General features: G+C 45.9%; 1 protein-coding gene across 5 annotated transcripts; it reads right to left on the minus strand.

Annotated features, from left to right (window-relative positions):
- Positions 1-22,488: 22,488 nt before the first annotated feature.
- On the minus strand, positions 22,489-121,270 carry LOC130277056 (uncharacterized). Of its 5 annotated transcripts, XM_056527300.1 has the most exons (13): positions 99,130-99,182; positions 98,816-98,895; positions 87,458-87,632; positions 80,890-81,045; positions 79,388-79,524; positions 71,002-71,141; positions 68,207-68,395; positions 45,357-45,446; positions 44,519-44,608; positions 42,642-42,764; positions 41,282-41,413; positions 23,662-23,778; positions 22,489-23,567 (listed from the first exon to the last, which is right to left on the minus strand). In XM_056527300.1, exons 2-13 carry the CDS (start codon positions 98,823-98,825, stop codon positions 23,442-23,444), a joined length of 1,485 nt encoding a protein of 494 aa, XP_056383275.1. In that variant the 5' UTR covers positions 98,826-98,895; positions 99,130-99,182; the 3' UTR covers positions 22,489-23,441. The 5 variants fall into 5 exon arrangements, with proteins under 5 accessions (XP_056383275.1, XP_056383277.1, XP_056383278.1 ...); XM_056527302.1 differs by lacking the exons at positions 98,816-98,895; positions 99,130-99,182 and adding an exon at positions 121,151-121,270; XM_056527303.1 differs by lacking the exons at positions 98,816-98,895; positions 99,130-99,182 and adding an exon at positions 116,141-116,148.
- Between the last annotated feature and the right edge of the window lie 626 nt (positions 121,271-121,896).

The following is a 121,896-nucleotide window of genomic DNA, read 5'->3' on the forward strand; positions in this document are numbered from 1 at the left end:
AGATCCGGCAAGGAAGTGCAGGGGAAGTGAGGTGATATAGGGAAGTGCACAGGTGATAACACTAATTGGAACCACTGCGCCAATCAGCGGCGCAGTGGCCCTTTAAATCGCAAAGACCCGGCGCGCGCGCGCCCTAGGGAGCGGGGCCGCGCGCGCCGGGACAGGACTGACGGAGAGCGAGTCAGGTACGGGAGCCGGGGTGCGCATCGCGAGCGGGCGCTACCCGCATCGCGAATCGCATCCCGGCTGGAGGCGGTATCGCAGCGCCCCGGGTCAGTGGATCTGACCGGAGCGCTGCAGTGAGGAGAGTGTAGCGAGCGCTCCGGGGAGGAGCGGGGACCCGGAGCGCTCGGCGTAACAGTACCCCCCCCCTTGGGTCTCCCCCTCTTCTTAGAGCCTGAGAACCTGAGGAGCAGACTTTTGTCTAGGATGTTGTCCTCAGGTTCCCAGGATCTCTCTTCTGGACCACAACCCTCCCAATCCACTAAAAAAAAGGTTTTCCCTCTGACCTTTTTAGATGCCAGAATCTCTTTGACGGAGAAGATGTCCGAGGAGCCGGAAACAGGAGTGGGAGGAACAGATTTGGGAGAGAAACGGTTAATGATAAGTGGTTTAAGAAGAGAAACGTGAAAGGCATTAGGAATACGAAGAGAAGGAGGAAGAAGAAGTTTGTAAGAGACAGGATTAATCTGGCACAAAATTTTGAAAGGACCAAGATAGCGTGGTCCCAACTTATAGCTAGGGACACGGAAGCGGACATATTTAGCGGAGAGCCATACCTTGTCTCCAGGGGAAAAAATGGGAGGAGCTCTTCTTTTCTTATCCGCGAACTTCTTCATGCGTGATGAAGCCTGTAAGAGAGAATTTTGGGTCTCTCTCCATATGATGGAAAGATCACGAGAAATTTCATCCACAGCGGGCAGACCAGAGGGCAAGGGGGTAGGGAGGGGGGGAAGAGGGTGACGGCCGTACACCACGAAAAATGGGGATTTGGAGGAAGATTCAGAGATTCTGAAGTTATACGAGAATTCGGCCCATGGTAGAAGATCTGCCCAGTCATCCTGGCGGGAGGAAACAAAATGTCGTAAATAATCACCCAAGACCTGGTTAATTCTTTCTACTTGTCCATTAGATTGAGGATGATATGCAGAAGAAAAATTTAATTTAATCTTGAGTTGTTTACAGAGAGCCCTCCAGAATTTAGACACGAATTGGACGCCTCTATCCGAGACGATCTGCGTGGGCAACCCGTGAAGACGAAAAATGTGTACAAAAAATTGTTTAGCCAACTGAGGCGCTGAAGGAAGACCAGGAAGAGGGATGAAATGTGCCATTTTGGAGAATCGATCAACGACCACCCAAATAACAGTGTTGCCATGGGATGGGGGTAAGTCAGTAATAAAATCCATACCAATCAGAGACCAAGGCTGTTCGGGGACAGGCAGAGGATGAAGAAAACCAGCGGGCTTCTGGCGAGGAGTCTTATCCCGGGCACAGATAGTGCAGGCTCGCACAAAGTCCACAACATCCGTCTCCAGAGTCGGCCACCAATAGTAGCGAGAGATGAGTTGCACAGATTTCTTGATGCCCGCATGACCTGCGAGATGGGAAGAGTGGCCCCATTTGAGGATTCCGAGGCGTTGGCGTGGAGAAACAAAGGTCTTTCCTGGAGGAGTTTGCCTGATGGAGGCTGGAGAAGTGGAAATCAGGCAGTCAGGAGGAATGATGTGTTGCGGAGAGAGTTCAACTTCAGAAGCATCCGAGGAACGAGAGAGAGCATCGGCCCTAATGTTCTTATCGGCAGGCCGAAAGTGAATTTCAAAATTAAATCGGGCAAAGAACAGAGACCACCTGGCCTGGCGAGGATTCAGCCGTTGGGCAGACTGGTGGTAGGAGAGGTTCTTGTGATCGGTGTAAATAATAACTGGAAATCTTGATCCCTCCAGCAGATGCCTCCATTCCTCAAGTGCTAATTTAATGGCTAGAAGCTCTCGATCCCCGATGGAGTAGTTCCTCTCCGCCGGAGAGAAGGTCCTAGAAAAAAAACCACAAGTAACAGCATGCCCGGAAGAATTTTTTTGTAGAAGGACAGCTCCAGCTCCCACAGAGGAGGCATCAACCTCCAATAGGAAGGGTTTAGATGGGTCAGGTCTGGAGAGCACGGGAGCCGAAGAAAAGGCAGACTTGAGCCGTTTAAAGGCGTCTTCCGCTTGAGGAGGCCAAGACTTGGGATCGGCATTTTTTTTGGTTAAAGCCACGATAGGAGCCACAACGGTAGAAAAATGTGGAATAAATTGTCTGTAATAATTGGCGAACCCCAAAAAACGTTGGATAGCACGGAGTCCGGAGGGGCGTGGCCAATCTAAGACGGCAGAGAGTTTGTCTGGATCCATTTGTAGTCCCTGGCCAGAGACCAAGTATCCTAGGAAAGGAAGAGATTGGCATTCAAACAGACATTTCTCTATTTTGGCATAGAGTTGATTGTCACGAAGTCTCTGAAGAACCATACGGACATGCTGGCGGTGTTCTTCTAGATTGGCAGAAAAAATCAGGATATCGTCCAGATATACAACAACACAGGAGTATAAAAGATCACGAAAAATTTCATTAACAAAGTCTTGGAAGACGGCAGGGGCGTTGCACAGGCCAAAGGGCATGACCAGATACTCAAAGTGTCCATCTCTGGTGTTAAATGCCGTTTTCCATTCATCCCCCTCTCTGATGCGGATGAGATTATAAGCACCTCTTAAGTCCAGTTTGGTAAAGATGTGGGCACCTTGGAGGCGATCAAAGAGTTCAGAGATGAGAGGTAGAGGGTAGCGGTTCTTAACCGTGATTTTATTAAGACCGCGGTAGTCAATGCAAGGGCGTAGAGAGCCATCTTTTTTGGACACAAAGAAAAATCCGGCTCCGGCAGGAGAGGAGGATTTACGGATAAAGCCCTTTTTTAAATTTTCCTGGACGTATTCAGACATGGCAAGAGTCTCTGGGGCGGACAGAGGATAAATTCTGCCCCGGGGTGGAGTAGTGCCCGGGAGGAGGTCGATAGGACAATCATAAGGCCTGTGAGGAGGTAGAGTCTCAGCTTGTTTTTTGCAAAAAACATCCGCAAAGTCCATATAGGCCTTAGGGAGACCGGTTACGGGAGGAACCACAGAGTCACGGCAAGGGTTACTGGGAACCGGTTTTAGGCAGTCCTTGGAACAAGAGGGCCCCCAACTCTTGATCTCCCCAGTGGACCAATCCAGGGTTGGGGAGTGAAGTTGAAGCCAGGGAAGTCCAAGGAGAATTTCAGAAGTGCAATTGGGAAGGACCAAAAGTTCAATCCTCTCGTGATGAGGTCCGATGTGCATTAGAAGGGGCTCCGTGCGGAAACGTATGGTACAGTCCAATCTTTCATTGTTTACACAATTGATGTAAAGGGGTCTGGCGAGACTGGTCACCGGGATGTTGAACCTGTTGACGAGAGAGGCCAAAATAAAATTTCCTGCAGATCCGGAGTCCAAGAAGGCCACAGCAGAGAAGGAGAAGGCAGAGGCAGACATCCGCACAGGCACAGTAAGACGTGGAGAAGCAGAGTAGACATCAAGGACTGTCTCACCTTTGTGCGGAGTCAGCGTACGTCTTTCCAGGCGGGGAGGACGGATAGGACAATCCTTCAGGAAGTGTTCGGTACTAGCACAGTACAGGCAGAGATTCTCCATGCGGCGTCGTGTCCTCTCTTGAGGTGTCAGGCGAGACCGGTCGACCTGCATAGCCTCCACGGCGGGAGGCACAGGAACAGATTGCAGGGGACCAGAGGAGAGAGGAGCCGGGGAGAAGAAACGCCTCGTGCGAACAGAGTCCATATCCTGGCGGAGCTCCTGACGCCTTTCGGAAAAACGCATGTCAATGCGAGTGGCAAGATGGATGAGTTCATGTAGGTTAGCAGGGATTTCTCGTGCGGCCAGAACATCTTTAATGTTGCTGGATAGGCCTTTTTTAAAGGTCGCGCAGAGGGCCTCATTATTCCAGGATAATTCTGAAGCAAGAGTACGGAATTGTACGGCATACTCGCCAACGGAAGAATTACCCTGGACCAGGTTCAACAGGGCAGTCTCAGCAGAAGAGGCTCGGGCAGGTTCCTCAAAGACACTTCGAATTTCCGAGAAGAAGGAGTGTACAGAGGCAGTGACGGGGTCATTGCGGTCCCAGAGCGGTGTGGCCCAAGACAGGGCTTTTCCAGACAGAAGGCTGACTACGAAAGCCACCTTAGACCTTTCAGTGGGAAACTGGTCCGACATCATCTCCAGGTGCAGGGAACATTGGGAAAGAAAGCCACGGCAAAACTTAGAGTCCCCATCAAATTTATCCGGCAAGGATAGTCGTAGACCAGAAGCGGCCACTCGCTGCGGAGGAGATGCAGGAGCTGGCGGAGGAGATGATTGCTGAAGCTGTGGTAGTAACTGCTGAAGCATAACGGTCAGTTGAGACAGCTGTTGGCCTTGTTGCGCTATCTGTTGCGACTGCTGGGCGACCACCGTGGTGAGGTCAGCGACAACTGGCAGAGGAACTTCAGCGGGATCCATGGCCGGATCTACTGTCACGATGCCGGCTGGCAGGTAGTGGATCCTCTGTGCCAGAGAGGGATTGGCGTGGACCGTGCTAGTGGATCGGTTCTAAGTCACTACTGGTTTTCACCAGAGCCCGCCGCAAAGCGGGATGGTCTTGCTGCGGCGGTAGTGACCAGGTCGTATCCACTAGCAACGGCTCAACCTCTCTGGCTGCTGAAGATAGGCGCGGTACAAGGGAGTAGACAGAAGCAAGGTCGGACGTAGCAGAAGGTCGGGGCAGGCAGCAAGGATCGTAGTCAGGGGCAACGGCAGGAGGTCTGGAACACAGGCTAGGAACATACAAGGAAACGCTTTCACTGGCACGATGGCAACAAGATCCGGCAAGGAAGTGCAGGGGAAGTGAGGTGATATAGGGAAGTGCACAGGTGATAACACTAATTGGAACCACTGCGCCAATCAGCGGCGCAGTGGCCCTTTAAATCGCAAAGACCCGGCGCGCGCGCGCCCTAGGGAGCGGGGCCGCGCGCGCCGGGACAGGACTGACGGAGAGCGAGTCAGGTACGGGAGCCGGGGTGCGCATCGCGAGCGGGCGCTACCCGCATCGCGAATCGCATCCCGGCTGGAGGCGGTATCGCAGCGCCCCGGGTCAGTGGATCTGACCGGAGCGCTGCAGTGAGGAGAGTGTAGCGAGCGCTCCGGGGAGGAGCGGGGACCCGGAGCGCTCGGCGTAACAATGGGTTTCCTTGATTAGCAGCAATCCAAATACTCAGTAGTCAATGATGCCTCAAATATTACAAATGAGGTAGCTATAATCGAGAATAAAAGGGTATAAGAATATTGATAGGAATTTACAAGAAAAAAATTTATATGTTTAACCTCTTAAGGACGCAGGGCGTACCTGTACGCCCTGCGCCCGGTCCCCGTGTTTAAAACGGGGTCACACCATGACCCCGCATCACACCGGGTCGGTCCTGGCTGCTATTGATAGCCGGTACTCTGGGCTAATAGTGCGCGGCACAGATCGTTGTGCCGCGCGCTATTAACCCTTCAGACCGACTTTGATCGCCGCATCGAAAACTAAAGTAAAAGCTTCCCGGCAGCTCAGTCGGGCTGATCGGGACTATCGTGATAAAATCGCAATCAGCTAGGACCCGAGCAGAGGCCCCCTTACCTTGCTCCATCGCGTCCTATCGGCGTTTGATTGCTCCAAGCCTGAGCTACAGGCTTGAGCAATCAACCTCCTATTACGCTGATCCATGCAAAGCTATGGCTTTGCAGGGATTAGGCTAAAAGATCAGTGTGTGCAGTGTTATAGCCTCCTATGGGAGTAATAGCACTGCAAAAAAAAAAGGGGGGGGGGAGTTAATGAAGGTCATTTAACCCCTTCCCTAATAAAAGTTTGAATAACCCCCCTTTTCCCATAAAAAAAACTGTGTAAATATAAATAAACATGTGATATCGCCGCATGCTTAAAAGGGGTACTCCACTGGAAAACTTTTTTTTTTTTTTTAAATCAACTGGTGCCAGAAAGTTAAACAGATTTGTAAATTACTTCTATTAAAATCCACAGCAAGTGGTCCACAGCAAGTTGAACCACAGTGCTCCCTGCTGACACCTCTGTCCATTTTAGGAACTGTCCAGAGCAGAGAGAGGATTTCTATGGTGATTTTCTCCTACGCTGGACAGTTCCTAAAATTGACAGAGGTGTCAGCAGAGAGCACCGTGATCAGGCAGAAAGGAAATTCAAAAAGAAAACAACTTCCCGTGGATCATACGGCAGCTCATAACTACTGAAAGGATTAAGATTTTTTAATAGAAGTAATTTACAAATCTGTTTAAATTTCTGGCACCAGTTGGTTTACGAAAAAATGTTTTCCAGTGGAGTACCCCTTTAAATGTCCGAACTATAAAAATATATAGTTAATTAAACTGCACGGTCAATGGTGTACGCGTGAAAAAATCCAAAGTCCAAAATAGCGTATTTTTGGTCACTTGTTTATATGATTAAAAAAAATTAAGTACGACAAAAATCAAACCTATATAAGTAGGGTATCATTTTAACCGTATGGACCTACAGAATAAAGATAAGGTATCATTTTTACCAAAAAAATGCACTGCGTAGAAACGGAAGCCCCCAAAATTTACAAAGTGAAATTTTTTCTTCAATTTTGTCGCACAATTACTTTTTTTTCCGATTCGCCATGGACCATTTGGTAAAATGACTAATGTCACTGCAAAGTAGAATTGGTGCCGCAAAAAATAAGCCATCATATGGAATTTTAGGTGCAAAATTGAAAGCATTATGATTTTTAGAAGAACGCCGAGTCCTTAAGGGGTTAAAAGTGAGGGTAAGTGTTACATACCTATGTGGTGATGAACCTGAAAATCTGCAACTGTCCCTAGTCAGGTGACTGCGTGCAGAAAGAAAGTGCAAAAATTCAAACCTGAGTGAGAATAAGTGAGAGATCCGGTTATGCAGAATTCATGATATATATGCTCCACTCGTTACATGCACGTATCCTATAAAACTACATAGTGAATAATGATGTTTGTGTGTAGAAGGTGTAAAAAATTACAGTAACCCCCCGACCTACGATGGCCCCGACATATGATAAAATCGACATACGATGGCCTCTCAGAGGCCATCGCATGTCGATGTCAGCATCGACATACGATGCTTTTATATGTCGGGGCCATCGCATTAACTGCTATCCGACAGCGCAAAATGCTTAAGCTGCTGTCGGATAGCAGTGTAATGTGCCCCAGCAGGTTCACTTACCTATTCCCGATGCTCCGTTGTCTTCTTCGCGATCCTCCGGTGTCTTGCGCATCTTCTCCAGGGTCCGGGCCTTGCTTTTCGGCGTCGTTATTACGTCACTACGCACGCCGCGCCGGCGCAGCAGCGTAATAACGTCACCAGAAAGCGAGGCCCGGACCCTGCAGAAGATGCGCAAGACACCGGAGGATCGCGAAGAAGACAACGGAGCAGCGGGACAGCATCGGGAGCCCCTGGGACAGCATCGGGAGCGGTGAGGACCTGGTCCGGAGCGACGGGGACAGGTGAGTACAGCTTCCTATACTTTACATTGCACGGATCCCTCAACATACGATGGATTCGACAAACGATGGGTCGTTTGGAACGAATTACCATCGTATGTTGAGGGACCACTGTAATTAGTTACCATCAGTTACCAAAAATTTGTTACCATCAGCACTATATGAACTGAAAAAAATAAAAAAATAAAATAAAATAAAAAAACACGTACTGCAAGTATCTTAGTTATCCATTGTATCCAGTGTTGGTAAGTAAGGTATATTGGGGGAGATTTATCAAACGATTTAGACTGGTTTTTCATGTCTAAATTTGTCGCACAGAAAGTCGCAGTCTAAATATGTGCGACTTTTGCTGTGGAGGATTTTTAGAACATGATGCATGCAAGTCTATTTTAGACGGAAATGCATTGGAAAATGCATTGGTGCTGAATTTATCAAGTGCGACTTTTGTGCGACAAGTCGCATCTGCCCAAAATACGCTGAAATGTCAGACCATGTTGGAGCAGCTCTAAATGCAGTTTAAGCTGTAGACCCTGAAGTCTGAGCACAGAATTTATCAAGGGCTGTGAGACCTTTGACAAATTAGGAGCACAATAGACAGGAGACGACCACATACGCTGGTCTATAAGCATACCCAGAATAGACTAGATTAGGAAATGTCCCCCATTGTTCCTGTTCGTAGAATAGGGGTCAGTGCTGCCACATGAGATAATTTATCAGTCAGTTTTTTCCCTGTCTCTTTTTGCAGAGAACTCCACTAGTTGCTAGGGGTGCCTGCAGGTCTCTGCAATAGGCTCACTGTTATCCTGAGAAATTTAAACAGATGCAAAGCTAGTAGCGAATATATGTTTCTTGAGGACGGAGTTTCCAGTGCAGATGCAATCGTCTGCATCTGCACTGATACTCCCGTAGTGTAGTAGTTACTCTGTTTACTAATGCCTGTATTTTCAGTTAGTTACAGTTGTTTGTATTAGGTTACTTTTACCTTTATATCCTCGTCCTTGTATGTCTTATCCGGGGCTCTGGTTCCTCAATCTCTGTTTAGTGAATGGTCTGGGAGGCAGCCCGAGCTGGTGGTGTCTCTACCAGAACTCATTCCCGCCATCCAGTGTGGGGAGGGTAATCAGTTCTTCACGCAACTAGTGACGTCCCTATGGGTGCAGGTAGGGACCAAAAGGCACCGACGCGTTTCGGAAATCCACTATTTCCACTACTATGGCTCCTGTTCCTTCCTAGTCCTTGTCCCGCTGACCTGTATTTTATGCACCCAAAATAAAGAGAAATCCTTCACCGTTTGAAACCATGAGTGATTCCATTCTCTAGTTCTATTTCTGTAAATAAAGTCATGGGATGCATGAAAAAAATATATATATCATACAGGCGTGTGACAAGAACAGTTTTGTCTCTGTACAAACTACTAGTCAGACCACAGTGGAAAATGATGTACAATTTTGGGCACCTGTATTTAAGGTGTATGTAAGCAGGACATGGCTGAACCTGAACAGATGCAGAGAAGGACGACCAAGATAAAGAGAGGAAAAGGTGATCTGCAAAAGTTTTCACCATCATTGCAGACAGATTATTTTAAGAGCAGTAAGACTATGGAACTCACTACCACACAATATCGTGTTCAAGAGGGGTCTAAAAATTCTGTATACAGTAGTCAGACGATCACTTACCACCCTGGATACGGCTCCAGTAAGGTCCGGTGTAGCTCCGACTCTAGTGATGATGTCATTAGAGGGCAAGCTACAGCCGGGAGCCAGGGTGGTAAGTATGTTCTCAGGCATTTAATAATGATAATGTGAACAGACCCTTTCTCGCAGTGTCTTCCCAAACATGGAGCCTCCAGGTGTTGCTAAACTACAATACCCATTAAGCCAAAGGCTGTCGGGAATGATGAAGGTTGTAGTTTAGCAACACCTGGAGGCTTGGGAACACACTATTTTATGAACGCTCTCCCCATGGAGAGTGCCCTACATGTACCATCCCATTTTTCATGTTTTTTTTTTCTTTAGTTTCAGATACGTGAATGCGGTGGACTACTTCGATGGAGGAGTGTTTTTACAATAAAATAAATGTTTTCAATATGTTGTGTTTTTTTTTTTTTTTCAACTAAATTTTCAGGCTTAGTAATGGACTCTATGAGATGACTTCCACTACTAAGCCCAGACTTAGCATTAGCCCCAAAAACAGCTAGCGCTAACCTCCAATTACTACCTCGCTACCCACCACCACAGGAGTACCAGGATGAGCCGGTGCCAACAGGCTCAGAGCCTAAAAATTGTCACTTCTGGGCCTAGGCGGTAATAAGCTGACGTTATTTAGGCTGGGGAGGGCCAATAACAATGTTTCTCAGCAATGTCAGGTTGTTGCTGCTTGGTTGATATCTGGCTGAGAATGAAAAAACGGGAATCTCCACACATTTTTTTAGTTATTTATTTATGGGGGGAAAAAAGAAAAGAAAAAAAAAACACCACCACGTGTGTGGTTCCCAGTCTTTTCATTCCAGATACCAACCAAGCAATAATAGCCTGACATTATCAGGGTGGGTAAGGACCACTGTTATTGGCCCTCCCCTGCCTAAATAATAAGGACAGTTACTGCCTGGACCCAAGAGTGGCAATTTTGACACTCCAGGCCTGTCGACACCAGCTCTTCCTGGTACCCCTGTCACGCCCCCTCCCATAGACTTGCATTGAGGGGGCGAGGCGTGACTCCATGAGGGGGCGTGACTATGAAGTCACAAGCTCCCGGCCCCGGCTCCAGCGTTTGGAACAGTTTGTCCCAAACGCTGAGCAGCGGAGTACCCCTACCACACAATATCGTGTTCAGTGCTTGGAGTTTATCACAATTTCTGGGTTTTTGTTTGTCCATCCACTTTTTTTAAGATTGACCAAAAGTTCTCAATGGCATTGAGATCTGAGGAGTTTTCTGACCATGGACCCAAATTTTAAATGTGTTGTTCTCTGAGCCACATAGTTAACACTTTTGCCTTGTGATGTTGTGCTCCATAATGCTGGAAAAAGCAGAGTTCATGACCAAATTGCTTCTGGATCATTAGTAGAAGTTGCTCTAAGGCCGTCTAGACCCGTCCCATTCTTCTCCCATCAAAATTAAAAACGGACTTAAAAAAACCGACAATAACGGATGCAAACGGATGTTATCCATTTTGATCCGTTTTTGTTCAGTTAATAAACCAAGAAAAAAAATTTTTTTTTTGTTCTGAGCATGCTCAAAAGTAAAAACGGATCAAAGAACGGATTGAAAAAATGGATGCAAATGGATGACATTAAAGGCTCATCCATTTTCCATAGACTTCAATGTTAAATTTACTGTATCCGTTTTTTCTTCCATTTTTTGGATGGAAGAAAAAATACTGCATGTGCCGTTTTTTCTGCCATAAAAAAAATGGAAATGAGTGGAGACGGGTGCGAACGGATTGTAAAAAAATCCCATTGACATGAATGGGATTTTTTTTTTACCGTTTTGAATCAGTTTACAGCCTGCAAAAAAGGAAACAAAATGGGGATATAAAAAAAAACGAGGGCAGACGTCATTATGAACGCACCCTTAGAGGAAGTCTTGAAAAAGAAGGATCAAATATTGAGTTTATATACAGTATATATATATATATATATATATATATTTAATTTTTATTTTATTTTATTTTTTTATAAATCTGAGGTATTTGTTAATAAACGTTTAAAACCTTAGTATACCATAGAAACATCTGACTAAAAGATCTAACTCCACTGTAGCAACAAACTATGTGAAAATCTGTGTCAGTCTCAAAACTTTTGGCAATGGCTGTATATTTCTCTGTTCACACAGTACATTAATCCCTGCAAAAATGGTGATGATTTAGAGCAATTGCACCCTTATTAGCTAAATATAATACAGTGATCCCTCAACTTACAATGGCCTCAACATACAATAGTTTCAACATACAATGGTCTTTTCTGGGCCATTGTAACTTGAAACCAGACTCAAAATACAATGCTACAGACAGTCCAGATCTGTGAAACGTGTCAATGGCCGGAAGAACCGACCAATCAGAATGGGCAATTTATTGATAAAACACCTGTATTACTGAAGCGTATGCACTGACTGGTGTCTGGTAGCGCCCCCTACAGTACAGGGAGGTATTACATGTTCTGTACTCTTTACCTGTAGCAGGGTTAGCTGCTCCTTTGGACACCAGGTGAGGGCGACTCCATGTTACTTTTTTAGGACATTGCGTGTACTGTACAGGACCCTGAAGAAGCTTCTGTCCTCTACAAAGACCAGTGTTTCCCAAGCAGGGTGCCCCCAGCTGTTGCAAAACTACAAATCCCAGCATGCCCGGACAGCCTTTGGCTGTCCGGACATGCTGGGAGTTGTAGTTTTGCAACAGCTGGAGGCTCCCTGCTTGGAAAACACTGAAATAGACAGTGATTTACAGCTCCCAGCAGCTCTTTCTTACTTTTATATGTAAGGATTTGCTTTATTTATATTAATTATCTACTTATTTTTCTTTAATTCTCACTTTTTCCTATTTTTGGATGACATTTTGGGGCTTTAGAACCAATTACCAAGTTTCCATAGAGTTCTGGTCTCAACATACAATGGTTTCAACATACAATGGTCGTCCCGGAAGCAATTAATATTGTAACTGTACTCACGTGGGAGACAAAAGAATGAAATGCAATCATTTTTTTGTTTTCAATTATGAATTATCGGAGTCTCCACAAATGATCTGGGACTCCTCAAAAGTACTTTGTTTAAAGAGATTGTGAAGTGCAGGCGATTGTTTAACTCTTAAGGTAAGAAAGTGATTTAAAGTTGGATTTGTCTGAACATGAATATGTAAACAACTCTTCAGCCACAAGACCGGGATAACAAAAAACAAAGTTTATAACAAACTTTTTTCTCTGGACAAGGGAGGCTTGCTGAAGAAAAAGGGGGGACAGCACACTAGGTTTATTTATTTAAAAAAGAAGAAAAAAAATTCCCAAGCTGCCAACACCCCCCCCCCAAAAAAAAAAAAAACTATACTTACCTCTTACTCTGTCCCCCTAGCCTCTAGTATTGCCGCTCCCGATCTCCGATGAACTTCACTTGCTGGGGCCCAATATGTCAGAGAGCTGCTCAGCCAATCAATGACTGAGGCGGGTCACTCCTGTGACCAGTGATTGGCTAAGTGTCAATCTGACATATTGAGTTTATAATGTTGTGAAAGGACAAAAAGCAGGAGCCTGATTATTTAGGCCAGAACTAGAGATGAGCGAATTTACAGTAAATTCGATTCGTCACGAACTTCTCGGCTCGGCAGTTGATGACTTTTCCTGCATAAATGAGTTCAGCTTTCAGGTGCTCCGGTGGGCTGGAAAAAGTGGATACAGTCCTAGGAGACTCTTTCCTAGGACTGTATCCACCTTTTCCAGCCCACCGGAGCACCTGAAAGCTGAACTAATTTATGCAGGATAAGTATCAACTGCCGAGCCGAGAAGTTCGTGACGAATCGAATTTACTGTAAATTCACTCATCTCTAGCCAGAACCCTGCTTCCTGGTCTGAAGCAAATTAGAGTTCGTGTCACAAGTGACTTCAGGTATAATCTTATCGCAAATAGATGGAAACCCATTAAAAGTAGAATTATGAAAAGTCAATCTATGGATGGCTGAGACATTAGAAGGGCCCTGCCTGGTAAGGGAGGCCTGACCAAAAAAGGCAGCTTAGGAGGCCTGTCATGGAGTAACAGGTTCCCCAACTACTGCAAAATTGGAAGAAACCCATTCAGGTTTAGTATTATCTTTATGAGGAGTGGCTAGCGGGGTACTCCGCCCCTAGACATCTTATCCCCTATCCAAAGGATAGGGGATAAGCTGTCTGATTGCAGGGGTCCCTCCGCTGGGAACCCCCACAATCTCCCTGCTGCTCCCGGCATGATGTGACATCACACCCCATCCCATAGACTTGCATTGAGGGGGAGTGGCTGTGAAGTCACGAGTGGGGCGTGTCTTTGACGTCACAAGCCTCCCCCCACCAACGACAGTCATCCGGCACGGAGCGAAGTCTGCTCCGTGCACCAGATGTCTGGGGTGCAGCAGAAGAGATTGCTGGGGTCCCCAGCAGAGATACCCCCATGATCAGACATCTTATCCCCTATCCTTTGGAAAGGGGATAAGATGTCTAGGGGCGGAGTACCCCTTTAAAGGGAACCAATCATCAGATTTTACCCTATATAACGCTTGGCAAAGCGTTATATAGGGTAAAATCTTTATTTTCACCATTCCCGGGGGACGCTCCTGCCCCCAGGGATGGTGAAGATATGAAGTTATAAACTAGTCACCGCCGCCGCCGTAAGTAGTCCCCTGGGCGGGGAGCTCTTCTCACCTACTCCCATTCTTCGTCCGGGAGCGACGCCCCCTCCGCTTGATTGATGGGCAGCGTCATCGCTCTGCTCCGTCTGTTCAGTGAGCGGAACAATGACGCGGCCCATCAATCAAGCGGAGGGGGCGTCGCTGCCGGCCGAAGAACGGGAGTAGGGGAGAAGAGCTCCCCGCCCAGGTGACTACTTATGGCCATGGCGGTGACTAGTTTATAACTTCATATCTTCACCATCCCTGGGGTAGGAGCGTCCAACAATTTTACCCTATATAACGCTTTACCAAGCATTATATAGGGTAAAATCTGATGATTGGTTCCCTTTAAGGGCAGAGAAAGTCCCAGGCTGAGCAAAATATGTTGCAGCAAAAAACCACAAGCACAAGCTGAAGTCATAAGTTCACATACTTCTATATTGAAGTAATTAAAGAGTTATCCCCAGGATTATCCCCAGAATATTTTATGCTACAGTTAAAAGGGGGATTCCAGGATTTTTTTTTTTATTTGACTATACTACAGGTGCTGTAAGGTTAGTGTCGTTCATAATACAGTGTCTGTACCTGTGTTTCATGGTGGTTTTGAAATTCTGTGATTTTTGCCCCAATGTTTATTTTTAAAAGCATGCAAAATTACTGTTTTCCCAGGTTGCAGTGTGGCCCGAGACATTATATCACTAGTCAAGTGATGAAAGGAGCCAGTTTTTGCTTCAATGGGTGGAGAGACCGCTGGGTGGGAGATCATTCAGCAAGAAATTGTAGTTTGGCAACAGCTGGAGGCACCCTGGAAGGCTGCACAAGTGTGTATTAATGGGTGGGGTGGCTGTTGTGTGGGAGGGAGAAAAGTGACCTCACTCAAAAAAAAAGGAATCATGGGACTTGTAGTTGGAGGGAGTGAACGAGGCCATTTAACAAAAAGATAGCCACAGTGTTATGGTAATCTCACAAAATAGTCATTTAGTTCCCAGACAAGCACAGATTCTTCCCAAGCATGTCCATTACTGTCTGGCAGGTAAGTACTAAAATCACCTTATGGCGGATAAGCCCTTTAAAGGACATCTGCTGCAAAAAAACAACTTATCCCCTTTCCACAAGATAGGGGATATGTTTTTGATCGCTGGGGGGTCCTACTGCTGAGACCCCCCAGAATCTCCCAAATGGCACCCCGCATTGCCGCTCTATGTGAGCAGCTAATGCGCATAGCTTCGACTTCTCTGTGGTCGACGGTACGCCTCCACCCCATACAGTTCTATGGGTTGAGGCGGGGAGGCACGAACGCTGCCTCCCCCCCCCCCCGCCTCTCCCATAGAACTACATGGAGGAGGCATGTCGGCCGCGATGTCACGCTGCGGCCAGCATGCTTCATGCACGGGAGAGCCTCGGCCCTGTGCAGGAGATCGCTGGGGGTCCCAGCGTTCGGACCCCCTGCGCTCAAACACTTATCCCCTATCCTGTATATAGGGGGTAAATTGTTTTTTGCTGCAGATGTCCTTTAAGTTGGTGTATGTAAATTTCTGACCCACTGGAATTTTGGTGTAATGAATTATAAATGAAATAATCTATAAGCAGTTGTTGCAGAAATTACTAGTTTAATTAACCGTACAAAGTTGACATAACATCCTAAAATAACTTGCTAAAACTAGAGTTTAATGAAACGGAATATGTGTAGAGGATACATTTGAGTTTTAACCCTTTTTTGTACTTTCTTTTTTCCTCCTCACCATCACAGCTTTCAGTTTTCCACCGACAGACCTATATGAGGGCTCGTTTTATGCGCAACCAATTTTACTTTGTTATGACATCAGTCATTTCACCACAATGAGAGAGAGATGTTATATGACAGGTGGTGGACAGCGGGCCCTTTTCCCGGCCGGGCCTTCGGACCACGGCTGAATGGACCGGCCGGTCAGTCCGCCCCTGACTGCGAGTTGTGTCAGCCGCCCGGCGCCCCTGTTGCTATGGCGCCCTGTGCGACTGCACAGCTTGCACACCCCAAAGGCTGGCCCTGCATACAGGGATGTATGTGGTCTCATTTTTTGCGCTGTGATTTGATGGGACTTTTTGATCGCTTTTTATAAAAAAAATTTTTTTTTAGGGTATACAATTTCATAAAACGGTGTGTTCCCAGCAGTGTGTCTGGTGTGAGATTTAGCTCAGAGCTCTTACTTTGCCACAGCCAGAAGGACACGTTTTTACCAACTCCTTTATGCAATCTGACCCTAAATCAGGTTTATTGGGAAAGGTTGCAGGACAAAATAAAACACAATTCACACCGGAAAAAAACTAATATCTAGGCCGTCTAGCCACTACCTAATCCCTGCCAGTTAAAAACACATGTTCCTGCAACCTTACTCTCTCTTCACACACAGCATTTGCGGTCTCTTGCTGCGTGTTCTTGCCCATGTCTGACTTATATAGGAGAACAAACACTTCACCTGTGTTGTCACAGTTCACTTCACCGGTGTGGGTCACTCACAGCTAGAGATGAGCGAACTTACAGTAAATTCGATTGGTCACGAACTTCTCGGCTCGGCGGTTGATGACTTTTCCTGCATAAATTAGTTCAGCTTTCCGGTGCTCCGGTGGGCTGAAAAAGGTAGATACAGTCCTAGGAAAGCGTCTCCTAGGACTGTATCCACCTTTTCCAGCCCACGGGAGCACCTGAAAGCTGAACTAATTTATGCAGGAAAAGACCAACTGCCGAGCCGAGAAGTTCGTGACGAATCGAATTTACTGTAAGTTCGCTCATCTCTACTCACAGTGCCTGGCTGTGTACTTCTTGTAAAGGGTCAGCTCCCCCCTATTAATCAGGCTACAGGTGGTAGAGTCTGCTATATGCTAGACAGATGCACCCTTTCACTGCCTCAGTGTCCCACAAGGAATACACTGCTTTATGAGTCTTTATGGGAAACGCTGCCATAAAGGTTTTTTTTTTTTTTTTTTATAAAATCACTGTCATGCATGCTTATTCATGGCTGCACAAATGTCCTTTAGATCCTGATGGTAAAAGGTTTCCAGGAAAACTGCCATTGATTTTCCCTGCATTTTTGGGTTTTTTCTGGCGCGTGGAAACTGCATTTTTGGCCCCTTTGGCAGTTTCCCTGCAGGCGTTCTATTTTAGAATTTTGTTGGGTACCAAAATAAATGTATAAATTAAGCAGTAGAGATGGATGGAAGAAATTGTAGGGAAAAATGTTTTAATTTTTTAGAAACAAAATTTTTATTATTCAATTTATGTGAGTGGGCAGGGACATAAAAATGGAGCCAGCAATATTAAAAATGTATAAAGGGGCCATGTAATTGTAAAAATAATATATATTTTTCAATTAATTTTGTGAAACTTTTTATTAATAATGTATTTTAATAATGTGTTTTATAAAATGTGCGATTTTTACTACTTTTCAACTTTATTCTCTTTATTTTCGACATTATTTAGGTACTACTACACATCTCAGCTATGAACTCTGGCCGGCCAGTCATGTGAATAGAAGTTCACATCACTGATTCATATTTCCCGCTGAGAGCGGTGATTGGCTGGCACCATCCTGCGGCAAATATGAATCAGTCATGTGAATTTCTATTCTCATCACTGGGCGGAGTACAGAGCAGAGATGCGGAGCACTGCAGAATGGCGCTTACTTCTCAGGAATATAAAGGACAATCGCAACGGGTGTCAAGAGTGACACTAGCTATGATCTGTCCCTTACTGCAGCTACCACTGCTCCCAACAGGGAGCACACTCTGTTCCATGTTGGGAGCTGTAGTACCTTCACTAATTGACAGATAACAGCAGGTGTCACTCCTGAGAACCGTTGTGATAGTCTTTTATAATCTGGAGAAGCGGGTGGCAAGTTGCACTTCTCCGGTCCCCTGCCCTGCACTGTACTCTGCTGTGTTATGAAGTTCTCTTCACAGATTCGTATATGCCGCTGAGAGTTGTGATTGGCCGGCATCATCTGGCCAATCACAAGTCTCAGCGCCAAATGTCAATCTGTGATGTGAAGAGAACTTCACATCACAGCGGAATACAAATCAGAGCAGGGATTGCGGAGAGGTGCGGTGTGCCGTCCACTTTTACAGATTATAAAGGATGATCGCAACGGGGGTCAAGAGTGTCCCTGCCCACTCCTATAAATCAGTCCCTGATTGAGAATTAATAAAAAAAATGTTGCTCTTAAAAATAAAAATTTTGTTCCCTACAATTTTTTCCATTTTTGTAACCTACAAAATTTAATTAAAAAAAAGCTAACGCTATCCCTTTTTTGCATCATTAAAGTAAAAAAAAAGGTAAAAAAAACACCCTCCAATGTTAAAACCCACATTACTTTTTTTTTGCGTCTTTTTCACTTCCATAGACTTCTATGGGAGAAAAAACGCAGAGATTTTACTGAAAAACTTCATTTTTCAAAAACTGCCAAGGAGCCCAAAATTGCAAAAAAAAAAAAGTGCCAAACTAAAAAACGTGGAAATGGCATTTTCCAGTTCCCTATTGACTTGCAGCTAACATCTGGCTGCGTTTATTCGTAGAAAAAACTTGGTGTGGCAGAATGGGTTTTTTTATTGGCGTTTTTTGCAAAAATAAAAATGTAGAAAGAGCCTAAGGGTGTCATGTATGTCTGACAAGGAATTCTAATACAGTCTTCCCTCATGTTACAATATTAATTGGTTCCAGGACGACCATTGTATGTTGAAACCATTGTATGTTGAAATCAATGTATGTTGAGACCATAACTCTATGGAAATCTGGCAACTGGTTCTGAAGCCCCAAAATGTCATCCAAAAATAGGTAAAAGTGAGAATTAAAGATAAATAAGTAGATAACTAATATAGATAAAGCAAATCCTTACATATAAAAGTAAGAAGGATCTGCTGGGAGCTGTAAATCACTGTCTACATTGAGGACAGGAGCTTCTTCAGGGTCCTGTACGCAATGTCCTAAAAATTTTAAAATGGAGCCGCCCTCACCTGGAGCAGCTATCCCTGGCACAGGTAAAGAGTAGTACAGAACATGTAGTACCTCCCTGTACTGTAGGGGACACTACCAGTCAGTGCATACGCTTCAGTAATACAGGGGTTTTACCAGTGAAATGCCCGTTCTTCCAGCCATTGACATTTTTCACAGATCTGGACTGTCTGTACATTGTGGGCCTCATTTACTAAGATTGTCAGGTTTTTACTAGTGGGAAATGTTTCAGACTTGCAGGATTCCTCTGTATTTACTATTGGGAGAAGTCGGGAACATTTTCTGACCAGCTTTTTCTAGGTGGAAATTTCCAGCCATTTATCCACAGGATTTTCTGTGGATTCAATAGTAAATCTGGACAGCTGATGGCTGTCTGGGCATGCTGGGAGTTGTAGTTTTGCAACATCTGGAGGTCCGCAGGTTGAAGACCACTGAGAATGGATTGACAGGCAGAGAATTCACTCGAGTATAAGCCGAGGGGGGCGTTTTCAGCACGAAAAATCGTGCTGAAAAACTCGGCTTATACTCGAGTATATACGGTACATAACAGGTCACCTCTACAGTGATTCACAGATCATAGATCTAAGAAATTCACACGCAATACAAGTTGCAACCACTATGTGTCACTGTTGCATTACTGACAAAGCATACAATCTACAGGAACATATATTCTTGTCAATGCCGATGACTATGTTTTAGCATATTGTTACAGCACCTTTACAAAGCTGTCTTCATTTTCATACAGAGCATAAAAAGATCTGGAGTTTAAAGCTCAGAACATTAGCTTCTGTTCTCAGTAGTTCAAGGAATGTTCTAGTCACAATTATTGCATCTTTACCTCTGTGGCAGATTCTCATTGTCAAACGTTTATTTTTGCGCAAATTGGTTCTTTTTTTTTTTAAAGACACCTATAATTTATTGTGGTTTTCACATAAATTACTTCTATCTAAAGGATAGGGGATAAGATGTCAGATCGCGGGGGTCCACCGTTGGGGTGCCCCCCCCCCTTGCAGCACCCGCCTAGGCTGCTGCTCCAGTCTCGGAAACCTCTGTGTTTCACGCCACACCCCCTCCATTTATGTCTATTGGAGGGGGCTTGATGAAATTCTGCTGTGTGAATGGGACAACAGGATCCCTTTGAAGTGTATTGGCTATAAATTCATGCAGAAATTCTGGCGTGTGAACATAGCCCAAAACTATTTCTGCCCAACTCTTTCAGCCCTATAACATGATATACAAACTTAAGACTTCATTTACTATTTGACAGGTTTTTCTAAAGCATACCTGTCAGATCCCACAAAAAAACAAACAAAACGGTTATAGATTACTCAGTACCTAATCCTGATCATGTAATTTTTATGTATCTATCACCCATATTTCACAATAAAATTGCATATTACAGCTACTCAATGTCTTTTCCATCTTCTCAAAGGGAGGGGGCGTGTCCCTCTCTTGCCTGCAATGTGATGACTCCTCCCCTCCCTCACTCTGCTAACTCACTGTTCTGGGAGCCTGGCAGCCCTGCTTTGTAACCCTTTCCTCTCTCGTTTTATGCTGTATGCACACACACACACGATTATTGGAGATTGCCTGTACTCTACCACCAAAGACAATATAGTGAGTGTATAACTTACATCTTCCTAAATTAGTGCAAAGGTTTAGTGCTAAAAGTACATGTGTATCATCCTTTGCCAGTCCTGTATTGCTGTGACTTAAAGTTTTGGAATAGTAGGAGGTACAGTGTTTGCAGCTGTGTGCCTACAGCTTTTGCAAAACTACAACTCCCAGCAACCCAGACATCCTTTGACTGTCCATGCATGCTTGGAGTTGTAGTTTTGCAACAGCTGGAGGCACATGTTTGGTAATACTCTGTGTTACAGCAGTGTTGTTACAGGCCGTGTTCCTCCTGCAGCCTTGTCAATCAGCCTTCTTGTGTCCATGACCCTTGGACACCCTCATGCTGCTGTGGGACCCATCAGTGTCCCAGGAGGTATGGGGACCCCAAGAGGTGGGATTTTCAAGGAAAGCTTTTTAACCCCTTAAGGACCAAGGACGTAACGGTACGTCCTTGGTCCTGCTCTCCTGATATAACGCGGGGTTACACAGTAACCCCGCGTCATATCACGGCGGGCCCGGCGTCATAGTGAAGCCGGGACCCGCCTCTAATAGCGCGCAGCGCCGATCGCGGCGCCGCGCGCTATTAACCCTTTAGCCGCGCGCTCAGAGCTGAGCCGCGCGGCTAAAAGTGAAAGTTGCCGGCTAGCTCAGTCGGGCTGTTCGGGATAGCCGCGGCTAATCGCGGCATCCCGAACAGCTGACAGGACAGCGGGAGGGCCCCTACCTGCCTCCTCGCTGTCCGATCGCCGAATGACTGCTCAGTGCCTGAGATCCAGGCATGAGCAGTCATGCGGCAGAATCGTTGATCACTGGTTTCCTATGAGAAACCAGTGATCAGCATAGGAGATCAGAGTGTGCAGTGTTATAGGTCCCTATGGGACCTATAACACTGCAAAAAAAAAGTGGAAAAAAAAAGTGAAAAAAAAAAGTGAATAAAGTTCATTTAACTCCTCCCCTATTAAAAGTCTGAATCACCCCCCTAAAAAAAAACAGTGTAAATAAAAATAAACATATATGGTATCACCGCGTGCGGAAATGTCCGAATTATAAAAATATATCCTTAATTTAACTGCTCGGTCAATGGCGTGCACGCAAAAAAATTCCAAAGTCCAAAATAGTGCATTTTTGGTAACTTTTTATATCATTTAAAAATGAATAAAAAGATCAATAAGTCCTATCAATGCAAAAATGGTACCGTTAAAAACTTCAGATCACAGCGCAAAAAATGAGCCCTCATACCGCCCCATACACAGAAAAATAAAAAAGTTATAGGGGTCAGAAGATGACAATTTTAAACGTATTAATTTTCCTGCATGTAGTTATGATTTTTTCCAGAAGTCCGACAAAATCAAACCTATATAAGTAGGGTATCATTTTAATCGTATGGACCTACAGAATAAAGATAAGGTGTCATTTTTACCGAAAAATGTACTACGTAGAAACGGAAGCCCCCAAAAGTTACAAAACAGGGTTTTTTTTTCAATTTTGTCGCACAATGATTTTTTTTTCCGTTTCACCGTAGATTTTTGGGCAAAATGACTGACGTCATTACAAAGTAGAATTGGTGGCGCAAAAAATAAGCCATCATATGGATTTTTAGGTGCAAAATTGAAAGAGTTATGATTTTTTAAAGGCAAGGAGCATAAAACGAAAATGCAAAAACGGAAAAAACCCCGGTCCTTAAGGGGTTAAAGAAGTACATTTTTTTTAAAGAAGTATATTAGAAAAACTATTGTTTTGCCACGATGTACAACATATAAAAAGTTTTTATATTTGACAGCGCCCATTTAAAGCTCCTAATTTTATGACTAATATTTTACACTTTTTCTCTAGTTAATTATGGTCAGACATGTAGAATATACATGTACTAAAGCAGTAAAACCTGAGTTAATATGGTGTAGTATTTGTAATGCTGTAATTACAGTCAGAACTTGTAACAAAGTAATTTTTATTTATTACAACATGTTAAGGTACATTTCCATTACTGGTTCTTAATGCCCTTAGATTGCAATACTGTAACGTATAATAAAATATACAACATTCTTTAGAATTATATATATCTGAAATCTATTTATAACAATAAAAACTTTTCCAAAGGGAAACTTCTGAAACAAGACAGGTCTCTGCTTTTATTTTCAACAGGGTCTCTGAGAAAAAGGAGCTGGACTCTTGTTGCCTCTGGCTACGGCTCTACTTCTTCCCTTGCCCTAATTTCTATAAATTCCCCCTAATACACCTAAACAATTTTTTTTAGGCCTGGTTCAGACATGGCACTTATTATACAATATCGTAAAATGTTAGTGGATGGGAATTTAAAACTCCCTTTATTAAGCTGCTGCCATATGGGATTTTGTAGCCCAAAAATATAATGTAATTTGCATGTCGGTGGTATTCCGGTGGCATAATGTGTTTGGTGTTGGATGTGGAGCGGCTGGAGGTATTTACTCCTATAAGAAAGTAAATAAAGACTTTGTTTTAATATGATGTGGTAAGAGGTTAAAAAAAAGGGTATTAGTGCCCCCTTGGGCATAGTTGTTGTAAATATAGTAAAGCACCCTTCTCTTACTTTTAGGCAATTTAGTGTTGTTCATTGGATATAGCAGTACTGTAATATCAGTAATAGCCACCAGATACTGTAATAGCCACCAGATACTGTAATAGCCACCAGATATACAGATATTGTGTACTGCTTGTGTAATTCTCATGCTGTCTAATTATTTCACAGCTGCCTCCGACTAACAAAAAAAAAAAAAAAAAAAATGGGAAAAGACATCGAGCTACAACACAAGAGATAACAGACATTATTATTTAAAGAAATACAAAACGAACAAAGAAACCTTTTTTATAAAAACTGTCAAGAATCATCATTGTGACTGAGCTGAAAGAGCTGTTACGATATGATGTCCAGTGGTTTCGCTGCCAGGAATAGGCCCCAGCGCTGATCCCCAAGGCTACAGCGGTGAAGCTTCTCCTTCCAACCTTCAATTATGTAGTTGTAGTCCTCTTCAGAAAAGCTCTACATGGAAGAGACAGTGAGAGTATAAGTGAGTCTACATTCCTAGAGGTTGTGTCAGACACAGATCTAGGAGCCCCAGGCTTTAGGTGATTACCTCGAGGAATTCCTGCTTTATTTCTTGAGTGCGTACAAGCTCCTTGTTCAGAACTTGTACAAACTGTTCTGTCCGATCCAGAGCCTGAACGCTGACAAAACCAGCTTTCTTCAAGAGCTATCAAGAAAAGTAAAAGTTTAATAAAGACACAGTCTACTAAAACATCACTGCATTATTCTAACATATTACAGTAAACTTTGCTTATGTAAAGCTTCATTAAACAGGATAAGATATTTCTGTCCTATACCATCATTACCCAAAAGCTGGACACTATTACACCCCTGGGAAACATTGTTTGAAAGTTATATGCAAAAAAATTTTTTTGCAGTAGCCTATAGCAGCCTATTGTCTGACAAAAATGTTGGCCTAAAAAGGCAATTGTATGACATTACTGCCTGAATTCAATTGATCCTCCCCCACTTTTTCCTATGGTGGTCCAGTATTAGGCCTAACATGTTGATGGTGGTATTGTTCGTGTGAATGATCCCACGGACGTCTCATGGGCTACAATGTGACTGATGTACGTTTTACGTGTATGGCTAGCTTAAAACGTACCTGTAATGTGCAAAAACTTTTTATATAATGAACATAATAAAATTATAGGTATATTTGTAAAATACATTGGCTAAAATGTGTATATTTTTGGGTGAAAAAATGCTGTCTGTCCCTGCAGCTATTAAGAGATAATAATATATAGGAAGAATGGGAGGGACAGGCAGGGCTCTGTGCACTTAAGATGGGGTGACAGGCCCCAGCCTCACAGAGCAGGATGATTACCAAACCGGGAGCTGCTTGTTTCACCCACACTTCCTAACTTATTTGTAAATCACTTAATTTAACAAAAATTACTCTTTACCACCGCTCCATAGTCTTAGCCACAAGATGCCTTCCTTCTCTGCAATCTGCTGTCCACTGTCTATTGTCATGGAAAATCTGTCTTTGGTGACAGTTAGATCAGGACAAAAGGCAGAAAGAAAAAGAGCCAGATGTGTGCCTGCATGACAAGCCAGTCTGCCTGCTAAAGATGATCCACACTGCGCATGAAAGTTTAATAAATGGTTCCCTCTAACCTCTTACTAGCAATAAAAACTAAGGGCAGTTGTCCCTAGTATTTATAGCAGTGGAAAAGGGGAGTAAGAGACTCCCCCACCTTTGGCTTCTCAGCAAAAGCAGTTTAGTCCTTAATGTAATCCTTTCTGTGCTGTTGCTTTTTCTTTCATTTCTGCTCACATGGCACTTTGCAAAGCCAGTGCTGTGCTAACTGTGGCTTCTAAGGGCTCATTTCTTACATCGTGATCTTTACTTTTTATTGATACCACATTCGCATACATAAAACTTTTAATAATATTTTGATCAATTTTTGGGGGGAAAATGTTATAAAAAAGCAGCAATTTTGGCCTTTTTTTACGTTCATGCCGTTCACTGTACGGGATAATTAACATTATATTTTAATTCACTGAAGCTTATGGGTACAGCTCACCCTCCCGTCTGGACAACGGCATGGATGAGACCGGACCCAGGTCTCCTGGAGTAAATGGACAAAGAAGGCAACGTCCAGCGCAGTGTCGAACCAATCCGTGAAGTTTATTCAGCAATCAGCCAACATGGAGAACAGGTGACGCGTTTCGGCCACGGTAAGTAGCCTTAGTCATACAATGAAAAGACATTTGTGAATCGTATTTATAGGGGCAGAGGTGGGGTTGGAAGCATTTGAGGGGGAAAGCTATTTTATGTATAAAATAATATAAAAATAGCTTTCTGCCCCAAATGCGTCCAATAGTTGCTGGAATTGGATATTTAAATGAAAGGTTATGTGAATGGGTGGATTCCAGATTCCTGCCATTGGTCCCTCTCATGCCGGGATTTCTACAAGACACCAGAGATGTTCTGGTTGCTATGGACAACATCAAATGGGAACCCGGCATGAGATGGATCACATCAGATGTCACTGCATTATATTCGGTAATTCCCCATGATAAAGCTATTTCTGCCCTTAGATTAGATATATTATTTTGGTGGTGGAATATTTATTGAAACACAATTTTGATAATATGTTTTTTCTGCAAGTCACCGGAGCTTCAGTGGGTGCCAAATGTTCACCTTCATTAGCAAACATATACATGAGTTGGTGGGAGAAAGATTTTTTGTTCACACATGACAATATTTATAGTGGTGATATTGTGTGTTATGGTCGGTACATAGACAACCTCCTGTTTATCGGGGGTCATCTATGCCCACCATACAGCAGTTTGAGGTTTATTTAAATAATAACCCATGCAGTCTCAAATTCACTGTATATAGCCAGCCTGAAGAAATTAGTTTTTTGGATTTAAAATTGGAAGGGAATACAGAACGGGCGAATATTGTCACATCTACTGATCGTAAGGAATTGTCGGCCAATTCAATACTGCAAGCAGAGTCATGTCATCCGCCACATGTCATTAAAAATCTCCCAGTTGGAGAAATGATTAGAGCTAAATTGCTCAACAGATATATCTTTAGAAAATTAGGCAGATGACATTACAAATAGATTGTCCCAAAGAGGCTATCGATCATGGGTTCTTGAGAGAGCCAAAAATATTGCTTAAAAAAAAAGGATAATATATAGAGAACGCAATGTATGTACAGGCTATGCGTCTTAACCAAATACAAAGGATCACCTCAGCATCAAGAGTCAAATAATAATTAGAAACAACTAATAAGTGTTCCAACCAGGTGTGCTTAATACATAACTTTTATTAAATTTCTTATTTAACCCCTTAAGGACCGAGCCCTTTTTCACCTTAAGGACCGGAGCGTTTTTTGTAATTCTGACCACTGTCACTTTAAACATTAATAACTCTGGAATGCTTTTAGTTATCATTCTGATTCCGAGATTGTTTTTTCGTGACATATTCTACTTTAATTTAGTGGTAAAATTTTATGGTAACTTGCATCCTTTCTTGGTGAAAAATCCCCAAATTTGATGAAAAAAAATGAAAATTTAGCATTTTTCTAATTTTTAAGCTCTCTGCTTGTAAGGAAAATGGATATTCAAATTAAATTTCTTTTTGGGTCACATATACAATATGTCTACTTCATGTTTGCATCATAAAATTGATGAGTTTTTACTTTTGGAAGACACCAGAGGGCTTCAAAGTTCTGCAGTAAATTTCCAATTTTTCACAAAATTTTGAAATTCGATATTTTTCAGGGACCAGTTCAGTTTTGAAGTGGATTTGAAGGGTCTTCATATTAGAAATACCCCATCAATGACCCCATTATAAAAACTACACCCCCAAAAGTATTCAAAATGACATTCAGTCAGGGTTTTAACCCTTTAGGTGTTTCACAGGAATAGCAGCAAAGTGAAGGAGAAAATTCAAAATCTTCATTTTTTACACTCGCATGTTCATGTAGACCCAATTTTTGAATTTTTGCAAGGGGTAAAAGGAGAAAATTTTTACATATATTTGTAACCCAATTTCTCTCGAGTAAGCACATACCTCATATGTCTATGTAAAGTGTTCGGCGGGCGCAGTAGAGGGCTCAGAAGGGAAGGAGCGACAAGGGGATTTTGGAGAGAAAATTTTTCTGAAATGGTTTTTGGGGGGCATGTCACCTTTAGGAAGCCCCTAGGGTGCCAAAACAGCAAAAAAAAAAACACATGGCATACCATTTTGGAAACTAGACCCCTTGGGGAACGTAACAAGGGGTAAAGTGAACCTTAATACCCCACAGGTGTTTCATGACTTTTGCAAATGTAAAAAAAAAAAAAAAAAAAAAATTTACCTAAAATGCTTGTTTTCCCAAAAATTTTAAATTTTTAAAAAGGGTAATAGCAGAAAATACCCCCCAAAATTTGAAGCCCAATTTCTCCCGATTCAGCAAACATCCCATATGGGGGTGAAAAGTGCTCTGCTGGCGCACTACAGGTCTCAGAAGAGAAGGAGTTCTATGGTGCCAGGGCTCTATGGTGCCAGGACAGCAAAAAAACCTCACATGGCATACCATTTTGGAAACTAGACCCCTTGGGGAACGTAACAAGGGGTAAAATGAACCTTAATACCCCACAGGGGTTTCACGACTTTTGCATAAGTAAAAAAAAAAAAACAATTTTTTACCTAAAATGATTGATTTTCCAAAAAAATTACATTTTTACAAAGGGTTAAAGCAGAAAATACCCCCCCAAAATGTGAAGCCCAATCTCTCCCGATTCAGAAAACACCCCATATGGGGGTGAAAAGTGCTCTGCTGGCGCACTACAGGTCTCAGAAGAGAAGGAGTCACATTTGGCTTTTTTGAAGGAAATTTTGCTCTGGGGACATGCCGCATTTAGGAAGCCCCTATGGTGCCAGGACTGCAAAAAAACCTCACATGGCATACCATTTTGGAAACTAGACCCCTTGGGGAACGTAACAAGGGGTAAAATGAACCTTAATACCCCACAGGGGTTTCACGACTTTTGCATAAGTAAAAAAAAAAAAAATTTTACCTAAAATGCTTGATTTTCCAAAAAAATTACATTTTTACAAAGGGTAAAAGCAGAAAATACCCCCCAAAATTTGAAGCCCAATCTCTCCCGATTCAGAAAACACCCCATATGGGGGTGAAAAGTACTCTGCTGGCGCACTACAGGTCTCAGAAGAGAAGGAGTCACATTTGGCTTTTTGGAAGGAAATTTTGCTCTGGGGACATGCCGCATTTAGGAAGCCCCTATGGTGCCAGGACAGCAAAAAAACCTCACATGGCATACCATTTTGGAAACTAGACCCCTTGGGGAACGTAACAAGGGGTAAAATGAACCTTAATACCCCACAGGGGTTTCACGACTTTTGCATAAGTAAAAATAAAATAAAAAATGTTACCTAAAATGCTTGATTTTCCAAAAAAATTACATTTTTACAAAGGGTTAAAGCAGAAAATACCCCCCAAAATTTGAAGCCCAATCTCTCCCGATTCAGAAAACACCCCATATGGGGGTGAAAAGTGCTCTGCTGGCGCACTACAGGTCTCAGAAGAGAAGGAGTCACATTTGGCTTTTTTGAAGGAAATTTTGCTCTGGGGGAATGCCGCATTTAGGAAGCCCTTATGGTGCCAGGACAGCAAAAAAACCTCACATGGCATCACATTTTGGAATCTAGACCCCTCCGGGAAAGTAACAGTTATACAGTGAGTACTTACACCTCACAGGTTTTTTGAGCAGTGGGCCGTAAAAGTGAAAAATTTGATTTTTTTTGCACTATATTGATAGTGTTACCCCAAATGTTTCATTTTCACATTGGGTAATAGGGCAAAAGGCCCCCAAAATTTGTAGAACAATTTTGTCTGAGAAACAAAAATACCCCATATGTGGATGTAAATTGCTCTGTGGACGCACTGCAATGCTCAGAATAGAAGGAGTGAAAATTTTGTTGAAATTGAAGTCGGGGGTCCCGTGCATTTATAAAGCCCCCAAAAGCAAAAATAAACCCACATGTGACACCATTTTAGAAACTACACCCCTCAATGAACGTAACAAGGGGTACAGTGGGAAATAACACCTCACAGGTTTTTTGAAAAGTGGTCCATAAATTGGAAAATTTTATTTTTTTACACTAAAATGCTGGCGTTATCCAATTTTTTACATTTTCACAAGGGTTAATATGAGATATTGGGTTACAAATTTTTGAGGGCTTTTCCCCCTGACTATAAAAATACATCCACATATGGGGTAACATGCTGGGCGGGCGCACAACAAGGCTCAGAAGTCATAGAGGTCACTTTGTATTTGTGGCCTATGGCATATCAGTAGCTGACGGTTACATACATTCTGAGGAAAATACAAAAATGAAACACCCACATGTGACACCATTACAGAAAGTACCCACCCTGAGGAATGGGTATAGGGGTAAAGAGGACATTTTTAATGCACAGGTGTTTCCTAAATTTATTTTCCAGGAATGGATGAAGGGTAGCTTTTGAAAATTGCAATTTTCAACCTATGCTCTGCTTCATCTTTCTGGGAACAACTAACATGTGACTCCGAATTGTCGCCTGGAAATACGACAGAGCTCAGCGAGAACTCTTCGCATTTGAGGTGGATGTTTGTTACGGACTTAACAGTTACATACATTCAGAGGAAAATACAAGAAAGGAACACCCATATGTGAGATTATTACAAACAGTACACCCCCTAGGGAAGGTGTATAGGGTGAAGTGGAGATTTGGAACAGACGGGTGTTCCCTTCATTTATTTTCCAGGAATGGATGAAGAGTACTATGGGGGGAAGAAAATAGCAATTTTAGAACTGATATGCCAATTATTTTCCCAGAATGATGACCCAGAGTACAGCCAAAAGTAAAAATGATGCCCGCCCCAAACCCTATACTCTGAATCATCATTCTGGGAAGGGGATGTGTGGGGCCGTCCCTATTCTGTTACCTCAAATGCGCAACCCGCTCAGGTGGGGAGAGAGAGCGTTGCGCATTTGAGGCAACTGCAAACCTCCAATGCCGTTGACTCTGTGTCCCATAACCCATTTTTTTGGGGAAAAAGATGTTATGAGGGGCATTGGGAAAGAGCTTTTGGGTTTGATTTTTTGGGGGTAGGGTATTTTGGTATAAAATTTGGAAGTCAATGTACCCTGGACTGGTACATTGGAGCCGAATTCTGGGGAATTAAAATCAGGGAAAAGGATTAAAAATTTAGTATTCCATGGAAGTGTGATACTCCCTGAAGCAGTTTTTAACGCAGAGGCCCGGATGATCGGGGCAAGTGTCACATTGAGTGGTGGTGTCCTTCCGAATCCCCCTCCTGTAACACTCTGCATTTTTTCTGAGATCGTCCTTTCTTTCCAGTGTGGGGGACCTCACCTGGAAAGTGTTGGCCGGGGACGATCCGGGGCACTGAAGTTCCAGAGGTGCTCTGACCCGCTCTTTGGCGGTCACCAAAGATGAGGGCCCTTAGAACTACCTCTTGAAACTCCAGGTATGTCCCTGTGTTGCCAGCGTTCTGGTACAGTATAAAAGAGTTGTACATGGCAACCTGTACCATGTAGACCGCAACCTTTTTATACCATACACGTGTTTTCCACATGGCATTATATGGCTTGAGGACTTGATCAGAAAGATCAACTCCCCCCATATACCGATTGTAGTCCAGAATACAATCGGGCTTGAGGACCGGTCCCGCGGTACCTCGCACAGGGACAGGGGTGCTGCCATTCCCATGAATTGTGGTGAGCATAAGGACATCCCTCTTGTCCTTATACCGGACCAACAACAGGTTCTCATGGGAAAAGGCACGGGACTCACCCCGGGGGATAGGAGCATGTAGGGGATGGGGCGGAAGGCCTCTTTGATTCTTCCGGACTGTCCCACAAGCGACCGTGGATCTGGCGGCGAGGGATGTGAAGAGAGGGATACTAGTATAAAAGTTATCCACGTAAAGGTGGTAACCTTTATCTAGCAATGAGTGCAAAAGGCCCCAAACGATTTCCCGCTAACACCCAGAGTGGGGGGACATTCTGGGGGTTCAAAACGGGAATCTCGTCCCTCATACACTATAAACTTGCAAGTGTACCCGGAGGTACTCTCGCAAAGTTTATACATCTTCACGCCATACCGCGCTCGCTTGGTCGGGATGTATTGCCGGAAGCTGAGTCTCCCCTTGAAGCTGATGAGCGACTCATCAATAGAGACCTCCCGCCCCGGGACATAGGCCTCCCAAAATCTGGCCCCGAAGTGATTGATGACCGGCCTGATTTTATACAGGCGGTCATACGCGGGATCAGTTCGGGGGGGACATGCCGCATTATCAGCATAATGCAAACATCTCCGAATGGCCTCGAACCGGGAGCGTGCCATGGCCATACTGTAGAGGGGTGTCTGGTAAAAGACGTCCCCAGTCCAATATTGCCTGACACTGGGTTTTTTAACTATACCCATATGCAGCGCGAGGCCCCAAAAGGTCCTCATTTCGGCTGCATCGACTGGAGTCCAGCCGCCGGGTCTAGCTAAAAGTGAGCCCGGGTTAGCGGCGACGAACTGTTGGGCGTACAGATTCGTCTGTGTAACCATCAAATTAACAAAGTCGTCACTGAAAAAATGACCGAAAAAGTCCTTTTCAGTGAACCCGGCGATGTTAATTTTGATTCCTGAGTTGCCAACAAACTCAGGAATCACGGGCTCGTGGTCCGCTGGCTCAGCCCAGTCAAGTTCTCCGGTACGATGTACCAGTGATCTTGGCAGGGGGGCTTCACTAGTATGAGCGCCAGGGGGACTCATACTAGCATGGGGCACAGGGTCAAGGGCAGAGGAGGTTTGCGGCACCGCACGGCGGCGTCTCCGCCGCCTTGGTGGCTCATCATCAGAACTAGATGATGAGGAGAACGATGAAATAAGGAAGGTTGGGTCTTCATCGTCCTCTGAGCAGCTCTTGGTGTCGGAGGCAATTAGGTCATATGCCTCCTCCGCCGAAAACACTCTGCGGGCAATTTCCCTACTCTAATGGGGATACGGCGGTGTGTGTGTGGGGGGGAAAACTTTATTGGTGTGTGTGCTGCGTGTGGTGTGGTGCGATACTACCTCCCTAACCCGCCCTAACCCGCCCTAGCCTAACCTAAGCTAACCCGCCCTAACAAAAAAAAAATATAAAATAAAAAGGGGACTTTTTTTTTTTTTTTTTAAAAAGGGGACTTCTAGCGCAAAAAAGCCCTGCGCCAAAAAAAAGCGTTTATCTAATCAGTGGTGTGCGCACTGATTAGCGCTTGTGGCGGCAGGGGGCGCAGAAGTCAGTAGGGGGGTCCGGCCACTCAGCCCAGAACAGTGGCTGGTGGCTTGTTCACAGACCCCCACACAAAAAACCCGAAAAATAAAATAAAAAAAACGCTTTACCCCGAAAAAAAATGCACCCACCTGAACCCCAAAAAAACGCTGATCAGTGATAAATCACCGACAGCGGTGGGACAGGCTGCACACACAGGTACGGTCCGTCCACACAGTACACTCCTGCTACTGGTGGCACGGACCGCCTATGGGTGCAAAAAAAAAAATACGCGTTAACCGAAAAAAGTGCCTTTACCACAAAAAAAACGCTGATCAGTGATAAATCACTGACAGCGGTGAGGCACGCCGCACACACAGGTACGGTCCGGCCACAAAGTACACGCCTGCTACTGGTGGCACGGACCGCCTATGGGTGCAAAAAAAGCGCTAGTAAACGCGAAAAAAAGCGCCGGCACCACAAAAAAAACGCTGATCAGTACTACGGGACTGATCAGCGGCAGGTGGGCTTTAACAAACGGTGGCGGACCGCTCTTTTATAACTAAGAGGGTCCGCACACACGCTTAGGGAAAAAAAAAAAAAGATCTGCGCCCAAAAAAAAAGGCTGGCGGCAGACCGCAGCGACCCAGCAGGGCCGGGGTCACGCAGCTAAAGGTGCTACGGACCCACGGACACCCACTGAGGTACGCCGGAAAAAAAAAAAAAAAAAGGCTTTTTTTTTAACCCTAACCTGTCCCTACCTAATCTAAAGCTAACCCTGTGTGATTTCTGTGCCAAGGGGCCACAGAAAAGGGGGCAAGGGGCACTTTTTTCAACTGAGGGGATGGTGGGCAGCACGGGGCTCCGTCCTGCACACCAGATCTAAGTGGAATGGGGGGCAGAACGGAGCAACGTGCTCCTAGCCCCCACCATCCCCTCCCATTACTATGTGATTGGTGTGGCCACTTTGGCCACCCAATCACAACTGTACTGAGGGGGGCGGCCACAATGCCAGCCCCCAGTACAGTATGGATGGTGATTGGTGGTGTATACTACACCACCAGTCACCATCTATATCCGTGTCACAGGGTCACACGTGACCCTGATGACCCGGAACCGCTGCAGAACGCCGGACCTCCTCCGGCACACTGCCGGGATGTCTGCTGATAGAAATCAGCAGACATCCGGCTCCGATCCCCGCCCGGCGAGCGGCGGGGAACGGAATCGCAGCGCATCGCTCATCTGAATTGATGAGCGATGTGCTGCGATCGCCGACATGGGGGGACATAATGACCCCCCTGGGCGATATGCCGGGATGCCTGCTGAACGATTTCAGCAGGCATCCGGCTCCGGCGCCCCTCCAGCTAGCGGCTGGGGCCGGAAATGCTCAGGGCGTATCCATACGCCCTCGGTCCTTAAGGACTTGGAAACGGGGGCGTATGGATACGCCCTATGTACTTAAGGGGTTAAAATCCACCAGTAATAAGAAAGTGCCTGTGTATTCCAACACCAAATGAAAATTAGACATAAAATTGGTCATCACCATTAGTAGCCAAGCATACTGAGGCTCTGCTGGGCGGCCCTGCCAGCCCCAAATGCACAAATGGATTATTATACAGAACCGCCGACGCGTTTCTACCACCTAGTAGACGGTTGTTTCATCAGGGAAAGGTTAGATATAACTGACCAAAATATATGATAAAGCTTGTGGTATGTGCAGCATGAGGTCCCCTCATAATAAGATATATACCATCATCGGACTAATAAAGCGGGCTCAATTGATCCTGTAAGGAAAAGAATGTTCCGCTCCTGTAACCTAAAAAGAAACGTTTTTGGGGGCCAATAGTCCGTAGCTGCTTCTACCACGGTTAGCTGTCTCGAAGTACGGTCACGGCATTAACTGCAGTTGCGCAGGGAGCCGGCTCTCAGTCCAGCTTTGCTCGCTTGGTGTAGCGAGATGCCGGCATCTGTCCAATTGGTCAATTATATCTAACCTTTCCCTGATGAAACCACCGTCTACTAGGTGGTAGAAACGCGTCGGCGGTTCTGTATAATAATCCATTTGTGCATTTGGGGCTGGCAGGGCCCAGCAGAGCCTCAGTATGCTTGGTTACTAATGGTGATGACCAATTTTATGTCTAATTTTCATTTGGTGTTGGAATACACAGGCACTTTCTTATTACAAAAAAAAGGATAGGAAAGAGTTAATCTTTGATAGTGCCTGTAAATATGCAGTAAAAAATAATACTACCAAATCTTTAATATGTTCTACTCCGTACAGTCAAAATGATAGAGAAGTATGCAGAATTATAGATAAATATATTCCTATGATAGCAAACGATAGTCAATATATAAAACCTTCAGAACCAGGATACAAATGTGTGCCTAGGAGAGCTAAAACCATTGGCCAATCCATTTCACCCAGTCTTTTTGGGTCTAGGAACAGAAATAAAAATCAGGGGACATGGCTTGATGTCAAGGGCAATTATAAATGCGGACATACTAAATGCATCTGCTGCCATTAAAATATTTTTCTCATCTATAACTAAATTACAATACAACATTAAACAGTTTATAAACTGCAATACCGTAAATATAATATACCTCTTGACATGCGAAACTTGCCAAGTGCAATATGTAGGAAGCCCTGCTAATCCATTGAAGGTTCGTATAAGGAAACACTTGTTAGACATTCCACATTTCTCATCTAAACATGTATCTATGGCCACTAGACATTGGGTTGAAAAATATGGAGGAGATTTTTCCTCTCTGAGCCTCCAAGGAGTTGAGAAAAATTCAATCCCCATTAGAGGGGGCAGTCTGAGACAGAAATGATTAGATAGGGAAGTATATTGGATAATAAAATGGCAGACGAGATACCCAAATGGATTGAATCATAGACAGGATGTAATCCTGCATTATTAATAATTATTTCCAAATTGTGGGTTATCAGAATAATGATTACAAAATAGATCATTCGTATTCATTACCACGAGCGCCTGTGAATCATAGTGTATTTGTTACAATATATACATAGAATTTGAGATCAGATGGTTATTATAGTACCGTATTTTTCGTCATATAAGACGCTCCGGCATATAAGACGCACCCAATTTTAAAGGATAAAAATCCAGAAAATAAAGATTCTGAACCAAATATAAAGTATAGGACAGTGATCTTCAACCTGCGGACCTTCAGATGTTGCAAAACTACAACTCCCAGCATGCCTGGACAGCCAAATTGTAGTTTTGCAACATCTGGAGGTCCACAGGTTGAAGACCACTGGTATGGGAGGTAGTACTCATGTGTCCCCGCCGCTCCGGACCCGTTACCGCTGCCCTGGATGTCGCCCTCCATCGCTGTTGCCGCGTCCCCGGGGTGTCCCCGTCGCTCCGGAACGTCTCTGCTGCCCGGTATCCTCGCTCTCCGTCGCCGCCATCACGTCGCTACGCACGCCGCTCCTATTGGATGACGGGATGGCGTGCGCGACGACGTGATGACGATGAAGGAGAGCGCCGACCATGCAGGGGAATCCCAGCACGGAGCAGACACCGAGAAGGCAGGTAAGGTCCCTCCTGGTGTCCTGTAAGCTGTTTGGGACGCCGCGATTTCACAGCGTTGGTCCCGAATAGCCTGAGTAGCCGGGTTAGTGTCACTTTCGCTTCAGACGCAGCAGTCAGCTTTGATCGCCGCGTCTGAAGGGTTAACTCCTTGGAGACGAAGGGCGTATGCATACGCCCTCGCGTCCCGTCACTTAAGGACGGAGGGCGTATCCATACGCACTCGGCATTTCCGATCACTGCCGCTCGCCGGGCGGTGATCGGACCGGGATGCCTGCTGATATCTATCAGCAGGCATCCCGTGGCAATGCCTAGTGGGGTCCTGAGACCCCCCATATCGGCGATCGCAGCAAATCGCAGGTCAATTCAGACCTGCGATTTGCCGCGATCTGGGCAAATCGGGTCACTGGTGACCCGATCTCCCGGAAAATAAGACTGATCGGAGCTGTCAGAGACAGCTCCGACCAGCCTAAAGCAAAGGAGCGAGGTCGCAATGTTGCCACCCCCTCCAGTCCCCTGCCATTGGTCGGTCAGGCTGATCACTAATGGCAGGAGGGGGGCGGGGGGTTACAGTTCATTTCCCCCTGCTCTGCGCACCGATCGAAGTCGGTACAGAGCGGGGGGAACACGGGCGGCGAGGTGGGGGACATGGCCCGGCTTACCCGGACCGGAGGAGGCGAAATCCCGGGCAGCGGCGCAAGCAGGAGGAGCGGCGGCCGGAAAGTGCGGCTGAGAAGGCTGCAGTGAAGATCGCGATAAGTGATCTTCACTGTGGCCTTCTAAAAGCTGCAAAACTACAACTCCCAGCATGCCCACACAGCCAAAGGCTGTGTGGGCATGCTGGGAGTTGTAGTTTTGCAACATCTGAAGTGGCACAGTTTGGAGACCACTATATGGTGGTCTCCAAACTGTAGCCCTCCAGATGTTGCAAAACTACAACTCCCAGCATGCCCAGACAGTCAGGGATGCTGGGCGTGTAGTTCTGCAATATCTGGCCCTTCAGATGTTGCAGAACTAGAACTCCCAGCATGCCTGGACAATCTTGGCATGCTTGGAGTTGTAGTTTTGCAACATCTGGAGGGCTACAGTTTGGAGGCCACTGTTCTTTCCCAGTTGTTGCATAACTACAACTCCTAGCATGCCCAGACTGTCCAGGCATGCTGGGAGTTGTAGTTCTGCAAGATCTGTAGGCACACTGGTTGGGAAACACTGAGCTAGAGTCTGTTTCCTAACTCAGTGGTTCCAACCCGTGTGCCTCCAGCTGTTGCAAAACTACAACTCCCAGAGTGCACTGACAGACCGTACATGCTGGGAGTTGTAGTCTTGCAACAGCTGGAGGCACATGGGTTGGAATCACTGAGCTAGAGTCTGTTTTGTAACTCAGTGGTTCCCCACCAGTGTGTCTACAGCTGTTGTAAAACTACAACTCCCAGCATGTACGGTCTGTCAGTGCATTCTGGGAGTTGTCATTTTGCCACCGCTGAAGGTTTGGGGTGCCCCCCACCCCCCCATGTGAATGTACAGGGTACATTCACACGGGCGGGTTTACAGTGGGTTTCCTTCAAAGAAACTTACTGTGAACCCCCGCCTGTGTGAATGTACCCTAAAAACACTACACTACACTAACAAATAATAAAAAGTAAAACACTACACATACACCCCCTTACACGTCCCCCCCCCCCCCAATAAAAATGAAAAACGTCTCATACGGCAGTGTTTCCTAAACGGCGCCTCCAGCTGTGGCAAAACCACAACTCCCAGTGTTGCCGGACAGCCATAGACTGTCCTCGCAGGCTGGGAGTCTTGCAACAGCTGGAGGCACCCTGTGGGAGACACTGCTGTAAGGTTTTGGTGGAGGCAAGCCCCATCCTTGTAACCGGGTCCACCCCTACTGCAAATTCCTTATTCAGGCCTCAAATGCGCATGGCGCTCTCTCACTTCAGAGCCCTGTCGTATTTCAAGGCAACAGTTTAGGGCCACATATGGGGTATCTCCGTACTCGGAAGAAATTGCGTTACAAATTTTGGGGGGATTTTTTCTCCCATTACCCTTCGTAGAAATTGTAAATTTGGGGAAAAAAAATGCACTTTAGTGACATTTTTTTTTTTCATTTACACATCCGAATTTAACGAAAAGTCGTCAAACACCTGTGGGGTGTTAAGGCTCACCGGACCCCTTGTTACATGCCTTGAGGGGTGTAGTTTCCAAAATAGTATGCCATGTGTTTTTTTTTTTTGCTGTTCTGGCACCATAGGGGCTTCCTAAATGCGACATGCCCCCAAAAACCATTTCAGCAAAACTCACTCTCCAAAATCCCATTGTTGCTCCTTCCCTTCTGAGCCCTCTACTGCGCCCGCCGAACACTTGACATACACATATGAGGTATTTCCTTACTCGAGAGAAATTGGGTTACACATTTTGGGGGGCTTTTTCTCCTTTTACCCCTTGTAAAATTTCAAAAACTGGGTCTACAAGAACATGCGAGTGTAAAAAATTTAGATTTTGAATTTTCTCCTTCACTTTGCTGCTATTCCTGTGCAACACCTAAAGGGTTAACAAACTTACTGAATGTCATTTTGAATACTTTGAGGGGTGCAGTTTTTTTTATAATGGGGTCATTTATGGGGTATTTCTAATATGAAGGCCCTTCAAATCCACTTCAAAACTGAACTGGCCCCTAAAAAATTCCGATTTTGAAAATTTTGTGAAAAATTTGAAAATTGCTTCTGAAATTTGAAGCCCTCTGATGTTTTCCAAAAGTAAAAACACGTCAATTTTATGATGCCAACATAAAGTAGACATATTGTATATGTGAATCAAAATATTATTTATTTAGAATGTTTATTTTCCTTACAAGCAGAGAGCTTGAAAGTTAGAAAAGTGCAACATTTAAAATTTTTTCATCAAATTTTTGAATTTTTCACCAAGAAATGATGCAAGTATCGACAAAAATTTACCACTAACAAAGTAGAATATGTCACGAAAAAAAAATTTATGCTTAAAGTGACAGTGGTCAGAATTGCAAAAAATGCTCCCATCCTTAGGGTTATAATGGGCTCCGTCCCCAAGGAGTTAATACAGGGCATCACCGCGATCGGTGATGTCTTGTATTAGCCGCGGGTCCCGGCCGTTGATGGCCACAGGGACCGCCGCAATAGGACAGGGTTTTAATGTATATTTGCCGTATAAGACGTACCAACTTCCCCCCCCTCAGTTTTGGGGAAGAAAAAGTGCGTCTTATACGGCGAAAAATACAGTATATTAATGTGACACAGGGTGTTCATCTTCGGATGATATTTGGTTTGAATACTATTGAAAATTTTGTTTGATACATTGAATATTTTTGTATTCCCTTTTTCTCTTTCCCCTTTTTTTCTGGAATAGTAATTGTTCTATACATCGAGCACATTCAAATCTTTTTACAGAAGCATGATATCACAAACCAGTATTATTTATATACAATCATTTTTCCCATGAAATTAAATTAAGCTATGTGCACCCGAATCTTAAATGGGCACTGTCAGATACAAAAACTTTTGATATGTTGTAAAGCATGCAAAACCAATAGGTTTTGCAGTTGCTTTCATAAGAAAATTTTCAGTATTTCATACTAAAAAAGCCAGTCAAACAACTGCCCCCCCCCCCCTGCCTGCTTGGACACATACTAGTCCTGCTGTGTCCATGGATCATCACCTATGTCATGGACACACGTCTTTGATTGACAGCTGTGAGCGCAGGGCTCACAGCTGGAGGAAAAATCCTCCCACTGTCAGCTTGTGTCCCGCTACTGTCAGTGAGGACAAGCTGGGAGTTGTAGTTATGCTAATGCTAAGGGAGATGTGAGCAGACAGCATACTGAGGGAGGGGGCGGAGACCTGCACAGTGAGGCCACACCCCCTCCCTTTGAGAGGAATTCAGACTAGTGAGCTAAATTAAAAGTGTAATAAAAAAATAAAGGTGCTAGACACATAAAAATTTGATGTACATGGTCAGAATTAGGTACTGAGTGATATATATAAAAAAATGTTTTTTTTTATCTGACGGGTAATCATTAGAGGATACGAAGATAAGTTTCTATTTGTGTTTTAAAACAAAATTTGCAATTTTATGTACAAGTATATTCACACTATATGTATGGTTCATTGCGATTTTTTATCTTTGTTGTAAAGGGGGAGGAGATGGGGTTAATCACCAGAAACTTTGTTGTGAGTGGTGACCCCACCTCTTCCCCTATAAATACGATTCACAAATGTCTTTTCATTGTATGACTAAGGCTACTTACCGTGGCCGAAATGTTGGCTGATTGCTGAATAAACCTCACATATTGCTTTGACACTGCGCTGGACTTTGCCTTCTTTGTCCATTATATTTTAATAGTTTGGATATTTACGCAAGCGGCGATACCAAATAGGTTTATAAAAAAAAATTTTTTTTTACACTTTTTGGGGTAAAATGTAGAAAAAGGGACAATTTACATTTTTATTGGGGGGGAGGGGATTTTTCACTTTTCTTTTTTTTTTTACTTTTATTTTTACACTTTAATAGTCCCCATAGGGATCATTTGATTGCTAATACTGTTCAGTGCTATGCGTAGGGCATAGCACTGATCAGTGTTATCGGTCATCTTCTGCTATGGTCTCCTCGATCTCAGACCAGAGCAGAAGATGCCGGGAGACGGGCGGAGGCAGGTGAGGGGACCTCTGTCTGCCATTATGAATGATCGGATCCCCGCGGCAGCGCTGCGGGTGATCCGATCATCCATTTTAGTGACAGCACTCCCGCAGATATCTGTATTGATCGCGGCATCTGAGGGGTTAATGGCGGGCATCAGCGTGATCACAGATGTCGGCCATTACTGGAGGATCCAGACCTGCCGCGCATGACCCGAGCCTCACTCCAATGCTCGTGGTCATGTACAGGACGTACATGTACGTCCTGGTGCGTTAAGTACCATCACACCAGGGCGTACATTAACATCCTGAATCTTTAAGGGGTTAAATAGAAATCATTTACAAATCTGTTTAACTTTCTGGCACCAGTTGATAAAAAAAAAACATGTTTTCAGTGGAGTACCCCTTTAAATGTTTTTTTTTTTTTATGAAAAAAAGAAATCTGATTGGTTGCTATGGTTGACTACAATACTCTTTCTCTACACAGGTTTTGATAAATCTCCCCTCTATATGTTTTAGCTGCCTACTTTTCAGCAAATAAACAAAAATGGTCGTCTACATGGGAAGTGTCCATTAACCTTAAAATGCTAAGATCAGCACTACCATATTCTGTCACAGGTGTTACCCAACAGTCTTAAATGTATTCTTGGTCGCAATGAAATTACCTGGCCATACTCTTCAGGTGTGTACAGAATGTAACCTCTCTGCTTCACATATTCTTCAAATACTGGAGACCACGGGCGCTCACCGCAACAGTAATCTGTTATTAAGAGCTTCCCTCCAGGTTTCAACCAGGACTACAAATAAAAAAAGAATCACCTAAAAGTTACATTCACATGTATTGGTAGGTACAGGGTATTACATCAGAATACCGGCAGAACAGTATGCAAACAAACTGTGGCATACCCATGCAGAGTCCATTGTGGCCAATGGACTGTACATAGTCTACTAGTGACTACGATCGGTCCATTTAAGAGCATGAACTGCAATTTTTTTTTCAGATTTTTTTTTTTTAATAAGCTCAGAAATTGACCGAACATAGTCACTAGTAGACTACATTCAGTCCAATAAATCAATGGACCCCAAACAGGTTCCCCACAGTAAGAAAAATAAAAATAAACTTCCAGCAACAGTCCTTAAAGATTACAGGCTTCTCTTTGGTGAAACAACACATTCACATTCAGAAAACTGAATGCATAGCAGTTCCTTAAAGGAGTACTTAAATGGGCACTGTCACCAACTTTATTTTTTGATATGTTGTAGTACTAATGTACTACAACATATCTCTAATATACTTTTATTATAATTTTTTTCATTAAAAAGGATTAATTTACGTTTAAAAACCGGCCACTGAAAAAGGACTGATTTTGGAGTGGCAATCAGTCCTTTTTCAGTTAGGCTGCACTCGCTCCCTGCCTGTCAATCAGACAGGCGGGAGCGAGCGCATTGGCTCCCCGGCCACTGGCTGGGAGGCCACTCCTCCCGCACATCGCCGCCGCCACCTCGTTGCCGCCGCTGTCCCTGCACGCCCGCTGCCGGACTCTGCAGTAACTGCAAGTGTAATGAGGGAACGGGGTATGCGGGGTGGGGGGGAGGAGGGAACGGGGTATGCGGGGTGGGGGGGAGGAGGGAACGGGCTAGTGTCGTAGCGGGGGGGGGGGGGGGAATGGGCTAGCAAAAAAAAAAAAAAGGCGATAAGATGTCTGATCTCGAGGGTCCCGCCACTGGTGACCCCCGCTATCTCTCCTGCAGCCCCCCTGTCATCAGCGTACCTGATGACTCACGATACTGGGACCGGAGTATCGTGATTTCACAGCCACGCCACCTTGTGTCATCACGCCCCTCAATGCAAGCCCCCCCCCCAATAGGCTTGCATTGAGTAGGGGGGACGTGACATAACGAGGGGGCGGTCTCCTTTGGATAGGGGATAAGATTTCTAGGGGCTGCGTACCCCTTTAATGTATCTATTATAACAGCCTGAGGCTGCTGATCCATCAAGTCAACCAAGTTGTCATTGAGTCTTACATAGAATTTCCTGAAAAGTGCTTCCTTGTCATTGATGTGCAGGATGGTGTCTCGGCTGTACACCACATGAAATGATGCTTCAGGGAAGATCCTTCTGGTAGCATCTCCTACTTCAAACTGCACCTGTGGAAATGAGAAGAAGATGTGTCAGTGAATACATACATTATGAAGGTAGACGAACACTTTGTGGATTGCTGCTGCAAATCAGCATTTACAGTGGTGCCTAGATAGTTGACTTGGAGCTTGCTCCGTGCCAGCTACTGGCGGATGGCAGTGTAAGAAAGCACCTCATGACAGATATATGACCATTAAGGGGTTAATAAATGTCACGCACAGCATTTTTACATCCAGCAAAATGATGCACGTGTGAACGCCCTCTTATAGTCGTGTTTAGTTAATAAGGCTGGACTAGTGGAGCAGACAGTTTGAGCATAGACTCAATGCTCCATACAAGGCCGCTTTCACACAAGAATATGTTGAACCTGCAAACTGTAATGTTAATCTATGGGGGATACTCACGTGGTGGTATAAATATTTCCATATTTTACAAATGCAGCACGAGATTCATTTGTTTTGCGCATGAAAAACCGCCCCTTAATGTCAATGGGGAGGATTTAAAATACATGTATTTATGTATATGTATTTATACGTGTTCTATATTTTATGCATGGTGTAGGGATCGACCGATATCGTTTTTTTAGGGCCGATACCGATAATTGGTGGAGTTTAGGGCCGATAGCCGATAACTTATACCGATATTCCGGTATAAATTATCGGCTATTTATCCCCCCGCGACACCGCTGCAGATCATTGATTTAAAGCGGGCGCTTTAAATCAATGCACTGCAGTGCCTTTTGCAGTGCCATAGGCCATCGCCGCCACCCGCTTCTCTCCCCCTGCCTGTCCGGGGGTCACCACCACCGTTCCCCCCGCCGCGCCTAGGGGTGCCTCCAGCTGTTGCAAAACTACTACTCCCAGCATGCCCGGACAGCCGTTGGCTGTCCGGGCATGCTGGGAGTTGTAGTTTTGCAACAGCTGGAGGGCCTCAACAGCTGGAGGGCCTAATGTAGGTATAGTATATTATACAGATCCCTGTCCATCCCAGAACCCTGACTCACCTTCCCAGTTGCTGCAGGGACCGTCCGGGGAGGGTGGTCAGGGCCATCCATCCTTCCTGTAGTGTCCGGCGGCATTCCGGGTAGAGGGTGAACCGGTCTGGGCTGTCCTTCTCCGGGGGTCCTCTTCTCCACTCCAGGCAGGCTCCGGCCTAGTAACACTGCATAGACGCCGCTGCGCAGCGACGCACCTGACGTCACGGCGTAGCGGCATCTATGCAGCGTACTAGGCTGGAGCCTGCCCGGAGTGGAGAAGAGGACCCCCGGAGAAGAAGGACAGCCCAGACCGGTTCACCCTCTACCCGGAATGCCGCCGGACACTACAGGAAGGATGGATGGCCCGGACCACCCCCATTACGGGTAAGTTTGATTTTTTTTATTGACTCGGAGGGTGGGGGGGGGGGCGACCGGTATAGCGGTATGGGCAAAAATCCATACCGTGGGAGAAAAAAGAACCGGTATCCAGTTCATACCGGTATACCGCCCAGCACTACGGTGGGGGGTGCGACGCGGTGCGGTGGGTCGGGGGGGCGGTCGCGGTGCGGCGGATCGGGGGGCGGTCGCGGTGCGGTGGGGGCGGTGTGGGGGGCGGGGCATTATCAGCTTATCGGCAAGGTAATTGCTGATACCGATAATGTCCAAAATCATGATTATCGGCCGATAATATCGGCCATACCGAAAATCGGTCGATCCCTAGCATGTTGGATCCGTATGTTATAAGTATTTTATCTATTTTGCAATAGGCTCAGTTACATGGCTTACCAGAGGATTCTTCTCCATGACAGCTCTTTCCATGGCAATTTCCACCATGTTAGATGACAGGTCCATCCCTAGGACTTCAACCCCATATGTCTGTCAAGAGTAAAGACATTTAAAAAATATTTTTTTATAGGACTTCTACCAGGAATCAAAAGACATTAATAAAATATTCCCAATACCAAAGAGATAAAACACATTTATGGCTTACATGGACTTCAAGCTTATCGCCGTCCACAGGTTGTCCCGCCTTTGCCTTAATATGCTGAGTGCAGTGTCATGTAACAGGCCCGGGCAGAAGGCGGGGCCCAGGCTCCTTACATGACACTGCACATCGCTGTGGCGGGCGATAAGCTGACTACAGAGTGATGTTACATGCACCGGAAGCAGGAGGAACACCAGGACCAGAGGACAGAAGAGCTATATGAGCGCAACGGGAGAGCGACAGAAGGTGAGTTAAAGATTTGTTTTACTTTTTACAGCCTGGGCACAATGGGATAATAAAAAAACACATGACAGAACTCCTTTAATCTTCTTTATACTTCTTTAAGGGTGCATAGTTTAAAAAGAATAAAATGAAGTTTAATCCAGGCCACCTACAGCCACAGTCACTACTGACTACGGAATCTAAGTGGTTAAATGACTGGAGACCAACTTGATTGCTACTATGCTTATGCCAAGTTGAGATCTTGTGAGAAAATAATATACAAACTATATTAAACACCTGCAGTGGTTTATATATACTGTCTAGAAGTCCAGGCCAAATTCTTACATATATTTTCTCTCATCCAAGCAGTCTTATAGGGAGTGTTATATAGATACTGGAATCACAATGTGGTCCTACCTTGGCCATATAGAAGTCTCCGCCACCAATGCCACAGCCCACATCAATGACTCGCTGACCAGGGACAAGGTTCAACATGGCACTAAACTCCTGCAGGAGAAATATACAGGCGCTTCAACTAAAAAAGAATATTTCTTGCATTTACTTAAAGGGGAAGAAAACAATTTTTATAAAATCAACCGGTGCAAGAAAGTTATAAAGATTTGTAAATCCCTTCTATTTAAAAGTCTTAATCCTTCCAGTACTTATCAGCTGGTGTATACTTCAGAAGAAGCTCTTTTCTTTTTTGAATTTCCTTTCTGTCTGACCACAGTGCTCTCTGCGAACACCTCTGTACATTTTAGGAACTGTCTGGAGTAGGAGAACCCCCCCACCCCCATAGCAAACCTATCCTGTTCTGAACAGTTCCTAAAATGGACAGAGGTTTCAGCAGAGAGCACTGTGGTCAGACAGAAAGAAAATTTAAAAAGAAAATAACTTCCTGGTGGTATACAGCAGCTAATAAGTACTGGAAGGATTAAGATTTTTTAATAGAAGTAATTTACAAATCTAACTAAAGCAAAGAAGTGATATTCGGCACTGCTATTATAGGCTCTGACGGACAGTCGTGTATGACGCTTATACGGAGAAATATAAGTAGAGATGTGGTGGTGCGCTGATACTTGGCAAAAGTTCAAATCTTCAAAAGGCAATGAAGGAATAGAATGAATCGGCAACTCACCAGTCTTCTCTTTAGAAAAAGTTCCTTTATTCAAACATACTCACAGCATGAAATGCAATCTGGGAGAGGGATCGGTGCAGGGGGGGGGGGGGGGGGGGGCCTACTACTTTTACCCCCCCCCCCCCCTGCACCGATCCCTCTCCCAGATTGCATTTCATGCTGTGAGTATGTTTGAATAAAGGAACTTTTTCTAAAGAGAAGACTGGTGAGTTGCCGATTCATTCTATTCCTTCATTGCCTTTTGATAATTTACAAATCTGTTTAATTTTATGGCATCAGTTGATTTAAAAAAAAAAAAAAAAAAGTTTTCCAGTGGAGTACCCCTTTACGACGCAGTACGTAAATGCACGTCCTGGTGACGTAGTACTTAACGCACCAGGTCGTACATTTACGTCCTGAGCATAACCGCGGGCATCGGAGCGATGCCCGTGTCATGCGCGGCTGATCCCGGCTGCTGATCGCAGCCAGGGACCCGCCGGCAATGGCCGACGCCCGCGATCTCGCGGGCGTCCGCCATTAACCCCTCAGGTGCCGGGATCAATACAGATCCCGGCATCTGCGGCAGTGCGCGATTTGAATGAATGATCGGATCGCCCGCAGCGCTGCTGCGGGGATCCGATCATTCAGAACGCCGCACGGAGGTCCCCTCCCCTGCCTCTGTACGGCTCCCGGCGTCTCCTGCTCTGGTCTGAGATCGAGCAGACCAGAGCAGAAGATGACCGATAACACTGATATGTTCTATGTCTTATACATAGAACAGATCAGTATTAGCAATCATGGTATTGCTATGAATAGTCCCCTATGGCATCATGCGCGGCAGGTCCCGGCTGTGGATCGCAGCCAGGGACCCGCCGGTAATGGCAGACACCCGCGAATGTCCGCCATTAACCCCTCAGATGCCGTGATCAATACCGATCACGGCATCTGCAGCATCGCGGTCACTTAACAGCATGATCGGATCGACCGCAGCGCTGCCGCGGCGATCCGATCATCCTGCACGGCAGACAGAGGTCCCCTCACCTGGCTCCGCTGCCTTCCGGGAATCTTCTACTCTGATCTGCCTTCCCGCAGACCAGAGCAGAAGATGACTGATAGATCAGTGCTATGTCCTATACATAGCACTGAACAGGATTAGCAATCGAGTGATTGCTTTAAATAGTCCCCTATGGGGACTATTAAAGTGTAAAAATACAAGTAAAAGTAAAAAAAATTTGAAAAACCCCCTCCCCAATAAAAACGTAAATTGTCCCATTTTCCCTATTTTACCCCCAAAAAGTGTAAAAAAATTTTTTTATGGGGGGCGTGGCTTGACATGGCGGAGTGAGGACGCGTTTTGTTGGAGCTCCGGTCCTGCACCCACCATAAGCCAGATTCCAGCACACTTCCATGGGAGGAAATTCTAAGAAACCCAGGAGAAGGACCCGCTCCAGACCCCCTTCCCCTGTGAGGACTCTGTTGCCGTACCTGACGCGCTCCCAGCCCCGCAGGAGCGCCTCTCTCCCTCCTGGCTCCATGGCTGCCTGTGCTCCCGCGGCCGCGGCTACCACACCACCGGCAGCTACCTCAAGGACCTCCACCTCACCGCTGGCGGCAATACCGGGTGCGTCCCTGGACTCGGGCATGCCTTCATCGGCTCCAGCAGCCCCGCGGCAGTCTCTCCCTCCGGTGCGGCCTTCCCCACCTTCGGCAGCTGTGGACGGCGCTCCCCAAGATGGCGGCGGGGAAGTGCGCACGTCCGGGCACCTGCAGCCTGCAATCTCTCTCCAGCTGGAGTCTCGTCAGGCGTCCGAGGGGGGACCCAAGGTAAGGGGCGCATATTCTACACCCGCTCCCGCTGATGGTGCTCCCGGTCCCGGCGGGCTGCCGGGTGGGGGACAGCATAATCCCCAGCCCTTACCTCCTCGTGGTCCCGCTGGGCCTGTAGGGCCCCCCTCTATGGGGATCACTGGGGGCCCTTCTCCTCCTGCAGCCCGGGTACTGGACCTGGCCCCTGATGAGTGGCCCGCTGTTCCTGCAGGCTTGTCCCCCCCAGCTCTGGCTCCATGCATCACATCGCAGGCCTCTCCATCCCCTGCCGGCCTGGATCCTGCTGTGTCACCATCCTGGGCCTCAGGCTCACCCTGGGACTCCCCTCTGCACTTGCCTCAGGATACAGTTCAGCCGCTGTACTCATCCCCAGGAATTCCTCCTCCATTGGCCCCCAGCAGTGGGCCCCCCCATCCGTCCTCTCCAGGATTGCCACCTAGTTTAGAGGGGACTCCAGCGGTTTTCCATGCTCCTTCCCCCACACCGGCTGTACTGTCGCTGCCCCATACCCATTGGGGGACCCTCATGTACCCAGGACACTCTCAGCTTTCCCCAGCGGACCGTCCTGTCACCTTGGCGGACCTCCGCACCCTGGTGGCCTCTCTCCCTACCAAAAATGACCTCTCATCACTGGCTAAACAAATAGTCGCTGAGTGCAAAGAAGAATTTGTTCAACTGCGTCAGGATGTGTCGGCGCTGACCGCCCGTGTGGTGGGGGTAGAGGAGACGCAGGCGTCTTCCTCTTCTGCTGTCCAGGCCTTACAAGCAGTGGTGAAACAACATAGTGACCAGCTCTTCACTCTACAACAGCACCTCGACGACGTTGAGAACCGTAACAGACGCAACAATATTCGCCTTCGGGGGCTCCCGGAGGCGGTGGGTCCGGAGGAACTTTACCCTGCTTTACTGTCTATCTTCAATGACCTGTTGGAGCGGGCCCCTGATGTCCACATTGAGCTGGACCGTGCACATCGGGCCTTGAGACCCCCTAGTCAAGATGATCAGCACCCCAGGGATGTGATATGTAGAGTGCACTACTATGCTCTCAAAGAGGACATTCTCAGGGCGGCCAGGGCCCGCAGACGCATCTATTACAAGGACATACGAGTGCAGTTGTTTCCGGACTTGTCCAGACACACCTTGGCTCAAAGGGCGACGCTCAAACCAGTGCTGGAGGCTTTGAGGGAGCGAGACATCCCTTATAGGTGGGGGTTCCCGTTTGCCCTGACTGTCCGTAGAAACGGGAAAACCTTTACCCTGCGCTCTCCTGCTGACGTTCCAGCCTTCCTGAAGGACTTGGACTTGCCTGCCATCCCTATCTCGGATTGGCCACAGATTTCCTCTGGAGCCCCGAAACGCTCTGTACCAAGATCCCCTCAGCAGCCCTTTAAGATGTCTCGACCTGACCTGCCCCCCCGACCTGGCCGCCGACAAAGGCTGGTGACCCGATGGGACACTAGCTCTCCCAGCCCTCAGATTGTGCAGTCTCCCCACACTTGATACTGTTAGAAATGTTATTGCTGTGTTTTATGGGTTTATATTCTCCTCCCTTTTCACAGGTTAGCTGGACTACTGTTAATAATGTATATTTTACTATGTGGCTCTGGTGCTAGGGGTTCCGTTCTCCTTGCTCTCCCTCCTATTCATCCCCTCCCTCTCCTTTTCATTCTCTCCCCCCTTCCGCTCCCTCTGTAATGCCTATCCTGCTCTTCTACCCCCTCTCTGCCCCTTCTCCTACTCCTTTCCTCCCCCCCCTTCCTTTTCCCTCCCCCGCTTTCCTCCCCCCTCCCCCTTCCCTTTTTCTCTCTCTTTCCCCTCTGTTTCTCCTTCATCTTCTCCGTCTTCCCCCGTTTTCCCCCCTTTATCTTTTGCTTTTGTCATGTGTCCCTACCCTGGGTTTCCTTCGCCTTCTGCACTTATATGCCTTCTATTTCATTTCTGGCACTATTCTTATCTCTTGCTCCTTGCTCAGTTTGGGTGACTAATCCGGTCTCCTCCCCTGCGTCAGAGTCTTCCACCTACCCCCAATAGGTTGGAGCCCAGGCTGGTGGCATCTCAGTCCTGGGCGTTTCCGTCAGCCTTTGCTGTGCTGTTTAGATTGTGCTGCGGTAGTACTTTTCTACTGCTACCTCTCTCTTGTTCTTGATTTCTTACCCTCCCCTCTCATTTTGTTCTTATTAACTGTTTTTCTGTTCCTTCCCTAGTGTTTGTGTTTGTCCTGTTTGGTGGCTGAGGCGGACCGGCTGTCTGACCCTTTTTTAGTGCCTACCTGCTGATGGCTGATCTTAACATTGCCTCGTTCAACGCTAAAGGCCTCAACATCCCGGCGAAGCGAACACAGATCCTGCACCACTTCCACAAGCGTAAGACCCATATCCTTTGTTTGCAGGAAACCCATTACAAAACCGGCCACACCCCGACCCTTACTAATAGACACTTCCCAGTATGGTTCTGTGCCAATAACTCTGCCTCGCGTTCAAAGGGTGTAGCGATAGCTTTACATAAGTCTCTGACACATCAGGTTACCAATGTGGTAATCGACCCCCACGCCAGATACATTGTTCTCACCCTGCTGATTGGTGGTAGAGCCATCACCATCATCAACGTGTATGCACCTAATCAGGGCCAGTGTGACTTTCTCGTCCGACTGGTTGACTCTGTGTTGCCAGTGGCTCAGGGGACCGTGATCTGGTGTGGGGATCTTAACCTGACCCTAGATCCTACCCTAGACAACTCCTCAGGCCACTCTAGCTTGTCCTATGCGGCAATTAAGAGAGTAAAACGCTCCTTAGCCCAACTTCAGTTATGTGATGCGTGGCGCCTACAACACCCCTCGGATAGGGACTATAGCTACTACTCCCCTCCCCATGATTCCTATAGTCGCCTAGATTACATTTTAATTCAACACTCTGCCCTCACTTGGCTGAACGGATCGGACATCGGTAGCATCATCTGGTCAGACCATGCCCCCGTGTTCTGTTCCCTCCATCTACCACACCTGACTAAGTCAGCCTGGTCATGGCGGTTGAACGAGTCTCTTCTTCTGGACCCAGCATGCATGGCAGATCTCACCAGGGCTGTTTCTGATTTCACTTTCGTTCATGTCTCTGATTCCACGGCCCCATATACCCAGTGGGAGGCCCTTAAGTGTGTCCTCCGTGGCGTTCTCATCAGACACGGTTCTCGCTTGAAGCGGGAGAGGGCCCACACCCTTACGGCAGCTTTAGCTAGGGTTTCTTCGTTGGAGCTGGCACACAAACGGTCACTCTCCCGTCCTGTCTTACAGGACTTACAGCTGGCTCGCTTGGAGGTGAAACGCCTCTTGGAGGCTTCCTGGGGCCGTTGGCTCCAAATGGGACGCAGTAAATTTTACGAATATGGGAACAAGAGTGGCCGGATGCTTGCCAGGGCTTTGAAGACTCGCCTGTCCCAATCTCATATCCCCTCTATCAGGACTCCAGCTGGGACGATGGTACACACCACGGAGGAAATTGAATCTGTTTTTCACTCCTTCTTCTCTGATCTGTATCACCTCCCGATTCCCGGGCCCTCCCACCTCCCAGACCCTCCTTCACCCTTCCCGGCTCTCTCCGCAGTCGAGAGGGAGGCGCTGGACGCCCCCTTTTCCCCCGAGGAACTTGAATCGGTGATTCGTGCCCTCCCGGGGGGCAAAAGCCCAGGCCCTGATGGCTACACTGCCAAGTTTTATAAATCACTGTTGGATTCTATTTCTCCTCTTCTGCTGAAAGCGTTTAATTCTATCTCCCCTGACTGCCCACTGCCTCCCGCCTCTTCCCTTGCCCATATAATTCTTTTGCCCAAGCCCCATAAAGATCCCCGCTCGTATGGTAGTTATCGGCCAATTTCCCTGCTGAATGTAGATCTAAAAATTTACTCCAAAATATTGGCCAACAGGCTTAATATGTTTCTCCCCTCCCTTATCCACCAGGACCAGGTGGGGTTTGTGCCGGGTAGGGAAGCCAGGGACAATACCATCAAGACCCTGGACATCATACATCATGCCCAGACCTCTAAATTGCCCCTTATGATCTTATCGCTTGATGCCGAAAAGGCTTTTGACCGTATCTCCTGGTCCTCCCTGTCACAAACCCTACGACATGTTGGTCTTGGCCCTTCCTTCATAGGGAAAATTATGGCACTGTACGGCTCCCCTTCTGCACGCCTGAAGATTAATGGTTCCCTTTCAGACACGTTCCCCATACATAATGGTACCCGCCAGGGCTGCCCCCTTTCCCCTCTCTTGTACGTTCTGGTAATGGAACATTTGATGGCCAGCATTAGAGCGGACCCAGATATCCATGGGGTGTCTATCGGCACTCATACTTATAAATGCTCCGCGTTCGCTGATGACCTTCTGGTCTACCTCTCTGATCCTTTAACCTCTCTACCATGCCTCATGTCTCGCCTGTCTGAGTTTGGCAAGTGGTCAAATTTCAAAATTAATTATACCAAATCTGAGGCCCTGGGTGTTGCGTTGCCAGAACGTACATTGTCTGCTCTCCAATCTGCTTTTCCCTTTCGCTGGCCTCCGGGTAGTATCTCTTATCTGGGCACAGTGATCCCCTCAGACTTGTCCCGTCTGTTTTCTCTAAATTTTTCCTCGCTGCTGGCACGTTTTCGAACGGACCTAACAGCCTGGAATAGTAAAGAGTTCTCGTGGTTCGGCCGCATAAACATCCTTAAAATGACCTTACTTCCCCGCCTGTTGTATTTAATGCAAACGGTCCCCATATATATCCCGTCCCCCTACTGGAGACAGTTGCGGACTTGCTTCGGCTCGTTTGTGTGGGCTGGAGCACGTCCCCGTTTGAGTAGGCTTACCCTGTCACGACCCAAACTACAGGGGGGCGCGGGTCTTCCCGACTGTCACGCATATTACTTGGCCTGTGTTTACACCCGTGTCTTGGACTACTTCCATAATACCTCTACCAAACAGTGGGTCCAACTAGCGCAAGATATCTGCCCTTACGCTATTTCCACTCTGCCGTGGACGACGTCACGATCGTCCCAACTCCCCTCCCAATTGTCCTTCTCCACGCGCCACACCCTAGCTGTCCTGACCAATGTACGGTCACCCGCTTCCCTTATAGATCGTGAGGGCCCCCTCCTCCCTATCACGGACAATCCCGTGTTCCCCCCGGGAGTTTCCCCGACTGCTTTTCTCGGGGCCTCCCGATCGGAACCGCTCCGTTTCCACCATGTCCTTGACGGGGAGGGGCTCAAGTCATTGGGGGACCTTCTGTCCAACCGCCCACGCGCCAGACGCGCACCCTTTGCTTACCTCCAGTTGAAACATTTCTACTCCCATCTCCCATGTCGCCCTTCCCTTCATCGCCCTCCCACGCCCTTTGAGAGATTGTGCTTGGCCTCATCGTTCCCTCGTCACTCCATCTCGACCTTGTATGGACTATTGTTGTCTCCCAGATCGGAGTCCCTTCCGACATTTTGTCGTGCATGGGAAACCGAACTTGCCAAATCGTTTACTCCTGATCAATGGGCTAAGTGTTTCTACTTGACCCACAAGGCCGTGATTGCCACTAAATTTCAGGAAACCAGCTTTAAAATCTTGTCCCGATGGTACCGGGTGCCCGCGGTGTTGCATCAATGGTACCCTTCTGTGCAGAGTACCTGTTGGCGATGTGGAGTTGGCGAGGGTACTATGGTCCATATTTGGTGGGGATGCCCTAAATTGCAGCCTTTCTGGTCCGCGGTTTTCCGCGTCATCCGGGAGGTGACCGGGGCCCAGATTCCCTGGTGCCCAGAGGCAGCTCTGTTGTATATGTTCCCTATGGCGCAATCAAAGTACAAAAACTCCCTGGCCCGTCACCTTCTCCAGGCAGCAAAGACTGTAATACCCAGGAAGTGGAAAACCCTGGACCCCCCCTCTATGGCCGACTGGATAGGCGAAATTGCCCAAATTCACCGCATGGAGGAACTTTTGGCGGTTCACCCTGACGAAGTCACTAGGTTTGGAGCTACATGGCTCCCGTGGTCGGAATTTTGCTCCTCCCCTGCTGTTCGGTTTTTGAGTTGATTTCCAAATACTGCTATGGATGATAGTGTGGTGCTTCGCTTCGCTGTGGATGCCTGTCCGTCGTGCGTCGCCAGTGGTCCCGCCTCAGCTGTCTTCTATGTTTGTTTGTTGTCCTGTATGTGTCCCCCACTTTCTTTAGTCTTCCGTATGTTTTGTGTATCTCCATTCTTTTCCTCCCTTCTTCTAAGGCCCTTTTTCAAGGTTGCCTCTTCTTTCCATTTACATCGTTCTGATGCTGTTCCTACTCTCGATCCCTTGCTAACTGCTGGGCCCCTTCTTACCTAGTCAGGTTCTTCTGGTATAAGTCAATTGGCATGGTAACTCAGATTATTTCGACAACCACGTGTTAGACTTGTTGTATATTCTTGCCTGGACTTTAACCCCCGCCCTGCATTGTTGGGATAGGGGAGATTTGAGAAACTTTCTCATATGCTATTGTTCACTGGAACGTATTTGTTGTTCTTCTGTTACCCATGTTATTTTTCATCGCATCTGTCTGATATTTCGGTCCACAAGACCGTATTGTGCTAAGTATTTCCTGTATTGGTGTACCCACCACATCTACCTTAATAAACTTTTTTGTTGAATTCGAAAAAAAAAAAAAAAAAATTTTATATACATATTTGGTATCGCCGCGTGCATAAATATCCGAACTATTAAAATAAAATGTAAAAGATCCTGTACGGTGAATGGCGTGAACATTAAAAAAAAAAAAAAAAATCCAAAATAGCTGCTTTTTTATAACATTTTATTCCCAAAAAAATTACTAAAAAATGTAATAAAAGTTTTGTATAAGCAAATATGGTATTAATAAAAAGTACAGATCACGGCGCAAAAAATGAGCCCTCATACCACCGCTTATACGGAAAAATGAAAAAGTTATAGGTCTTCAAAATAGGGGGATTTTAATTGTACTAATTTGGTTAAAAAGTTAGCGATTTTTTTTAAGAGCAACAGTAATAGAAAAGTGTATAATCATGGGTATCATTTTAATCGTATTGACCCAGAGAATAAAAAACACGTCATTTTTACCATAAATTGTACGGCGTGAAAACAAAACCTTCCAAATTTTGCAAAATTGCGATTTTCTTTTTAATTTCCCAACACAAATAGTATTTTTTTGGCTGCGCCATTCATTTTATGATAAAGTGAGTGATGGCATTACAACGGACAACTGGTCGTGCAAAAACAAGCCATCATACTAGTCTGTGGATGAAAATATAAAAGAGGTATGATTTTTTGAAGGAGAGGAGGAAAAAACAAAAACGTAAAAATAACATTGTCTGAGTCCTTAAGGTCCAAATGGGCTGAGTCCTTAAGGGGTTAAGGACAATATAACCACTAGCAAATATGTGAAATCATCATATTTAGATGAGGTTCTTCCAGGTAATATACTTTGTAGTAAATATGTAGTGATTTTTTAATATCTGTACATTCTGGCTTTATGAAACATACCTCAAACAAATAAAAGGACATTTTTGGAATTAGTAGCATACATTTTTAGAGCGAGAATAGAGTAAAAAATAAATAAGTCCCAATTATTCCTTTGTTGCAACTCCTCAGGGCTGTTTTTTGTGTTTACATCTGAACTCTTTGAATAAGCACTGTCACAGTTGGGCTGGGTTCACATCATGTTTTTGCCATACTGTTTTCAATCCGTTTTTCTAAAGAAAACCATATGGCAAAAAAACGGATGGAACAGTATGGAAAAAAGTAAACCGTATGTTTTTAAACAGTATACTGTTTTTAAAAGTGCATACAGTTCCGTCAGTTTTTATAGGAAAAAAACCCATACGTTTTTGAAAATGTTGTCCATTTTTAATGGGAAGGGTCTTGGGTGGGGACTTTAGGATAAAAATGCGCATGTGCAAAGTAAAAACGGATACGTTTTTCCCGTATGGAACCGTATACATGTGACGTCCATGTTAAAAAAAAAACGTATACGGTTGCAGTACGGTTTTTAAACCGGAGTCAAAACTGTGGTTGACCACGATTTTGTCTCCGGTTTAAAAACCGTACTGCAACCGCATACATTTTTTTTAACATGGACGTCAATGGGAAACGCACATGTATACGGTTCCATACGGGAAAAACGTATACGTTTTTACTTTGAACATGCGCATTTGAATCCTTAAGTCCCCACCCAAGACCCCTCCCATTAAAAATGGACAAAATTTTCAAAAACATATGTTTTTTTTTTCTACAAAAACTGATGGAACTGTATGCACTTTTAAAAACAGTATACTGTGCATTCCATTGAGAGCCAAGCCTCATTCTGGGTATAAAAACACAAAGCAGAGGCGCTCCCTGTGGAGGATCACACGTGCTAATGCCGGACAGGGACGGGGGCACAGATGGTTTCTTACCCGCTCTGGTTGTGTACCGACATACACAACAATGGTCAGCACGTGTGGAAGCAAGGATTATTGTGTTCGTCTGCAGCCTTCCCATAAAAGCTTGTAAGATCCAGTGAACTTCGTAAAAGGTAGGGATTCTCAGGCGCTAACAGGAACAAAAGAGGCTTCAGGTAGGTAGGTTCAGTTATAAAAAGCTTTATTCAACCAAGATGCAACGCGTTTCACTGCGCACCCGCAGCTTCCTCATTGCCTGAGGAAGCTGCTGGTGCGCAGTGAAACGCGTTGCCTCTTGGCTGAATAAAGCTTTTTATACCTGAACCTACCTACCTGAAGCCTCTTTGTTCCTGTCAGCGCCTGAGAATCCCTACCTTTTACGAAGTTCACTGGATCATTCTGGGTATGGCTTGGAGAGCCAAGCCTCGTTCTCATTATGACACTCAGTGTATTGTATTGAGAGCCAAGCGTCATTCTGGGTATGGCATTGTTTTTAAATGTCTGTATACTCTCTTATTTTTTGTACATTGAAATAAAGATTTTTTTTGTATGGCACATGAGACTAATTTAATAATTTATTGGTGTGCAGCATTGTACAGTTGCTAGCTTTCTCCTTTTTCTGATATAGTAAGGACAGTACTGAAGTCTCCCATACAAAGGATGCAGGTGTCCGGGAAGGACGCTGCAAATACCGCTGCCAAGTGAAGCACCGTAAGAGTACCTGGGGGAGGCACATAAATGCCCATGAGTACAAAAGGCATGTTGTCAATTAGAGCAAAAATAAAGGCATGGTGCCCATCGGGTCAATCTGGGTCTGACGCACCTCCCACTTTAAAGACTTATGTATGAGAAAGGAGACACCCCCACAATAGGAAGAGCAGCAGGAATGCACAGTCCATTTCATCCAGGGACGAAGTAGCCAACGGGTGGAATCAGATGTCAGGTGTGTCTCCTGCAGGCGCAGTGAATGAGTGCCCTGCTGGAGCCCTGAGTTGGTGAGAGGGGAAGAACAGGGAAGAAAAAATGGCTTGCTTAAGGTACTGCACCATGTCCACTCCCCCCCCCTCACCCATGTCCACCCCCCCCTCTCACCCAAGTCCATCCCCCTCCTCTCACCCATGTCCATCCTCCCCTCTCACCCATGTCCATCCTCCCCCCCCTCACCCATGTCCATCCTCCCCCCCCCTCACCCATGTCCATCCTCCCCCCTCCTCACCCATGTCCATCCTCCCCCCTCTCACCCATGTCCATCCTCCTCCCCTCTCACCCATGTCCATCCTCCCCCCTCTCACCCATGTCCATCCTCCCCCCTCTCACCCATGTCCATCATCCCCCCTCTCACCCATGTCCATCCTCCTCCCCTCTCACCCATGTCCATCCTCCCCCCTCTCACCCATGTCCATCCTCCCCCCCCCACCCATGTCCATCCTCCTGTCATCCATGCCAACCTTGTCCACCCCCCCTGTCCATCCCTGTCACCCATGTTCAACCCTTTGTCACCACTCTTTTATCCCCCTTGTCATCCCTGTTTACCTCCATATCTGCCGTGTCCACCCTCCTGTCATCCATGTCCACACCTCTGTCACCCCTGCCTATCCCCCTTCACCCATGTTCACCCCTCCTGTCCACCCCTCTGACCACCCCCCTATTCACCCCTCTGTCCCTTTGTCACCCCAGTCCACCCTTCTTTGTCACTCCTGTCCACTCCTCTTTTAACCGCTTGTTACCCTTGTCCACCTCTCTGACCCCGTCTCTCATGTCCACCCGTCTGTCATCCCTGTCCATCCCCGTGTCACCCATGTTCACCCCCATTGTTCAAACCTCTGACCACATCCTTGTCACCCATGTTCACCCTCTGTCCCTTTGTTACCCGTTAACACCTTGTCACTCCTGTCCACCACTGTCGCCCCCCTGTCACCCATGTACAGTCTTCTACACCCCTCTGTCACCCATATACACCCCTTTACACCCCTCTGCCACCCATGTACACTCCAACACCCCTCTGCCACCCATGTACACTCCTCTACACCCCTCTTCCACCACTGTAAACCCCTCGATCACCCCCTACACCCCTCTGTCACCCATGTACAGCCCTCTGTCACCCCTGTACACACCTCTCTTCCATGTACACCCCTCTGTTACCCTCTTTACACCTATACGTCCCTGTATTCCTCTTCACTTGTAAAAGGGGAATCTGGAGGATAATGCTGGTTAAGTGTAGAGCCTAATAGATTTGTTTTGCAGGTTTAACGGTGAAGAGTTGTGGCTGGAAGAAATGGTCAGGATGGTCCGGACCAGACGGAGAAGAACAGGGAACGACGCTGATCAGAGAAGACATCACATGTGAGTTGCTGTATAAAGCAACGAACTACAACAGTTTAACCCCGAAAGGTTAAAAAGGGATCCTCTATATTGCTAGAGCCACACTAATATAAAACTTAACTTATATTTACTCAAATAATAATAGTGTAAGTGAGGAATTAATTGTATTAAAAACACATCTCCACTGCAGTCATAGATATATATTTTGATTATGCCTAGGTCCTATATCGGTCACCCTTGTTGGTAAATATGTCCACTCAGGTTCCAAAAAAGGAACTCCTCGCTCAAACTTAGAGATGGTTACCCTATCAATTCTATAGGGATTAATCAGTACCCTGAGTGAAGATGGATACCATCATTTGATTTGGCCACATATATATATATATATATATATATATATGTGTGACCTTTAATCTGACTTCTGATGATGTGAGGTATCTCATTAATATTTCCAGACTGCAGTAGAAATGCTAATTAAAACACAAAACTGTCACACCCCGACATGTTTCGCCACTTTAGTGGCTTTATCAAGGAGAGACAGACATTGCTTTTTTTTTTTTTTTTGCTCGTCAACGGGGTGCCCCGAGCCGAAAAAGGTTGGGAAACACTGACATAAACACACAAAATGACAGACAGGACAACAAGAAACAATACAAAAAAAAACTACACCGAAACACATTTAAACATAATTAAAGTGGAAATGTCTACAGAACAAAATCAGCAAAACCGACTGTACTATAAATGGTACGGGGATTGGGTCTGTGCATAATGAAACAAACAAATACAAATAAGGACTCCTAAAAATTGGCAACTAGTAAACAATGAAGTAAGGTCCAGCCTAGCATAGGTGGTCATAATGGATGCATAATAAGCAGAGGAGCATAAAATGCAAAGTTCAAGAAAACATGAAATTCAAGGCACAGTATGCCAACTGATCAATCCCCCCCCAATCAGCAGTAACAGGCATGCCCGCCAATACAAACCCCCCCCCCCCAGGAGACCATGAACCCAACACAGAAATACAAAACCCTCCATTGAACAACGCACCCCCCACCATAAGATAGGAGAGGGAGAAGATAGAGCAAGAGGGAGTCTGAACAGGGGCAAAGAGGAGGAAAGGAAAATTAGAAGGGAAGGAACCTAACCAAGGGGAGAAAGATGATCCCCAAATACAATATATAAAGGAGAGCCCCGGCGTAGAACTAAAGTCCCATTGCTTTACAAGTTGAGGTAGTATCCAGGCAGGCTTGCCGAACCAGCTGGTGAGAAGTAGCAGGAGCGAAACAGTTCACGTATTAGAAAGGCTGCATAATGGTATAAATTTATCTGGGATAAAACCAACAGTAGATAAAGGGCAGAGAGAGTCCGGCTAGGGACATAGGAGCATCAGGGGCTTCTAAGGAATGCATCCAGGACAGAGGTAATCTACGGGGGGCAGGGGAGGGCAGGAGGGGGTGAAGGGGAGAGCCATAGGACAGTCACCAGGGGCGTCAAAGGACACAATAATCCTGGGCAGGATGGGGGGCACCAATGGGAGAACACGGGTAGATCCAGGGCAGCAGGGGGGCAGCATGGAGGGGTAGGATAGGGTTATCACTAGGGATCGACCGATATAGTTTTTTTAGGGCCGATACCAATACTCTGTGGAGGTTAGGGCCGATAGCCGATAGCTAATACCGATATTCCGGTATAAGTTAACGGCTATTTATCCCCACCCCGGCGACACCGCTGCAGATAATTTATTTAAAGCATGCGCTTTAAATCAATGAACTGCAGCGGCTTTTGCGGTGCCAGAGACCACCGCCGCCACCCGCTTCTCTCCCCCTGCCTGTCCTGAGTCCCATCACCGCAACCATCTTGTTAGGCTACGCGAGCATAAGTTTGCAGCTTCGCAGCCACTGCGGTATTGCTTTTAGTCACAGGCATAATAGTGCCTAGGGACCCACTTCGGTTCCGAAACATCTGTGGAAAAATCCAGGAGTCCAGGATGATGGCAGGAGTATAGAAAGCACGGGCTCAGAGAGATGCTACAGCACCATGCGACTGTTCAGCTCGGCGGTCAAGCCACGCCCCCCAGGACAACATCATTTTAATATATACCTTTTACACTCGCATGTTCTTGTAGACCCAATTTTTTTATTTTTACAAGAGGTAAAAGGAGAAAATGTATACTTATATTTGTAGCCCAATTTCTCTCGAGTAAGCACATACCTCATATGTCTATGTAAAGTGTTCGGCGAGCGCAGTAGAGGGCTCAGAAGCGAAGGAGCGACAAGGGGATTTTGGAGAGTACGTTTTTCTGAAATGGTTTTTGGGGGGCATGTTGCATTTAGGAAGCCCCTATGGTGCCACAACAGCAAAAAAAAAACACATGCCATACCATTTTGGAAACAAGACCCCTTGAGGAACGTAACAAGGAATAAAGTGAGCCTCAATACCCCACAGGTGTTTCACGACTTTTGCATATGTAAAAAAATGAAAAAAAATGTCACTAAAATGTGTGTTTCCCCCCCAAAATTTCACATTTTTGCAGGGGTTAATAGCAGAAAATACCGCCCCCAAATTTGTAACCCCATCTCTTCTGAGTATGGAGGTACCCCATAAGTTGACCTGAAGTGCACTACGGGCGAACTACAATGCTCAGAAGAGAAGGAGTCATATTTGGCTTTTGGAGAGCAAATTTTGCTCGGGGGGCATGTCGCATTTAGGAAGCCCCTATGGTGCCAGGACAGCAAAAAAAAAAACACACATGGCATACCATTTTGGAAACTAGACCCCTTGAGGAACATAACAATGTGTACAGTGAGCATTTACCCCCCACTGGTGTCCGTTAGAACTTTGGAACAGTGGGCTGTACAACATTTTTAATTTGCACAGCCCACTGTTCCAAAGATCTGTCAGAAACCAGTGGGGTGTAAATTCTCACTCCCCCCCTCATTACATTCCGTGAGGGGTGTAGTTTCCGAAATGGGGTCACATGTGGGGTTTTGTTTTTTTGCGTTTGTCAAAACCGCTGTAACAATCAGCCACCCCTGTGCAAATCACCTCAAATGTACATGGTGCACTCTCCTTTCTGAGCCATGTTGTGCGCCCCCAGAGCACTTTGCGCCCACATATGGGGTATCTCCGTAGTCGGGAGAAATTGCATTACAAATTTTGGGGGGCTTTTTTCCCCTTTTACCTCTTGTCAAAATGAAAAGTATAGGGCAACACCAGCATGTTAGTGTAAAAAAAAATTTTTTTTACACTAACATGCTGGTGTAGACCCCAACTTCACCTTTTCATAAGGGGTGAAAGGAGAAAAAGCCCCCCAAAATTTGTTAGGCAATTTCTCCCGAGTACGGCGATACCCCATATGTGGCCCTAAACTGTTGCCTTGAAATACGACAGGGCTCCAAAGTGAGAACACCATATGCATTTGAGGCCTGAATTAGGGATTTGCATAGGGGTGGACATAGGGGTATTCTACGCCAGTGATTCCCAAACAGGGTGCCTCCAGCTGTTGCAAAACTCCCAGCATGCTTGGACAGTCAACGGCTGTCCGGTAATACTGGGAGTTGTTTTGCAACAGCTGGAGGCTCCATTTTGGAAACAGTGGCGTACCAGACGTTTTTCATTTTTATTGGGGAGGGGAGGGGGGCTGTGTAGGGGTATGTGTATATGTAGTGTTTTTTACCTTTTATTTTATTTTGTGTTAGTGTAGTGTAGTGTTTTTAGGGTACTGATACTCACTGTAAGCCCCCTGCCCATGTGAATGTACCCTGTACATTCACAGGAGGGGGGGGGGGGGACCTCCAGCTGTTGCAAAACTACAAGCCCCAGTATGCACAGTCTATCAGTGCATGCTGGTAGTTATAGTTTTGCAACAGCTGGAGGCACACGGGTTGGGAAACACTGAGTTAGGAAACAGACAATGTTTCCCAACCAGTGTGCCTCCAGTTGTTGCAAAACCACAACTCCCAGCATTCTCAGGCATGCTGGAAGTAGTAGTTCGGCAACATCTTTAGAGCCAGATGTTGCCGAACTACAACTCCCAGCATGCTTGGAGTTGTAGTTTTGCAACATCTGGAGGACTACAGTTTGCAGACCACTAATACAGTGGTTCCCAATCTGTGCCCTTCCAGATGTTGCAAAACTACAACTCCCAGTATGCCAAAACTGTCCAGGAATGCTGGGAGTTGTAGTTCTGCAACATTTGAAGGGCCAGATGTTACAGAACTACAACTCCCAGCATGCCTGGATAGTAAGGGCATGCTGAGGATGTGTAGTTTTGCAACATCTGGAAGGGCACAGTGGTCTCCAAACTGTGGACCTCCAGATGTTGCAAAACTGCAACTCCCAGCATGCACAGATGCCAAGGGCTGTCTGGGCATGCTGGGAGTTGTAGTGTAAGGGGACCAGATGGAGCAGTCCAGATCGCTTTAGGGCGGTCTGGACTGCTGCAAAGGTCCCGCAACGGCGCCGAAGATCCACTCACCTGTCGCCATGCCGCCGTCTCCGCCGCCGGGATCCGGGTCTTCAGGGACGAGGTAAGTACCGGGGCCGGGCCCCAGCACTCCCTCGTCCCCCGCCGCGTCCTCCGGTCTTCCTCCCGTTCTCTCCGGACTTCCAGGGGCCGGGCAGGGCGGGAGGAAGTAATCGCCCCACCCCCTGCGATTGGTCGGTTAGGTAACCGAAGAATCGCAGGGGATAGGAGGAGGTGGCAGGCTTGCCACCTCGCTCCTATACTTCAGCATGGTCCTGGCTGTCTGTGACAACCGGGATCATGCAAAATTACTGGGCGGTCGGGTCCCAAAGACCCGATCATCTCGGTATCGCCGCAGATCGCAGGGGAGATTTCCCTCGCGATTTGCAGCGACCACCGACATGGGGGGCAGACATGGCCCCCCTTGACGTTTGCCCTGGATGCCTGCTGAAGCATTTCAGCAGGCATCCACTTCCGATCTCTGCCCGGCGCGCGGCAGGGACCGGAAAACGCTAGGGCGTATGGATACGCCCTGGGTTTAAGGCCCAGGGTGTGAGGGCGTATCCATACGCCCTGGGTCCTTAAGAGGTTAAACACTCCTCCACAAACAGTGTTGGATTTCCCTCTTAAAGGGGTACTCTGGCAGAAAACTTTTTTTTTTTTTAAATCAACTGGTGCCAGAAAGTTAAACAGATTTGTAAATTGCTTCTATAAAAAAAATCTTAATCCTTCCAGTACATTTTAGGGGCTGTATACTACAAAGGAAATGCTTTTCTTTTTGGATTTCTCTTCTGTCACGACCACAGTGCTCTCTGCTGACCTCTGCTGTTCATTTTAGGAACTGTCCAGAGCAGCATATGTTTGCTATGGGAATTTTTTCCTGCTCTGGACAGTTCCTAAAATGGACAGCAGAGGTCAGCAGAGAGCGCTGTGGTCGTGACAGAAGAGAAATCCAAAAAGATATTTTCACCTTAAGGTTCACAGCATTTTTTGCACATCTGACCACTGTCACTTTAAGCATTAATAATTCTGGGATGCTTTTACTTATGAATTTGATTCAGAGATTTTCAGATTCAGAGACAAAGAGTTTTTTTCGTGACATATTTTACTTTAACATAGTGGTAAATATTTGTTGATACATCACTTCTTGGTGAAAAATTCCAAAATTTCATGAAAAATCTGAAAACTTTGCATTTTTCTAACTTTGAAGCTCTCTGAATAGACATTCCAAATAAATGTTATATTGATTCACATATACAATATGTCTACTTTATGATGGCATCATAAAGTTCACATGTTTTTACTTTTGGAAGACACCAGAGGGCTTCAAATTTCAGCAGCAATTTTCTAATGTTTCACGAAATTTTAAAAATCGGAGTTTTTCATGGACCAGTTCAGTTTTGAAGGGGATTTGAAGGGTCTTTGTATTAGAAATACAAAAAATGACCCCATTATAGAAACTGCACCCCTCAAAGTATTCAAAATCACATTCAGAAAGTTTTTTTTAACCCTTTAGGTGTTTCACAGGAATAGCAGCAAAGTAAAGGAGAAAATAAAAAATCTTCATTTTTACATTCGCATTTTACATTTCTCTCGAGTAAGCACATACCTCATATGTGTATGTAAAGTATTCGGCAGGCGCAGTAGAGGGCTCAGAAGGGAAGAAGCGACAAGCGACAATATAAGCAAATATTATATCAATAAAAAGTACAGATCACTGCGCAAAAAATGAGCCCTCATACCGCCACTTATACGGAAAAATGAAAAAGTTATAGGTCTTCAAAAAGTTTGAGATTTTTTTAACGCGCAACAGTAATAGAAAAGTATGTAATCATGGGTATCATTTTAATTGTATTGACCCAAAGAATAATGAACACATTACATTTTTTTCCGTAAATTGTACAGTGTGAAAACGAAACCTTCCAAAATGTACAAAATTGCAGTTTTCTTTTTAATTTCTCCACACAAATAGTATTTTTTTGGTTGCGCCATACATTTTATGGTAAAGTGAGTGATGGCATTACACCGGACAACTGGTCGCGCAAAAAACAAGCCCTTATACTAGTTTGTGGATGAAAATATAAAAAGAGTTATGATTTTTTGAAGGCGAGGAGGAAAAAACAAAAATGTAAAAATAAAATTGTCCTTAAGGCCAAAATGGGCTGAGTCGTTAAGGTTAGGGTCACAAACAGCGCTTCCGCAGTGTATTTGGATGCTCTGCCGTCAGTCACACAGCGATGACAGAGCAAGCTCCCTAATCCGTGTAGCTCTGTGTGTCCAATCGTAGCGGACTTCCTGTGGATTTCCTGCCAGCATTCACGAGACACACAGAGAGCCACCCGGCCGCAGCAGGGGGCTCACTCTGCAGTCGCTCTGTGACTGCTGACAGCGCATTCACAGCGTCAAATATGGTGCAATTGCGCTGTGTGTGATCCTACCCTAAAGGAGTTCCATAACCCTTTTCATTGTTTCAATTGACAACTCTTTTTTTGGAACCAAATTTCCTTTCAATTAACCAAGTCAACATGTGGGTAAGGTCTGAAAGCACTTTTATTTCGAGCTGCTGACTGACTGGCATTTTTAAACTTAAGTTAGTCTTATTATTTTTTTACCACACATTGAGTAAGTCTATGATTGTTTTTTATCTACTAGATCTTGTGAAAGCATATGTCATTAGAATTAAAGGGGTATTCCATGAAAAAACTTTTTTTTATATATCAACTGGCTCCAGAAAGTTAAGCAGATTTGTAAATTACTTCTATAAAAAAATCTTAATGCTTTCAATAATTATCAACTGCTGGAGTTGAGTTGTTGTTTTCTGTCTGGCAACAGTGTGCAGTTCCCGAGACAAGCAGAGATGTCAGCAGAGAGCAGAGTAGAAGAGGTTTGCTATGGGGATTTGCTTCTAAACTGGGCGGTTCCCGAGACACGTGTCATCAGAGAGCACTTAGACAGAAAAAACAGCTCAACTTCAGCAGCTCATAAGTACTGAAAGGATTAAGATTTTTTAATAGAAGTAATTTACAAATCTAAGGAAAAAAGGGGGGGGTACCAAATGCCTCTAGACTAATACCATAAAATGGTACATGATGATGGAATTACAGAAAAAATAAATAAATCGGACTGTGCTTCACTTTAGATGATGTACAAATTTAATATAAAAAATATTACAAATGAGACATAAAATAAATAATGCAAATCTAATACATAAATGCCTCCTACCACAGGGCCCTTGTGGGGAGGTATGATATTTGAATACAGAGCATATATTAAAAAAAAAATTTTTTTAAATATAGCATGTGAATTACGTTCTACCGCTATCCCAATATATTGCAAACCGACATAGTGTACTTTTATGCGGTACACTCTATTCTCATGTGATTTGGAACAGTTCACAAAGTGATATAGTTACCAACTCCTAAGGGTAGTTTTGGCTGGACGTCCGAGAGATGGATATGTGAGGGCTGTGTCCAGCGCTAGCGTGCGCATACGGTGACGGGCCCGGATGCCACAGGCCAAAAAAGGTCACCGGTCACGGAGTGATTGCAGGCTCGATGGCAGATGTAGTGGAGGCTGTGTCCAGCGCTGGCATGCGCTTGCGGTGACGGGCCCGGTTGCCACAGGCCGAAGAGAAGTCACCGGTCACGGAGTGGCTCCGGAGGTGGAGATGCACTTGGAGATAGATGGATCTTGCTCCGGAAACAAGGGAAGGAAAGCCTCGTGGGAGATCTCTCGGCGTCTGGTGGAATGGCGGATGAATTACAGCCAGATGTAAAATCAGCAGATGATGGAGTTGTGTCGGAGGTAAGTGATGGCGATTTGTGGGTTGCGGTGGTCATGCGGTAAATATTTCTTTCTCTAGACGCGTTTCAGGGTACTTTATGTATGACCCTTTCCTCAGTAGAGAACTGAGGAAAGGGTCATACATAAAGTACCCTGAAACGCGTCAAGGGAAAGAAATATTTACCGCATGACCACCGCAACCCACAAATCGCCATCACTTACCTCCGACACAACTCCATCATCTGCTGATTTTACATCTGGCTGTAATTCATCCGCCATTCCACCAGACGCCGAGAGATCTCCCACGAGGCTTTCCTTCCCTTGTTTCCGGAGCAAGATCCATCTATCTCCAAGTGCATCTCCACCTCCGGAGCCACTCCGTGACCGGTGACTTCTCTTCGGCCTGTGGCAACCGGGCCCGTCACCGCAAGCGCATGCCAGCGCTGGACACAGCCTCCACTACATCTGCCATCGAGCCTGCAATCACTCCGTGACCGGTGACCTTTTTTGGCCTGTGGCATCCGGGCCCGTCACCGTATGCGCACGCTAGCGCTGGACACAGCCCTCACATATCCATCTCTCGGACGTCCAGCCAAAACTACCCTTAGGAGTTGGTAACTATATCACTTTGTGAACTGTTCCAAATCACATGAGAATAGAGTGTACCGCATAAAAGTACACTATGTCGGTTTGCAATATATTGGGATAGCGGTAGAACGTAATTCACATGCTATATTTTAAAAAAAATTTTTTAATATATGCTCTGTATTCAAATATCATACCTCCCCACAAGGGCCCTGTGGTAGGAGGCATTTATGTATTAGATTTGCATTATTTATTTTATGTCTCATTTGTAATATTTTTTATATTAAATTTGTACATCATCTAAAGTGAAGCACAGTCCGATTTATTTATTTTTTCTGTAATTCCATCATCATGTACCATTTTATGGTATTAGTCTAGAGGCATTTGGTACCCCCCCTTTTTTTCCTTATATATTATTTTGTACTAGTATTTTTTTGGTGTAAATACTTTCCATTTAGCCTCGATTAATTTATATTGTGAGCTGCACATACTCCAATTTTTTTTCGATCTAATTTACAAATCTGTTTAACTTTCTGGAGCCAGTTGATATATAAAAAAAAAGTTTTTTCCTGGATAAACCCTTTAACATGATATAATTTGATTTGTTTGAGGTACATTTCACAATCCAAAATTAAACATTGTCTTCATTATCTGATTTGTGGACTTGCTATGAAGTAAAAAAGCTGAACCATTTTATTATATTTAACAGGTGTTATATGTCCCATGCCATTAGCTGATCATCTTTTTGTTTACAGGCCTTACCTTAGTAGTTTCCAATCCTCCAGTGCTAACAAAGCCATCCCCAAATATCTTTTCATATCTAAGTATTCCCCTCCGAGAATACTGTTGGTTATCAAGGAACTGCTGAAAGGTTACATAACCCTGGTGCCCATCACCACTCCGAGGAACCTTCTGCATCATCCAGCAAACTTGGTTCTGATTCTTCTTTATCTGTAGAACATAAATAATGCACATACAGTTATAATATGGAAGCATAATAATGGCATAAGGAACTAGTATAATGGCAGTGTTAACAAGCAGTGTAACATAGGAAGTAAACAAGTTGCTCTTCAACAAAAGAAACTCCCATACAGAAATGTGGAGGAAAGTCTAAGTTATAGGAATAAAATGCATGCAGAAAAAGAATAAAAATTTTTTTTGAAAACCGTCATAAAGTATATTGGTACATTATTGTTTAACCCCTTAAGGACCGGGGTTTTTTCCGTTTTTGCATTTTCGTTTTTTTGCTCCTTGCCTTTAAAAAATCATAACTCTTTAAATTTAGCACCTAAAAATCCATATTATGGCTTATTTTTTGCGCCACCAATTCTACTTTGTAATGACGTCAGTCATTGTGGCCAAAAGTCTACGGTGAAACGGAAAAAAAAAATCATTGTGAGACAAAATTGAAAAAAAAACGCCATTTTGTAACTTTTGGGGGCTTCCGTTTCTACGTAGTACATTTTTCGGTAAAAATGACACCTGACATTTATTCTATAGGTCCATACGGTTAAAATGATACCCTACTTGTATAGGTTTGATTTTGTCATACTTCTGGAAAAAATCATAACTTCATGCAGGAAAATTTATACGTTTAAAATTGTCATCTTCTGACCCCTATAACTTTTTTATTTTTCCGTGTATGGGGCGGTATGAGGGCTCATTTTTTGCGCCGTGATCTGAAGTTTTTAACGGTACTATTTTTGCATTGATAGGACTTATTGGACTATGCACTATTTTGGACTTTGGAATTTTTTTGCGCGCATGCCATTGACCGTGCGGTTTAATTAACGATATATTTTTATAATTCGGACATTTCCGCACGCGGCGATACCACATATTTTTATTTTTATTTACACTGTGTTTTTTTTTTTTTTTTATGGGAAAAGGGGGGTGATTCAAACTTTTAATAGGGAAGGGGTTAAATTATGTTTATTTACTTTTTTTTTGCAGTGTTATAGCTCCCATAGGGACCTATAACACTGCACACACTGATCTTTTACATTGATCACTGGTTTCTCATAGGAAACCAGTGATCGATGATTCTGCCGCATGACTGCTCATGCCTGGATCTCAGGCACTGAGCAGTCATTCGGCGATCGGACAGCGAGGAGGCAGGTAGGGGCCCTCCCGCTGTCCTGTAAGCTGTTCGGGATGCCGCGATTTCGCCGCGGCTATCCCGAACAGCCCACTGAGCTAGCCGGCATGCATTCGGTTTCACTTTAGACGCGGCGTTCAACTTTGAACATTGATCGCTGTGCCGAGCGCTATTAGCCACGGGTCCCGGCCGGGCCCGACCCGCTATGACGCTATAGATCGGGAGTGGACACATGACGTTCCAGTACGTCATGTGTCCTTAAGGGGTTAAAGTAGGGATCGATTATCGGTTTGGCCGATATTATTGGCCGATATTCACGATTTTCTAAGTTATCAGTGTCGGCAATTTCCTTGCCGATAATGCGGGCGCTTTAAATCAATGAACTGCAGTGGCTTTTGCGAGACCACAGACTGCCACTGCCGCCCGCTTCTCTCCCCCCTGCCTGTCCTGGGGTCCTGAGTCCATCCACTGCCGCTGACAGAGACCGCCGCCGGTGCCCCATTGCCTCCCCCATTACCGGGGATTTATAATTACCTGTTCCCGGGGTCCGCACTACTTCTGGCTCCGGCGGCGTCCTGAGCTGTCACTGTGCGCCGGGCCACTGATGGTGACGTTGCGTTGAGGACGTCACTCATCATTGCGCAGCGCACAGCAACAGCGCAGGAGGCCGCAGGAGCCAGAAGTAGCGTGGGCCCCGGGAACAGGTAATTATAAAACCGGGGATGGGGAGGCAATGGGACACCGGCGGCGGTCTCTGTCAGTGGCGGTGATTGGACTCAGGACCCCAGGACAGGCAGGGGGAGAGAAGAGGGTTGCGGCGGCCATCTCTGGCAGCGGCAGTGGTTGGACTCAGGACCCCAGGACAGGCAGGGGGAGAGAAGCGGGTGGCGGCGGTGGTCTCTGGCCCCGCAAAAGCCGCTGCAGTTCATTGATTTAAAACGCCGGCAGAAACAGTTTATCAGGGTATACCCGCACACACGCACCCTAATTTTACCAAGGATATTTGGGGGAGGAGGGAATTAAAATGCACGGAATATCGGTATAAGTTATCGGCTATCGGCCTGAAAGTTCACAGGTTATCGGTATCGGCTCTAAAAAATCAATATCGGTCAATCCCTAGTTTAAAGGGACTCTAATTTTTTTTTTACATTTTGATCGGTCAGGGTCTGGATGTTCACAATCCTAATGATCACTAGAATGAATAGGAACAGCACTCCCCTCTCAGCTTTGTGAGCAAGGAGATCCCATACACTGCATTATGAGACCGTCTCAGTCATGTAACAGAGCCAGGAGAAAATGCCTTTTGCACAGGCTTTTCTGCTGGCTCATTCTAGCAAACTCAGGTACCTTTTAAGCATATTTCAAACTATGTAGGCAATAAATCCCATGAGGAGCTAAGCATTGTAGTGACATTCTTTGTTTACTTCCTTTCCTTTTTTATCCCAAAAGTAGGTCTCACCTTTATATATGTCTGCACCGACTTTGACATCACAATCTCAAAACCATTGTCTCCAGACTTTGAGGTGACGGATGTTAGGAGGTGATTATACTGAGCTGGTGTACGGTAAACCGTTGGGTTAAATGTTCGCTCACAGTCCCCTGAAAGAAAAACAATGGTATGCATTAGGCTATTTTAGGGTACATTTGCTTTTTTTTTTTTTGCACCAAACAGACACCACTGAGTCGCAATGGATCCTACTGTCATAAATGGGGTCCATCAGATGTCTGGTATTTTACAGGAGTTAAGTGGAGAAACTTTCTGACAGTCAGAGCTCCCTTTAGCGGAGCACGCTGGCAGTGTGAACAAGCTCTTACACAGTACCAATAAATATTTATCAATAAATGGTAACATGAAAAACTGAAAATGAATCTCAAAGAAAGTTTTTTCTAAAAGAAATACAGTGGAAACAGAAACATTAGATCCTGACAGTTCACAGGTTCACATCACGTTTTTCAACTACGGTTCCCGCATACGTTTTCATTAGTGAAAACCTATGGAACGGTATTGAAAACGGTATACATAGGCAAAGCATTGCAAACCGTATGCACCCTGACGGTTTTTAACAGTACTCCAAACCGTGTTCCACCACTCTTTTTTTGACTCTGGTTTAAAAACCGTACTGCAACCGCATACCTTTTTTTTAACATGGACGTCAATGGGAAACGAACATGTATACGGTTCCATACGGCGAAACCGTATGCGTTTTTTTCTTTGCACATGCGCATTTGCATCCTAAAGTCCCCACCCAAGACCCCTCCCATTAAAAATGGACAGAATTTTTAAAAACTTATACTGTTTTATACAGTATACTGTTTAAAAACGCAGTTTACTTTTTCCCATACTGTTCCATCCGTTTTTTTCCCATACGGTTTTTGATCGAAAACATATGTGCGAACCGTAGTTGAAAAACGTGATGTGAACCCAGCCTTAGCTGACGAATATGGAGCCGTCTCAGCTCCTGAGCCTGCTCCATATACAGTGACTACCCAGTCACTGTAAAAACCCTATGGACGATTACTTTGCAAATACTAAGTAACACCTATTTGGAGCAGCCTAGCATAAAAAGACTATGTATCCATAGCAAAAAAAAAGATCTTTTAAAAAATACATATTTGTAACAACAGCAATCCAGTCCAAGTGTGTCATTCCCATCTCAGCCTGATTATTAATATGAATATTAAATTGTTATATAGCTGGATAAAGTAGCTTTTTATGTACAGCTTCATTTTTTCATAATTATGTATTGTATTATTTTATTATCTGTAATGCCTACACGTGCTGCTTATTTTCACGAAATGGTGTTCACCAGATACATTTGCTGACATTACAATGTTAGTTTAATTTTCTCATAAACAGCTTTCTTTTCTAGAGCCTTTAAAGTAATAGAGACATCAGAAATAAAGTACATGTTACATGTTGTCTTTATTTGCTGTACTCTTGCACACAAGGAATGGGTAAATAAATCATGACCTTCATTGTTGCTTTAGTTATGCAATTGAGAGCAATGACTTAAATTTAAACATTACACATAGAAATGTCACTAATAGGAGAGAGAATCAAACAAGTCTAAGGAAGTGTGAAAAACACCTCCATCAAGTTTTCACGTTATCTTTATTTTAAAATAATCCTGATATCTTGCAGTTTCTATTTTGGCCACTAGGTCTAAAACTAAGCTGAGACATTCCTAGCATTCTCGTTTTATCATCACAGACAGGAGTACAGTAATGGTCACACGAGTATATACATAACACTAAATCTACCACCATTAAAGGGGTATTCCAGGAATTTTTTTTATTTTAGTTCATAATATAGTGTCTGTACCTGCTTTTCTCACAATTCTTATGTGATTTTCCCCCCAATATTTATTTTTACCAGCATACAAAATGACTGTTGTCTCAGATTTTTCCCAGCTTGCAATGCGGCCGAGACGTGACTCACTAGTCAGCTGATGACAGGGAGCCTGCCTGCTTCAATGGGTGGAGGGATCAATCTGCAACTAATGCAACAGCTGGAGGCACCCTGATTGAAAACCACAGGTCTTTTGAATGGATGCAGCTCATTTATGTTTCAATGGGTGGGATGGCTGATGTGTGGGAGGGAGGAAAATAGCAATGTGGGATTTGTAGTCAAAAAAAGAAAAGTCAAACAGGAAATACAAGTTAACAAAAAGCTAGCCACAGTGTTATGGTAATCTCACAACATAGCCGTTTAGCCCTAAGAAAATTGCAGATCCTTCCTAAGCATGTCCATTACTGTCTGCCAGGTACGTACTAAAATCACCTTATGGTGGATAACCTCTTTAACAATAGTGCTCAGTAACATAGAATGTGCTTTACTTCCTGATAATACTGCATAACCCTTTGCCCGTTTAGGTTAAAACTATGTCCTCTAGTGGTAGTTTTCCTTCTTTTAAAAATACTCTCCTCGCTTACCGTGTTGATTACCTTTAAAGGGATACTCCACTAAAAAAATATTTTTTTACTGGTGCCAGTAAGTTAAACAGATTTGTAAATTATTACTATTTTAAAATCTTAATCCTTCTAGTACTTATCAGCTGCTGTATGTTCCAGAGGAAGTTCTTTTCTTTTTTAATTTCCTTTCTGTCTGACCACAGTGCTCTCTGCTCACACCTCTGTCCATTTTAGAAACTGTCCAGAGTAGGAGCAAATACCCATAGCAAACCTATCCGGACAGTTCCTAAAATGGACAGAGGTGTCAGAAGAGAGTTTTACTGTGGTCAGACAGAAAAGAAATTCAAAAAGAAAAGAACTTCTTTTGGAGTATACAGCAGCTGATGAGTACTGGAAGGATTAAGATGTTTAAATAGAAGTAATTTACAAATCTGTTTAACTTTCTGGCACCAGTTGATATAAAAAAAATATTTTCCAGGGGAGTACCCCTTTAAGAATTTACAATTTCCTTCCCTGTAGAATGACCTCTCAAAAAGTCACAGATAATGGCCCTGATTTACTAAGAGTGTTGTGTAGTTTTCTTTGTGGGTTTTAATTCCCTACAATAATTTTTCCACAGTAATTATTAAGGTTTCCCTACATTTTGCACTTTTCCCTCCCTTTTTTCGTTTTTTTTACACATGCTCTGATCTGTAGGGTTTTCCTCAGCTCAAATCCACCACATTTTCTGTGGAAACCTTAGTAAATATATTGGATTTTTGTGAAAATGTCAGGGACACGCCTTCTTTTCCACACGACCACGCCCCTTTTTCTCGGGTTCTCTCAGTAAAATGGAGAGTTTTTTTCAATTCTGGCGCACATTCTGGCGCAGTCATCAAGAATGCCAGCTAAAAATATCACAATTGTATTGCCTCATATGACAAGAGACTGACATTTAATAGCTAAAAAAAAATTTAACAGCATTTTTAAAATTCCTCACTGTAGAGCTGCAACGATTAATCGATAAAATCGATTAAATTCGATAAAGGGATTCGTTGTCGACAAATCCCAATTCGTTGTCGAATAATCACCTGATTCGTTGTCCGCGGTCAGGAGGATGCTGAAAATCCCACAGAAGCCTCAGTGACAGTCTCAGGCTGAGACACTCAGCTCCACCCTCCTCCAATCAGTGTTACCCATTAGGAGGCTGCTGCTCCTCCTAAGTGTCTCCTCCCCCGCCGCCATTTTACCTGTACCCCCACTCAGCCCATGAGGATCAGTGACCCTCCATTTTCTGCCGCTGTCAGCCGCCACCTGCCGCCGTCTCCAGGGCCCCTGTACAGTAGGTTGACATTCAATACAGCACACACTCACTGTGCTGAGGCCCTTGCGGCCGGTGATCCTCCCAGGGCCTCCTTCCGTGTGTGTCTCTGCAGACTGCAGAGTCAGACAGAGCATTGCACCCTAGTGTCTTCTACACTTTAGGGTGCAATGCTCTGCAGCCTGCACATACCCCCCATGTGTATAGCAGTGTGTGAACATTCCTATACAGGTGGGGGTATGTGCAGAGCATTTCACCCTAGTCTGTACTACAGACAAGAGTGCAATGCTCTGCACATCCCCCCCCCCCCCCCAATGTGTATAGCAGTGTGTATGTACATTCCTATATAGGTGGAGGTATGTGCAGACTGCAGAGCATTGCACCGTAGGGTCTGTAAAAGCAATGCTCTGCAGTCTGCACATGTGTATAGCAGTGTGTGTAATTATGTACATATAAAATCCGATCAAAAAGTTCCATTAAAATAAAAATTGTAGCAAAAGCATTTTTAATTTTTTTATGTCACGAGAAGTGACCAAAACTAGCAATAAAAACTACAGATCATGGTGCCAAAAATGAGCCCTCATACATCCCCGTAGGCCAGGTATGTGCAGAGCATTGCATTGGTCAGCGACCTAGGGCCTCTTTGTCTGCAGTCACTGCTATTCACATGTGTACATACACTAGAGTGCAATGCTCTGCACATAATCCCCATGTAAAGCAGTGTGTACACTACACACACTAGGGTGCAATGCTGTGCACATACCTCCATGTGTATAGGAAACAGAGTGCTATATAAAAAGTGTCAAGTAAAAAAAAAAAATGTCAGTTTAATTAAAATGTAAATAACGTTTATTTACATACATTTTTTTTTCAACTTTAAACTTTTTATATAGAACTCCGTCGCCTATACACATTGCGGTATATACTTGCAGAGGATTGCGAGTAAGGCCAATTTCACACTGCCATTGCTCACCATTTGGAACGGCCGTCAAAGTCTTTTTTTTTTTTTTAACTGACTTTAACGGCCACTTTCATGACGGGGAGCAACAGGCAACAAAGGTTCCCAATGGCTCCCACTTACTATTATGGGGGCCACTGGGCACCGTTATGAATAGTCATAGAAAAAGATGGCACAAGCAGTAATTTTCCTCTGGCAATTCTGCCAGCCTCTCCCTGTGGCCGCCATGTCCTAACATCAGTGTAAAAGAAGCCTAAGGCTCAGGGGTGTGGAAAGTTTATAAAAAACTACTTGTCCCCGGCGTCGGGCGATAGAATTTCCACATCCCTGAGGCTCCTTTCACACTACCGTTTGTGCCCGATGGGTGAAGTCCGTTAGGAAGATACCGGGAGAAAAATTTGTCCTTGCGATGTCTTTTTCTCCCGCTATCTTCTCCCGCTATCTTCGGCCACAATAATGGGAGTCATAACGGACGTTAAAGGAACCCCATTCAAGTGAATAGGATTTTCTTTGCCCGTTATGACTCCAGTTTGGCTCCGTTACAATAACGGATGTTAAAGGGGGTCAAAGTGTTAAAAAAAAACAGCCCTTAATGTCCGATTGTAACGGAGCAACACTCAGTGTCATAGGAGCCTTAGTTAGACAGAAATAGATTTTTTGCATATTGCTAATATATTGCTTTTCTCATTTCATCATTTCAGCAAGAGACAGCGCTCCATTAGTAAATTCGTCCATCCATGTAAATCCCCCATGTACGCCAGCATAAGCTTCAGTCCTCACAGATGCTGTATTAAAAATGTTAGTCACTGATATGCAACCAATGTCAATGGTTGAAGACAAGGGTTCGGAAGCATGGTCAGTGCACTAAATCCTTCATACAAGCTTCCCTCAATAACCCATTTCACCAAACTGATGGAGAGGAAGTATGAAGAAATTGCAGAATGGAGGAATTGAGAGAGCGGTGAGTGCTGCTAGTGGACTAGTGGAACACTTAAAAAAAAAGTTCATTAGCCAGCAGCAAATTGAAGGAAAAGCAAAAGCAGATGGGTACAGTGGATGGGTACAGTGGAACATAGGCTTGTGTAACAGTACATACTACATGGTTGAAAGACTCCTAGAGCAAAGGTGGCCAGTAACTGCAACCCTATCAGACCCATCAGTTACCCAAAGGGGCAAACATTATCGGGACCTAAAGCCAGAACAGTGGAGTCATCTTGAGGAGTTTTCCAATGAGCTTAAAGGGGTACTCTGGTGCTTAAACATCTTATCCCCTATCCAAAGGATAGGGGATAAGATGCCTGATCGCGGGGGTCCCGCCACTGGGTACCCCCATAATCTTGCACGCCGCACCCGTTAAAATCAGTCCCCGGAGCGTGTTCACTCCGGGTCTGATTACTGCCGATCACGGGGCCGGAGCGTTGAGACATCAAGGCTCCGCCCCGTGTGACGTCACGCTCCGCCCCCATCAATGCAAGCCTATGGGAGGGGGCGTGACAGCAGATGGAGTAACATCCTATCAGAACCGGTCATAAATCCTGTCATTATGTCAGCTGTGCTGGACCCAAGATTTAGGAAGTTGAGGTTTATGACGTCTAACAAATTATAAATGTGCAGGCAAAAGTGCAGACAGAGCTGCTCGATCTAAGAAGAACCGAGATGATGGAGTTGCAACAGCAAACCACCACTTCGTCTACTTCTACAGCTGATGCTGACCCACGACCTTCAACATCCAAAACATCATCCATACTTGTGAGTGTCCTTGAGTCTGGTGGCAGCAGTGAGGATGAAACAGAGGGACAACACATGGAGGAGGATGTGAATCCAGGTAGAAAAAACAGACATGGCTGCACATCCACAATTTTGTATTATGACATAATTGCTTCTCAGCATAATTTCAAAAACTAACAGGTTATTAGTATACATTTTGATCAAAAGGTACAAAGCCCACTCGCCATGTCAAGGCCACCTATTAAGAGTGGGTCCCTAACGTCCCTAGCATAAAATGGTGCAGCACCAGGCGGCGCCCACCCACCACCGCCGCGACACCAGTGCCCACAGGGGGAACGACCCACTGGCAGAGCGGCCCCAGTGCCACCCAAACCAGTCTGTGGGCCGCACCCCCCACAGACACGGCGCCGCGGCAGCAACGGACGCCGCACAGCACCACACCAGTGTGAACAAGGTGTAACAGCACACTTATCATTTGCTCCCAGTCAGACTGGGAGACTGCTAGAAAATGAAAGGGCCAGCTACCTGCTACTTATATAGGGTTGGGCTGAGGGGGTGGGGAGGAGTGCAGGCCAAGTGGAAAAAACAAAAAAAAGGAGGGGATAGAATACACAATGTGAGTGCGGCCCGGAGACTGGTTTGGCACTGGGGCCGCTCTGCCAGTGGGTCGTTCCCCCTGTGGGCACTGGTGTCGTGGCGGTGGTGGGCGCCGCCCAGTGCTACACCATTTTATGCTAGGGACCCACTCTTAATAGGTGGCCTTGACGTGGCGAGTGGGCTTTGTACCTTTTGATCAAAATGTATACTAACAACCTGTTAGTTTTTGAAATTATGCTGAGAAGCAATTAGATCATAATACAAAATTGTGGATGTGCGGCCATGTCTGTTTTTTCTACCAGGATTCACATTGTGTATTCTATCCCCTCCTTTTTTTTTTTTCCACTTGGCCTGCACTCCTCCCCACCCCCTCAGCCCAACCCTATATAAGTAGCAGGTAGCTACACCTGGGCCCTTTCATTTTCTAGCAGTCTCCCAGTCTGACTGGGAGCACATGGTAAGTGTGCTGTTACGCCTTGTTCACATTGATGTGGTGCTGTGCGGCGTCCGTTGCTGCCGCAGCGCCGTGTCTTTGGGGGGTGCGCACGGAGACTGGTTTGGGTGTCACTGGGGCCGCTCTGCCAGTGGGTCGTTCCCCCTGTGGGCACTGGTGTCACGGCAGTGGTGGGCGCCGCCCAGTGCTACACCATTTTATGCTAGGGACGTTAGGGACCCACTCTTAATAGGTGGCCTTGACGTGGCGAGTGGGCTTTGTACCTTTTGATCAAAATGTATACTAACAACCTGTTAGTTTTTGAAATTAGGAGGAGGATATTAACACAGTCATCATAAAAGAAGTCCAGTCCTATTTTGCGGAGAAGCCTCTCCACATGGATGGGAACCCTTTGAACTGTTGGAAATCTAACGAAGACAGGTATCCAACATTGTCCAAACTTGCAAGATCATACTTGGGTACACCGAGTGCATCCACACCATCAGAACGCCTCTTCTCTGCAACTGGTAACATAGTGTGTAAGAAGAGAGCTAGCCTCAGTCCTGATCATGTAGATATGTTGTCTTTTTTACATTCTAATGCAAATTTTTTTTAATCATGTTACTTTTAAACTGTTTTAATATGGCCATTTTACATAGTTTTACAAGTAAAATCAGTGAAACCGCTTTTTTGTCATTTTGGTGTTTTCCCGATTAATCGATTAAATAATCGGCAACTAATCGATTATTGAAATAATCATTAGCTGCAGCCCTAGATCACTGCAAGGAAGAACAGTCAAAATCCATATAACACCTGGTTGTCTATGGCCAGCTCACTGGATAACTGAATTAACAATATTTTTAAACATTATCTAAAGATAATAAATCGATATATATCTGTATGCATATTGAACTTACCTGACTGAAAAAAGCAGGACTCTCTGAAGAAAAAATAGCCACCGGGTCTAAGCCATCCCAACATCTTTTGAATCAAGGCTGCTAATTCTTCATCGGTCAAGTACATGAAGAGCCAATTTGAGAAGATGAAGTCATAACTGAGAAGAAAGAACAGGTTTAACAATTGTGCCTGATAATATCAACAGTGTCTTGCATGTTCTTTGGTTGCAGTGTTTATTTAAACGGGCACTGTCAGATACAAAAACTTTTTCTATGTTGTTACTGATGAAAATAAAATACCTTTTCAGTCCTGCAGTAGCTTGTCCATGAGTCATGGACAAGAGATGAATCATGGACGAGGCTGCATGAGCAGAATAACCAATCACCTCCCACCCCCACAAGGGAGGGACACGCCCCCTTCCCCTGAGAGGATTTCTAACACTGTGAGCTAATGAAAAGAGGGATTTTTATAATAACTATAGGTGACAGAGGCCTACAAATTAGATGTACATGGTCAAAAAATGCTTGACTTTTTATTTATTAAATTTTTCACACATTACAAAAATACACAGCCGCTAAGAGGCCTCCAAGTTCAATGATATAAATTATTAAACAAGACAAGTCCTACATTTCCACTTTAGAAAAGTTCATGAGAAATTAAGCATTCAACATAAATCCACAACTACATAAAACACAACAGGACATAACAGGCTCTGTTAGTATAAGAATGGGGGCTTTACTATATTTGTTCTACTGAAGTTATAATAATATTGCTTAGATGTCTAGGTGTTTAAATTAGGGATGCACCGAAATTATCGTTCGCCGAAAATTATCGTCCGAAAATGCCCCTTTCGGCATTTTCGGCTGAGTGAATTTTCCACCGATAATTTCGGGGGGCGTGGCTTAACCCCTTCCAAACCCATGACATACATGCACATCATGGGTCGGTTGAGGACATGAAACGGTCGGATCCGCATCATAAATGGAAGATGCCTGCTGCTATGAGCAGCTGACATCTGCCTGTAATGACGGACATCGGAGATTGCTCCGATGTCCGTCATTTAACTGGTCAATGACCATACTGGCTTGCCCCCAGCTACAACCATCAGGGTAAAAGCCGACCCATGGCCAGCTGTTTACCCTTTAGATCGCCACTAAAAGCTGACAGCGGCGTCTAAAGGGACATGTAAATGCTCCCTGGTTGTCCAGTTAAGGTTGGGAAGGTCTGAACATTTCCATTTTGCTGCAATTTTGCTTTTAGCTATTGTTAAAAAATTCACAGTTGTGTCAAAGATAGCAAGGTAATCATGACATAAGTGCAAGAGGGCTACTTGTTATAAAGATTAAAATAAATTTGTGTCCACAGTTCCCTTATATGGCCACACTCCCACCATACGTGTAACAATGTACCCACCTGCTGGTCACATCTCCAAAAAATGTCTGGCTGGCCTGATTATATTTTCAAAAGTCTATAGGTTATTATTTTTTTTTGTGGGATCTGACGCTTTAATACTGAAACTCACCTGTTATCGGGTAGGTCCAAAACAGTGACATCAGCTTGTAGAAAGTTAATATTTCCACGAGAACCGTTGTCCTCCCGATTCTTGTCAATGAAGTTTTGCATGAAGTCCACTGCAGTGACTTGGCTTGCCAACTTAGCCAGGTGTCCTGTATAACGGCTGGGGAGAATATTAGGGTAAATGAAGACCTTTACAATAGAAAAGTCTGATTCTCACTATACTAAATGTCCCCTGACCTGACCTGTCATATGACCTGCCAGGGGGACATATCAGGAGTCACAGATATATCTGGTACATACTTGCTGCTACAAGATCTTGGCTTTTAAACAAGACTCACCTAAGTCTGAATTTCACCCAAGCTACAGCAAATGGAATTAGGAGCAGATGGGATGTGCAAGGGGGGACTTTATTCCAAAAAAAGGGTGCAAGAAGGTAATCAGTTGATCATCTAATCTAATAATCTAAGACTGTAACATCAAATAAGTCATACTTAATGCTTAAAACATGCACACACAAACGTCAACAATATTTACATATTTAACATCAAGTTTTTACGTTAAACATATATATATTTTTTTTATTTATTATTTTTGGAGATGTTTTTTTCCATGTATATTTTACTAGGCCTAAAGCTAAAATGATAGAAGCAAAAAGTGAGGATCGGAGATCCTCGGAAAAACGCGGTGCTCCAAAAGCGCTCCTTTTCAAGGTAAATGATAACCGTCAATCTGGTATTCAATAAAGCAGTGAATACTTTATTCATGCAAGAAGGTGCAGGGATAATGCGTTTCGAGGGGTGGAGACCCCCTCTTCGTCAGATCTTCGGCATTGGATCTGACGAAGAGGGGGTCTCCACCCCTCGAAACGCGTTATCCCTGCACCTTCTTGCATGAATAAAGTATTCACTGCTTTATTGAATACCAGATCTACGGTTATCATTTACCTTGAAAAGGAGCGCTTTTGGAGCATCGCGTTTTTCCGAGGATCTCCGATCCTCACTTTTTGCTTCTATCGACCAGACGCCCAGGACCGGTTCCCGGGACGGTGAGGTGCCAGCAGCCCTTTTGAGACCACGTGTCCCCCAGAGACCTGGGACCAAAGCTGATTACGGTGTTGTGCCTGGGACACCACACACTCAGGTGAGCGCAACACTTTTTCTTTCCATCGTTACACTACTGCTCAAACAGAATCATGGCACATTAGTGCGCTTTTTCTCTGTTTCTTTCTTTACATATTTGAGTATCTAAAGCTAAAATGAGACTTCCTGTACTGTACATCTCACTTTCCAGCAGTGCCCTCCTCATCAGCAAACACAGCAGTACGAAGAAAGGTGACACCAGTATATAGATGAGACAGGATCTTCACAGAGATCGTCTTCAGAGATCAGCTTCATATCACATAGCAGGCCCAGACACGAATCCTATTCATGTCAATGGGGCAGCTTCAGTCTATTAAGCAATATATCTCCTTTAAACTATTTCTGTTTGTCACATAGTTATGTGAGGGTGGATGTGGCCATCAACAGGACATCAATACAATGGCAATTGTAAGGCTGTCTGCTTTATAATGAAATAAAGATGTACAGATGTACAGATACTTCAAGTTTGAGAGTATTCATAGACTGTGCACATCTTTTATCCTTAGTAGTAGCTGTGCGTCTAGTTTTGTTATCCTCAGGGACTCTTTAAAGTGTACCTGTACTTAAAACACAAACATTTAAGGGTGCGTTCCCACAGGGCGCATACGCAGCGTATTTGACGCTGCGCAAATTTTACGGCAGCAGCGGGAAATACGCTGCGTATCCCTTGCTCACCATACACACAGGGCTTTCCGCCGGCAGCCCTATGTGTGTAGTGAGTTTTGGAGGCGGGGCCGCGTATCTGTGACGCGCGGCCCCGCCTCCAAAACTCACTGCACACATAGGGCTGCCGGCGGAAAGCCCTGTGTGTATAGAGAGCGAGGAATACGCAGTGTATTTCCCACTGCTGCCATAAATTTTGCGCAGCGTCAAATACGCTGCGTATACGCCCTGTGGGAACGCACCCTACATGTCTCTTTGTGTTCTCACCACCATTGGGAGGGTTGACAATTGTGTTTCTACAACATTACCCTTGTCAGTCAATATGCTTGCTGGACTTCTTACATCCACTCTCTCTCTCTCTGTGAGGACTACACTCCTGACATGTAATCCTCCTCTCTCCTCCTGTAGTCAATATTATTGGCATTATGTCAGTGGAATATAAAGTAAGATACCACTGCCTTACCACAGCAGGGGGAGGAGAGAGCTTCCTCTAGGTTAGGAGTGTGCTTAACCCCTTCATGACCCAGCCCATTTTCACCTTCAGGACCTGGGCATTTTTTGCACATCTGACCACTGTTACTTTAAACATTAATAACTCTGGAATGCTTTTACTTATCATTCTGATTCCGAGATAGTTTTTTCGTGACATATTCTACTTTATGTTATTGGTAAAATTTCACTGATATTTGCATCCTTTCTTGGTAAAAAATCTAAAAATTTCATGAAAATTTGGAAAATTTATCATTTTTCTAACTTTGAAACTCTCTGCTTGTAAGGAAAATGGATATTCCAAATAAATTACATATTGATTCACATATATAATATGTCTACTTTATATTTGCATCAAAAAATTGACGTGTTTTTACTTTTGGAAGACACCAGAGGGCTTCAAAGTTCCGCAGCAATTTTCCAATTTTTCTCAAGATTTTCAACATTTTGACCAGTTCAGGGACCATTTCAGGTTGGAAGTGGATTTTAAGGGTCTTCATATTAGAAATACCCCATAAATGACCCCATTATAAAAACTGCACCCCCCAAAGTATTCAAAATGACATTCAGTAAGTGTTTTAACCCTTTAGGTGTTTCACAGGAATAGAAGCAAAGTGAAGGAGAAAATTCAAAATCTTCATTTTTTACACTCGCATGTTCTTGTAGACCCAATTTTTGAATTTTTACAAGGGGTAAAAGGAGAGAAATCACCCTAAAATTTGTAACCCAATTTCTCTCAAGTAAGGAAATACCTCATATGCGTATGTAAATTGTTCGGCGGGCGCAGTAGAGGCCTCAGAAGGGAAGGAGCGACAATGGGATTTTGGAGTGTGAGTTTTTCTGAAAGGGTTTTTGGGGGGCATGTCCCATTTAGGAAGCCCCTATGGTGCCAGAACAGTGGACCCCCCCCACATGTGACCCCATTTTGGAAACTACACCCCTTATGGAATTTACTAAGGGGTACAGTGGGCATTTACACCCCACTGGTGTTTGACAGATATTTGAAACAGTGGACTGTGCAAATGAAAAATTTTATTTTTCATTTTCACAGACCACTGTTCCAAAAATCTGTCATACGCCAGTGGGGTGTAAATGCTCACTGCACTCCTTATTAAATTCCATGAGGGGTGTAGTTTCCAAAATGGGGTCACATATGGATATTTATTGTTTTGCGTTTATGTCAGAACTGCTGTAACAATCAGCCACCCCTGTGCAAATCACCTCAAATGTACATGGCGCACTCTCCCTTCTGGGCCTTGTTGTGCGCCCCCAGAGCACTTTGCGCCCACATATGGGGTAATCTCCGTACTCGGGAGAAATTGCGTTACAAATTTTGAGGGTCTTTTTTCCCTTTTACCTCTTGTGAAAATGAAAAGTATGCGGCAACACCAGCATGTCAGTTAAAAAAATAAAATTTGTATACACTAACATGCTGGTGTAGACCCCAACTTCACCTTTTCATAGGGGTTAAAGAAGAAAAAGCCCCCCAAAATTTGTAAGGCAATTTCTCCCGAGTACGGAGATTCCCCATATGTGTCCCAAAACTGTTGCCCTGAAATACGACAGGGCTCCAAAGTGAGAGGGCGCCATGCGCATTTGAGGCCTAAATTAGGGATTTGCATAGGGGTGGACATAGGGGTATTCTATGCCAATGATTCCCAAACAGGGTGCCTCCAGCTGTTTTTCCTTTTGCCTCCAGCTATTGCAAAACTCCCAGCATGCCTGGACAGTCAATGGCTGTCCGACAATACTGGGAGTTGTTGTTTTGCAACAGCTGGAGGCTCCGTTTTGGAAACAGTAGCGTACCAGACGTTTTTCATTTTTATTGGGGAGGGGAGGGGGGCTATGTAGGGGTATGTGTATATGTAGTGTTTTTTACTTTTTATTTTAGGTTAGTGTAAGTGTTGTGTAGTGTTTTTAGGGTACAGTCACACGGGCAGAGGTTCACAGCAAGTTTGCCGCTGGGAGCTTGAGCTGCAGCGTAAAATTTGAGCCATCTCAAACTTGCAGCACTCACTGTAAACCTCCGCGCATGTGAGTGTACCCTGTACATTCACATTGGGGGGAGGGGGGCAAACATCCAGCTGTTGCTAAACTACAACTCCGAGCATGCCCTTTGGCTGTCCGTGCATGCTGGGAGTTGTAGTTTTACAACAGCTGGAGGCACACTGGTTGCGAAACACGGAGTTAGATAACAAACTGGTGTTTCTCAACCAGTGTGCCTTCAGCTGTTGCAAAAACTACAAATCTCAGCATGCAGTTACAGCAGAAGGGCACGCTGGGACTTGTAGTTATGCAACAGCTAGAGGCATACTGCTACAACTCCCAGCATGCCCTTTGGCTGTCCGTGCATGCTGGGGGTTGTAGTTATCTAACAGCTGAAGGCACACTGGTTGCAAAACACCTGAAAGTTTATTACTTAACTTAGTGTTTCCAAACCAGTGTGCCTCCAGTTGTTGCAAAACTACAACTCCCAGCATGCCCAGACTGCCCAGGCATGCTGGAAGTTGTAGTTAGGCAATATCTGAAGGATCAGATGTTGCCGAACTACAACTTCCAGCATGCTTGGGCAGTCTGGGCATGCTGGGAGTTGTAGTTTTGCAACATCTGGAGGTCCACAGTTTGGAGACCACTGTATAATGGTCTCCAATCTGTGCTCTTCCAGATGTTACAGAACTACAACTCCCAGCATGCCTGGACAGACTGAGCATGCTGAGATTTGTAGTTTTGCAACATCTGGAAGAGCACAGATTGGAGACCATTATACAGTGGTCTCCAAACTGTGGACCTCCAGATGTTGCAAAACTGCAACTCCCAGCATGCACAGAAAGCCAAAGGCTGTCTGGGCATGCTGGGAGTTGCAGTTTTGAAACTCCCAGAGGCAGCGGTGAGATCGCTTTACGGCGATCTCACTGCTGCCAATGAAGATGCCGCACTGCTGCTGCAAACTCACCGCGGGGACACACCACCGCCGGGACCACCTGGAGGACGCCGCTCGCGCCGGGACCGCTCGGGACACCGCATGGCCAGGTAAGTGATGCCGGGGGACGGGTAAGGGACACTTAGCAGAGCGGTGTGTGTCCCGATCCCCGTGATCCGGACTCACACACCGCACTGCTAAGTATTCTGATAGCGAAACGCTGCTATCAGCTAGTCAGATTTGACTAGCTGATAGCAGCGATCGCTGGGGGGGGGGGGGATGAAACCCCCCGTGGTCGCATGGTAAGATGGCTGGCTATCACCATCTTACCGGGCGCTGCAGGATGCCGCGAGTAGCGGCAAAAATGTTCATGACGTACCTGGTACTTCACGGGTCGGGAACACCTCTCCACTCATGACGTACAGGTATGTCATAGGTCGGGAAGGGGTTAATGTTCACTGTGGGACCTCCATTTGTAAGAGACTTTGGGGAATAAATAGCAGCGATTGAAATTACAAACATATTAGGGACAACTGCTTAATAAAAAATAATAACAGAGAGGCTTGGATTTACCTATTTACCTGTCATGCACTGTGTAGAGGCTGGGAGAGCCTCTCTGTGTTCACATGCTCTGAGTATAGTACCAGAGTGACAGCCTGCACTATCTAAGCCCTGCCCCCACTTCATATGTTTCGTCTTGGTCTCTCTACTGCTAGAGAAAGAATTCCCCTAACAATAGGCAGTGGGCAACAGTTTGCAGGGAAGTAAGATACCTAGTGGCTTAGACTTTGGGTCTTTTTTTCAGGAGTCAATTATGTTTACTGAACAAATATGATATTTATGACAAATATGACATTAGCTATACAAGGAAGGGAAGTTTTTTTTAAATGAATGAGCCCATTTAAATGACAGACAGTAACAAAAAAGAAATCATTTGATTGGACAACCTCCCTGACTTCCCTGAATAGACCTTCTCTCATCGCTCCTTTCTTTCCTGTCTCTTCTTCTTCCCTTTTTTCTCTGTACTCCTCTCCCTTTTGTGTTTCCCATTATTGTGGTCTGTTGTGTGTTGTCCTTAATTGCTATTATTGTTTTCCGTCATTGGAATTTAATCTGCGTGCAGCTTTGGACCAGCCTGCCTGGTCTACTGTTTTATCTTTGTTATTATTGCTGCCTGTTATCCTGATCTTTTGGGGAATACGATTCCCATGATTGTTCTTTCTTTGTATAATTTTGTAGGTCAAAATTTAATAAAAATTACAGTTGAAAAAAAAAGAAATAATTTGATTGGACAGATTATACAATAGACCCATTATCACATGTTGGCTTATTTTACACTGAAAACGGACTTTGTTTCTTACCCTATGCCAGCCCCAAGCTCCAGGACACTTAATCCGTCTAAGCATGGCAGCAATGAGATGATCTCCGGCTTCTCTTCTTTGGACAGGATTGCAGCACTCGAGTCAAGCATCATCTCTTCTACAGTTGCATCCCGTGAATGCTGTTCCCAAAACTGAGTCATTGTATTTCTCACCTCTATAAGGAAGGAAGACAACAAAATGTTGGTGGGTTATATGTTACTGAGGACTAAGCTAAATAACTACCTGGAGCCCAAGACTCTTTGCACAAACTACAGCAGTGAAACAAACCATGTGAGTATAATGTGAATGGGAAGTCTCCCTCACTAATGGGAAGTCTCCTAAACCTGCACTGTATTGGGTACCACATGCTGCAACACTGATGTTCTTTAAGCCCACGTTCACATGTCAAAATTTCCCTGCCGGATTCCGCATTGGAATCCAACACAGAGATTCCGCTTCAGCAGAGCCCCGTTGAATTCATCGGGATTCTGCTGTATTGTGCACAAGGCTGATGTTACAACTAGCACTCCGGCCAGACACACTGGCCACAAGTGCTCTCCTGCCCCGTCCTCCTCTGTCAGCGGCACCGCGGTTCGCACCCGCATGCGAACGCCGGGCCGTTACTCACCTTCTGGTTCCTCCGATGTCCCAGGTCGCCGACGTGGGGGTGCGTGCCGGCTCTCTGCAATTTAAAGGGCCAGTATGACCTTAATTGGTGACTGCTGCTTGCTGACACTATAAGTGTCAGTACTTCCTGTTTACCCTTGCCGGATCTTTGTGCTCCTTAGCCAAGAGAAAGCATTCCTGTTCTGTATTGCCTTGCTGTGTTCTGACCTCCTTGCTTCGTTCCTGACTACGCTCCTGTGCCGCCTCTCCTGACCTTCTGCTTTTCCTTTTCTGAGTTTGCTTCATCCTTCCAGTGTCACATGTCACCTCGGCAGCCTGTGTGGATGAGTCATGCCAGGGGTAGCGACCTGGGTGCCGCCTGCCGCAGTATGTCCATATCGCTTTGCGGCGGGCTCTGGTGAATACCAGCTGCACCTTAGACTCCGCTTCCTGGTACGGCCCACTCCATCATCCACACAGGTTCAGTGGAACCTCTTCTTTAGTGCCGCTTACAGCGGAATTTCGGTGCCAGATGTTTCCAATTTGTGTGTCCGCACATAGAATGAACATGTTAATTTTTTGTGCAGAGTCCGCACGGAATGCATAACCATCCATGAGAGGGGGCATTCCTGTTCGGTCCTAGTGCCGGCATATTGTCCGGAATGTCCGCACATGTGAAAGAAGCCTTAGTATTCTTGTTATAAAAAAAAAATAATTATAATACTTTTGCTATGTCATAGAGATATGGGGAGAGAAAGTGCTCAGCTCCTTCCTGCTGGTGATTGGTGATCGGTGGGGGTCTCAGTACCAAAACATAAATCAAAACTTTTTACATATCAAAAGTTTTTAAGTAATTATGCTACTGGATATAAACCAACTATTTTTATGAAATTTTCTGCTTAGTGTACAGTATCTGAAATTTTGTTGCACCAGAGCTAAAGCAACGTTCAGATCACGATAAGTGCCTCCAAGGTCAGCAGAAGCTAAAAATAAGTCGCCGATGTATTCGCGCTTGGACAGGCGTGGGACCTATTCAAACCAGTGACACGCATGTAGTCGGGGTCGGTGCAAGGATTTCTGCCTACACAAACGAAGCTCCATTTTGGCGCCCCCCCCCCCCAGTTTCAAGTCCCCTGCCCGCTAGCAACACCCAGCGAGTCTTGCTACAGCTAGCTAATAAAAAAAAATTTACACTAACATGCTGGTGTAGACCCCCAACCTCACCTTTTAATAAGAGGTAAAAGGAGAAAAAGCCCTCCAAATTTGTAACACTTTCTCCTGAGTACGAAAATACCCCATATGTGGCCCAGAAAGTGTTGCCTTAAAATACGAAAGGGCTCCGAAGTGAGAGAGCGCCATGCGCTTTTGAGGCCTAAATTAGGCGTTTGCATAGGGACGGACCCGGATCTCTCCTTCACCAAAAAAAAAAAAATGGCAGTGTTCCCCAAACAGGGTGCCTCCAGCTATTGCAGAAATCCCCAGTATGCCTGGACAGTTAATGGCTGTCTGGCAATACTGTTTTTTCAACAGCTGGAGGCTCCGTTTTGGAAACAGTGCCGTACGAGACATTTTACATTTTTATTGGGGGGGGGGGGGGGAGGGGGCAATGTAATGATGCATCTATGTGCAGTATTTTACACTTTATTTTGTGTAAGTGTAGTGTAGTGTTTTACTCTTTATTTTTTGTTAGTGTAATGTAGTGTTTTTAGGGTACATTCACACGGGTGGGGGTTCACAGCGAGTTTCCCGCTGGGAGTTTGAGCTGCGGCGAAAAATTTGCCGCAGCTCAACTTGCAGTGGGAAATTGTAAACCCCCGCCTATGTGAATGTACCCTGTACATTCACGGGGGGAGGGCAAACGCCGGAGGCATAACTACAACTCCCAGCATGCCCTTTGGCTGTCTGTGCATGATGGGAGTTGTAGTTATGCAACAACTGGAGGCACATAGAAAAAATTTGCTGCCAGCTGTTGCATAACTACAACTCTTAGCATGCAGAAACAGCCAAAGGGCATGCTGGGAGTTGTAGTTTTGAAACAACTGTAGACACAGGCCGACATTTATCATTGTCTTTAGGGTGCGTTCACACGCTATTACTAGCAGCGGGTTGCCCGCTGCGATTTACGTTACCATTGATTTAAATGGGTCCACAAACAGTCCGCAATAGTGTCAAATTTGCGGACTGTCCACAGACCCATTTAAATCAATGGTAGCAGGAAACTCGCTGCTAGCTAGCTACCAGCATGTGAAAACACCCTTAGACTGTTTTTTGTGTCTACAAAAGGCACAAAAAAGGAGCAAGCAGGGTTTATTTGCACCTTTTTGTTTACACATTTCTGCTGATTTTGAGTTGCAATCCACAGATTTCAATCCAAGAGATTTATGAGCTGTGCCTTTTTGTGAAAAGGCGCAAAAAAGGTGCAAAGCCACTAAAAAGTCTCTAAAACTACACCAGCCCAGACTTAGCTTAGCTTTTTGGTGTATGTGAAGAGAGAAATTTCAGAAAATGTGACCTGCACAAAATTTATCAAATGTTCTGCGACCATTTAATAAATTTTGTGCTCCTACACATTACCAGCACACAAAAAAAAAGGTGTATAAAAATGCTACACTTATACCTATAATGATAAATGCCGGCCACAGTGCGTGGAAAACACTGCCCTATAGGGACAACATTTTTTTTTTTGATTGAGATTGAAATAGCGAGGGGGGGGGATTGAAATGGTACAAGGTGGATGAGAGGGGGGGGATTAAGATGGCCCAGGGGGATCAGAAGGGGGGGGATTGAAATGGCTCAGGGGGGTGGGGAGTCAATTAAAATGGCAGAAGGGGGGGTTGGGGGTGTCAACTAAAATGGCCCAGGAGGATCAGGGGGGATAGGAATTGGAATGACACAAGGCCCCTGTGTCATTTCAATACACCCCCCCCCCCCCCCCCCGCCATTTTAATTGACAACCCCCTTCTGCCATTTAATTGTCCCCTGATCCCCCTATGCCCTGATCCGGGGGGGGGGGGGGGACTCAATTAAAATAGCACAGGGGGATCAGGGGGTTTATATTTAAAATGCTACTTTTCTATACATGTTGCAACTTTTTGATTTTTGTTTACTCCACAGCACATTTCTAAAATCTGCTCACATAGTAATTTTTTATTTTTACAGTGGTCATGTATTTATCAATTTATCGCTATTTATGAAGAAAAAAAGTCGTATCCTCTTTTAAATGTCGCATATATATTTTAGGTCCAACCTGGCTTACAGAAAGTGCATACGTCCGCAGAAAAGGACATTAACACCCACTTTAACAACTGTTCTTGTTCTGCATCATGAAACAAAGCTACTACATTAATATTAATGTTAATTATAGAAAAAATTTAATATATAACTAATAACTCTATTAATTTTAAGGTTGAAAATACACACTGCACACCTTGTTAATTTTAGGACACGTACATGCTGGCGTACTCTCTAAATTTTTAAAATTAATGTGTCAAAATAGAATGAGGCGCAAGATAATTGTGCAAGAATTTTTACAGACTACGTAAATAACCCGTAAGTGGCACTAGAATTTTTCCTTAAAAAAAAAGAAACATCCATAGTAATACAGCTTCATGCACATTTTGGGGTGGGTAACGTAGCGAGCCGTTTTTTTTTTTCTTTTCATGACTTCACTATTGTTTATGTGCCTGATGGTGCTGCGTTGTCTTCCTTCCTGATGTAAACTCCGGCCTCAGCACAGCGACGCAAGACTCCGCCCACCAACGTCACAAAATGCGGGCTCAAAATTAAACAAAAAAATCCTCCAGAGTACGGATATTCAGGGTACGGCATAGTATGTTTTTAATATTTTTTAATTTCTGAGGAGGGTGGATGGGTTGTTGCGGGATAGTTGGAGTAGGGATCGACCGATATCGTTTTTTTTAGGGCCGATACCGATACTGATAATCGGTGCAGGTTAGGGCCGATAGCCGATAACTTATACCGATATTCCGGTATAAGTTATCGGCTATTTAACCCCCTGCGACACCGCTGCAGATCATTGATTTAAAGCGGGCGCTTTAAATCAATGATCTGCAGTGGCTTTTGCGGGGCCATAGGCCGCCGCCGCCACCCGCTTCTCTCCCCTACCTGTCAGGGTGGTCCGGGCCATCCATCCTTCCTTCCTGTAGTGTCCGGGGCGTTCCGGGTGAAGAGTGAACCGGTCCAGCTGTCCTTCTTCTCCGGCGGTCATCTTCTCCACTACGGGCAGGCTCCGGCCTAGTACGCTGCATAGACGCTGCTGCGAAGTGACGCCCGTGCGCAGCGACGCACCTGACGTCACAGCGTAGCGGCGTCTATGCAGTGTACTAGGCCGGAGCCTGCCCGGAGAGGAGAAGATGACCGCCGGAGAAGGACAGCCCGGACCGGGGCACCCTCCACCCGGAACGCCCCCGGACACTACAGGAAGGATGGATGGCCCGGACCACCCCCATTACGGGTAAGTTTAATTTTTTTATTGACTCGGAGGGTGGGGGAGGGGCCCGACCGGTATAGCGGTATGGGCAAAAATCCATACCGGTATACCGCCCAGCACTACGGTGGGGGGTGCGACGCGGTGCGGTGGGTCGGGGGTGCGGTGCGGTGGGTCGGGGGGGGTGGCGGTCGCGGTGCAGTGGGGGCGGGGCATTATCGGTTTATCGGCAAGGTAATTGCCGATACCGATAATGCCCAAAATCGTGATTATCGGCCGATAATATCAGCCATACCGATAATCGGTCGATCCCTAAGTTGGAATGCAGATATTTAGTGCCAGGCCGGCCAGTCAGGGTGTCACCCGATGCAGTACGCCCTCCCCGTCACTTTCTAGCAACGCTACTGGTAATAAAGGGTAGAAAAAGAACTTCAGCTATTAACATAAGGGAAAACTTTTCTGCTTTAAAAAAAGCTTTTGTAAGCGGGTTTCCCGGGTTTTGCTTACGTGTGATTTCTTTATCAAGGTCGTGCGACGATTTGATAAATAGGTCGCATGTAAGCAAAAGTAAGTAAAAAAAAATTATTTCATATAAAAGCCATTGGTTTGAAAAGAATGATAATTCTCCTTCCTAGTGATTACGTTTGCATAATTTTCTGAGCGTACCAGAATTTTGGCTTGGAATGAAAATAGGGCTGCCTACCTGCCTGCCAAAATAATCGTGATATGAGCGCCCGATTTAACTATCAATGTCAAATGTGTTCATTCATACCACACTGATAATAATTAATACACTTAGGATGAAAAAAAACACAGGGGGAGATTTATCAAAACCGAAAAGTTGCTAAGTTGCCCATAGCAACCGATCAGATCGCTCCTTTCATTTTTCAGAGGCCATTTTTTAAAATGAAAGAAGCGATCTGATTGGTTGCTATGGGCAACTCAGCAACTTTGCCTCTAGACCGGTTTTGATAAATCTCCCCCCTGTGTTTTTTGGGCTAAAAATGCTGCGACTAGATGTAAGCTGAGAGTCCAATTATTCGAATGTTCGGAATGTCCACCCGCGTTTGTCACTGTAGCTGTTCTGGGGGCTCCTTAGGGATGGGGGCCCTGGGTAATTGCCCAGGTTACCCCCTCCCTAACGCCGGCACTGCATACACCCCTGTAACAAATCTGCAGTCAGGACATGGCAGGGATACCAGCAACAAGAGGCACAGCTGCTCTCCTCCTGCAAACATTCCTGGAAGTCATGAGAGCGTAAGATAAGAGCCTAAGACAACCAAAGACTGCACAGTACAGACTTTTATTATGTTCTCTTCTGAACAGTGCCAGGGAAGAGAATAGCAACTCTGACCTCCAATCAGCTCTTAGGTGGCACCGCCAGCAACCAAAAAAGTTTTCCAGTGGTTGCTTCAGCTGCTGGATAACTTGGCATGAATGATATGACATAAGTCGGTGTTTCCCAAACTGGGTGCCTCCAGCTGTTGCAAAACCACAACCCCCAGCATGCCCAGACAGCCAAACCAGTGGTTGCTTCAGCTGCTGGATAACTTGACATGAATGATATGACATAAGTCGGTGTTTCCCAAACTGGTGGCCTCCAGCTGTTGCAAAACTACAACCCCCAGCATGCCCAGACAGCCGAAGGCTGTCTGGGCATGTTGGGAGTTGTAGTTCTGCAACAGCTAGAGGCACCCTGGTTGGGAAACACTGACAAAAGTTATAGCACAAGCCAGAACCCCACAACATACAGCTCTCCAGCTGTTGCAAAACTACAACTACCAGCATGCCCAGAAAAGACGGCAGCTACTTTTAGCAACAGCTGGAGAGCCACACATTGGCGACCACTGAAATAAGCTGATTTACAACATGTGCCCCTCCAGCTGTTGAAAAGACTTGTCAGAAAGAGAACAATTGCAGTTTTGCCGCAGTTATGAAACTACAAATCGTTTTTTTTCTGCCCAAGAAGGAATGATTGAAGTAGTAGTTTTAATCCACAAAGCTACAGGTGGCAAAGCACCACCCTAAATCCCATGGCACAGTGCAGAACGCAGTGATATAAAGAGACCCAAATAAACTAGATGTCTCTTAAGGGTGCGTTCACACGCTCTCTGTTTTTGCGGGTTTTCCGCAGCATATTAGAAAGGGGCGGGCTCTTCTCGGCTGTCCATAGCAGATTGTCCGCGGCAGAATTTACGCTGCGGAAAATCCGCCGCAAGCCCCATTGAAGTCAGTAGGGACTGCAGCTGATTTTCCGCAGCGTAAATTCCGCCGCGGACAATCTGCTATGGACAGCCGAGAAGAGCCCGCCCCTTTCTAATACGCTGCGGAAAACCCGCAAAAACAGAGAGCGTGTGAACGCACCCTTAGGCTTCCTTTAGACACACCTTTTTTTGCCTTTTGCATTTCCTTGCATTTTTTCAGGAGGTTTTTTTTTAGCTATTGTAGGAAAAATGACACAATACTGGGAAGAAATGTCAGAGCTTACAGCGATTTCTAAAAAAAACTGCCTCTGAGCCAAAAACCCCCAAAAACAAAAACTCCATTTGGGTCTGGTGTTTCCCTATTGACTCCCAGCTAACATATGGCACAGCATTTTTGATTTAAAAAAAACAAAAAAAAGTTGTGTTTGCTGCACAATGTTCATCTCAAGGCTTCTTGATGCCGCATTTTGTGATATACAATGACAATAAACTGCATCTGATTAGTAAACAGTTGGGAAAAGTTATCATTTGGTTTTTTTTAGCCCTTTTTTAAAGCGTGCATGTTCTCCCTCATGCCATAAAATGATGATCCAGCACTTAGAATTGACAGCTTTATTGAATGTCACTTGGACACCATAAAACCCACCATATCATCAGACGCGTTTCGAGTGCATGTGCTCTTCCTCGGTCACTGAAGAAGAGCACATGCGCTCGAAACGCGTATGATGATATGGTCGTTTTATGGTGTCCAAGTGATCTTCAATAAAGCTGTCGATTCTAAGAGCTGGATCATCGTTCTTTTACTGTACTTAAAGGGGTACTCCGGTGAAAACCTTTTTTCTTTTAAATCAACTGGTGGCAGAAAGTTAAACATATTTGTAAATTACTTCTTTTAAAAATTCTTAATCCTTCCTGTACTTATTAGCTGCTGGAAGAGGAAATTCTTTTTGGAATGCTCTCTGATGACATCACGAACACAGTTCTCTCGGCTGACATTATTATAATAATGCTTTATTTATTGTTGTCCTTAGTGGGATTTGAACCCATGTCCCCAGCACTGCAAGGCAGCAGTGCTATCCACTGAGCCACCATGCTGCCCTTAGCACACATCTGCTATGCATGGTTGCTAAATTGGACAGAGATGTCAGCAGAGAGCACTGTGTTCGTGATGTCATCAGTGTTCTAAAAAGAAAGGAATTACCTCTGTAGCATTCAGCAGCTAATAATTACTGGAAGGATTAAGATTTTTTAATAGAAGTAATTTACAAATATGTTTAACTTTCTGCCACCAGTTGATTTAAAAGAAAAAAGTTTTCACCGGAGTACCCCTTTAATGTGCCTTGCCGGGTACAGATCCGCGCACTACATCGGAGTGGTGAGCTGGATTTCTTCTCCACATTTCTCCCTTATGCCAGTCTTTATTGCAAAAGATTTTAAAATTCTAAAAAGTTGTTTAACAAAAAAAATTAATGGAATAAATAAAATTATTTACTATGAGGGAGATCTGTCAAAACCCGTCCAGAGGAAAATTTGCCCAATTGCCCATAGCAACCAATCATGTTGCTTCTTTTATTTTTCAGAGGCCTTTTCAAAAATAAAAGGAACAATCTGATTGGTTGCTATGGGGAACCCAGCTATTTTTCCTCTGGACAGGTTTTGATAAATCTCCCCCTATATTGTTTCTTTTTTTTTTTTTTTTTTTTTTACAAAAATTTAAAAAAAATTCTAAAAGATAGTGTTTAAAAAAATACATAAAATTGACATAAATCTGTAAAAAAGGCATTAACCAGCCCCAAAAAATGTATCCCCTATTCTCGGGATAAGTATCTGATTGTGGTGGGGGTTCGATTGCTAGAACCCCCACAATCTCCAGAAAGCAGCCAATAGATTGCGTATGGAGCATGTGCCGCCTGTGGTTCAATTCAGCTGGGAGGGCAGAGGCCCCATTCTGGAGATCGCAGGGGTCCTCTGCATAATCAGATGCTGACACCCTATCCTAAGGATAGGGGATACATTTTTTGGGCTGAATGGCCCCCTTTAGGCCTAAAACAAAAAATGGCAACATAGCAAAAGTCTCAAAAAAGTTGTGCAGATGCTTGATAAATATGTCTAAAAAGGCAAAGACAGAAAAAAATAATAGGGCAGAATGCACCACACAGCAGGCCCAGAAAGCTTCGTAAATCCCCCTCCCCTGTATCTATTTAAAGGAGTGCTCTGATGAAAAACTATTTTATTTTATTTTTTTTTTAAATCAAAAGGTGCCAGAAAGTTAAACAGATTTGTAAATTACTTCTACTAAAAAAAATCTTAACCCTTCCAGTACTTATCAGCTGCTGTGTGCTCCGCGGGAAGTTCTTTTCTTTTTAAATTATTTTTCTGTCTGACCACAGTGCTCTCTGCTGACACCTCTGTCCATGTCAGGAACTGTCCAGGGCAGGAGCAAATCCCCATAGAAAATCTCCTGCCCTGGACAGTTCCTGACATAGACAGAGGTGTCAGCAGAGAGCACTGTGGTCAGACAGAAAAGAAATTCAAAAAGAAAGGAACTGTTTGTGGAGCATACAGTAGCTGATAAGTACTGGAAGGATTAAGATTTTTTAATAGAAGTCATTTACAAATCTGTTTAAACTTTCTGGCACCAGTTGATTTAAAAAAAAATATATATTTTTCCATCGGAGTACCCCTTTAAGTGTTAATAACGTCAGAAACTAAGTCATTGTCTTGCATCAGTGTTTCCCAACAAAACTACAACTCCCAGCATGCTCAGACAGCCTTTGGCTGTCCGAACATGCTGGGAGTTGTAGCTCTGCAACAGCTGGAGGCACCCTGGTTGGGAAATACTATCTTACATTATGACGTCACTGTCGTATGACACCAATGTCCCGTAATGTTAAAGGGGTTATCCAGGGAAAAAAACTTTTATATATGTATATATATATATATATATATATATATATATATATATCAACTGGCTCCAGAAAGTTAAACAGATTTGTAAATGACTTCTATTAAAAAAAATCTTAATCCTTTCAGTACTTATGAGCTGCTGAAGTTGAGTTGTTCTTTTCTGTCTAAGTGCTCTCTGATGACACTTGTCTCGGAAACCGCCCAGTTTAGAAGCAAATCCCCATAGCAAACCTCTTCTACTCTGTGCAGTTCCCGAGACAAGCAGAGATGTCAGCAGAGAGCACTGTTGCCCGACAGAAAACAACAACTCAACTTCAGCAGCTGATAATTATTGAAAGGATTAAGATTTTTTTTTAATAGAAGTCATTTACAAATCTGTTTAACTTTCTGGAGCCAGTTGATTTATTTATTTATATATATATATATATATATATATATATATATATATATATAGTAAATTTGAGTAGCCGTATTAGTCCAGTGATGCAAATCATAAAATGTTGCAGTATCTTGTAATACCTTTTTTATTGGACTAACAGCATTTTGTAGAGACAAGATTTCGGGATTCCTCCCTTTATCAAGTCCAAAGCAAATCGGAGATTTGCTTTGGACTTGATAAAGGGAGGAATCCCGAAAGCTTGTCTCTACAAAATGCTGTTAGTCCAATAAAAAAGGTATTACAAGATACTGCAACATTTTATGATTTATATATATATATATATATATATATATATATATATAAAAGTTTTTTCCTGGAATACCCCTTTTAAGGCCAGCATTGGGTTCTAGGTATGAATCCGATCCCTGCATCCCCTATTGGGGTAGACCAGTGTTTCTCAACCAGGGTGCCTCCAGCTGTTGCAAAACTACAACTCCCAGTATGCAAAGCTGGAGGAACCGTGGTTGGGAAACACTGAGGTAGCCAATGACACCCTAATTATTAACAGTCTAACATGCAAAACATATGCAGCTACTTATAAAGTCATAAAAAATAAAATAAAAACATTCTAACTAAAGTAACAATTTTTTTTTTGTTTTTTTCCCCCCCAAGGGCAACAAAAAAAAGTTTTCCAGAAGATTTGTAAGCCAACTTTTCCATGTCCATTCCTAGGCACGTGTATGGGAAGAGAAAGGCAGAGACAGACAGCAGTAATGAGCCCCCACCATGCCCCACCACCCTGCACCATCACTCACCATTTGCCATGGCTGCTGCGGCTGCAGTGTGTGACGTCACTAGATGAAAAGCACAATCTATACCCTCTATATTATACAATCTATAAATAGTCTATTAGTATTAATTACAATCTAACTAGAACACTCTATAATGAACGATGAGTTAACCCTGCCCTCGCTGTCTATCACTGTGTGTATAGCCACTCTAGTGCGACTGAAGCTCCTGCTGTATCTATTATATCTCCTGCCCCGAGGCCTCATTCGCACGACTATTCGTGGAGATGAGGGGGAAAAAAATCCAATATTAGCTATTTATAAGGGAAAACGTGTACCACCTCTAGTGACAGCGACACCGGTGACGTCACGGCAGCACACGCACACTGCAGCCGGCTGATTTACAGGCCACCGCCCATCTGCGCGTTGATTGGTGAACTAGTGCTCAGGCGGCGAAAAGCCAATCATATCGTCGGTGGGCGGGGCTATGCAGATAAGGCTGCTGCATCCACTTTAGCGGCTGCGGAGGGGTCGTTAGGTTTAAAGGGGAGGAGGCAGCGATATGGGCAGAGAGCCAGGATGAGGGGCCCCTGGAGGGAGGAGTAGTGTGTGCGGTTGTCATTCATCCATTATTACCAGGGGTGACTCTTTGCTTGCTAAGGTTAACTCTTAAATTACCCCCCCCTCAACAAAAAAATGGGACATCCAGGCTTGTGCACATGTTGTGTCTCTCCTTACTGTACCTCCACGTGCTTCAGATTTTTACACAGGGAAGATTGGTGGAGATTTATCAAAACCTGTCCAGAGGAAACGTTGCCCAGTTGCCCATAGCAACCAATCAGATCTTTCATTTTTAACAAGGCCGCTGCAAAATGAAAGAAGCAATCTGATTGGTTGCTATGGGCAACTTGGCAACTTTTCCTCTGGACAGGTTTTGATAAGGGTGCGTTCACACGGAGTAAATGAAGAGTAATTCACGGCGAAAAATTTACGGGCGGAAAAAAGAATTATATTTTTGCGCAAAATTCGCTGGAAATTCACGCGCAATTGCGCGCGGACATGGGGGAGAAAGAAGTGAAGGATTTTTCAGCCATTACCGCGCAAATTGCCTGTGAATTCCGCGCGAAAAAGATGTCTGGCGATTTTTTTTTTTACCATTGACTTCAATTGATTTCTGCTAGCGGATTCCGCTTGAAGAATGGACATGTTCTTTCTTCAAGCGGAAAGGAATTCAGCGTCAGAATTCTGCTAGCAGAATTTCCGCAGTGTGAACAGGACAGCAGAAATAACATTAAAGTCAATGGGCAGAGGAGATGTGCATTAATTTGGAGCGGAGAATTCAAGAGGAATTACTCGAGTAAATTCCTCTAGAATTACTCCGTGTGAACGCACCCTAAATCTTCCTCGATGAGTACAAGAAGTCTACAGTAAAAACTACACCTCTTCTCATTCCCGGCCATTTGGGAAATGATGAGAGTAGTGGTCAGGATCTCTAAATTGACTTGGTTTAGGCCCCATTTATTAAAGGGGTAGTCCAGTGGTGAAAAACTTATCCCCTATCCTAAGGATAGGGGATAAGTTTGAGATCGCAGGGGGTCCGACCGCTGGGGCCCCCTGCGATCTCTCTGTACGGGGGCCAGGCTCTCCGGCCAGATAGCGGGTGTCGACCCCCGCACGAAGCGGCGGCCGACACGCCCCCTCAATACATCTCAATGGCAGAGCCGGAGATTGCCGAAGGCAGCGCTTCGGCTCTGCCATAGAGTTGTATTGAGGGGGCGTGTCGGCTGCCGCTTCGTGCGGAGGTCGACACGCCCCCTCCCCGCGGGCTGTCGGGGCTCCGTACAGGAGCTCGCAGGGGGCCCCAGCGGTCGGACCCCCCGCGATCTGCAACTTATCCCCTATCCTTAGGATAGGGGATAAGTTGCTAACCACTGAGTCACCACTGGACTACTCCTTTAAGAAAAACATGAAATGAAGCATTTTGGTAATTTTGGGGGCTTAAAGGGGTACTCTGCCCCTAGACATCTTATCCCCTATCCAAAGGATAGGGGATAAGATGTCTGATCGGGGGGTATCCTTCCGCTGGGTGCTTAGCTCGGTGCCGGATGACTGGCGATGTGGGGCGGAGGCTCGTGATGTCACGCCCCACTCATGACGTCACGGCCATGCCCCTTAAAGGGGTACTCCGGCGCATAGACATCTTATCCCCTATCCAAAGGACAGGGGATAAGATGCCTGATCGCGGGGGTCCCGCCGCTGGGAACCCACGTGATCTTGCACGCCACACCCCGTTTAAAATCAGACTTTTCATGATTTTAAACGGGGTGCGGAGTGCAAGATCACGGGGGTCCCCAGCGGCGGATAGGGGATAAGATGTCTGAGTGCTGGAGTACCCATTTAATGCAAGTCTATGGGAGGGGGAGTGACGAGCCTCCGTCACTGAACCCGACACTCTAAACCAGGGTCCCTCGAGGTGTTGCAAAACTACAACTCCCAGAATGCCTGGACAGCCAAAGGCTGTCCAGGCATGCTGGGAGTTGTAGTTTTGAAACATCTGGAGGCACCATGGTTGGGAAACACTGCTCTAAACAAACGCCACGTCTCTAGACCCGGATACACAAAAATTTCCGAGACTGGAGAAGCAGCCCTGCATAGAATGTGGGTGCAGCACGAAGATCGCGGGGGTCCCCAGCAGCAGGCCCCCCGCGATCAGACATCTTATCCCTTATCTTTTGGATAGGGGATAAGATGTCCAGGGGCAGAGTACCCCTTTAAGTCTCTACACAGTGTATTTTTGTTACGCCGAGCGCTCCGGGTCCCCGCTCCTCCCCGGAGCGCTCGCTACACTTCCCTCACTGCAGCGCCCCGGTCGGTTCCACGGACCCGGGGCGCTGCGTTACCACCTCCGGCCGGGATGCGATTCGCGATGCGGGTAGCGCCCGCTCGCGATGCGCACCCCGGCTCCCGTACCTTACTCGCTCCCCGTCAGTTCTGTCCCGGCGCGCGCGGCCCCGCTCCCTAGGGCGCGCGCGCGCCGGGTCTTTGCGATTTAAAGGGCCACTGCACCGCTGATTGGTGCAGTGGTTCCAATTAGTGTTTACACCTGTGCACTTCCCTATATCACCTCACTTCCCCTTCACTCCCTCGCCGGATCTTGTTGCCCTAGTGCCAGTGAAAGCGTTCCTTGTGTGTTCCTTGCCTGTGATTCCAGACCTTCTGCCGTTGCCCCTGACTACGATCCTTGCTGCCTGCCCCGACCTTCTGCTACGTCCGACCTTGCTTCTGTCTACTCCCTTGTACCGCGCCTATCTTCAGCAGCCAGAGAGGTTGAGCCGTTGCTAGGGGATACGACCTGGTCACTACCGCCGCAGCAAGACCATCCCGCTTTGCGGCGGGCTCTGGTGAAAACCAGTAGTGACTTAGAACCGATCCTCTAGCACGGTCCACGCCAATCCCTCTCTGGCACAGAGGATCCACTACCTGCCAGCCGGCATCGTGACAGTAGATCCGGCCATGGATCCCGCTGAAGTTCCTCTGCCAGTTGTCGCTGACCTCCCCACGGTGGTCGCCCAGCAGTCACAACAGATTGCGCAACAAGGCCAACAGCTGTCTCAACTGACTGTTATGCTACAACAGTTACTACCACAGCTCCAGCAATCATCTCCTCCGCCAGCTCCTGTACCTCCTCCGCAGCGAGTGGCCGCTTCTGGAATACGACTATCCTTGCCGGATAAATTTGATGGGGACTCTAAGTTTTGCCGTGGCTTTCTTTCCCAATGTTCATTACACTTGGAGATGATGTCGGACCAGTTCCCCACTGAAAGGTCTAAGGTGGCTTTCGTAGTCAGCCTGCTGTCTGGAAAAGCCCTGGCTTGGGCCACACCGCTCTGGGACCGCAATGACCCCGTCACTGCCTCTGTACACTCCTTCTTCTCGGAAATTCGAAGTGTCTTTGAGGAACCTGCCCGAGCCTCTTCTGCTGAGACTGCCCTGTTGAACCTGGTCCAGGGTAATTCTTCCGTTGGCGAGTATGCCGTACAGTTCCGTACCCTTGCTTCAGAATTATCCTGGAATAATGAGGCACTCTGCGCGACCTTTAAAAAAGGCCTATCCAGCAACATTAAAGATGTTCTGGCCGCACGAGAAATCCCTGCTAACCTACATGAACTCATCCATCTTGCCACTCGCATTGACATGCGTTTTTCCGAACGGCGTCAGGAGCTCCGCCAGGATATGGACTCTGTTCGCACGAGGCGTTTCTTCTCCCCGGCTCCTCTCTCCTCTGGTCCCCTGCAATCTGTTCCTGTGCCTCCCGCCGTGGAGGCTATGCAGGTCGACCGGTCTCGCCTGACACCCCAAGAGAGGACACGACGCCGCATGGAGAATCTCTGCCTGTACTGTGCTAGTACCGAACACTTCCTGAAGGATTGTCCTATCCGTCCTCCCCGCCTGGAAAGACGTCCGCTGACTCCGCACAAAGGTGAGACAGTCCTTGATGTCTACTCTGCTTCTCCACGTCTTACTGTGCCTGTGCGGATGTCTGCCTCTGCCTTCTCCTTCTCTGCTGTGGCCTTCTTGGACTCTGGATCTGCAGGAAATTTCATCTTAGCCTCTCTCGTCAGCAAGTTCAACATCCCGGTGACCAGTCTCGCCAGACCCCTCTACATCAATTGTGTAAACAATGAAAGATTGGACTGTACTATACGTTTCCGCACGGAGCCCCTTCTAATGTGCATCGGATCTCATCACGAGAGGATTGAACTGTTGGTCCTCCCCAATTGCACTTCTGAAATCCTTCTTGGACTTCCCTGGCTTCAACTCCATTCCCCAATCCTGGATTGGTCCACTGGGGAGATCAAGAGTTGGGGGCCCTCTTGTTCCAAGGACTGCTTAAAACCGGTTCCCAGTAAACCTTGCCGTGTCCCTGTGCTTCCTCATGTAACCGGTCTCCCTAAGGCCTATATGGACTTTGCGGACGTTTTTTGCAAAAAACAAGCTGAGACTCTACCTCCTCACAGGCCTTATGATTGTCCCATTGACCTCCTCCCGGGCACTACTCCACCCCGGGGCAGAATCTATCCTCTGTCCGTCCCAGAGACTCTTGCCATGTCTGAATACGTCCAAGAAAATTTAAAAAAGGGCTTTATCCGTAAATCCTCCTCTCCTGCCGGAGCCGGATTTTTCTTTGTGTCCAAAAAAGATGGCTCTCTACGTCCTTGCATTGACTACCGCGGTCTTAATAAAATCACGGTTAAGAACCGCTACCCCCTACCCCTCATCTCTGAACTCTTTGATCGTCTCCAAGGTGCCCATATTTTTACCAAACTGGACTTAAGAGGTGCTTATAATCTCATCCGCATCAGAGAGGGGGATGAATGGAAAACGGCATTTAACACCAGAGATGGACACTTTGAGTATCTGGTCATGCCCTTTGGTCTATGCAACGCCCCTGCCGTCTTCCAAGACTTTGTTAATGAAATTTTTCGTGATCTACTATACTCCTGTGTTGTTGTATATCTGGACGATATCCTGATTTTTTCTGCCAATCTAGAAGAACACCGCCAGCATGTCCGTATGGTTCTTCAGAGACTTCGTGATAATCAACTCTATGCCAAAATAGAGAAATGTCTGTTTGAATGCCAATCTCTTCCTTTTCTAGGATACTTGGTCTCTGGCCAGGGACTACAAATGGACCCAGATAAACTCTCTGCCGTCTTAGATTGGCCACGCCCCTCCGGACTCCGTGCCATCCAACGTTTTTTGGGGTTCGCCAATTATTACAGGCAATTTATTCCACATTTTTCTACCATTGTGGCTCCTATTGTGGCTTTAACAAAAAAAAATGCCGATCCCAAGTCCTGGCCTCCTCAAGCGGAAGACGCCTTTAAACGACTCAAGTCTGCCTTTTCTTCGGCTCCCGTGCTCTCCAGACCTGACCCATCTAAACCCTTCCTATTGGAGGTTGATGCCTCCTCAGTGGGAGCTGGAGCTGTCCTTCTACAAAAAAACTCTTCCGGGCATGCTGTTACTTGTGGTTTTTTTTCCAGGACCTTCTCTCCGGCGGAGAGGAACTACTCCATCGGGGATCGAGAGCTTCTAGCCATTAAATTAGCACTTGAGGAATGGAGGCATCTGCTGGAGGGATCAAGATTTCCAGTTATTATTTACACCGATCACAAGAACCTCTCCTACCTCCAGTCTGCCCAACGGCTGAATCCTCGTCAGGCCAGGTGGTCTCTGTTCTTTGCCCGATTTAATTTTGAAATTCACTTTCGGCCTGCTGATAAAAACATTAGGGCCGATGCTCTCTCTCGTTCCTCAGATGCCTCTGAAATTGAACTCTCTCCTCAACACATCATTCCTCCTGACTGCCTGATTTCCACTTCTCCAGCCTCCATCAGGCAAACTCCTCCAGGAAAGACCTTTGTTTCTCCACGCCAACGCCTTGGGATCCTCAAATGGGGTCACTCCTCCCATCTCGCAGGTCATGCGGGCATCAAGAAATCTGTGCAACTCATCTCTCGCTTCTATTGGTGGCCGACTCTAGAGACTGATGTGGTGGACTTTGTGCGAGCCTGCACTATCTGTGCCCGGGATAAGACTCCTCGCCAGAAGCCCGCTGGTTTTCTTCATCCTCTACCTGTCCCCGAACAACCTTGGTCTCTGATTGGTATGGATTTTATTACTGACTTACCCCCATCCCATGGCAACACTGTTATTTGGGTGGTCGTTGATCGATTCTCCAAAATGGCACATTTCATCCCTCTTCCTGGCCTTCCTTCAGCGCCTCAGTTGGCTAAACAATTTTTTGTACACATTTTTCGTCTTCACGGGTTGCCTACACAGATCGTCTCGGATAGAGGCGTCCAATTTGTGTCTAAATTCTGGAGGGCTCTCTGTAAACAACTCAAGATTAAATTAAATTTTTCTTCTGCATACCATCCTCAATCCAATGGACAAGTAGAGAGAATTAACCAGATCTTGGGTGACTATTTACGACATTTTGTTTCCTCCCGCCAGGATGACTGGGCAGATCTTCTACCTTGGGCCGAATTCTCGTATAATTTCAGAATCTCTGAATCTTCCTCCAAATCTCCGTTTTTCGTGGTGTACGGCCGTCACCCTCTTCCCCCCCTCCCTACCCCCTTGCCCTCTGGTCTGCCCGCTGTGGATGAAATTTCTCGTGATCTTTCCACCATATGGAAAGAGACCCAAAATTCTCTCTTACAGGCTTCTTCTCGCATGAAGAGATTCGCAGATAAGAAAAGAAGAGCTCCTCCCATTTTTTCCCCTGGAGACAAGGTATGGCTCTCCGCTAAATATGTCCGTTTCCGTGTCCCGAGCTATAAGTTGGGACCACGCTATCTTGGTCCTTTTAAAGTTTTGTGTCAAATTAACCCTGTCTCTTACAAACTTCTTCTTCCTCCTTCTCTTCGTATCCCTAATGCCTTTCACGTCTCTCTTCTTAAACCTCTCATCCTCAACCGTTTTTCTCCTAAATCTGTTCCTCCCACTCCTGTTTCCGGCTCCTCGGACATCTTCTCTGTCAAAGAGATTTTGGCCTCTAAAAAGGTCAGGGGAAGAACTTTTTTTTTAGTGGATTGGGAGGGTTGTGGTCCAGAAGAGAGGTCCTGGGAACCTGAGGACAATATCCTGGACAAAAGTCTGATCCTCAGGTTCTCAGGCCCCAAGAAGAGGGGGAGACCCAAGGGGGGGGGTACTGTTACGCCGAGCGCTCCGGGTCCCCGCTCCTCCCCGGAGCGCTCGCTACACTTCCCTCACTGCAGCGCCCCGGTCGGTTCCACGGACCCGGGGCGCTGCGTTACCACCTCCGGCCGGGATGCGATTCGCGATGCGGGTAGCGCCCGCTCGCGATGCGCACCCCGGCTCCCGTACCTTACTCGCTCCCCGTCAGTTCTGTCCCGGCGCGCGCGGCCCCGCTCCCTAGGGCGCGCGCGCGCCGGGTCTTTGCGATTTAAAGGGCCACTGCACCGCTGATTGGTGCAGTGGTTCCAATTAGTGTTTACACCTGTGCACTTCCCTATATCACCTCACTTCCCCTTCACTCCCTCGCCGGATCTTGTTGCCCTAGTGCCAGTGAAAGCGTTCCTTGTGTGTTCCTTGCCTGTGATTCCAGACCTTCTGCCGTTGCCCCTGACTACGATCCTTGCTGCCTGCCCCGACCTTCTGCTACGTCCGACCTTGCTTCTGTCTACTCCCTTGTACCGCGCCTATCTTCAGCAGCCAGAGAGGTTGAGCCGTTGCTAGGGGATACGACCTGGTCACTACCGCCGCAGCAAGACCATCCCGCTTTGCGGCGGGCTCTGGTGAAAACCAGTAGTGACTTAGAACCGATCCTCTAGCACGGTCCACGCCAATCCCTCTCTGGCACAGAGGATCCACTACCTGCCAGCCGGCATCGTGACAATTTTTAAGTAAAAATGACACTTTGGGGGAGATTTATCAAAACCTGAGCAAAGAAAAAGTTGACCAGTTGCCCATAGCAACCAATCAGATTGCTTTTTCCATTTTGAACAGGCCTTTCCAAAAATGAAAGAAGTGATCTGATTGGTTACTATGGGCAACTGGCCAACTTTTCCTCTGCACAGGTTTTGATAAATCTCCTCCATTATCTTTATTCTGTAGGTCCATACAATTCCAATGATACACAATTTATATTGTTTTTGTTTTATTTTACTTTTAAAACATAACTGTGAATGCTTAAAGGAGTACTCCAGCCAAACTCAACTTATCCTCTATTCACAGGAAAAGGGATAAGTAGCTGATCATGGGGGGTCTGGCCACTGGGACCACCCGGGATCTCCGGAATGGCACCCTTAATTTCTATGGTGCCAATGATGCGCCAGGGCTGTACTCGGGTCTCCTCGGCACTCCCATAGAAATGAATGGATCTGGTGCCATCTATTTCAGTGGTCAGACCCCCCCCCCCCCAATCAGATACTTATCCCCTATTCTGTGGATGGGGGATAAATTAATTTTGGCTGGAGTTTTTTTTTATTATTTTTCCATGTACAGGGCAATATGAGGGCTAATTTTTTGCGCTGTGGTCTGTAGTTTTTATTTCTTCTATTTTTGTTATTGGCCCTCTATTGCTATAGCCTGCCATGTTGTTTCAACAAATGTGCCCAGGTTGTGTTATAACATAAAAAACCTATACTTACCTTCATTGCTCCCCCTTAGCCTTGTTGTCCCACTGCCCAGTCTCCGGTGAACTTCGCTTCCTGGTGATGTAGACAATACGTCACATTGCTGCTTAGCCAATCAATGTGGCATGAGCGGGATTTTCACATGCTGTCTGCAACACCAGGAAGTGAAGTTCACAGAAGATAATAAAATTATATGGAGACAAAATGCAGGAAGTGTAGCCGGGGCAAGCAGGGCTTTGTGCAGTCTCCTGGCTTGTTAATCAGCCTGCTGTGTGACCTGGGAGCATGTCACAGACCCTTAGTGCACAGAGCCCTGCTTGTCCTTTAGTGTACAGAACCCTGCTTGTCCTCAGTATACAGAACCCTGCTTGTCCTCTGTGCACAGAGCCCTGCTTGTCCTCAGTATACAGAGCCCTGCTTGTCCTCAGTATACAGAACTCTGCTTGTCCTCAGTGTGCAGAACCCTGCTTGTCCTCAGTGTACAGAACCCTGCTTGTCCTCACTGTACAGAGCCATGCTAAGTCCTTTAGTGTACAGAGCCCTGCTTGTCCTCAGTGTACAGAGCCCTGCTTGTCCTTTAGTGTACAGAGCCCTGTTTGTCCACAGTGGACAGAGCCCTGCTTGTCCTTTAGTGTACAGAGCCCTGCTTGTCCTCAGTGTACAGAGCCCTGCTTGTCCTCAATGTACAGAACCCTGCTTGTCCTCAGGCACAGAGCCCTGCTTGTCCTCAGTGTACAGAGCCCTTCTTGTCCTCAGTGTACAGAGCCCTGCTTGTCCTCAGTGTACAGAGCCCTGCTTGTCCTCAGTGTACAGAGCCCTGCTTGTCCTCAGTGTACAGAACCCTGCTTGTCCTCAGTGTACAGAACCCTGCTTGTCCTCAGTGCACAGAGCCCTGCTTGTCCTCGGTGTACAGAGCCCTGCTTGTCCTCAGTGTACAGAGTCCTGCTTGTCCTCAGTGTACAGAGCCCTGCTTGTCCTCAGTGTACAGAACCCTGCTTGCCTCAGTGTACAGAACCCTGCTTGTCCTCAGTGCACAGAGCCCTGCTTGTCCTCAGTGTACAGAGCCCTGCTTGTCCTCAGTGTACAGAACCCTGCTTGTCCTCAGTGTACAGAGCCCTGCTTGTCCTCAGTGTACAGAGCCCTGCTTGTCCTCAGTGTACAAAGCCCTGCTTGTCCTCAGTGCACAGATCCCTGCTTGTCCTCAGTGCACAGATCCCTGCTTGTCCTCAGTGTACAGAACCCTGCTTGTCCTCAGTGCACAGAACCCTGCTTGTCCTCGGTGCACAGAGCCCTGCTTGTCCTCGGTGTACAGAGTCCTGCTTGTCCTCAGTGTACAGAGCCCTGCTTGTCCTCAGTGTACAGAACCCTGCTTGCCTCAGTGTACAGAACCCTGCTTGTCCTCAGTGCACAGAGCCCTGCTTGTCCTCAGTGTACAGAGCCCTGCTTGTCCTCAGTGTACAGAACCCTGCTTGTCCTCAGTGTACAGAGCCCTGCTTGTCCTCAGTGTACAGAGCCCTGCTTGTCCTCAGTGTACAAAGCCCTGCTTGTCCTCAGTGCACAGATCCCTGCTTGTCCTCAGTGTACAGAGCCCTTCTTGTCCTCAGTGTACAGAGCCCTGCTTGTCCTCAGTGTACAGAACCCTGCTTGTCCTCAGTGCACAGAGCCCTGCTTGTCCTCAGTGTACAGAGCCCTGCTTGTCCTCAGTGTACAGAGTCCTGCTTGTCCTCAGTGTACAGAGCCCTGCTTGTCCTCAGTGTACAGAACCCTGCTTGCCTCAGTGTACAGAACCCTGCTTGTCCTCAGTGCACAGAGCCCTGCTTGTCCTCAGTGTACAGAGCCCTGCTTGTCCTCAGTGTACAGAACCCTGCTTGTCCTCAGTGTACAGAGCCCTGCTTGTCCTCAGTGTACAGAGCCCTGCTTGTCCTCAGTGTACAAAGCCCTGCTTGTCCAAAGTGCACAGATCCCTGCTTGTCCTCAGTGTACAGAGCCCTGCTTGTCCTCAGTGTACAGAACCCTGCTTGTCCTCAGTGTACAGAGCCCTGCTTGTCCTCAGTGTACAGAGCCCTGCTTGTCCTCAGTGTACAAAGCCCTGCTTGTCCTCAGTGCACAGATCCCTGCTTGTCCTCAGTGCACAGATCCCTGCTTGTCCTCAGTGTACAGAACCCTGCTTGTCCTCAGTGCACAGAGCCCTGCTTGTCCTCGGTGTACAGAGCCCTGCTTGTCCTCAGTGTACAGAGTCCTGCTTGTCCTCAGTGTACAGAGCCCTGCTTATCCTCAGTGTACAGAACCCTGCTTGCCTCAGTGTACAGAACCCTGCTTGTCCTCAGTGCACAGAGCCCTGCTTGTCCTCAGTGTACAGAGCCCTGCTTGTCCTCAGTGTACAGAACCCTGCTTGTCCTCAGTGTACAGAGCCCTGCTTGTCCTCAGTGTACAGAGCCCTGCTTGTCCTCAGTGTACAAAGCCCTGCTTGTCCTCAGTGCACAGATCCCTGCTTGTCCTCAGTGCACAGATCCCTGCTTGTCCTCAGTGTACAGAGCCCTGCTTGTCCTCAGTGTACAGAGCCCTGCTTGTCCTCAGTGCACAGAGCTAGTGCTGGGCGATATGACCAAACATGAGTATCACGGTATTTTTCTAAAGTATCACGGTATTTCACAGTATATATATATTTTTTTACATTGAGACTTGCATTGAGGTGGCGTAGCGGAACTAAATGGGCTTTTGGAACTAAATGATCTGAACACTGGGGCAGTGGAGTACCCTTTTAAATAGCTGTAACAAACAACCCTACAGCCTCCAGCTGTTGCAAAACTACAACTTCCAGCATGTTGGACTATATAGTAGTGTATAGTATAGGTCAGTGTTTCCCAACTAGGGGTGCCTCCAGCTGTTGCAAAACTACTACTCCCAGCATGCCCGGACAGCCGTTAGCTGTCCGGGCATGCTGGGAGTTGTAGTTTTGCAACAGCTGGAGGGCCTCAACAGCTGGAGGTCCTACTGTAGGTATAGTATATTATACGGACCCCTGTCCATCCGAGAACCCTGACTCACCTTCCCAGTTGCTGCAGGGACCGTCTGGGCAGGGTGAGCCAGGCCATCCATCCTTCCTGTAGTGTCCGGCGGCATTCCGGGTGGAGGGTGAACCGGTCCGGGCTGTCCTTCTTCTCCGGGGGTCCTCTTCTCCACTCCGGGCAGGCTCCGGCCTAGTAACGCTGCATAGACGCCGCTGCGCAGTGACGTCCGTGCGCGACGCACCTGACGTCACGGCGTCGCGGCGTCTATGCAGCGTACTAGGCCGGAGCCTGCCCGGAGTGGAGAAGAGGACCCCCGGAGAAGGACAGCCCGGACCGGTTCACCCTCCACCCGGAATGCCGCTGGACACTACAGGAAAGATAGATGGCCCGCACCACCCCCATTACGGGTAAGTTTCATTTTTTTTATTGACTCGGAGGGTGGGGGAGGGGCTCGACCGGTATAGCGGTATGGGCAAAAATCCATACCGTGGGAGAAAAAAAAAACGGTATCCGGTCCATACCGGTATACTGCCCAGCACTACACAGGGCCCTGCTTGTCCTCAGTGTACAGAGCCCTGCTTGTCCTCAGTTTACAGAGCCCTGCTTGTCCTCAGTGTACAGAGCCCTGCTTGTCCTTTAGTGTACAGAGCCCTGTTTGTCCACAGTGGACAGAGCCCTGCTTGTCCTTTAGTGTACAGAGCCCTGCTTGTCCTCAGTGTACAGAGCCCTGCTTGTCCTCAATGTACAGAACCCTGCTTGTCCTCAGGCACAGAGCCCTGCTTGTCCTCAGTGTACAGAGCCCTTCTTGTCCTCAGTGTACAGAGCCCTGCTTGTCCTCAGTGTACAGAGCCCTGCTTGTCCTCAGTGTACAGAGCCCTGCTTGTCCTCAGTGTACAGAACCCTGCTTGTCCTCAGTGTACAGAACCCTGCTTGTCCTCAGTGCACAGAGCCCTGCTTGTCCTCGGTGTACAGAGCCCTGCTTGTCCTCAGTGTACAGAGTCCTGCTTGTCCTCAGTGTACAGAGCCCTGCTTGTCCTCAGTGTACAGAACCCTGCTTGCCTCAGTGTACAGAACCCTGCTTGTCCTCAGTGCACAGAGCCCTGCTTGTCCTCAGTGTACAGAGCCCTGCTTGTCCTCAGTGTACAAAGCCCTGCTTGTCCTCAGTGCACAGATCCCTGCTTGTCCTCAGTGCACAGATCCCTGCTTGTCCTCAGTGTACAGAACCCTGCTTGTCCTCAGTGCACAGAACCCTGCTTGTCCTCGGTGCACAGAGCCCTGCTTGTCCTCGGTGTACAGAGTCCTGCTTGTCCTCAGTGTACAGAGCCCTGCTTGTCCTCAGTGTACAGAACCCTGCTTGCCTCAGTGTACAGAACCCTGCTTGTCCTCAGTGCACAGAGCCCTGCTTGTCCTCAGTGTACAGAGCCCTGCTTGTCCTCAGTGTACAGAACCCTGCTTGTCCTCAGTGTACAGAGCCCTGCTTGTCCTCAGTGTACAGAGCCCTGCTTGTCCTCAGTGTACAAAGCCCTGCTTGTCCTCAGTGCACAGATCCCTGCTTGTCCTCAGTGTACAGAGCCCTTCTTGTCCTCAGTGTACAGAGCCCTGCTTGTCCTCAGTGTACAGAACCCTGCTTGTCCTCAGTGCACAGAGCCCTGCTTGTCCTCAGTGTACAGAGCCCTGCTTGTCCTCAGTGTACAGAGTCCTGCTTGTCCTCAGTGTACAGAGCCCTGCTTGTCCTCAGTGTACAGAACCCTGCTTGCCTCAGTGTACAGAACCCTGCTTGTCCTCAGTGCACAGAGCCCTGCTTGTCCTCAGTGTACAGAGCCCTGCTTGTCCTCAGTGTACAGAACCCTGCTTGTCCTCAGTGTACAGAGCCCTGCTTGTCCTCAGTGTACAGAGCCCTGCTTGTCCTCAGTGTACAAAGCCCTGCTTGTCCAAAGTGCACAGATCCCTGCTTGTCCTCAGTGTACAGAGCCCTGCTTGTCCTCAGTGTACAGAACCCTGCTTGTCCTCAGTGTACAGAGCCCTGCTTGTCCTCAGTGTACAGAGCCCTGCTTGTCCTCAGTGTACAAAGCCCTGCTTGTCCTCAGTGCACAGATCCCTGCTTGTCCTCAGTGCACAGATCCCTGCTTGTCCTCAGTGTACAGAACCCTGCTTGTCCTCAGTGCACAGAGCCCTGCTTGTCCTCGGTGTACAGAGCCCTGCTTGTCCTCAGTGTACAGAGTCCTGCTTGTCCTCAGTGTACAGAGCCCTGCTTATCCTCAGTGTACAGAACCCTGCTTGCCTCAGTGTACAGAACCCTGCTTGTCCTCAGTGCACAGAGCCCTGCTTGTCCTCAGTGTACAGAGCCCTGCTTGTCCTCAGTGTACAGAACCCTGCTTGTCCTCAGTGTACAGAGCCCTGCTTGTCCTCAGTGTACAGAGCCCTGCTTGTCCTCAGTGTACAAAGCCCTGCTTGTCCTCAGTGCACAGATCCCTGCTTGTCCTCAGTGCACAGATCCCTGCTTGTCCTCAGTGTACAGAGCCCTGCTTGTCCTCAGTGTACAGAGCCCTGCTTGTCCTCAGTGCACAGAGCTAGTGCTGGGCGATATGACCAAACATGAGTATCACGGTATTTTTCTAAAGTATCACGGTATTTCACAGTATATATATATTTTTTTACATTGAGACTTGCATTGAGGTGGCGTAGCGGAACTAAATGGGCTTTTGGAACTAAATGATCTGAACACTGGGGCAGTGGAGTACCCTTTTAAATAGCTGTAACAAACAACCCTACAGCCTCCAGCTGTTGCAAAACTACAACTTCCAGCATGTTGGACTATATAGTAGTGTATAGTATAGGTCAGTGTTTCCCAACTAGGGGTGCCTCCAGCTGTTGCAAAACTACTACTCCCAGCATGCCCGGACAGCCGTTAGCTGTCCGGGCATGCTGGGAGTTGTAGTTTTGCAACAGCTGGAGGGCCTCAACAGCTGGAGGTCCTACTGTAGGTATAGTATATTATACGGACCCCTGTCCATCCGAGAACCCTGACTCACCTTCCCAGTTGCTGCAGGGACCGTCTGGGCAGGGTGAGCCAGGCCATCCATCCTTCCTGTAGTGTCCGGCGGCATTCCGGGTGGAGGGTGAACCGGTCCGGGCTGTCCTTCTTCTCCGGGGGTCCTCTTCTCCACTCCGGGCAGGCTCCGGCCTAGTAACGCTGCATAGACGCCGCTGCGCAGTGACGTCCGTGCGCGACGCACCTGACGTCACGGCGTCGCGGCGTCTATGCAGCGTACTAGGCCGGAGCCTGCCCGGAGTGGAGAAGAGGACCCCCGGAGAAGGACAGCCCGGACCGGTTCACCCTCCACCCGGAATGCCGCTGGACACTACAGGAAAGATAGATGGCCCGCACCACCCCCATTACGGGTAAGTTTCATTTTTTTTATTGACTCGGAGGGTGGGGGAGGGGCTCGACCGGTATAGCGGTATGGGCAAAAATCCATACCGTGGGAGAAAAAAAAAACGGTATCCGGTCCATACCGGTATACTGCCCAGCACTACACAGGGCCCTGCTTGTCCTCAGTGTACAGAGCCCTGCTTGTCCTCAGTTTACAGAGCCCTGCTTGTCCTCAGTGTACAGAGCCCTGCTTGTCCTCAGTGCACAGAGCCCTGCTTGTCCTCGGTGTACAGAGCCCTGCTTGTCCTCGTGGAAAAAGAGCCCTGCTTGACCTCGCTGTACAGAGCCCTGCTTGTCCTCAGTATACAGAGCCCTGCTTGTCCTCAGTGTACAGAGCCCTGCTTGTCCTCAGTGTACAGAGCCCTGCTTGTCCTCAGTGTACAGAGCCCTGCTTGTCCTCAGTGTACAGAGCCCTGCTTGTCCTCAGTGTACAGAGCCCTGCTTGTCCTCAGTGCACAGAGCCCTGCTTGTCCTCAGTGCACAGAGCCCTGCTTGTCCTCAGTGCACAGAGCCCTGCTTGTCCTCTGTGTACAGAGCCCTGCTTGTCCTCGGTGTACAGAGCCCTGCTTGTCCTCGGTGTACAGAGCCCTGCTTGTCCTCGGTGTACAGAGCCCTGCTTGTCCTCAGTGTACAGAGCCCTGCTTGTCCTCAGTATACAGAGCCCTGCTTGTCCTCAGTGTACAGAGCCCTGCTTGTCCTTAGTCTACAGAGCCCTGCTTGTCCTCAGTGTACAGTGCCCTGCTTGTCCTCAGTGTACAGAGCCCTGCTTGTCCTCAGTGTACAGAGCCATGCTTGTCCTCAGTGTACAGAGCCCTGCTTGCCCTCAGTGTACAGAGCCCTGCTTGTCCTCAGGCACAGAGTCCTGCTTGTCCTCAGTGTACAGAGCCCTGCTTGTCCTCAGTGTACAGAGCCCTGCTTGTCCTCGGTGTACAGAGTCCTGCTTGTCCTCGGTGTACAGAGCCCTGCTTGTCCTCACTGCACAGAGCCCTGTTTGTCCTCAATGCATAGAACCCTGCTTGTCCTCAGTGCACAGAGCCCTGTTTGTCCTCACTGCATAGAATCCTGCTTGTCCTCAGTGTACAGAACCCTGCTTGTCCTCAGTGCACAGAGCCCTGCTTGTCCTCAGTGCACAAAGCCCTGCTTGTCCTCAGTGTACAGATCCCTGCTTATCCTCAGTGCATAGAGCCCTGCTTATCCTCAGTGTACAGAGCCCTGCTTGTCCTCAGTGTACAGATCCCTGCTTATCCTCAGTGCATAGAGCCCTGCTTGTCCTCAGTGTACAGAACCCTGCTTGTCCTCAGTGTACAGAGCCCTACTTGTCCTCAGTGCACAGAACCCTGCTTGTCCTCAGTGTACAGAGCCCTGCTTGTCCTCAGTGCACAGAGCCCTGCTTGTCCTCAGTGTACAGAGCCCTGCTTGTCCTCAGTGTACAGAGCCCTGCTTGTCCTCAGTGCACAGAACCCTGCTTGTCCTCATTGCACAGAACCCTGCTTGTCCTCAGTGCACAGAACCCTGCTTGTCCTTAGCAGGGCCGCCATCATGGGGGTACAGCCAGTACTCCAGTAAGGGTACAGAGCTCCCAGGAGGCCCAGGCCCCAGCTGCACCCCCCTTCAGCAACCTGCAGCCCCAGTACAGCAGCAGAAGACTGCTGTTTAAAGCGATCTCCTGCTCCCAGGGGCAAACAGAAAAGGCCCACAGCTACCAGAGACATTTTTTCTTAAAACCTGTGGCATGTCATACCTGTAATATCCGCGCTGGGGCCGACACTGCTGACTGGTGCAAGAGCAGAGGAGGAGAGCAGAGAGGACGCCCCTCCCCTCACACTATTGGTGAAGCAGGATCATATGATTAGTTTTTTTCCTGCTCCACCAAAGGCTCTGACACTCAGTGGCCACTGGGACTAGAAAGACTATGCCTAAGGAAGGCATCCATCAATCAAAGTAAGTTACTTTCTGGGGAGAGGGGGGAGTTGGGGGAGTTTGCAATTTGGGGATTAGTGGGAGATAAATAAATATCTCATGCAACAGCTGGAGGCACCTTGATTGAAAAACAATGAGATAGTGACTATTTACCTCCATCTCATTGTTTTTCAACCAGAGCGCCCTCAGCTGTTGCAAAACTACAATCCCCAGCATGTTTTTGGCTGTGTGAGCATGCTGGGAGTTGTAGTTTTGCAACAGCTAGAGGCACCCTATTTGGGAAACACTTTAATATCTAGCTATCTATTTATTTATTCATCTATCATCTGTCTATCCCATATCTATTAATCTCTCATATCTATCTCATATCTATCTATCTCATATCTATCTATCTCCTATCTAGCTATCTCTATCTATCTCTCTCTCATATCTATCTATTTATCTCTCTCATATCTATCTATCTCATATCTATCTCATATCTATCTAGCTATCTATCTATCTCCTATCTATCTATCTATCTATCTATCTATCTCATATCTATCTCTTATCTATCTCTCTCATATCTATCTCTTATCTATCTCTCTCATATCTATCTATGTATCTATCTATCTCATATCTATCTCATATCTATCTATCTATCTATCTATCTCATATCTATCTCTCTTTCATATCTATCTATCTATCTACAGCAATGCAAAAGGGAAGCAGCACCCAAAAGAACACAGAAGTCTGTGCACGCAGAACCAGACCCTGGTCAGTGGGCCATGTGTAGATATAAATTAGTATAAATCCGCAGCACACAGGTCCAAGTTAGTGCAAAAAAAACTTGGTTTTATTCCATACCCAGGTGAAAGTAACAGCGACGTTCCAACCAGCTCTCCTGGTGTTTCTCAAGCTTGAGAAAGACCTGGAGAGCTGGTTGAAACGTCGCTGTTACTTTCACCTGGGTATGGAATAAAACAAGTTTTTTTTGCACTAACTTGGACCTGTGTGCTGCGGATTTAGGCTAGGATTCCACTGAGATTTTTGCCCTGCGATTTTTTTTTGGCTTAAAAGCGCCAGAAAAACTGCCACAGTTTTTCCCTGCGTTTTTGCGTTTTTTTCTCGCGTTTTGACCTTTGTGTGGAATTTGCCTTTTTTGGCCCCTTTGGCGTTTTTTTTTATAAAATAGTTGGGTACCAAAAAAATAAAATAAAATAAAATAAAAAAGGATGCAGTAGGGATGTAAAAATGTATTTAACTAAATGTTTATTTTTTATAACAAAATTTTAATACATTTTTTTATAAAGTGTGTGTGTGTGTTTAACATTTTTTTCTCTTTTGTTTTTTTTTTAAAACATTTTTTATGTAGTACTACTACTCCCAGCATGGAACACACTGTTCCATGATGGGAGTAGTACCTGTACTATAGACATATCGCTCCTAGTGTCAGTCCTGACACCCGATGTGATCGTCCATTATATATAGCAGAGATGTGTAGCGGCTCTATACAGCGCTCACATCTCTGCTCTGTACTCCGGCCAGTGATGTCAATATAACATCACTCATATTTGCCGCCCAGAGTGGGGATTGGCTGGATGGTTGCAGCCAATCACAGCTCTGAGGAAAAATATGAATGAGTGAGTGGCCGGAGTATAGTGCAGAGCAGGGATGCGGGTGCTGTATACAGCCTCTCCATCTCTGCTATAGACAGGATGATCACAGTGGATGTCAGTAGTGATACCCGCTGTGATCTGTTCTTACCTGCAAGTACTACTACTCCTAACATGGTGCACACTGCCTAACATTTCTGACACATGATGCGATCTGTCTATTAATGCAGGTACTACAGCTCCCAGCATGGAGCAGAGTGTACTTCATGTTGGGATTAGTAGGACTTGTAGTTAAGGAAAGATCACAGCGGGTATCACTCCTGACACCTGCTGTGATCCTCCTGTATAATGTGTGGATGCAGTGGCCGCTCTTCTATGGTCCCCTGCACGCCATATATATACACATATTCCTATTTCCCACGAAGTTGTGATTGGCTGGAACCATCTGGACAATCACAACTCTCTGCGGGAAATATGAATATGTGTATATATACGTCAGTGCAGGGGACCATAGAAGAGCGGCCGCATCTATACATTATATAGAAGGATCGCAAAGGGCGATATGTCTATTAGTACAGCTACTACTACTCTCATCATGGAACATTGTGTTCTATGCTGGGAGCACTACCTAAAAAATAAAAAAGTGAAAAACAAACACACACACACTACATTTTTATTATTGTCGGCTACATTTTCAGTGCTTTACCCGCCCACATAAATTGATTCCTGTTTAAAAATGAATAAACATTTCGTAATAAAAAAGCAAAATTCCGTTAGATTCAATTTTTTCCATCACTACTGTATCTTTTTTTTTTTTTTTTTTTTTTAATGGTACCCTACGCAATTTTAATTAAAAAGGTATCTCCATCACTATTTTGGATCGCTAAAGTCCAAAAAAGAATAAGAACCGCATGCAAAAATGCAAAATTTAAAACCAACATGGCGTTTTTCTTGCCTTTTTTGCTCTCCCATAGACTTCTATGGGAGGAAAACGCCACGATTTCAGGGCAAAAAACGACAAACTAGGTTTTGTCATTTTGAAAATCCAGCCTCTGAGCCCGAAATTGCTGAAAAACGCCAAAAGGATTAAAAAAAAAACGCCAAACTGAAAAATGCCAATTGAATCTGGCATTTTGCAGTTAACTATTGACTTGCAGCTAACATCGGGACGCTGCGTTTTTTCACTTCCAGCCTATATTCTAATTTTTATCTATCTATCTATCTCTCTCCTATCTATCTTTCTATCTATCTCTCATATCTATCTATCCCGTATCTATCTCATACCTATCATATCTAAAGAGGCGGGGGGGGGGGGGTTAGGCCTTGAGCCGTGTAAGGGGCCCCAAAAATTCTGATTGCAGCCCTGGTCCTCAGTGTACAGAGCCCTGCTTGTCCTCAGTGTACAGAGCCCTCCTTGTCCCCAGTACATAGAGCCCGGCTTGTCTTTAGTGTACAGAACCCTGCTTGTCCTCAGTATACAGAGCCCTGCTTGTCCTCGGTGCACAGAGCCCTGCTTGTCCTCAGTGCACAGAGCCCAGCTTGTCCTAAGTGTACAGAACCTTCTTGTCCCCAGTGCACAGAGCCCTGCTTGTCCTGAGTTCACAGGACCCTGCTTGTCCTGAGTGTACAGAGCCATTCTTGTCCCCAGTGCACAGAGCCCTGCTTGTCCTGAGTTCACAGGACCCTGCTTGTCCTGAGTGTACAGAGCCTTTCTTGTCCTCAGTGCACAGAACCCTGCTTGTCCTCAGTGCACAGAACCCTGCTTGTCCTCACTGCACAGAGCTGGCACCATAGGGGCTTCCAAAATGGGACATGCCCCCCAAAAACCATTTCAGCAAAATTTGCTTTTCAAAAGCCAAATGTGACTCCTTCTCTTCTCAGCATTGTAGTTTGCCCGCAGAGCATTTTACGTCCTAACATGGGGTATTTCCATGCTCAGAAGAGATGGGGTTACAAATTTTGGGGGGCATTTTGTCCTATTTTCCCTTGTAAAAATTTTAAATTTGAGGGAAAACTAGCATTTTAGTGAAAAAAATAAAATAATTTACACATCCAACTTTAACGAAAAGTCGTCAAATACCTGTGGGGTGTTAAGGCTCACTGGACCCCTTGTTACGTGCCTTGAGGAGTGTAGTTTCCAAAATAGTATGCCATGTGTTTTTTTTTTTTTTTTTTTTGCTGTTCTGGCACCATAGGGGCTTCCTAAATGTGACACGCCCCCCCAAAAACCATTTCAGAAAAACTCACTCTCCAAAATCCCACTGTCGCTCCTTCCCTTCTGAGCTCTCTACAGCGCCCGCCGAACACTTGACATACACATATGAGGTATTTTCTTACTCGAGAGAAATTGGGTTACACATTTTAGGAAGATTTCTCTCCTTTTACCGCTTGTAAAAAAATCAATAACTGGGTCTACAAGAACATTCCAGTGTAAAAAATGAATATTTTGAATTTTCTCCTTCAAATTGCTGCTATTCCTGTGAAACACCTAAAGGGTTAACAAACCTTTTGATTGTCATTTTGAATACTTTGAGGGGTGCAGTTTTTATAATGGGGTCATTTATGGGGTATTTCCAATATGAAAGCTCTTCAAATCCACTTCAAAACTGAACTGGTCCCTGAAAAATCTCGATTTTGAAAATGTTGTGAAAAATTGGAAAATTGATGCTATACTTTGAAGCCCTCTGATGTCTTCCAAAAGTAAAAACATGTCAACTTTATGATGCAGACATAAAGTAGTCATATTGTATATGTGAATCAATATATAATTTATTTGGAATATTCATTTTCCTTATTAGCAGAGAGCTTGAAAGTTCAAAAAAATGCAAAATTTTCTACTTTTTCATAAAATTTGGGAATTTTTCACCAAGAAATAATGCAAGTATCGACAACATTTTACCACACAAAGTAGAATATGTCACGAAAAAACAATCTCGGAATCAGAATGAAAGGTAAAAGCATCCCAGAGTTATTAATGCTTAAAGTGAAAGTGGTCAGATGTTCAAAAAATGGCCGGGTCCTACAGTGAAAATTGGCTGGGTCCTTAAGGGGTTAATTCATGAATATTAATTTTTCTTCCATTTTAGTTGGACCTCATAATTCCACCCCGTACACATTTCTTTTAAAGATAACAGCACTGTTTATGATCCCCACCATTACATTTTTATATGGGAGTCATATGCAGCATCATCTTTAAGAAAGTTGGGAAGGTTGGTAGAAGATTGGACTTGGTCTCGTACCTTAGTTGTAGCTCCCCATAGTCAGAGTTCCTCCGTGCGGATAGGGCTCTCTTGGTGGGTTAACCCCTAGTCGCCTCATAATGTCTTAAAAAATTTATATAATTAATATATTTTCTAATGGTATGAGTAATGTACAGGACCTTAGGTCATGTGATATTTAATAATTCTGTTCTGCTAAGGTTAAGGACCTTTTGGGTCATGTGACAAGGTCATGTGATGTAACCAGAATCCTTTGTACTAGGACTGACAGGTTTGGGGAACCAATAAGCTTTGATCCTGCCCCTTGAGATACAAGGGCACTGTTAGCCAATAATCGCTCTCTTGTTCCTGCGCTGAAAAAGCAGTAAAAGCTCTGTACAATTCTGCAAGACAATCTAGGACTGAAGCCTACCAATTCCGCACCTTCCTAAACCGTGAGTTTAATCCAACTCCATCCTGCTAATCCTACGTGACTGCTGGACCTAAACATACCCCTAAATCCAGTAGAACAGCGTATAGAAAGGAATCAAAGCTTATTCCTACAAAGTCCTAGCCAACCTGCGAGGAGCCTAAATCCCGGTCCTCTTGTAAAGACTGTTGTTAATTGCATCCTGCATAAAATCTGCAGTAAAGTTATTTTAAGTTTATTACAATTCTTTATTCCTCCCTATCGTTTCTGGGACGGGTGGCGGTAGGATATATGACCCCTCACCCTGGCGTCATGTCATTCAAAGATTAATGCTAGACCCTGCAACTCTACTCAGCAT

Source organism: Hyla sarda, chromosome 6 (assembly GCF_029499605.1).
Source record: "Hyla sarda isolate aHylSar1 chromosome 6, aHylSar1.hap1, whole genome shotgun sequence".
NCBI classification, from domain to species: domain Eukaryota; kingdom Metazoa; phylum Chordata; class Amphibia; order Anura; family Hylidae; genus Hyla; species Hyla sarda.

What these genes read in the sequence shown, in the direction of transcription:
- LOC130277056 (XM_056527300.1), bottom strand. An exon ending in GAGCTTGGGGCTGGCATAGG is followed by an intron (nt 81,046 to 87,457) that starts GTAAGAAACAAA and finishes TATTCTCCCCAG; the next exon opens with CCGTTATACAGGACACCTGG. An exon ending in CACTTTTCAGGAAATTCTAT is followed by an intron (nt 41,414 to 42,641) that starts GTAAGACTCAAT and finishes TTTTATTTGTAG; the next exon opens with TCCTGGTTGAAACCTGGAGG.